At 42.2% G+C, this 144,179-nt stretch overlaps 2 protein-coding genes and 1 pseudogene across 4 annotated transcripts; 2 read left to right on the top strand and 1 right to left on the bottom strand.

Annotated features, from left to right (window-relative positions):
• Positions 1–24,461: 24,461 nt before the first annotated feature.
• On the top strand, positions 24,462–75,462 carry COL17A1 (collagen type XVII alpha 1 chain). Its single transcript, XM_055346341.1, has 56 exons — positions 24,462–24,653; positions 29,778–29,840; positions 31,882–31,926; positions 33,640–33,744; positions 34,778–34,909; positions 37,575–37,622; positions 38,792–38,827; positions 40,488–40,535; positions 41,846–41,989; positions 43,296–43,454; positions 44,044–44,115; positions 46,006–46,077; positions 46,839–46,907; positions 47,968–48,129; positions 48,503–48,583; positions 49,663–49,707; positions 50,643–50,840; positions 51,423–51,641; positions 51,967–51,996; positions 52,349–52,375; positions 53,758–53,784; positions 53,877–53,939; positions 54,708–54,812; positions 55,527–55,589; positions 56,220–56,255; positions 56,716–56,769; positions 57,012–57,047; positions 57,536–57,571; positions 58,224–58,286; positions 59,391–59,426; positions 59,728–59,799; positions 60,798–60,824; positions 61,753–61,788; positions 63,731–63,766; positions 64,000–64,080; positions 65,137–65,172; positions 65,700–65,777; positions 66,669–66,722; positions 67,016–67,069; positions 67,726–67,785; positions 68,114–68,140; positions 68,469–68,501; positions 68,588–68,653; positions 68,956–68,997; positions 69,468–69,593; positions 70,119–70,256; positions 70,754–70,819; positions 71,138–71,242; positions 71,531–71,620; positions 71,709–71,819; positions 72,219–72,365; positions 72,593–72,952; positions 73,506–73,643; positions 73,885–73,947; positions 74,103–74,183; positions 74,549–75,462. Exons 2-56 carry the CDS (start codon positions 29,789–29,791, stop codon positions 74,599–74,601), a joined length of 4,443 nt encoding a protein of 1,480 aa, XP_055202316.1. The 5' UTR covers positions 24,462–24,653; positions 29,778–29,788; the 3' UTR covers positions 74,602–75,462.
• Positions 75,463–77,886: 2,424 nt separating this feature from the next.
• SLK (STE20 like kinase) lies at positions 77,887–142,171 on the bottom strand. Of its 3 annotated transcripts, XM_055346331.1 has the most exons (19): positions 141,895–142,170; positions 117,436–117,600; positions 115,474–115,522; positions 115,002–115,151; positions 108,136–108,208; positions 107,769–107,963; positions 107,123–107,204; positions 104,945–105,073; positions 103,229–104,599; positions 101,022–101,152; positions 100,686–100,809; positions 97,955–98,134; positions 95,487–95,579; positions 88,744–88,873; positions 87,936–88,060; positions 86,818–87,006; positions 86,157–86,282; positions 84,940–85,053; positions 77,887–81,568 (listed from the first exon to the last, which is right to left on the bottom strand). In XM_055346331.1, the coding sequence occupies exons 1-19, from the start codon at positions 142,042–142,044 to the stop codon at positions 81,422–81,424; spliced, it is 3,723 nt and encodes a 1,240-aa protein (XP_055202306.1). In that variant the 5' UTR covers positions 142,045–142,170; the 3' UTR covers positions 77,887–81,421. The 3 variants fall into 3 exon arrangements, with proteins under 3 accessions (XP_055202306.1, XP_055202307.1, XP_055202308.1); XM_055346332.1 differs by lacking the exon at positions 95,487–95,579; XM_055346333.1 differs by lacking the exons at positions 77,887–81,568; positions 84,940–85,053; positions 86,157–86,282; ... (2 more) ...; positions 88,744–88,873; positions 95,487–95,579 and adding an exon at positions 92,168–93,245 and having other exon boundaries at positions 141,895–142,171.
• On the top strand, positions 112,750–113,162 carry LOC129523417 (ATP synthase-coupling factor 6, mitochondrial-like; annotated as a pseudogene).
• Positions 142,172–144,179: the final 2,008 nt, after the last annotated feature.

The following is a 144,179-nucleotide window of genomic DNA, read 5'->3' as shown; positions in this document are numbered from 1 at the left end:
CTCAGAGTCTGCTTGAGATTCTTTCCTTTTGCCCCTCCCCCTGCTCATGCTGTCTCTCTCAAATAAATAAAATCTTAAAAATATATATAATAATAAATGAACTGATAAACACAAGTGTTTCCCTGAGTTCTGTGAGCTGCTCTAGCAGATAGTTGAATCCAAGGGGGAGGAGGTCACAGGTACCTCTGATTTGTAGCCAAGTTGGATAGAAGTTGTGGATAACCTGGGGACCAACTACTTGCCTAAAGGAGACAAGTTCGGTTTTTTTCCTAACATACATATTATCTAGCAATTCTACCTCATGGTATATACCCCAAAGAATTGGAAGGAGGGACTCATATTTATATACCAATATTCACAGCAATGTTATTCATAATAACCAAAAGGTGGAAATGACCCAAATAACTATCAGCAGATGAATGGATTAACAAAATGTGGTATATGGATACAATGGAATATTATCCAACCTTAAAATATTATGCTAAGTGAAATAAGCCAGGCACAAATCACTCACACCTTTCCAGCTTCATCTGTGCCACTTTTCAGCACACACCGTGCACACAAGCCTTCTCTAATTATGTACTTGTGGTTACCAAAACAGGCCAGACTCCTCTCCTAATCATCTTGCTTGGTTCTTCTGCCTGGAAGACATAGGCACATATGTGTATGTGCAGACACACAAATACACCTTCAGAGGTCTAATTCCTATTCCCACCTCAAGACTAGGATCAAGGGTCAAAATCCCCACCTGCTCTCACCTCCTTCCCAGTGGCCCACATTCTCCTTTTATTCTCCTCCTCACTCTAGTCTGCTAGCTAGTTAAATGCTCTTCCTCTTTCACTGTCCCCTGTAGCTGTGAAATAATACATATTTTACCATGAGTTATTTGAGAACAGGAACTACATTTTTTATTTCTGTATCCCCAGCATCTGCACAAAAAGCTTACCAGGTTTTTGGGGTTCAATTGGGAGATAAAGTGCTAAGGGCACAGGGAAAGTCCTAAGGAAATTCTGAGAAGGTTGAGTCGAAGAAGGTTTCATGGGGAAAAAGATGGTATTTGAGCTGTATTTCATTGTTTTCACAACAATCTTGACAGAATCTTTCTTTTTGCTTTTCAGTCAACATCTTTTTTTTTAAGTTATTTATTTATTTATTTATTTATTTATTTATTTATTTATTTATTTATTTATTTATTTGAGAGAGGGAGCATGAGCAGAGGGAGAAGGAGAAGCAGACTCCTTGCTGAGTACAAAGACTGGCTTGGGGCTCAATCCCAGAACTCTGAGATCATGACCTGAGCTGAAATCAAGAGTTGGACACTTTAATCAGGTTTAGCATTTCTCAATTATAAATCAGACACTTAATTGAATGAGACACCCAGCTGCCACAACATTTTTTTTGTTTTACAACTAATTCTGTAATATATTCTACAAGTCTATGACCCTGATTATAGGACACAGATATGCCTTGGGTATTCTTGAAGCCAAGAATATGGAGGATAACTTGTGTTTAGAGGTAGTTCTAGATACTCTAGCATTTACCGAGTAACTAATTTGCCCAGGTTAGGTTCCCAAACCCTGTTTCTTCAACCAAACCTTTTAATTTATTCCCAGATGCTTTGCTCATTTATCATGCCAAGCTGCTTGAAGGGCAAGAATTAATATGAGAAGCTGAACTGTTAATTCAAGAAATATTTGAGGGACAACTACTCTAAGATAAAAGCATGAACTACCTGAAGGTTACTTCTGTCTTGAGAATTTACCAGCTGCTGGAAAGAGTCAGGAATCAAATCACACAAATATTTTAGAAAATAGAATTGTTTAGTTAACATCTGTTCTCTTTGTAGGCTTGCTTAGATCTGATCCAGTTGATCTGATCCAGTTATTCTGGAATATCTGTATGTGGGGAAAAGCTTAATCATCAGATGCTAGCTGTATGGCTATGTCTACAGGGATCCAGAGAGTCTGAGGACATTTCTTATTGTAAGCTCATTGACAGGCTTACAAAATATAATGGGTTGTTATTTTCCACTCCTGTTGCTGTATGCCAGGTTATAAAGAAGGAAGTATAGGGAAGCAGTTAAAAGAATAGACAGAGGAGTCAGATATACCTGGATCTAAATCTCAACTCTGCCCTTATAGAGGGATAGTAATGATAATCTCACTAAAAGTGTTTCTTCATTTATCAAATGTGGTAATATCTACTCTATTAAATATGATGATGCAGATAAGGTGTTTAATATGGAACTTGCCAGATAGTAACTCTCCACATAATGGTGAAGTGCTGGGTGGTGATTATGTTAAAGCTAAAGATGGAGACAAGTGGCAGGGGCAGTATAATAGAGCTGCTTGATTAGAGAACTTTTCTCAGTCTCTTTCATTTAGCCAGATTTTCTCAGTTGTGCTCCAATAGAACAATGGTGTTCTGTGAGCTGGTTCAAGGTGTTTTACAAATAAAATTGAAAGTAGGTGATCTTTTCTAAATTTGCAGAAAAAAATTAAAATAAGAAATAGTATGCTTCCAGGGCCCCTGGGTGGCTCAGTTGATTAAGCATCTGCCCTCAGCTCAGATCATGATCCCGGGGTCCTGGGATCAAGCCCTGTATCAGGTTCTTTTCTCAGTGGGGAGTCTGCTTCTCCCTCTCTCACTGTGCTCTCATTCTCTCTCTCACTCTCATGCTCTCTCTTTCAAATAAATAAATTAAATCTTTTTTTCAAAAAAAAAAAGAAAATAAATAGGATAGTTCCAATTACAACTTTTTCTACATACTCTTCTTAACACTTTTGTGTCTGCTAGTGGACTACATAGCAAATGAACATTAAGAAACATCAGTGGGACTCCTGGGTGGCTCAGTGATTGAGTGTCTGCCTTTGGCTCAGGGTGTGATCCCACAGTCTGGGGATCAAGTCCCACATCGGGCTCCCTGCATGGAACCTGCTTTCCTCTCTGTCTATGTCTCTCTCTCTCTCTCTCTCTCTCTCGTGAATAAATAAATGAAATCTTTTTTAAAAAAAAGAAACATCAGTAAACTGATTTAAGTGGTTTTTTTTTTAACATTCAACAAATATTTTAACATTCAACAAATATTCAACATTCAACTTTAAAAGTTTTGGGGGCTTTTTTTTGTTGTTGTTAAAGACTTTGGTCAGTTTTCTTGCTAGTATTATTGCTCTTATTTCATACGAGAAAATGGCTTTATTTTTTCTGTTCTGCCAAGAGCACCATATCATCACCATACCTGACCACTAGCAGAAGCACATGGTCTGCTATTACTAGCATCCCACAGTCTAAAGCTTTAGTGTCTTGGATTTTAGGGCACCCTTTAGACTTTACTAAACTATCCATGGAGAATCCCAGTGTTCCTCTCCTAATCCCCTACTATGTTAGAAGGAATATTGCCTTAAAAATACAAATGATGTGGTTTATGTATACAATGGAATATTTCTCAGCCATTAGAAACGACAAATACCCACCATTGCTTCGACTTGGATGGAACTGGAGGATATTATGCTGAGTGAAATAAGTCAGTTGGAGAAGGACATTGTATGGTCTCATTCATTTGGGGAATATAAAGGGTAGTGAAAGGGAATAAAGGGGAAAGAAGAAAAAATGAGTGGGAAATATCAGGGAGGGAGACAGAACATGAGAGACTCCTAACTCTGGGAAACGAACTAGGGGTGGGGGAAGGGGAGGTGGGCAGGGGTGGAGGTGACTGGGTGACGGGCACTGAGGGGGTCACTTGATGGGATGAGCACTGGGTGTTATTCTATATGTTGGAAAATTGAACACCAATAAAAAATAAATTTATAAAAAAAATACAGAATTGTTTTTTAAAAACAAATCTAAGTTGCTAGATACTTCTTCACTTACACTACACTCTGTGAATGGATAAGTACATCTGTATCTCTGAGAGTCATTATATATGAGGATGTCCTAAAGAGTGAGAGTAAGAAGAATTGGAAACATAGAGGAAACACGTCCTGCTTTAGCCTATGCTCTGTACTAGTCATCCCCAAGAAGAGAGAACAGTGCTGTTCAAGATAGCTGCTCAAGCTTTGGAAAACAAATGACTAAATCTTGACTCATTTTCCTCTCATAAATTCTCTGAGGCTCAGAGTAACTTATCAACGCTTGTTCTTGATAAGTAGGTGAGTCTAGCGCATTTCTAGGTGTTGGCTGGTATGACTGATTTCTGAGTACAGCACAAAGCCCATCCATTGAATAGCCTCGGGCAGTCCTCATCTCTACAATAGGGCCCAGTATTACTTCTTCCATGTTTACCCACTCAATAAATCTTCCATGTTAATTTGGAGACATGGAAGAAAAGGATTTGGAAATCTCATTCTCCAGACACAAATAAAATGGCTCAAAGAACATGGCATGAATTCTGAGACCCAAGTCTAGGCTTCTCCAGATACTTCATACTGCTGAAGGCCTGGATGAACACTTCTGTTTAACTCAGTTTCATTTTTGCAAGTAATGCTTCACATTGAAGGATCATGCACAACAGTTTGATTGTTTGTATTTTTATTAATTTCTTATCTCAAGTGCTGGCTTCATTGTTGTGAAGTGAATCGGACACCCTAACAAAAATTAGGAGTAACAATCTTTCTTCCTAAGGCTTCTGTACCCAGACTACAGTTGGATTTATAAGAAAAGCTTGATGGTTAGCCTTAGCTTTAAACAAAGTAAATTTACAATCCCCTTTAAAGAATTTCCTGGAAAACTTTTTCTTATTGTAGATATATAAGCCCTGATATTGCTAAACATACCAGAAATAAATCCTTCAGTCCACAAAATCTTTTTCTATGCTCTATCAACTTTGAACTTAAGGAATTAGAATCTTAATATTTTTTATTCCTAAACAAACAAATCAAATCATGAAATGTATAAGAACAACCAAAATGGGTTTATTACAGGAGTATAATGCTATTTTAGCACTTGATAATCAACATAGTTCACCATATTGATCGAAAAAAATTCATATGACCATCTAAATAGATGGTTAATAAAAAGCATTTGAGAAAGTTCAATACTAATTCATGTTAAATAAAATTGTGGAACATATCAAGTCTGTATTTATAAAACATAAGCATATAAACAATAACCATTAAAACATATTAACAGTATGTTTGTAAAGCATATAAACTATAAAATACATACAGCTGTATAACATCATCCTAAGAACTCATAGAGCTTAATAAGTAGAGACATAGACAAAGGCTCCTGAATTGAAAGACTACATTTTAAAGATGTTGAGTTCCCTCAAATTGGTATATGGATTTTGTGCAATTTCCATTTTTAAAAATTCATAGTAGATGTTGTGTATGTGTATGGCAGGCTCATTGTAAAGTTTAAGTGGAAATGCAAAGGCCCAAACATGGCCAAGATGCATTGGGAAAAAAAAAAAAAAAAAAAGAAGAGGAACTAAAGAAAGAGAACAAGGTATTAACCTCATTGATATCAAGATATCTTGAAGAGCACCTGGGTAGTTCAGTTGGTTAAGAATTTGCCTTCAGCTCAGGTCATGATCCCAGGAATCAAGTCCTGTGTTGTGCTCCCTGCTCAGCAGGGAGTCTGCTTCTCCCTCTCCCTCTGCCTGCTGCTTCCCCTACTTGTGCAGTTTCTCTTTCTCTCTGTCAATAAATACTTTAAAAAAAAGATATCTTGATATCTAGGCGCTGTGGAATTGAAGTAAAGAGATGGATAATAGTGAAGCATAGTCCAAAATATACTCATGTAGAAGTAGAGACTTGATCTATGATAAAGATATCACTAAGGACATATGCTAAGAAAGAAGGATCTTTTATTTATTTATTTTTAAAGATTTACTTATTTATTTGAGAGAAGTCCATGTAGTAGGGGAGCAGAGGGAGAGGAAGTCTGAATCAAATACAGACCAACTGAAGCTCTTACACACTGCTAGTGGGAATGTAAACTCTTGTGAAATAGCTGGCATTAGTTACTAAAATTAAATGTGTACATACCCTATAACCTAGCAAGTGCACTTCAAGGTATAGGTCCAGGAGGAATTTTGTGCACATGTGCAACAAAAGATATGTATAAGAAAGTGGTAGCATTTTTCATAATAGTCAAAGTCTGCAACAATTCAAATGTGCTGGCTTTCTGAAGCACATATACTGAAACAATTCAAATGTCAATATATAAATAACATGTAATACAATGGAAGCCACACAGCATTACACATGACAATATGGATCTTATGATGTTGAGCCAAAGAAGTCATACACAAAAGATTATTATCATGTAATTCCATCTTAATCATTTCACAAACACACAGAATTAATTTATGGTACTAAAAGTTCCTGAAAAGTGGAATTGCTATGGGCTGGTGAAGTTCTATTTGTTGCCCCAGATAGTGGTTATGAAGGTATGTTTGCTTTGTGATTATTCATTAAGCTGTATTATTATAATTTGTGTAACTTTCTGTATGTGTGTATTTTTTTAAAGCAATGAAAACAAAAGACAAGCAGCCCATGAATCAATAACTTTCTCTTCATGCTTCAAGATTTATTCGTTTTTCAAGTTCCAAAGTTTTGAGGTAGCAACAAGCATTTCTACATAGCTATATTATATGTACTTATTGAATATGAAAAATTGTTTATTAATAGTCTTTATTATTTAGAACGCTTCTAAGTTTATAGAAAAATTGAGCAGGAAGTACAGAGTTCCTATATATCCCCCGTTTTCTCTCCCTACCAGTTTCCTCTATGATTGGCATCTTGCATCATTAGTGTGATACATTTGTTATAATTGTAAGCCAATATTGATACTTATTCTTAAGTGAAGTGCATAGTTTACATTGGAGTTCATTCTTTGTGATGTGCATTCTATGGGTTTTGACAAATGCATAATGACATGTATCTACCTTTATAATAGAATGGATTTTACATTTTATTTTTAATTTAAATTGGTATTTAGTTTATTAGCTTCATACAGTTTCTATAATGATTATTTTTTCCCATTGCTGGTTGATTTTTGTCTTTTTTATAACTATAGCTATTTTCCAGAGAGGATATAAATTTCTTTTTATGTTATCAGCCAGTGGTTTAAGTAACATCAAGTTAAGGATTTAGTACCAAGTACTGGGCAAAAAACATTGCTTCCTAGGTCTGAAATTTCAGAGATAGCCTACCTTGCATTTGTCTATGGCAGTTAGAAGATGTGTCAATATTCCAGGGAAATATTCTATTATTATGTTTCAGGGAGGATTTGCCATGAACCATCAACCCTCAGCCCCCACACTGAGGATCACTGAGTCATGCTCTGAATCAACACAAGACTCATGACAGGATGTGAAAGTTCTTACTTCTGGTACAGTCATCTCAAAAGGCTTCATATACCTTAATATGTATTAATATGTGAATATCAACCATATTCAACCTGGAGGTCTGGATGGCAGATTTTCCCTCTGCTCCTCCCCCTGCTTTCCTCAGGGTAGCACCTTAGAAATGACTTAGAAAGGAAGATAACTGTTCTCAACTGCCTTTGTTCATAAAGAAGCACATAGTGGTGGCTGCTAGTAAGTATTCAGGACTAATGTGGAAAATCTAATGACTGCAATTTGGTCTTAGAGTGAACTTTGTTGGATGTGTGATTATGAGCACCAGATTAGAGATAACCCCACTTTTCAGTCATTGAAAAGAACAACATACCAGGAGTGTTGATTATATATTAGAAGAAGAGAAAGCAGATACACCAAATGTGTTCAGAAACAACCAAAAAAACCATGTCATATAAACACAATCCGTAAGTAGAACTAATGAAATCCAAAGTCAAGAAAAACATCAAAGGCAATTCAAAGTTGTCATGAGGCAGGATGAGTTTACCAACATTTTAAGCTAGATTATATAGAAATTACCACTCGTGTAGTCTCATTATAATACGAATTTTACTAAACCAAAACATTGGAAAGGATTAGATTGACATCTAATGATCCTAGGCTTAATGAGCTTTTCCTCCATGGAAAATATTAAAACAACAAGATCATGAGGAATTATTTAGAACTGTAAGAAAAGAAAACCACTTTTTCTTTCTTCTTGATGTTGTTTCAAATTTTTATTTAAATTCCAGTTAGTAAAATAAATAAATAAATAAATAAATAATAAATAAATAAGTAAGTAAGTAAGTAAATAAATAAATAAATAAATAAATAAATAAATAAATAAATAAATTCCAGTTAGTGGGGGCACCTGAGTGGTTCAGTAGGTTGAGCATCTGACTTTGGATTTTGGCTTAGGTCATGGTCTCAGGATCATGAGATCCAGTCCCTATTGGGGTCCGTGGTCAAGGTGGAGTGCACTTGAGATTCCCTCCTTCCTCTGTCCCTACCCCCCATCCATGTGCACATGTGTGCACACGTGGGTTCTCTCAACAAATGAATGAATGAATGAAAAATAAATAAATAAATAATAAAATCTTTAAAAATAAAATAACAAATATATAGACTTACCCTTTTCTGAAAATATTCTTACCCAGTGATAAACTGTGATCTTGGAGTTCAGATGTAGCTGAAAAGGTCTGTGAGATACCAAAGGGCTTCTGCCCCTGAGGCTGCATCTGTTTTCTGTCAAATGCTGTTAGCTGCCTTTTAACGTACAAAGTTCTCAGGTGTGTTCAGGTAAACAGAGCTGCACAACTATAAATGTTAATGGAATGCAGTGTCCATCCATGCAGTTAATGATTTGTGGAATATCCAACTTATGTAAGATTGAACTGTGCGCTCACTTTTTCTGTTGTATGGGGGATGTCATTTGTTTTATTACAAATGAATGTGGGGCAGCCTGGTGGCTCAGCGGTTTAGCGCCGCCTTCAGGCCAGGGCCAGATCCTGGAGACCCGGAATCGAGTCCCGCATCAGGTTCCCTGCATGGAGCCTGCTTCTCCCTCTGCCTGTGCCTGTGCCTCTCTCCCTCTCTCTCTGTGGATCTCTCATGATTAAATAAATAAAATCTTAAAAAAGAAAAATGAATGTGTTGGAGCACCTGGGTGGCTCAGTTGGCTAAGCATCTGGCTGTTGATTTCATCTCAGGTCTTGATTTTGGGGTTGTGGGTTTGAGGCTCACACTGGGCTTCACGCTGTGTATGGAGCCTACTTAAAAAAAAAATGAATGTGTTGTTCTTCTTACATGAAAAGGATTCTTACCCCTGAACTCCAATTTTTTTGGACAATCCTGTGCGTTGCATGGGACTCCACTGAGCCTTAACTATACTGTTGCCTAATTTCCTTGCAAGCACCATGCCTGAAGGCAACAAGCTGAATGGTTCTTTTTTTTAATATTCATTTATATCAGAAATATACCAAAATATTTTAACAGAGTTTCTGTCATGTAAATAATTTATTATTATGAGGACTTGTACTGTTTTGTTTAAAAGATTGCAAGAAAGAATATCCTTTAAGTCTCTGGGCCAGGGCTTTTAGCAGGAAGGGACCTCCTGTAGCTGGTTTTCACGTCATGCCTCATGTGTTGACTGAGGGCGTTAGTTTACAAACTCTTTCCCATTTATATTTCAGTAAAGTTCTCCATTCCAATAGAAAAACCTCTCCCAGGGATGCCAGGAATCTGGGGTGTATAGATTGATACTCAGCATGTAAGGATGGCTGCCTTAGGAATACCAGGTGCTTTCACTGGTTTAAAAAAAAAAAATCAAAGGAATCCTTTAAACCTCTTTTGGGAACAAGTGTTGAAAAAAAAGATAATTTTTTAATTTCTCTGGAAAATGCTCTTTTTCACCGATCTAAACACACTTTGCAACTACCAAATGTCAGCACGATTTGACCAAGCTCCTTACAATGACTGAATATTTCTTATGCATTTCCCTGTGGGCTAGAATGTACCTCCCACAAATAAAATTAAGGAGTGCCTGCATCTTGCCTTTACCTGAAAATGTCTTGGGGTTACAGTTATGACATGTCATCACTCAAAGAGATTAGAGCATCAGACTTAGAATAAGCTGGCAATAGAACCCAAAAAGAAAACATACAAAAAGTTACAAGACTGTAAAAACTCTAGGACCAGAAAAGCAAGCAAGATCTTGTCCTTTCAACCCACCTAAGGCAAAATAGAGAGTCATCCCCCATGGGAAAAGCAAATGAAAACTAACTTTGTTTCAAATCTTCATTTCAGAACCTGATCTCAAGAACTCCGAGGTTAAGAATGAAGAGTCTAATCACACTTTATTTTCACCTGTTATCAGGCTCCACAGTGGAAAAGAGCCCAGCTGCTGATATTATCTGTGCATCCAGGAATGACTGAGGAGGTGGAAACATGCCCACAAGTCCTTTCTCATGTCGCTCATGAAACATTGAGAGTCTAACCCAAATTGGAAGCAGTTAAGAAAATACTGGAAGGGAAGTGGAAGAAATTGGAAGAATGTTCTAGCTCTTCTGTTGAGGGCTCTAGATGCATCCTATCCCTCCCAATTTAGGGAAAACCAATCTAAATTATCCTTCTCATCTTCCTGCGTACCATCCTCCTCTTCCCTCTGCTTCTCCTCTTGTTTTCTGTGTTACTTCATGACTCCCTTCTGCATTTTACTTCTTTTCTTCCTCATACTACTTCTGTGTTCTCTTTTTCCTTATTTCTCATTCCACTTGGAATGAATCTTTTCTCACTACTACAGTGAGCCTGATACAGACCAGGGGCTGTACACACAAACATGAATACAGCATCAGGGACATGGCCGAGAGAAGGGGATGCGGTGGAGGGTGAGGGACAGGTCTGGGTTTTAGCATGTGGAGGTTGAAGTGCCCACAGGATGTGCATGGAGGTAATGGTACCAGTTGGGAATACAAATCAGGAGTTTAGGAAAACAGGAAGATTTTTGAATGCCTGTTATATGATAGGTACTGTGTTTGGTGTTGGGAATGGAGTAAAAAAGATAAAACCCAGCCCATTTCTCCAAGGACTTTAAGAAAACAAACAGGTGCATTCAAGTGTTAGTGATGCAGAAAGAGTATGAGCAGGGGCTGAGGAGGTCCAAAGGACAAGTCAAGTGTCCTATGTGGGAAATGAGGTAAGATTGGCTCCTCAGTTTCATTAAACAGAATAACCAGGATGGTGTCCACAGGCATTCAATTTGTAATTGGACCTTGAAGATCTGTTGATACCAAATTGTTCCAGCCAGTCTTGCCCATAGGGTAAGATTAGCTTTTCTGACTTGTATTCTTCTTTCTCTAACTGGACACTGATGTCCAGGAGCAAAACAGTCTCCATCTCTACACGGGGACAGAAAATCTGGGACTACCTGCAAGGCCTCCTGCCCAAGTTGTCACAAGAAGCCTAAACTTTTTAGCTTTATTGTCAGGCTAAACACTATGCTGATTTTGCTAAATAGCCAATGATTGCTGCATTTCTTCCCCTGCATTTCCTAGAACAAGCCTGGTGGTATTCTGGGATGGTGTGCAGACTTTAATAAAGCTGGCAGTCTGATGGGCTTTTCTGAGAGCACAAGGAGATAATTGCTGTGAGGATTCTTGGCCGTGTGAGATCTGACAAAATTAACTTTATATTTCAAAATCTCTCCCTAGCTTTTGTGGTAAAATCCCCTTTGACTTATCAGATCTTGAACTAATGGAAATTCCCTCCCACACTACCCTAATTCCCAACCCCATTTGTTTGAGAATCAGAGGAAACTCTCCTGTCTTTCATCAGTCACCCATTTGTATCTCTCTTCTAACCTTCTAACCTAAAAAATCCTGAGTCTGATTAGGTAAATTAAGGTTTACATAAACAACTTAACTCTCCCAGCTCTTTCTCAGATGTCTGAGTTAACTCAGACAAACCAAAAATGGAAACCCAAAGATCACACACCTGCTGCATTTTTATCCCTTTAAAGGAAAAGTCCCCTTTTGTGTTTTTCCTTTGCCAAGAACACGGCTCTCTAGCCACAAATTACTGCTAAGAAAACAGGAAGCCTTGAATGTTGGTATGAGGTTCTATATATAGTTAAGTCAATACGGCTGCAATCAACTCAGATATCTCTACTCAGTCCAGGATTGTTTTTCCAGATTTTGTGTTTAGATTGTCTACTTCCCTCCAAAATTGCCTATTAAAATGTTGTTTCAATTATGGTAATGTATTTTATTGATGACCTGAACCTTATTTATGATACTCTTCCAAGTTACATGAGATTATTATAAAATAACTACAGTGAAGTTAAAGTTGCTTCTTATCAGTTCTGGGAAAAGAGAAGGACTATTGGATTTTTTTTAACAATGTTTCTTTTCTTCCTCTCTCTCTTTTTTAAATTTAAATTCCAGTTAATTAGTATGCAATGTCGTATTAGTTTCACATATATAATATAGTGATTCAACAATTCCATATAATACCTGGTGCTCATTACATCAAGTGCCCTCCTTAATCCCAATCTCCTGTTTCTCCCATCCTCCCACTCACCTCCCCTCTGGTCACCATCAGTTTGTTCTATATAGTTAAGAGTCTGTTTCTTGGTTTGCCTTCCCCCTCTCTCTCTTTTTCCCCTTGGCTCATTTGTTTCTTAAATTCCATATGTCAGTGAAATCATATGACATTTGTCTTTCTTTGACTGACTTATTTCACTTAGCACTATACTCTTTAGCTCCATCCATGTAATTGCAAATGGCAATCTTTCATTCTTTTTTTATGGCTCAGTAATATTCTTGTGTGTGTGTGTGTGTGTGTGTGTGTGAGAGAGAGAGAGAGAGAGAGAGAGAGAGAGAGAGAGAGAGACATCTTTATTCATTCATTCATCAGGCAATAGACACTTGGGCTGTTTCCATAATTTGGTTATTGTAGATAATGGTGCTATAAACATTGGGGTGCATGTGTCCCTTTGAACTAGAATTTTTGTATTCATTGGGTAATACCTGGTAGTGCAATTGCTGGATCTTAGGTAGCTCTATTTTTAACTTTTTGAGGAACCCGCACACTTGTTTTCTACTGGCTGCCCCAATTTGCATTCCCACCAGCAGTGCAAGAGGGTTCCTCTTTCTCTACATCCTCACCAACACTTGTTGAATGAATCTTTCTGTTGCTGATTTTAGCTATTTTGTGTGAGGTCATATATCATTATAGATATTTCATTTTCCCGATGAACAGTGATACTTAGCATTGGGTTGTTGGATCTTTATCATTTTTTGGCCATTTAAAACAAGTCTGGGCAGCCTGGGTGGCTCAGGGATTTAGCGCCGCCTTCAGCACAGGGTGTGATCCTGGAGTCCCAGGATCAAGTCCCACGTCGGACTCCCTCCATGGAACCTGCTTCTACCTCTGCCTATGTCTCTGCCTCTCTCTCTCTTTTTCTCTCTCTCTCTTTCTCATGAATAAATAAAATCTTAAAAAAAAATAAAACCAAAGAGGTGGAGGATTTGAGAAAATCAGAAATGATAACATTTTCGTGTTAGTACCCCATTTCACATATTCTTTCAGCTGTGGCTGCTTTATTTAATATAGATGAAGTAACCATAGTCTGATAAATATAAAGTACATAGCAAAAAATTACCTTATAAAATACATTTGATTTTACGCCACACTAACTATCCTGCCCTCTCAAGTATCTTGTTAGAATGTAGAATGTCTGAGGTTATTTCTTTCCCCCAAGACAAATGAATGGATGGTAAAATCATGAAGAGCAGGGTTTTTCTGCTTAGGTTCATCATTGAGAATTGCTAAAACCTGCACAGAATATTAGAGGCACATGCCTGGTCCACAATGTTTGGTAATCCTTCAAGCTCCGCAGTAGTGAGGATAGTTAAGAGCCCCACACAGCATCTTGAACATTTTCCCAAAAGCCATAGCAAAACAAGCAAACAAAAACCTACATCTTAATCCTGACTCTACTATTAATGACATTCAATAATATATTTCATTTCTTTGGGTCTCAGTTTTCTCTTTTTCATTATCTGTAGGTGATCTCTAAGACCTCTCGAGTTCCAAAATTTTATGGTACTAACATTAAAAGTATGCCAATTTTTACTAAAATTAATCTCAAATATTCTAGCATCTTTAGAGAATTGGTACTTGTAAATCTTGTGTACTTATGGTCTTGACAAGGAGAGAGCTATAGTTGAATCTTTACATTTGAGTGACTCACTCTCAACCTTTGAAATGTGAGTATCTCTTCTTAAGGTCAAAGTACTTTAGAGTTCCACATGATAATATTTGTGCTTTTGGAACCAATTTATTAAAAAATTAGGCAATGTGGGGGATCCCTGGGTGGCTCAGCAGTTTAGCGCCTGCTTTCAGTCCACAGCGTGATCCCGGAGTCTGGGATTGAGTCCCACATCAGGATCAGGCTCCCTGCATGGAGCCTGCTTCTCCCTCTGCCTGTGTCTCTGCCCCTCTCTCTCTTTCTCTCTCATGAATAAATAAATAAAATCTTTAAAAAAAAATTAGGCAATGCCGGAGGAATACTTTGACTTCATTAACACTTAAAATGAATTTACATTTTATTATTCACAATAGCATCTGTGTATATTTAGACAATATCATTACTTATTATGCATCTAAGTTTGGAGAATACCATTATTTACAATTATGTATCAGTGAGGATGCTTTCAACTCCAATAGCTGAAAATACCAACTCAAATTGGCTTAAATGATAAGGAAGTTTATAATCTCAACATACAAGGAGTCCAGAGATAGGGTGGCTCCATGACTATTTAATCTGACACTCAGTGTTGTCATGAGGAACATGTCATGTCATGTCATGTTTTCATTTCTCATCTCCTCACTGTGGTGCTCTTGTGGCTATAGTGTTTTAGCAGTTCCACATCATATCCAGACATAACAACATCCTGAAAAAGGAAAAGGTTATCACTTGTCTCCTTAGAAGAAATAAGCCTTTCCCAAAAATCCCTAGATAGACTTTCTTCATGTACAATCGACCACAAATGAGTCACATTTCCTTCCTAAATCCATCATTAACAAGAGCAGTGGGTTAAGATGAAGAGTTTGGTAATAGAATTGGGAGGCTACCACCATGACCACCATAACAGGTAATACATTCTCAGTCTATATATACAGAACACTGTGCATAGAGTCGTGGTAATAAGTCGACATGTACTGCCCACTCCTCCTTCCAAATACTCTGGAAATCCTTGATCAAATCCTCTTTGTAGTTCCAAACTCCGTTAACACTCACCACCCTATTAATGATTTGCATTCTTTTGTAGATTAGAAAGATGAAATTAATAGTTCTAAAACAAATCACCCTGTGTGTGCATCTTTCCTAGAAGATAAAGCTTAAATACTGCAACAAAGAACACATGTCATGCTTAATACTTAATGTTGCTAAAAAAAAATACTTAATGTTACTACTGAAAAAAACAGATCTGCCCAATGAACCAGTCTCAAATGAGATCACAGAGATTATGACTAGATATCATTACTGCAATCTACTCTTGTATAAGCATGATAACAAAAGGGGTCAGTGAGAAATATGGACTTTCCCAGACAAACAAAAATTGAAAGAATGAATTACCACTAGACTTCCCTTTCAAGAAATGTTAAAAGAAGTTTTGTACAGAAGAAGAAAATTATATAGGTCAGAAATTCAGGTCTACATAAAGTAAGGAAGAATATTCAAAAAGGAATAAATTAACGTGAAATTAAAACCTCTATTTTTCTTATTACCTATTGATCTAACAGACAACAGTTTGTTCAAAATATTAATACCAACAACATATTCAATTATGTATGGTTATGCTTTATATATATAGTGTATGCTTGTACATAAGTAAAATTAAAGACAGCAGGGGTGCCTGGGTGTCTCCATTGGTTAAGTGGCCAACTCTTGGGGACACTTGACGGGATGAGCACTGGGTGTTATTCTGTATGTTGGTAAATAGAACACCAATAAAAATTAATTTATTAAAAAAAAAAGTGGCCAACTCTTGATTTTGGCTCAGGTCATGATGTCAGGATGGTGAGATTGAGCTCCACTTTGGGCTCCATGCTCAGCATCGAGTCTGCTTGAGTTTGTGTCTCTCACTCTGCCCCCACCTCCCACTCATGCTCTCTCTCTCTCAAATAAATAAATAAAATCTTAGAAAGAAAGAAAGAAAGAAAGAAAGAAAGAAAGAAAGAAAGAAAGAAAGAAAAAAGAAAGAAAAAAGAAAGAAAGAAAAGAGAAAATGGCAAGCCTAACCACAGATTGGGATGAAATAAATATTTGCAAAAACACCTATCTCAAAAAGAACTTATGCCAAGAATATGTAGAGAATTTTCAAAATTCAGTAACAAGAAACCAACCCAATTTGAAAATGGGCAAATATTTGAACAGACACTTCACCGAAGAAAATACATGAATGGTAAATAAACACATGAAATGATGGTCCACATCTTAGTCAACAGAGAAAGGCATGATGCAATATCACTCCACAATTATCAAAATGACTAAAACCAAATAAATGAACAATATTAAGAGCTGACAAAGATGTGGAACAATAAGAACTCTCATATATGACTGGTGGAAATGTAAAATGGTACAAATATTTTCAAAAACAATTTGTCAGTTTCTTAAGTCAAATCTATATTTATCTAGGTCAACATTCCACTCGTAGGTATTTGCCAAAGAAAATAAAAACTTACGTTCATACAAAATCTGTACATAATGGGGGCACCTGGGTGGCTCAGTTGGTTAAGCATCTGCCGTTGGCTGGGGTCATGATCCCAGGGTCCTGGGATGGAGCCCTAACATCTGGCTCCCTGCTCAGCTGGGAGTCTGCTCCTCCTTCTCCCACTGCCTGCCTCCCTCCCTGCTTGTGCTCTCTCTCTTTCTGTCAAATAAATAAATAAAATATTTTTTAAAATCTATACATAATGTCCAAAGCAACTTTATTGACAAAAATGAGACACAAGCCAAATGGCCATCAAAATATGAATGTATAAAAATTGTTTTATCCAAACAATGGAATATTACTTAGTAATAAAAAGAGGCAAACTAATGATGTCCACAACACAGATTAATCTTCAGTGTTAGTCAAAAAAGCCAGGTTCAAAAGGCTATGTATTGTATGATTCCATTGCATGATATTCTGGAAAAGGGAAACCATAGGAATAGAAAACAGATTAGTAGTTGACGGGGCTGGAGATAAGGGTGCATTACAATGGAGCACAATGGAATTTGGGATGTGATAGAATTGTTCTAGATCTTGAATGTGGTGGTTAGATGACTATATGCATTTATCAAAACTCATGGGACACTAAAAAGGGTGAATTTTACTGAATTTAAATTATCTGATTTACATCTGATTCTGGCAAATGGCTAAAACACCAGGAGCCCCAGAACACAAGTTGGGAACCACTAATGTAAGAATAGTCTGGAAATTTTTAGATGACTGTTATAATCACTAGAATGTTGAGTCGATGATCATGTCAGAAAACAAGACATGATTTTCAGTGTGAGTCTGTGTACTAGAGATATACCCGTAAGGAAAATAGTGGTAACCACAAACCAGATAATAGGGTGTGGTCTTCATCTTAATGAACATAGTTCTTGCGTGAACATGTTTCGTGAGAACCAAGCCTGTCTTCTGAATCATGACCTATAGTACAAGAGAGTGCTCATCACCTGATGCAGACATTTCAGACCTTTGGGATAAAAGCCATTAAAATCCAATCACAAATCCATCTGTCAGGTGGCTTCTTGCTATTTTGTTGAATTGCTTTTCCTTGCTCCTCAATAGGGATCAAACCTAATACACATTTTAAACAACTCGTATGTTTATATTCAGTAGTTCATTTCTGAGAGCTCATCTTTTTTTCTCTGAGCACAATTGAACTTTTCATCTCCTTGATGCTTCCTGACATTCCTTCCATGTAATTTCTGAGCACATAAAGTACAAATAACTTGGCTTACCCCAGTTCTTAGAGAAGTTTAACACTGCCAGGGTGGGCAGGTAAACTATTCCAAGCAGAAGACTAAGAATGAATTCCAGCCCAGACAGGAGGATTTTCATTTCTTCCATAAATGGGGAATCTTTTGGAATCTAAGGGGTATATTTTCTCTGATCATGACAGGATAGCGACTGTTAAGACTAATACTTCAAATATTTTTCTTTGGTTCATTGCTGTCTTTTAATAAAAAGTAATTTATAAATATTTAATTATTAGAAACAAGTTACAAGGGTGCCTAGCTGGCTCAGTTGGAGGAGCATTGAACTCTTGATCTCAGGGCTGTGAGTTGGAGCCCCACGTTGGGTGAAGAGATTACTTAAATAAATATTAAGGGGCACCTGAGTGGTGCAGTCTATTGAGTGTCTGACTCTTAGTTTCAGGTCATGATCTCAGGATCATGAAATTGATCCTCACGTAGGGCTCTACACTTAGCTTCGACTCTGCTTGAGACTTTTTCTCCCTCTGCACCTACTCCCCTTTTCTCTCTCTCAAATAAATCTTTAAAAAAATAAGTATTTTTAAAAAGAAAAGAAACAAGTCACAAGTCATTTAGTAGGGCATGTGTTAAAAATAACACATGGTGGTTTTAAACTAATTAAATGTATTACCAAAGGTTATAATATTTTAATATTATCTTACTATCTAAATTCTTCAAGACATAAAATGAAACCATTTTTTTAAAGATGGTATGTTAGGTAATGAACATAGGACAAAACAGAGGCAGGGAAAAGTCCAAACCAAAGGAATGATCTTTTTTTTCCATATCCTCCTGTAAGTTCTAACAGGTGGCCTTTTGAGGAAGGTAGAAGGCCTTTTGCGTTAAGAGAAAAGGAGGGAAGTTGCTGTGGTCAGTGGCTGGCTTGGAAAAATCTTGGTGTCATCCCAAGCTCTATCCTCTTTCTCATCCAAGCAGCAATCACTAAATGCCTTGTGTTTTCCCAGACTCCCTGATATTGGCCCCCTTGTTCCTTTCCTTTCCTTTTTTTTTTTTTTTTTTTTTTTAAACTTTGCCTTGCTAACCTTCAGCCTTTATCTTTCACCTCAACTACTGCTCTGGTGTCCTTATTGGTTTTACTGTCTCGTCTCTTCTGGTCCACTCTGCGTTGTCACCATATAAATCTTTGTTCCACTCAGTTTCCATCATTTCATTCCTTGACTTCCCATAAATCTCTCTCACTCATGAAACAACATAGACATTCCTCAGGCTGACAGTTCATATTCCCCATGATCCAGCTGGCACACCCTACACTTCCAACCTCTCCTTATCTATTCTTTTTTCATGGTATGTTTTACCATCCTCCACCCAAGCCTTACTCTTTCCTGTGTCTGTGCCTCTCATGTTGGACTCTGTGCTCAAAATTTCAGCTCCATCCTCAGCTTCATAATATCACCCGTCCATTTAAGTACAGCTTAAATGACAACTCTTTCATGAAACATTAGCTGAGGCCAACAGTTGGATATCTATATATCTTTTTTTTTTTGCATTGTAAATTCATTAAAAGCATGTTTTACATCTCATCCTCAATTCTGCCTATACACCCAATGCCTTGCTCAGGGTAGACACTCAACAGATACTTGTTTACTCATTCAATAAGTACTTATGGGTTCTGAGTGGATAAATGAATGAATAGATCTGAATTTAGAAATGGAAGCAAGAAACCACATGCTTTATTATTATAATAAAAGCAGCAAAGAATACAGTTTGGGAACAATTCAAGAACCATTATAGACAGGAAAAGCAGATGGAGAATGTAAGCCCACATGTGAAGGGCAGGAGTTGGTACACTGTATCTTAGCTGCATCCTTCCAAAAGCCAAACTGCTCCATAAACTGTGACATATGCTGTTGTCATAATTGTTTACAAGGAAGTTTTATTATCCAGAAGAACATGCAACCAAAGAGAAAGCTAGGCAGAAATATGGTCTTCTAGTCTTAGAAATATAGTAGCAAACTGCAACAAATAATTATTGTATCATTTTTATTTTAACATGTAGGAATTTATTTAAAAAAAAAAAAGCAATGGATTTACTATCCTCCAAAAGAGCTGAATTGCTGACTGTAGGTACTGGAATTATCTCAGTAAATATAAAATTATTTTCTCTCACCTTCTCAGTGAACTTCTTATTGTCTCTTAGGAATGCAAGGCAAGTATATTCCAAAACTTCAGGATTCCTAGATGAAAGTATCATCAGAACAACATATCACTGTCATGTGATATTTTATGAAAGGAGGATCACAAAATTGGTAGAAATCCGTCTATAGGGTACATTCCTTTAAACCAAATAAAGAAAGAAAAATTTGTCTTCACAAAGATTAATGAGGTGGTGAATTTGACAAAAACATTCACCCTGTCACCAAAAAGTAGATCTATGCATCACTTTTCAGAAACTTGGCAGCCACATAAAACAGGGTCCACCTATACTCAACATTGCTCAGCAAGTGATGAGAATCTGGCCACGAGGTGCCAATCTGGGCTACATGTGAATAGGCATCCTTTCTTCCCAACCTATTTAAAAGTCAGTAGACAATTTGGGGAGGATGAATATTTTTCCAGTTGCCACTTAAGGAAATTTTCTCTCTAGTCCATTACAAATTGATTAAATGTGACTCATTAACACAGCTCTGAATGGAGCAGGGAAAAAGAAACACCTTTCCGGTGTCTTAGTCACTGCTACTTCCTAAATCTGACTCTGTTCCTTCATTTCAGCAAGAATTTCGCTTTTTTTCTGGTTAATTTAAAACATTTAAAAGACAACTCCCCTGGTTCCAGACATATGATAGGAATTTGATATATGAATGTTGAATGAATATAAGGTTTCTTTCACTCTATGTACCAAGATAATGTCTTCTTATAAATGATTTTGCCAAGCACAATAAATGATGAATATTGAATAACTGGAATATAAACACTTGAATTCTTTTAATTTCCTTCTCTCCCAAAGTGCTTAGTACAGGACTCTAAACAGCACACATACTCACAGACTCAGTTAGCTATTGAGTTAGCTTAGAGGATCTTGGATAAATTACTTTGGGGCTTATCTAGTTTGGGTCTGACTTTTCCGTTGTCCCTGGAGAATTATGTTATTACAGGACACCAAGGGCAGGAAAAGACAGCCATTCTGATTCCAGTGGTTGATTAGCATGTTTGGTTTTATATAGTGGTTATAGTTAAATAACTGGTCCGTGGTTGCCAAGTCCTAATAGATAGATATTTACCTAAATGTATCAATAAATTATACCAACATCATTATGCTGTTGGTGGCAAATATCTCCAGCATTCAGATGGTTTTCTTTCTGATTTAAGTTGTCTTCTGTTCTCAGCCTGATCTATTTTGATATTACCTATTTCTTCAGTTCAAAGCTATGGACATATTTAAATTTTAATGATATACCAGGCAATGGGAAATGAGAGTTCAAGAGTTAAATGAAGTATAGGCTCTGCCATTGTATAAAACAAACAAAACAAAACACACACACATACAACCCAGTTCTCCTCTTGTGTCTTCCTTTACTCTCACATCACTACTAAGCCCACAGTACTTTGGACTCTCTGGTCACCAAATGTTGGTGGGGATGGGGGGTTCCTACATCAGGCAGCTCTACAACAACAGCCATGTGTCCTACAATTTAACTCAATTCTGACACTGTCTTCTTGGAGACTGTCAGATCCCACAGGGTAAAGACTCAGTCCCACAGACTGCTCCCCCACTGCAGGTGCCAATCACAGATAATAGGTTTTCAGGTTACCCAAAACTTCTGTTCCACTTGGCAATTAATCAGAGATTCCCATGACCTCCTCTCCCTTGGTTCAGTTATTTGCTAGAGCGGCTCACAGAACTCAGGGAAACACTAATTTATGTTTAATTAACTATTAAAAGATATGATAAAATATACATATGTACAGCCAGATGAAGGGATGCATAGGGTGAGGTCTGGGAAGGTCTGAGCACGGGAGCTTCTTTCCCCGTGGAACTGTCTCACTATCCTGGTATGCGGATCTGATCACCTACCTGGAAGCTCTCTGAGCCCCATTCAATTGGTTTTGTATGGAGGCTTCATCAGATACATATGATCAATCATTTACTCCATTTATAGGCCCTCTGCCCTTTCTGGAGCCACTTAATAGATGTAAAATCTTTGGCCTGGTTGCTCAATCTCCCTGAATTTCATTTTTCTCAGCTATAAAATAAAAAAAAATAATAGTATACACCTCTTAGAGGTTGCTAAAGGGAATAAATAAAATAATGTATGTAAAATATCAGGTGCACAACAGACCATAGAAAACGTTAATTCCAGTCTCTCTTCTTTCTTAATAATCCAAACACCCACACAGTGCCAGTATGGAGTTGCTTCCTAATGTCGATTTAACAACATTTTCCTAATGCCTAAAAACACTTCCCTCCCATGGTTAATGAGGCCTTGTGTGATCTAGCCCCTGCTCTCGCTCTAGCTTCTCTCCCATTGCCACCATCTCTTTGGTATACTTTCACAGATTGGCATCACTTTTCCTCAAACTTACTTTGCTTCTTCTACTTCAGAGCCTTCTCAAATATTTTCTTCTCTGTCTAAATTCTAGAACAGTCTCAACCCCTCCTTTCACCTGTATGACCTCAGTTCAACCTTTCTCTGTCAGTCTAAATGTTACCTTCTTAGCAGGATTTGCCCTTTGAACCCTACTCTGGATGACCTCTCCTCTTCTCTGATAAAATCCAGCATTCTGTCTTTATAATAGTTATCACATTCTTAATTGTATATCGATGCATAATTATTTGTTATGAACATCATTTGTTATAAATTTTATCCCCCCACACACTAAAATTCAGATGGTGAAACCTAACCCCCAGTATCTTAGAATGTGATGATGATTTGGAGATAGAGCTTTTAATGAAGGAGTTAACATGAGGCTGTTAGGATGGGCTCTAATCCAATCTGTGTCCCTATAAGAAATTAGGACACATAGTGAGACAACTGGCAAAGCCCACATGAGAACACAGCAGGAAGACAGCGCTCTGCAAGCCAAGGGAGAGGCTTCAGGAGAAACCTAGCTGTGACATGTTGGTATTGGACTTCCAGCCTCTGGAACTGTGAGAAAATTCATTTCTGTTGTGTCAGCCACCAGAATTTTGTCCTGGCAGCCTTAGCAGAGTAATAGATGTAAGGACTGTCTTCTTCCTCTAGACTGTGAGTTCTGTAAGGTTAGAGAATATGTCTGTATTTCACCACTAAACTCTCAACATACACTTTAATTTCTGGTTCTGAGCAGGAGTCAACATGTGTTTGCTTAATTCATGAATTAATGAGTAAATCAATGAATGATGTAGGTTCATTTCAGTTTTATGCTGAAAGCTCTCCATCTTCCAGATTTCCAGTGTTCTTCTCCTATGAAATTGACAGCAGACATTGAGTATTTATTTGGGTAGGCAGGAACATCCTAGAAAACAAGAACCTAGTAGTGTCACATTGTAGGTCATGGAAAGGGTTCTGAAGTGTGGGACCCCAGGCAGAATACTGGGAGCTTAGGAGCAAGACCCCTGCAAGTAGTGCTCAGTGGTTGGCTACCCTTTTACATGGGGTGATTGCCCATAATCATGGGGTGTAGACGTGCATTAGTGTACACTGCAGGAATCCTGCGGCTCCCCTCAGGACTGAGAATACCACCTAAGTGACTTCCAGGTTCATATGTCCCATATGACCCATATCAAGAGTCTCAAGCTAGTCTACAGGGGTCCTGGAAAGCCAGATACTAAGCAGGTATTCATGAGAATTATGTAGATTGGTGTAAATTGACTCTTTAGAGAAGTCTTATGACTCCACAGAACGTAGCTGAGACTATAGGGTTTCTGGGAGTCCATATTTGTCTTTGGGTGTATGGAGACCGTGTTGGCCTGATTTGAACGGCAAAAAGTCTCTTAACCTTCCTCAGCAGTTATCTCTCCATTATTTGGTGGCTAGATGCCTAAAATCTTTCACTAATGTTTCACTCTTTGGAGTCAATATCATTAAACCTGGCTGCCCCTTTTTTAAAAAACGAATCCCTATACCAGCAATTGTTCCACATTTTAAGTCATTCATATCTTATTCTAAATGAGTTCACCCATTTCCTCCAGGTGGGCTTGACCAGGCTTGGGTCAGAATGAGGGAAAGAGGGCAAAGGCAGATGTAGGAGAAACAGGTCTTGAACACTGCCAACTTCACAGTTTTTCTAGGAATCAGACACTCTGCCCACAGGCCCCCCACAAGCCTGGCCACACCATGAGTCCTGCTCCTTGGGATTTTTACAATTCTTTGGCCACAAGAAAGGGGAATATTGAGTTGTGGCAGTTCCCTGGTTATGAAAGACAAGGAAATTAATGGAGGGCATTTCCTTTACCTTTGTTCCTTTGTCCCCACGGACCCATAAATGGTTAATCGGCCTACTGTGGTAGGAGAAACTTTCTGCCTCCTGTAAAGTTTGATTCCTGGAGGCAGATCTTTTTTAAATGCAGCAAGTGTCAGATAATTGGAAGGGTGGAGTAATTGTAAACCCCGACACACCTTTGTCAGGACTTGTTAGGGAGCAAAGAACTGAAAGAAACAAGGGGGAGAGCAGGAGAGGTGAACATTTTTGAAAGATCACTCAGCTCTAACACACCTGGGCTGGGTCTGGATAAAAAAAAGTGGGGCCTGCAAACGTCTTGGAGAAAACATCAGGAGGAGAAAGAGAGAGGGGGGTTTCTTCAAAGTTGTTTCCAGTCCCTACCAGTTCTCAGAGAAGGTAAGTTGCAGGAGGGAGTCACCCTTCCTCCCTTCTTCTGGGACTTTGATTGGACATTTGCTATTGAGAATTTAAGTGTTTGTTGGAGAAAACGATATGAAATTATTAAGGTGCAAGCATTGTGGCAGAAGCAGTTAATTGATCACAAAAAGTTACTTGAGTTTCTGCAGTCCGCCTAGGGTGGGTCTTTTAAAGGAACAGTAAGAAAGACTCATCTTGGGGGAAGAAGAAAAAGGCCAGTTGAAATAAATTGGGGTCTCGTGGCCACATTGTTTTTCTTTTTTGGTATTATTTTCAGTATTGTTAAATGGCTCATGTTAATAGTTTTATTTAGAATGGGATAGAGTTATGATTCCTTCAGTCTCAAGCTCTCGCTCTTGCTCTCTCTTCTCCCTCCTACTTCTACTACTCTACTACTATTTCCTTATCTTCCCTTGACAGCAGAGAATATCTCCAAGGGGAAGGTAAAGTGTAGGTAAGTGGAAGCTTATACCAGCAGCCCCTGAGCCCTAGGAGCTGACGTGCTCCCTGGGCCTCTGTGCTGGAAGGTTCTGATTAAGCTTAAGAGGATGGACAGACATGGTTGTTTATCACACTCTCAACATACTGCCTCTAATCTAAAGTAAAGTGTAATATCTTAAATGATATAATTCATCCAGGAATTTCCTGGAGTCAAATTTAGACCAAGACCAACTCCAGTATCTCACCGGCCCACACTAACTGCTCAATGACAAATTACCACTTTGCTTTTTGGAGTGTAGGCAAAGCATCTGGCATATCACTTCATCCGAGTAGCTGTTAATCAGTAGCTAATGGTCGGATTTGTTCATGTCCATAAAATAGAGTGAGGTTTTTAAAAGATAGTCATTTGAGAAGCTGAACGGTTTCTCCTCACCCCCATCTGCTCTTAGAACTAAGGCACAGATCTGAGTCCACTCCTTATGGGTGCCCTTCAGAGAATCAGAGGCACCAGCTTTACTCTGTGCCCCTCCAAGAGGCCCACACAAATCTGATCAGAGTTTACATGGGGACTGTAAAAGAGCCTTGCTTCAAGCTTGGGTAGAAGCTCAGATTCGTGAAACTGATCCCACCTAAGAACCAACCTCATTCTTAGATTATGCTTGCCCAAAAGAAGTCTAGGTCTCTGTGGTTTGGCTCCTTTGCTGTTATTAACATCAGCAGGATTTCCTGAAACACGTCTGTAAACAAGTCACAGAATCACAGAGATGGTGCCCAAACTCCCCCAACCCCAAAGTATGGAAATCAAGGATGCCTACCTGGGCAAGGTGGCACACCCTTTGCTGAGGTTTGTAGAGACAAAAGCCTCTGAGACAATGCACCCTAGGGCACTGATTTTCCTGGCCAGCAAGCAAACTGCTTGCTTCATCTGTGTTAACAGATCACCAGTAGTGGATGGTTTTCTCATGCTTTGACCATTTTGTTGTTTTGTTTTAAAATTTGAAGCATACAGAGATGGGAGTAATAGAAGCTGTAAAAATACTTGCATTTCCTTAGCAGAGGATAGGAAGATTCATTCTTAAAATAGGAACTAGAAAACACTTAGTCTCTCTACTCCCTTCCTTAGTGAAGAGCAAGTGTCTTATGGGTCATTAGAATAAGGTCTGTGTCAGAGCTGACTGTCCCTAACAGTGGTTGGTCCTTGTTTTTACATTCGCCACCCATAGAATAGTTAGTTTTAGGTGAATGTGACATCATTTAAATGCAGTGGAAAGAAAAAATTCAAAAGAGTAGAAAAATGATTTTGAATTGCATTTTCCTGCATAAGAAAATATCTCGGGATCATTTTCTACATCTTCTAAAGAACATTAACCATGAAATAACCACAAAGCAGCCCCTTAGAACTACGGGTGGAAATTAGCATAATTTTGGAATTGAGAACCTAGAGACCTACTACTCTTCCTTGGCTCTAGTGAAATGGCCTAAACATCAAAGAAGTTACAATTAAAAGAGTTAAAAATTATGCTACTTGACAGTGCTTCCATTAAGTAGTGTTTTGGGGGAAGAACACACTGGTGAGCTCTCTGGGAGAGGCAGGCTGGGGCATGTGCCCGGGCTTGTAACTTTCCTTTCCCTAACTTACACTTCTTAAAACTATCTGCACGAGGAATGTTTAAAAAGGAAGTCTGTGGGAATACTGTAGGTCCCTATGGGACCAGGTTTGTGCCTCGACCCATCACTTCCCTTTTGACGACTCATTGAAAAACACTTTCATCTTATGTCTGGTTTAAAGGAATCTACCTCCCCGCACAACTGCCACTTCAGACTATCAGTGGTAAAGTCAACAGAACTCCATCCTGTGTATTCCAGGCCCAAGAAATCATTCTGGATAGCCAAGGGCACAGCTGTCTGAGGGGCTTCAGGCTGAAAGAGAGACAGGGGCGCATCCACCTGCACCCACCTCACACCCATTCTCTCCCGGAGCACCTTCTAATAAGAAGCCTCCAGGCCCTGGAGGAGGGTATCTGATTTCTTAGCAGGTGGTCTCCTTGTGCCCTGCGGAAGTTGGAGAACTCTTGGCATTTTGCTGTATACCTCAAGGCTCCATCATTAGGACTTAAGAAAAAGATTAGCAGTACCTAGAAAAGTGGGTTATTTTTCTGAGTACAGAGAGAAGAAAACACTCACTAGGTTTGCTGCCTGGAAATGGAGACCCTTATCAGTTGGAGCCATCATCAGTCTGCCTTGATGGCTATGAGTCAAATAAACCCATCCAAACCCAAATGTACAGCTGCTGGCAGCAGCTTTCTGTAGAGGATCAAAATACACAATAACTTGTGGGAAGTAAAACTTCCATGGCTTTTTATAAACAGTTCCTTTCCGGATAGTATTTCATATCAGTTCAAGTGCCACCCTAGGTGGTTCCCCACTAGCAGCCAGGTGCATTTGAGTGTTTAATCTCCAAAATGCCTCCTGGTCCACAGCTAATGACCAATTAAAAAAATAAAAAAGAAAGAAAAGGCAGAGGGGGCTTCAGAGTTACCAAAGGCAATTGCTGCTTAAACAAAAGATTTCAAAGAAGGTATCTGGTAGCATGTAAGTTTTCATGACAATAGTCATACAGGTTGTAGTCAGAATACAGACACAGACACAGGCCAGGCTTGGCCTTCTAAAGAGGCTGGACTCCCTATGAATTGTCTATGCAGCCCCTCCTCTTTGGCTCCAGGAAACATACCAGAGCCAAAGCCACCTTCTGTGCCTTCTCAGATCCAGTCAGGAGTTTTTCCATGATGCCTCATTCTTTGCCTAGAGCTGCATTTAAGAAACTCCCATGAGCAGGAAGTTGGCACATTCAACCAGTCCCTGAAGCTAACTGTGACGACCTTGGTTCATTCCACTGGGTAGCCGAGCAGCTGGTCTCCTGTGGCCTTGGTTTTCAGCAAGGAAGTCACCCAAGGCATTATGACTTTCATTAGTCCTAGACGCTTTCATTTGTGTGGATCCCTTCCTGCATTTAAAAAACAAACAAATAAACCTTTAAAAATTATATTTTATCACTGCATTGAAAGAATATAAACCAGGTTAGATTGTGTTCATTTCTCCTTCTGATTTTAAAGATTTTTCTTTTTAAGATTTATTTATTTGAGAGAGAGAGCAGGTGTAGGAGCGGGACAGAGGCAGAGAGGGGGGTGAGAGAAGCCTCATGTAGGCTCTCCACTCAGCACAGAGATCAGCATGGGACTGGATCCCAGGACCCAGAGAGGGTAACCTGAGCCAAGATCAAGAGTCAGTTGCCTAACTGATTGAGCCACCCAGGCGCCCCATTTCTCCTGATTTTAATTTTTTTTTAATTTTTATTTATTTGAGAGAGAATATATGAGCAGATGGGAGGGGCAGAGGGAGAGGAAGAAGGAGACTCCCGGCTCAGCAGGGAGCCTGATGTGGGGCTGGATCACAACCTGAGCTGAACACAGATGCTTAACCAACTGAGCCACCCAGGTGCCCCTCTCCTTCTGATTTTAAAAAGAAATTAAAACTTTCATGGGCCCTTAAAAGTATGATAGGATTAGGTACTGTGCCTTGTGTGCCTAACAGCTAAGTTGACCCTGAAGTCATCAGGCCATCAGGGGGAAAAAAGCTGAAAGGAGAAATCTTCAAACAAGGGGCATCCTGGGCAGAAGGGGCTTGCCCAGAATTCTAGAATCCAATTTGAACTGCACCCAAAAGGGGAAGGAAAAGTTAGGGGAAAGAGAGAACTACTAGGAAAAGCTAGATTTCAAGTCCTCCCAGATGTGGGACTGGGAAACACAGGAAGAATGTTGGGATGGAGATCCTTGTTGTGTAACCCTGTGTGTGTAACCCCCACCTCCACTCCTACCCCGAGCTTCCTACTGTCAGATGGCCTCAGTCCTCTACACTTCAGGACACAGTGGACAAGAAAACCATTGGTTTTCCCTTCCAGAAGCAGTGAGTGAAGGGGGAACATAGATAATATACAAATATGTCTTTTCCTACATACTTCCGTAGGTCTTACACATTTTCTTCATATATTTTTCCTTCTCATGTCTGTAAATTAGTATACTGGGGCTAGCTTGTTATGAAGGGAAAGCTCCATATTGTGATAAGTGTTAAGTGCCATACAAATACCAACAATACAATATTTTTTTTCCTGATTTAAATCCATCAAGCATCATTCTCCCATCTAAACTCTAAATAATGAAGCATGAATGTCTTATGTCCATCAAGTTCCATATAGACACTGAACATTATGGGATACCACAAAATGAGTTCGTTAGAAGTACCAAGTGCCTTGACCCACATCCAGCTATCTGTTACTTTGGCGAAGAATGGAGATTTTGCAAAGGTCAGGGCACCACGTCTGTAATCCCGATAATGCTCAGCAGGGGGCAGCCTGGTCAATGAGATCCCAAAAAATACACCCCATCCAGAAGAATAGAATCCAAAGTGGAACTATTAAATGACTCTCTCTTACAACTGAATCAAGGAGTGGAAAGGACTCTTGTATAAAATATGCACAAGAAAGAACCATGACTTGAATTCTAGGAGTCAAGTGTTTTTGGTTCTCTGTTTCCATAGTAGGGACCTACACTTCCTTAAAATGATGGTAAGAATCATGGCTGATCATGATTTCTGGCTTTTCTGCAGGTGGCGATGGTATGGATGTAACCAAGAAAAACAAGAGAGATGGCTCTGAAGTCACTGAAAGAAGTAAGAGCATGAGATATATAATTTAATAGTAATAAAAAATATCGGAAAGAGTAATTCATGCCAGATTACATTGCAACTTGTGTATCATTTCTAAATTTTTTTTCATTTCTAAATTATTTATAGATTTTCTTGGGTTGTTTTTTTTTTTTTTTTTTGCTTTTTTTCACCATATCATTTAAAATGTTTTCCTAGTCTTTACTCCTTCCCATGAGATAACTTTTGTTGATTTTAATATACCTGTAATCAAAATGTGTTCTGCTTTTTCTTCAAAAATGAAAATTACCATTTTGACCTTTAGTTTTCATAATCAGCATTTTAAAAGGCTGCATAATATTCTGTGGAATGAATTTGCCATAAGTCATTTAACCATGTCTTTATTTAGAATACAGGGCAACAGAAATCTAAAAGAATAATATCCTACTTACTGCAGGGACAAAGTTAGTGTCACTGTTGCAATCTACACCGAAATTGAAAACAGGCACATTCCTTTTGTGAAACTGCCCAAATGATAAATTCAGAGACATTTACACTGTCCCCTAAACCATTTTAAGTCTTTCATTTATCCTGTGACTTTCATATATCTCTAATAAAAAAAATTCTGGCTTCACGGACTTGAAACTTTAGGTTAAGAAATAATTTATTTTTATGTGTCCAACAATCCCAAAGGTCCACACAATGAGAGGTTTAGTGAAAGCTCAAGGACTGTTATTTAAATCAAGCTGCCATTTTAGTCTGAAAAACCACTTCCTGTTATGCATGGAATGCATTTTCTGCCATAGTCATCACCTCATGTTCCTGCCAGAGCAAGGAAATCAATTGGGAAAATACCGTGCAAAGAAGGAAAGGGGTGGGGGCAGCAAGACTGGTGCAGGATAGAGCAGTATCTCGTAGAACGGCTTAAATTGGCAGAAACCATCCTGCACTTTTTCTCCTTTCACCATCCTTACTGACATGCATGCACACAGGGACACCGTGCATGCACATTCACCCAGACATGCTTACATGCACACCACACACATGCATACACCTGGGCACGTGCTCATGTATACCATGCACACACATACACCTGGGCATGTGCATATACATACCACACATGCACATATAGCCAGGCATGTGCACATGCACACACTACGCAAGTGTGTTGTTAAAGACCGTTGACCTCAGCTGATTGTTCCTCCTTTATGTCCCACACACAGGGAGGTGGTGATGATGGTCACCATCAGAGAACAGAACTGGCCCCATTGTGGTTTTAAGAATCCACCCACCTCCCCATGTTGCTGCAGGGGAGAGAGCGGTTCAGGAAGGCAACAAGTTTTTCTTCTAACTGGTGTTTAAAAGATACAGGAGACTTTTATAACCTCCATGGATTCACCATCACTTGAGAGTCTAGAGAAACTCAGTCTGGGGAGGCAAAGGGGCTGGTTATTCAAGTCGGTCTTTGATGCTCATCTGTCTCTGAGTCACCAAGCACCAAATGTGACTTACCAACCCCCTCCCCACCTTCCTACAACGCCCCAACTCAGGGGTGATCCTGAAGATGTTAGAATGATTTATGTCCTTTTGCATCCCCAGTTGAAAAAGAAGCACAAAGTAATTATCCACTTCACAGTGAAATTAGGATAATGCACTGGCCCCCAGCTGGACAGGGTGACCATTTGGAAGGGGCAATGCAGACAGAGTGTGGCTCGACACACCTGAGAGTTGGCTTGAGGCCTTGGTCCTCCTCCAGAGGTGAATCTAGGTCTGGACTGGATCTAATTGTTAAATGAGAGGCATGGATGCCAAGGGAAGTCATCCTTCTAATCAGGGGGTGACTACTTTTGGTTCCAAAAGGATATTTTCCAGGTACATTAAACCCCATTGTTATTGCACATATTTTCATGTACAGAGGGTCAGATCCATACTATAAAGCACAAGTATACAAAAATCTATGTTGAGCCTAGTTTAAGATGTTAAGCCTATGACAGATGTTAGACCTTGCCAAAATACAGGGAATTCAGTGCATTATGTAAGATCTTATCTTTTTATTGTCTTTTTCTAGTTATCACGGAGACAGTAACCACAAGACTTACATCCTTACCACCAAGTAAGTGACTATTGAGAGCTTTCTTCTCAGTAAGGCATGTGCGAAGGACTCCACATATAACCTTTCCCATAGTTGTTCACTCTTCAGTTGAGCAATTCCAAAATATCTGAAATCTCTTTTAACAGCTATGTTGACATTAATTGATATACCACAAAATCCACCATTTGAAGTATATAATTCAATGATTGTTAGCCTTATGAACCTTAAAAATAAAACTGCCAGTTATTTTACCAGCAAAATAGCACAGAATCACAACCTGGAACAAACAGCTAAGACAGAAGCAGAGGCAAGTCCAACAAACAAAGGAGAGGAACATTATTTTAGGGAGAAGAAAGAGGAAGCTGAGATATGTGGTTTATTTTTTTTAATAATAAATTTATTTTTTATTGGTGTTCAATTTGCCAACATACAGAATAACACCCAGTGCTCATCCCGTCAAGTGCCCACCTCGGTGCCCACCACCCAGTCACCCCCACCCCCCGCCCTCCCCACCTTCCACCACCCCTAGTTCGTTTCCCAGAGTTAGGAGTCTTCCATGTTCTGTCTCCCTTTCTGATATTTCCCACTTATTTTTTCTCCTTTCCCCTTTATTCCCTTTCATTATTATTTATATTCCCCAAATGAATGGGACCATATAATGTTTGTAGATATGTGGTTTAAATGAAAGATCATTGGAGAAAAGCAAGAGTTCGGGGTGATGGATGGTTTCTCATTGGCCGAGTTGCAGGCGAAGTAGATTTTCCGTAGGAGAGGCAATGTACATCTTTCCCTGTTGGGGCCTCTCACTGATGACTCTTTCCTGTTGAGGATTCTTCTGTTGGGTCTGTAAATGACCTTAAGCGGCATGGCTTCCCTCTCAGCCTCCCCCTCTGGCATCAGTTCACTTTAGAGAGGTTTCCTTTTGTTAATTTTCACAGTATATTTACAGAGTTGTGCAGCCATTGCAACAATCTAATTTTAGAACATTCCACCGACCCAAAAGGGAACTTCATGACCCTTAGCAGTCACTCCCCATTCTGCTGCCCCTCTCCCCAGCGCCCCCTAGAACCACGAATCTACTCTCTGTCTCTATAGATTTACCTGATTGGACACTTGTATCAGAAACCTTATCCAGCCTGAGCGCAGGATAGGAGAAGGGAACCACCAGTCAGGCTTCTGTCTCAGTCCACTTTTTTCCTGAGGAAGTCCTTAGGTTTAGTGGATTCTGTGTTAGAGAACCAAGCCCTAAAGCTATACCCCTGCACCTCCCAAGAAGCCTGGCTTGCAGAAGATAGGGACAAGAAGTCAGAGCTTGACAGGCTGCCACATGGAAGGCCAGCAACACAGAGCAGTCACTCACCCCCTCAACAGGTCTAGTGGCTGCCATGTCTGTGGCACTGACCAGGCGATGTCAAAAAAGCAAGCCCAACCCATGTCCTGGCCTCCCAGAGCTTTTTTATCACTCAGCTGTCTTTTCTAACACTTACGTTTTACTAATGAGCAACTTGCTGTGCTCCACCCAGAAGACTTTCCTATTAAATTGGGTGGAATATTTGCTCTTGACATTTCTATCAAAACCAAATAAATGAGAGTATGGCAGCTTGCACCTGTAAAGGGACTCCAAACCAACTGGGTGGTAGGAGATAAGCCAGGGGTAGTCTCCACAGCCAAGGAGGAAGGGACCCCCTGGCTTGACTCCACCCATAAATTGTCATCTGCTTCTTGTTCCTGCAGAAGGGGGAACCAGCAATGGCTATGCTAAAACAGGCTCTCTTAGTGGAGGGAGCAGGCTAGAGAAGCACAGCCTGACACATGGCAGCAGTGGCTACATAAACTCAAGTAAGTGTCTGCTGGTGGGAGGGATTGGGGGAGAACTTTTGGGGATGGGGGGGAAGTCCTACAGTCCTACAAGGAGTGGGATGGTCACAACTGCTTGTCATCCATTCCAAATGCCCCAAATTGCTATGTTACTGACACACATCCCAGCCAAGGTGATACTTTCAAATTAGTCACATTCGAAGCCTGCTTACTTAAGAAGCCTGCTTACTTAGGATGGGATCAATTTTCATTAAGTCCCCAATATAAATAACAACAATCAAGAATGCTTCACAGGGAGGTGGCTCCTTTCCCACTGAATCACTCTCTTTAAGCCAATTCTTTTAGGGAAGGGTGTGCACACAAGAGGGTTTACAATTTGCATTAACAACAACAACAAAAGAAACTTAACAACTGGGTTACTCTGCTCAGAGGAATCTAGTGGCACACAATCCCACACTGAGTTTCCACTGGGCAAGCATCCAACACGGGCCCATTGTTCCCAATGAAACACTCTTTCCCGGTAGCTTTCAAACCCAAATGAGACAGAGCAAGGCAAAACAAAACAAAACAAAAAAACAAGCACATATATAGCCCCTGAAGCCATTTAAACCAGCTTGGATTGACACTGAAAAAGAAGACCCAAGACACACAAATAGCCAGGTTGACCAAGAGGAGTGGTTGCCGTTGGCTGTCAAGGAACACTTCCGTGTTGGATTGTACTCTGGTCCATCCAGCAGTGAGCTACAATTAAATGCCAGGTCCTCAAGAAAAATCCTGCCAAAGCCTCTCCATTGCCATGTGCAGCCACATCCATGAAGGGCCCGCCTGCCTGCCTGCCTTCCATGGTCAGCTGGGGAAGGGCAGTGGCAATGATCCCACCCCGTATTTCTGAGCAGCCCTGGAATGCCCAGGTGGACCCTTTCAGCACTGTTCTCTGAAAGTCCTCTGGGCCCTCTGTAGGGCCCCCTTCTCTTTCAAGCAGCCCAAGGGTAATCAATGTAACTGCAAGCCAGTCCGAAGTGCTCTGAGAGTTTCTGATTTTCCCCACTTGCAGGTGGAAGCACACGAGGCAATGCCTCCACCTCCAGTTACAGGAGGGCTCATTCCCCTGCCTCCACTCTGCCCAACTCACCAGGCTCCACCTTTGAAAGGAAAACTCACATCACCCGCCATGGAACATATGAAGGTATCAGTTCCACAGATTTTATTTTATTTATTTTTTTTTTAGAGAGCAAGAGCAAGGCAAGAAGGGCAAAGGGAGAAGGAGAGACAAAATCTCTGCACTGGGCATGGAGCCCATACAGGGCTCAATCTCATGACCCCGAGATCATGAACTGAGCCAAAATCAAGAGTGCAACACTTGACCGACTGAGTCTTAGTCCCACAGATTTTTAGAAGAGAACTACTCTCTCCTCCAAATAACTTCATTCACCCTTCAAAGATGGAATGATTGGCCACCCCTGTCTAGTTGTTTCTGCTCTCACCTTTCTCTTCACTCTTGCTTGTATGTGGTTTGGAGTGTTAGGGTCCGGAGCCGCAGGCCTCAAGGAAAGAAAGAATTCTTGAGAAGTCTTTGGTGCAGAAGGGTGGTTTTATGATAGCCCGGGGACAGGACCCATGGGCAGAAGGAGCTGCTACCCTGGGATTGTGAGGGGTGATCAATTATATACTTGGGGCTGGGGAAGTAAAGACAAAGGGAAGTTCCAAAAGGATTTTCAGTGCTAAAGTAGATTCACAAGATATTGGAGGCTGGGCTATTGTCAAGCTAAGGTGGTTTTTCCCTCTAGAAAGGCATTGGCAGTAAGACAGTTGGAAGCTTTCTGGAGGAATGTTCTACTCTGTCTGCCTCAAGTATTTGTTATAGGTTGTGGGTTATAAGAAATTTAATTTTATCTACATTCCTTCTGCCTTGTTTTCCACAGAAGTTTCATTTCTTTTACAGACTTAGAGATTTTATTGATATACTTGCCCTCTTATTCATTCATCCTTTTAGTATTTGACCACATACCTACCGTGTGTTTAATGCGGTGTGGAACACCTTAGTGGACACAGTAGGGGCCAAGGGCAGGCTGCCCAAGATGGGCCATTTTGGCATGAACATTATTTTGAGTTAAAAACAGTCAAAACCCAGCAGATTTGGGAAAAAGCACTTTACCTCTCCCTCAAATGCCTGTTTATACCAAGAAGATTCCCTTACCTAAAACACTTACCTACATGAGGCAATTTTTGTTTCCCAACCATCACTTCTCACCTTCCCCCTAATGGTCTTTCTATCCTTTGTATCCTCAGGCCCTTAACCCTCTCCTCAGCTCACAGGAGCATCATGTTGCCTGTCTCTGGAATTTCTATGTCTTTGTGGATTCCCTGTATGTACAAAACTAAATCTGATTTTCTCCTTTCTCTGGGTAATTTGTCTTATGTCAGTTTGATTCTCAGCCCAGCTAGAAAGATCTTGAAGGGCAGAGGAAACTCTTCCTCTCTAACAACACTTAAATGAATTAGATGTGAGGGGCACCTGGGTGGTGCAGTCGCTAAGCGTCTGACTCTTGGTTTCAGTTCAGGTCACTATCTCAGGGTTGTGAGATGGAGCCCCTCCTCAGGCTCTGTGCTCGGTGCTGAGTCTGCTAAAGTGTCTCTCTCCCTCTCCCTTTGCCCCTCTCGTGCACACTCACTCACTCTCAAGCTCACTCTATAAAATAAATCTTTCTAAAAAATAGAAGAAATGAATTAGCCGTGTGCAGGAAGAACAGGGAGGAAGGAGGCTGAGCATGGTGACAAGTTAAAAGATCCTCTGTAGTCAAGGGCAAACTTGGCAAGGACTAGGGCAAACTTGGTGGGGACTAGGGCAGTAGCAACGGGAGTGGAAAGAAGGAGCAGGAGGTGAGACGGAATTGACGTTTGACAACTGATTAAATATTAGGAGAGAGGGAGGCCGTGCCACTGGGATGCAAGCACAGGTCCATGGCGGTGCCAGCGATTAAGGGAGGGGGAGCCAGATGGAGGTCCCCCAGGAACAAGCTCAATAATGCATCCTGAAGGAAGGGAGCCTGAAAGCAGAAGGGAGGAAAGAAAGATGGTTAGGGATGAAGGGGAAGGAAGAACCAGAGAACACAGGAGGAAAAAGAGTCTGAGGGGGCCAGGAGAGCAGGACCCAGGCAGAGACCTGGTCAAGCGAGAGAAAGCACTAAGGGCAAGAAGCAGGAGGTGGGAGGAGGACACTCGCTAGGCCCCTAGAGTCTCTGCAGTACCTGGTGAGTGCAGAAGCCATTTAGTGGGAAACAGATGAGCCAGGCAGCAAGTGGGCCTGACAGTGAACAGAGGTGGGTAGTGGTGGTGGAGAGGCAGGATTGAGGTATGGGTTCCCCAGTAAGTGATGAAGACCAGTTACTAGGGGGTATGGGTCAGGGGGGCAGCGAGGCGGGTTGTGTCACCATGGCTGCTCTGTGATCTTAGGCCTTCCTGGGGCTGGTACCTTCATTGTAAAGGGTCCCCATCTAGGACGAGCTCCACTAGGTCAGTGACAGTCTGATGCTGACAGCACATTTATTTGGCCAGGGACAGATCACCTGCACCAGCATACGGGGAAGACTCAGTTGAGGCCTTCAAAACAAAAAAAGAAAACCAAACCTCCTGCTTTCCTTCGTTCAGACCCTTTGCCATCTGAAGTAAATCAGTGATCAGAATGAATTCCCACAACTGTGTCCAGCAGGCGTGTCCTATTTCATAGAGTGAGCCTGCTGTAGGGCCCCTACCATCCTCCTGGACACCAGGCTGCGGGGGCTCTGCACACCTCCCGTCGGAAGCCCCAGGTTTCTGTGGCCATATGTACTAAGTGTTTTCTTGCTCTGCAGGGAGCTCCAGTGGCAACTCTTCTCCAGAGTATCCTCGGAAGGAGTTCGGTAGGTCCCTTCCTTATTTTCCAGAGGAACCAATCAGATGCACTTGGAAAAATGCCTTGGGTGGGGGTGGGGAGATACAGTGAATTACATGGATTCTTCTAAAGGACTTTGACCTCTGCTGACCAGTTTTTCCCTTGCTCTTTATCCTGAAGCACCTTTAACTTATTGTCATTAGCCATTGCTCCTGACACTACCAAAATGGCAAGTTATTCACACAAGGCTCAGGCTTGGACAGAGAAGCCTCCAAAGCCAAACAACAACTGTAGGGTTTTTCCTTCCACAGGATGCACAGAGACCTCCTAGCAAAAAGGAGCAGGCATTCAAATGCACAAATACCAAACATCTCGGCACCTCTGCTACAGCTGGCTGCCCTTGGGGCACATTTTATGCCAAGGGAAACCCTAGGCTCCCTCTTCACTTGACCTTAAGTTAGTGGTCCATGTTCTTGGATTCTCACTGTACAAATGAACTGATACGATCATTGTACAGTGACCATAATTTTACTTATTTGCTTATAGCAGGAAGACCAAGGCAGTCTCTAACAAAAAGCTAAAGGGAAGATATGGCTAGTTTTTCGGTTGGTTTGTTTGTTTGCTTGGTTTTTTTTTTTTTTTTTTAAATGTATTTGATCAGCATAGACAGCCAGAGCCAATGACTAGGCTTCCAAATGATCAATCATGTTAGTTAATACTCTAAGTGTGAGCTAACTTAACATTCATATAGCTAATACCCTACGTGCATCGGAGCCTTGCAAAACTCGCTCTCCCTTTTGGATATGTGGTCATCATTATTAAGCGTCCACCATCAAATTCAGGTGGTTGAGTTCACTGTGGGCAAATGATGGAAATAGGGAAGCCAGGTAGAGACCTCCACATGGACACGTTCCGTCATTTTGTCCTGAAACAGAGCTGCTGGCTCAGTTTCCAGTTGGGGCCACCAGGTAGGAAGTGGGATGCTCAGGGCTTGAGCTCCAGGAAGAAGGCAGGCAAGTATTCAGTTTGGAGTCCTTTACAAAGCATTAGCAGAGACATAGAGGAAGGCTCCCATCTGGATATAAATGCACAATGAAAACAATATCTTACCCCCACTCAAATAGATCCCCTTCCAGGTCAAAATTATCTAGCATGTCACCTCTTATATGCCTAAGATTACTTCTCTTTGCTCCTCAGCATCTTCTTCAACCAGAGGAAGGAGCCAAACACGAGGTAAGCTCTGTTGCTGGGTTCAGTTCATTCAACAAGTGTTTTCTGAGCATCTAATGTGTGTGCCCAGCCTTGAGCCAGAAAATGGAAGAAGTAGAGAAGAATGACTAAGGTGTGATTGGTGTCTTCAAGGAGCTTACAACATCCTGGAACTCTTTCTCTGGCCCCATCAGGATGGGAAGGGTAATTTTTGGCAGTGATTTAACATGCAAGTGGAAGCAAGGATAAAAACACATGGTAACCACCTGGGAGTGGTTTGTTCTGCTGTGGATTGTGAAGACGCTGGCACCACATGTGGTTTCACTTATAGTATCCTGGCTGACTTTAATAAGATATACTGTAATTGCCTTCATGCAGTGAGAAATGAGCCAAAGCCCTTCTTTTTCAAATTATTCCAGGGGACAGAGGGCTCCATGACAGCTTGGTACTCTGCATGTCTGCCCACAGATAAGGCTCTAGAAGGGAAATGGGGTCCTGGGGAGAGCTGCCCCCATGCCCCCAGATGAATCTGGTGAGGGTGGGGAAGAGCAGCACGTCTGGGCTGTGCTGAAGGCAGACTTCTTCATGGGCTCCAGTAGCTCTCAGTGATTACTCTAGATTTCCAGGGGCCTTCTTGCATCAGTAACTTGAAATTTAGGACCATACCAAGCACTCACAACTTTAGGCTGATAGTTAAAAGATGTCAGTGGCCCAGCTGAAGCTAACAGATCATGTGAAACCACCTGTTTCCTGCCCATAGGAAGCCAAAGTGGCTAAGTAAATGATATGAGTTTTAGAATTCTCTTTCATGTATCAGAGACCCAGAGGGCAGGAGAGTAGCTTGGTTAGAGCAGCTAGGGGATGAGCAGAGAGAAGGGGGCCAGTCATTGCTGATGGTGATCAAGCCTCAGGGCTCAGCTGTGATCTCATCAGAGCATCTCCAGGCATCAGGAGGTGTGCAGTGGTCCGGTCGGGGCATGGGGAGAGGACCCCTCTTTCTTTTTTAAAAAAATAAATTTATTTTTTATTGGTGTTCAATTTGTCAACATACAGAATAACACCCAGTGCTCATCCCGTCAAGTGCCCACCTCGGTGCCCACCACCCAGTCACCCCCACCCACTTCCCCTTCCACCACCCCTAGTTTGTTTCCCAGAGTTAGGAGTCTCTCATGTTCTGTCTCCCTTTCTGATATTTCCCATATATTTTTTCTCCTTTCCCCTTTATTCCCTTTCATTATTATTTATATTCCCCAAATGAATGAGACCATATAATGTCTGTCCTTCTCCAATTGACTTATTTCACTCAGCATAATACCCTCCAGTTCCAACCACGTCGAAGCAAATGGTGGGTATTTGTCATTTCTAATGGCTGAGTAATATTCCATTGTATACATAAACCACATCTTCTTTATCCATTCATCTTTCGATGGACACGCAGGCTCGTTCCACAGTTTGGCTATTGTGGACATTGCTGGTATAAAACATCGGGGTGCAGGTGTCCCGGCGTTTCATTGCAGGACCCCTCTTTCTAAGCAGCACTTGCTCTGGGTATACTGATGTTTCCTGGTCCCAGGACACAGATCTCAGAGAAGCCCAAATTTCTTTCTGGTGCTCAGAGCTCAGGGTCAGGCACTGTGATCCAAGATCCTCCACTTATACCTTCTCTGTCTCTTCCCTTGTACAGAGAGCGAAATCCGAGTTCGACTGCAGAGTGCGTCCCCATCTACCCGATGTAAGTGGTCACTGTCTGTCTGAAAACAAAGGATCCAGGAATCCAGGGTCACTACTGCACATGTATGTGCGCTCAATCCTAAAACACGTTGAAGGCCTTCTGTGAGAGGGACCCTGGGCAAGGTGCCAGGGTCAGGAGCTGAATAACTCATGCTCCCTGCTGCTAATAGAAAGATAGTAAACCAACCACCCATGACCTGTCAGGGAGCTGAAGAAACAGTGTCCCGTGAAAGGAGCCTGAAGGGTCCATAGGATGAGCTGGTGTGAGATATCTGAGGAACATATGCTCAGACATTGGAAGAATGTTCATTGTGGCCAAAGGAAAAGGAGCAGGGGGGGGTACCTGATAGGATACATAAGCTTAGGAAGAGTCAGAAGTAAGTGGAGTATGAGAATTTGAGTTTGTTCTGGTTGTTCTTATTAGAGGGTTATATGACATTTTGAAATGAACCCAACTGATAGGACAGGAGCCAAGTACAAAGAGTAGGAGGACAAAGAGCCAGGTTGGTTGGCCCAGGAATCAGAGACTGGGGCTGGCCCAGACAGCTCCATGCCCTGGGCCGTGGGGTCTGAGGCTATCTCCCCAGAGCCTTTCCAGGCTGGGCAGGGCTGAGCCAGAGATTGGAGCTTTCAGGGAAGGGGGTGCCTGGGCAGTCCTCCAGCACGTGCTGTGTGCAAACCTGTCTGTCTCTGAGGCACTGCCCTCGTAGGATGTCTCCCTCTTCTCCTACTTGCCACATAGGGAGGCACAGGGAGCTTGTATCCCTCGGTGACCCTGGCTACAATAGTGGCCAAATGGACTTGAACTCACACAAAAGCAGCATACTATTAAGGGAATATGGACCACAAATTCCTCATGACACTGCAGAGCACGCAAGGTCAGGAACCTGACATTCAAGGTATCCTGGGAGGGGAGGAGACCACTGTTAAACCATTTCTTTCAAGGGATCTGGTTCTCTCACCACCCTGGATGTAAATCCCCGAGTCCCCCAATCTAGGATGACAGGGTCTTCCAGCCACAGAATTATCCCTGTGGTGCCTGATGAGGTCTAATTAGGAGATATATACTGAGGACCTCCCCGTGGAGGCTCTGTATTTATGAGGCCATTAATATTATGAAGTGCCAGGTTGATAAGTGCTTGCTATAAATTGATAAAATGCAAAAATTATAAGGCTGACCAAAAATATCCCAGCATGGGAAGCAGATGCCATCCCCCCTCATATTCAGAATACCACTAATGTTCCCCCCGCTGCCACGGGACTCAGAAAGGAATCCTGAGCCTAATGGAAAACATGGGGATGATTTTGCAGGGACGGAATTGGATGATGTTAAGCGTTTGCTCAAAGGGAGCCGATCAGCAAGTGTGAGTCCCACCCGGAATTCCTCCAACACACTACCCATCCCCAAGAAAGGCACGGTGGAGACCAAAATGGTGACGGCAAGCTCCCAGTCGGGTAAGTCCTGTGGCCCCCACTGCTGTGGAGGGAAGGGAACAAGGCAGCAGATTTGCCCTGGCCCAGGAACTCAGCCATACCCCAACAGGCCTTCCAGGTTGCAGCAGAGACCCCGCAGAGTATTAAGCATTCACTCTTCGTGTTGCATGACCATGTGGGCTTCACCCTGTCTGGTCCACCATCCCATTAGCATGTAGCTGGGCTCTAGATCCGAGAGATTCTCTCCTAGGACATTCTTGACTTCTCTTGGGAATATGTTGGTCTGGGTCCCCAAGTGAAGAATCCTGGGGATGACTGTAGTATTTTCATTCATTTATTCAGTCAATATTATGTGCCTCCTCTATGCCAAGTACCAAGCACCGAGGGGAAGCAATAGACGGGGAGACACGGCCACTAGCAGAGGTGAAGGCCTCTGGGGGAAGTCAAGAAGATAACCAGGAGAGCGTAGTCAAGTAGGATGAGTGTTGGGGAGCACTCCTAGATCACATGCCTGCCAAGAAAGCTGGGTTCTCTGGGAGGCAGAAAGATGAATAAGTAGATCCTCAGAGGGAGATGAAGAAAGAAGCCAATTGTGCTATCAATTTTTTTTTTTTCGCTGTGAATTTTTCTGTCTTTCACTCCTGGAGGGAAAAAAAAAACTTGAGATTGTGATCTTTCTCTTATTTAATAAATCTAAAACCAAGCCTCGGGGCAGTTTTTATGACCTGCAGAGCCAACTCTGCTTGTATATGAAGAGGAAGAATTGGCTTCAGATCTGAAGATGCACCAAAGCCCCCTCCTGGGGGCAGAGTGGCTCTTGGGCCTGGTCAGCACATAGGAATGTTTATGGAGCGCTTAGCCAGGAAAGACTGCCCTGGTGCAGTGTGGTCTCAGACGAAGGCCTTTTCTAGCTGTGCCTGCTGTGTGTGTGCCTGGAATTCTACGTGGGATTTACTATTCCCCTGGCATCTGTGAAGGTGGAATCAGCAGCACATAGAGAGCCCACTGGTCCCCACCACACCAGCACACCAGGAGATGGGGAGGGGATCTTGGAAAAATGGGCAGACTCCAGAGCAAAACTGACCTACTTCAAATTTCACCAAGAGCCAGTAAAAATTTCTAATACAGGAGATCAAGTTTTCACCAGCTCCAAGGTTTCAGATGGAAGTGGCCCAACCAGCTTCCCTGGAATGAGGGAGTTTCCAGGTCATGGGATCTTCGGGGCTAAACCCAAGAAAGTTCTGGCAAACCAACCTGAGAGGGTTACCCTAGCACAGAGTGCCGATTTGCCTCTCACTGGGGTGTGGGTGTGCCTCTCTGATTCCAGTGTCTGGCACCTATGATGCCACCATCTTGGATGCCAACCTTCCCTCCCACATGTGGTCTTCCACCTTGCCGGCAGGGTCCTCCATGGGGACCTATCACAACAACGTGACAACCCAGAGCTCATCCCTCCTCAACACCAACGCCTATTCTGCAGGATCGGGTATGTGCTTCCCCTCCTACCTGAACCTCGTGCACCTTTGCCTGGAGCTGAATATGACCTCTCTGGTGTTGACCCTCGACCATGGCCTTCCCTGGGGGGCTTTCTGTGGCCTAGTATCCCAAGATTTTTCCACTGGAACTCCAACTCAGTTCAGTCTCCAAGGTGTTTATTTTGGGGGGTCCCCTATAGGGAGGACTATCTAGCACAATGTATCAGAAGAAAGAACATGAAAACAGATCTAAAGAACCTAGTTTCACTCCACATGGATACACTGTGACCTTGAGTAAGTCAGCTAACTTCTCTGGGCTTCAGATGCCTTCTCTGCAAAGTGGTGACTAACAAGAGGGGCTTTGGCTGGACCCTGTGTCCACCCGAGGCCACTGCCCTGTGACCATCCCTTGGCTATGACCCAAGGCACACCACAGACCATTTGGTTCTTTGCTACAAGGCAAGAGCTCAAGATTTTCCTAAAACCAGAAATTTAACAAAACCTAAAAATGTAGCCCTGCCATTCCTTCCTTCTATTGCAACCCCCCTCCCCTGTTCTGGACTGGACATCCCTCTCACCAGCCTTCCTCCTCTCCTGCAGTCTTCGGAGTTCCAAATAACATGACATCCGGCTCTTCCACACTGCACCCCGGGGTCAGCACCTGCTCCTCAGGTCAGTACACCCCAGCTTGTGTTGCCTTTTCTGAAACATTCGCTTAAAAAGTCAGTGATGTAGGCACCCAGGTGGCTCAGTCAGTTGAGCTTCTGCCTTTGGCTCTGGCCCTGATATCAGGGTCCTGGGATCAAGTCCTGAGTCAGGCTCCCTGCTCAGCAGGGAGTCTCCTTCTCCCTCTGCCTGCCACTCCCCCCCACTCATTCTCTTTCTCTCCCTCTCAAATAAATAAATAAAATCTTATAAAGAAGAAGAAGAAAAACTGATGCTCCCTCCTGCTGAGGAAAACAGAATGGTTTCCACATAAATGTCCTTTCTGCCGATGAGCTTGAAGACTTTGCTCAGCGCGCAGAGGGATGCAGAAGCAGGGCCCAGGGGCTGCCTGCCGGTAGCAAGTAGAGCTCGGCCCGTGGCCAGGTCAAAGGGCTGGTCCCTTTCTTTTCTGTGAGCGATGGAGAAGTGGAAGCAAAGGGGCTGAGTCAGCGCTCCGGACATTTCTCAGGTAGAAAGTATTGTTATGTGAAAAGGATCTTACTTTAGATCTTTTTATAAATATTGTAGTTGGTTCAGGGTTCAATTTTACTGATTAGTTCCCAAGGCAAAGATGACCATTTTAAAGAAATCTGTATTCACGGTTTTGTTATATAACTGCCTATTATGTAAATGTTACAGCCCACTTTTTTTTTTTTTTTAAGGACTCTGCCTTCTATGTTACTGTGATTAATAAATATAATGCTGTGGGCCTTCTTTATTTTCTTGGCTGGTATATCCACAAGTGCGAATGTAGCATTCTCATTTCATACCTCCAATTAACTTGAGCTCCACCAAACCCAGAATACACCAGGTTCATGTTTAATTCCTTCTGCCTTTGTCATTCTGCTTTGCAAAGTCCTGACTCAGGAAGGTGGGCTGGTCTTGGATCCATGATCTGTGCCCCAAACACTAGCGAGGATGGAATAAGAAAAGCTGTTGATGGGAGGAATGAGCTTCTACACATTATTTAAAAACCAACAGCCAGTCTCTGAAATTGTAATGGGGGTTAGGGGAGTTTTTATGTATCTGAGTCTCAAGAAGGAAGGATACATAGGAAGGAAGTTCAAGGGGAAACCAGGATATTCCAGGTCAGTCCCCTCTGTGTCTGTGTCCTATGCCCACAGTCCCCCACTGTACATCGGGGCACCCCAGGGTGCAAACAGGGACCCCTGTAATATTCTTTTTAAAGTAGGCTCCACACCCAGCATGGAGCCCAACATGGGGCTTGAACTCACCACCCAGAGATCAAGACCTGAACTGGGACCAAGAGTCAGACACTTAACCTACTGAGCCACCCAGGTGCCAGACCCCAGGGATGTTTTTAAAAGTCTGGGATACAGGGGATCCCTGGGTGGCTCAGCAGTTTAGCGCCTGCCTTCGGCCTGGGGCATAGTCCTAGAGTCTCAGGATCGAGTCCCACATTGGGCTCCCTGCATGGAGCCTGCTTCTCCCTCTACCCAGCCCTCCCCACCCCGTCTCTGTCCCTCTCTGTGTCTCTGTCTCTGTCTCTCATGAGTAAATAAAATCTTTTAAATAAATATATAAAAGAAAGAAAGAAAGAAAGAAAGAAAGAAAGAAAGAAGAAAGAAAGAAAGAAAGTCCATCCATCCTGGGATACAGAGAAATCTGTCAGACCCTGTGCAAATTAGTGCTCTTGTGTTGTGTGGCCCTAACTACCCAATACTTGGAAGTGCTGGTAGCTTTTGGCCTCTGGTGGGAGATGGGGCATAAAAAGCTCCCCATGTCACTGAGAAAGCTGGGGAATCTGTCCTGTGCCAAGACCTTTATCGTGGAAATGATTTGGGGGGGCCTCCCTCTCCCCCCCCCACACTCACCTGTCCTCCATTGCTTTCGCAGTGTTTGGCATGCAGAACAACCTGGCACCCAGCTCGTCCACCCTGTCCCACAGCACGGCCACCGCCTCCACAGGTCTGTAGCCGAGGTGTGGAGCTTCGGCCCAGGGAGGAACGCCCCTTTGCAGCTGTACCTCACAATGTCCCTTTCCAGCAACTGTATTGGAAGGACCCAAATGTCTCAAAAAAAATCAACCTTTCCCACCAAAGAAATAGCCCCCTATCTCCCAACCTAGAGATGCCAGCCTCTGCATTTGCTGGCTCAGACATGAGAAAAACAACAGGGAAAACCACATTGCTGTGGAGTGTCACCTGTATATCGCTGTCTCACTGCAGTTTCTGGGAGTTCCTTGTCACTGTAAAATGATCATCTTACTGATTTCATGGTGGAACCCCTGTGCACGCCTGGGAAGGGGAGCAGAAGAGATGTGAACCTTCGTCTTTGCCCTCAACTTACTTACTGTCTACTTGGAGTAGAAAGACTACTACACATGAAACAACTGGGCATTCTATAAGACCACAGGAGTCCAGTTATGCAGAGCAGGTGTTAGGGTTATAGATTTCCGAAGGGGAGGGATCCTAGGAGGCCTTTGTGTAGGAGGTGGAGTTATGGAACAGTCCTAAAGGGATGAGGATTAGACCAAAGGAAGTTTCATCTAAACTCATTGCTGTCCCTGTGGCTGGAGAGTTACCTTCATAATTAGTAGTCATTTTATTTCTTATTCTTACTGTCCTCTTCCTCTCACCTGTGGAGGGTGCCTAGCTGCTAGGGCTGGTCAGGCTGCTTCTAAGTTTCATGGAGCTGGCCCTGCTCACTCAGTGGTTCCTTTCTTGCAGCGTATGGTATGAAGAAAAACCTGCCCCAGAGCCCTGCTGTTGTGAGCACTGGTGTGTCCACCTCTGCAGGTGAGCGCTATCCCCAGCTGCTGAGGGCAGGCCTGTGTGGAGGGAGAAGTGCTCCACCGTGGCACCTGCTATATGAGAGGAGATTTGACCCATTGCTGCTCTGAGGTCTGCAAATGTGACTCACACCAAAGGCCTCTCCGTTGCTAAGACAGAGCAGGGATGGATGTGCCGCTGACCCTACCTTGGCTTTCCTGGCCCAGGGTGCCAGGGGTGGGGCAGAGAGCTCCACCTTCTGCACCTGCCTTGGGCCAGCCATTTACCCGCCAGTCCCCACCAATATCTGGAAGCCCCCGGCCTGTTCCTGTTACGTGTCACCCAGTGTAAGAACAAGAGTGCCCCTCAGAAGCAGCCACTGCCCCACAAGCACTTTCAATAGGATCTTTATCAACTTAGGCTCTCCACACCCAGTGGGTTCTTTCCTCCATTGCTCTGATCCTGTTGTTTCCTTCCATTCAATAATTAGCTGATTCAAAAAAGGTTTACTGAGCACCTGCTTTGTATGAGAGAGACGCTCTTCTTGGTGCCCAGAGTACAGGCACGAATGAGGCAGACTAGAGTCTCAGGCTGCCCACTGCCACAGAGGAGGCAGATAGACTGAGTAGATAAAGTACACGAAAGGATGACGGGAAATAACACCTGCTGGAAGAAATAGATGGCATGCTAGAGATAGGAGTGTGTGTATGTTAGGCCGGGTGCTCCAGGAGGAGCCCCCCCCAGGATGCTAACACTTGAGGCTGAAGGATAGAAATGAACCTGCCACGTTAATTCAAGGAGTGCCTTCCTGGCAAGGGGCCTGTGGCCCTTTCCCTAAAGATCCTGTAACGTCCAGGTGGGGAGGAAGCATCATAGGCCTGCCGCCCAAGTGCTTCCGGCATTGACCTTCTGATGGCTACTTGGGCAGGGGAGGGTGCCTTTGGTCCCTAGGATGCTGGGGGCCCTCAGAGGTACCTGCTCACCTCTCTCTTCCCCTCTCCCCTCTTTTCTTCCTCCTCCTTCCTCTTTGGCTCATTTCTTCCCTCTCTCCCTTGTCCTTCTCCTCACCGGCTCCTTTCCTTGCCAGCCTGCACCACAAATGTCCAGAATGAGGATCTCTTGCACAAGGACTGTAAATTCCTGATCCTGGAGAAAGACAACACACCAGCCAAGAAGGAGATGGAGCTGCTGATCATGACCAAGGACAGCGGGAAGGTCTTCACTGCCTCCCCGGCCAGCATTGCTGCAAGTACGTGGGGGCCCAGGCTAGGCAGGTTTCAGGAGAAAGGCAGACAGTGTAGGGGACCAAATGTCCTAGCAGGGTGGTTTGAGACCTTTTCATAAAGAAAACCACAGTGACCCCACTCAAGTGAAAAATGCCTGCCTGAATGCGATGTTCCAGGTCTGCCTTGAATTAGATAAATATCCAGGAAAATTCTGGCAAAACACTCCCAGAGGGGTCTTGGGGCAATGGGAAGTCTCCTAACCACATACACAGATGTGGGAGATTAACCCAGGAACATGGGGGCCCTCTGCCTACCTGGGTGTCCACCCAGGCGTGGCTCTGGGGCTGGCAGGGAGTGAGAGCACAGTACCCTGGATGATCATGGGTGTGCGCACAGCTTCTTTTTCAGATGACACCCTCAAAAAAGAAAAGCAAGCTGCCTACACTGCTGACACCTGCCTGGTATCAGACGCCAATGGTGAGAGGAAATCTGACTCCGATCTGTCTGCCTCTCCTTTATTTATCTTCCGAGACCTCGCTGCTCAGACTGTGGCCTCTGGCCCAGCGGTATGGGCACCACCCAGGATTGTGTTAGAAATGCAGAGGGCCGGGCCTAGCCCAGACCCGCTGAGTCAGAGACCGTATTTCTGCAAGCTCCACCGCGGTCTCATGGGTGTGTGGTGTGTGCACATGCGCATTACTGCAGCCGACACCTTCCTGGGGTGCGTCTGACATCTATGACATCTTACTCCCTGTCCCATAATTTTCAGAACAGCTAGAAAATGTTTTTGCAAAGCCCTTGCTATCTTTATTTTTTTCTTCCCAAGTATTTGGATTCTCTCCGGGATAACTGCATTTCTTCACCTGCTCTGAGCCTAAGACTCTCTCCAGATTACTGATTTCAGGGAGGTCAGGAAAGGAAGAGAAAAATTGGGTCCTAGAACATCTTTTCAAAATGCAAATGAAATCCATTACAATCTTCAGCAGGCCTGACTCTGAGAAAATGCTTACTTTGAAGACTTCCATTTTAGGGGTGGCAGTGGGGCTGTGGAGACAAAAGACCCCTTTCAGAATCTGATGAAAGCTGTAACTAGTTTTCCCAGAAAACCTCATACATACCCACAAACATTCAGTGGTTGGAGAGTAGGAGGGACTCATGAACTAGCCCTCTGCCCCTCCACTCCAGGTGACGAACATGTTCAGAGTCCCTGAACCGAGAAATCAAGAGTCTTTTCTCATAAGCACATTTATCGTTTGAATGCAAATGTCACTCCTAACATGGAACTCCAAGAATGTCTTGGGCTTGAAAGATTTAGGGTCACAAGAGGGTTAAAATGCTGGTTTTCCCCACTATTAACTGCTTGCCAAGCCATGTTTTTATCGATGTAATTGTTGCAAACATCAGATCAGCGTCCACATAAGTGTCCACATCAGTGTCCACATCTTGGACGGCGTATTCCCCACAAGTTCCGCCCATGGTCAACTCTCAGGCTGCCCTGGGGGCTTCTGTAGTTGAAAAGCTCAGGTCACAACCTGTTCTCGGTCTTTGCCTTCCAGGAGACGTGAAGACTGTGTCCACGAAGGGAAAGGCTGCCTCTGCAGGTGGGTGACAGCAGCAGGTCCTACAGTGACAGGATGAAGGAACAGACTAAGGAAGGGGCACACCTGAGCCACATACTTCTAAAGCATTTCCTTGCAGGCCTGAAGGACACAGGGGTGGGGGGACAGGCTGGGAGCTGGGATGAGGCTGCAGAAGGAGCTCAGCTCGGGCGGGGGCGGGGGGGGCTCCCAGGCCTTGCCTGTACCCTGTGGGCACCATCGCCACTGTCCAGGGTCCAGGGTCTCCCAGCAGTCCGGGAGCTGCTGTTGTGTCTCACAGAACACCCCCTGCCTGGGCTTCAAGGTGCCACTGAGACAATGCACTTCTCCAGCCCTTTATACTTAACTCACTTGCTTCCACAGCCTTGTGAGAGCTTATCAGCCCCTTTTAGCCACTAAAAACACTTTTCACTAAAAAAAAGCAAACAAAACAAATACCCAAAATACTTCCTGGACACACTTGGGTGCTGAGTCTAATTTCAGGCATGCAAGGATTACGAAGAAGGAACAGTGGGAACAGAAGTGGGGAGGTGGGAATGCTTTGGGTTTGGCCATAATCAGATGCAGGAACTCTTAGCAGATTGGTGGTCATCCCGAAGGCTTTTAAACTCCGTGCTGTGCCGCGTTCTGTGCTACTACCTTATGTACCTTATTTCCTTCATTCAACAACCATCTTGAGAAGTAGGCAATCTTTTAACCCCATTTTATAAGGAAGGAAACAGAGGTGAGGGGACCTCCTCTGGGCTGCACAGCCATGTGCTCTTCACCAGCCACGGCCTGGTGTTTTCCTAGGAGTCAACCTTCTCCTTGATGGAATTATCTGCCCCACCAGCATTCCCTCAGCCCTCTGGGGAGTCCCCAAAAACCAGAGTACTTGGAGGGAAGAGGACAAGAGCCTACCTACTGCATTCACCTTACTCTTCCTTTGTCTTCCACAGAAATGCACAACTACAACCATCGTGGCGGTGGCAGTGGTGGTGGTGGCGGTGGTGGCAGCGGTGGCAGTGGTGGCCCATGGGGAGCAGCGCCAGCTTGGTGCCCCTGTGGCTCCTGCTGCAGCTGGTGGAAGTGGCTGCTGGGCCTGCTGCTCACCTGGCTGCTGCTCCTGGGGCTACTCTTTGGCCTCATTGCTCTGGGTATGTGACCGCAGTGGCAGGGCCCGACTGCCCATTCAGAGAGAGGGAGTCAGCATGGCCCAGGTGTGCAGGATTGGGGGGTCAGAGATGATTGGTACAGACCCCTTGTTACTGCAGATGAGCAAGCTGAGGCTCCAGAAGCACCTGGCCAGGGTCCCACAGCTGCTCTGTGGCCGAGCTGGAGTCCCTGTGTGGCTACTAGCCTAGGGCCCCCTGCCCCCAAACAGCCTGTTCAGCAAGCAGTCGGCTGCCCTTCGTAATCAAGTCAGACCTTCTCGTAGCCTTTTTGCTTTTCAACTTTCCCACATCCTGTATGGGTCTCTGTGTGGCCTGTTGCACCGTTCCCAGGGAGAAGGAGGGCCCGTGCCTCCCACGGGAAGACTGACTCCTAGGCCAGGTTTCTTTAGGCCTGGGCTGCCATCTGAGTAGCTGCCCCCTCCCGCTGCTGGCCGTCACATCAGGGGGTCTCTGTGTACAGCTTCCAGCACAATGTCCCCGGGGTGCCATGGTGGGGATCCTGGAGGCGAGCCCTGTGCAGGGAGGCCCAGCCTGGCTGACCAGCCTCCCATCCACCCCTTACAGCCGAGGAGGTGAGGGCGCTGAAGGCACGGGTGGCAGAGCTGGAGCAGAGCCGGAGCAACGTGCTGCTTTTCAAGGAGGAGATGCAACGGGCCAACAAGGACTGGCTGCAGGGGGAAGCACCCAGCGTGGAAGCAGGCGGCAAACTAGGGCTTGACAGCCACCGGCAGGAGGAGCTCTGGCTGTTCGTGAGGAACAGGTTGATGGCCGAGCAAGAAAACGGTGAGCACGGCGGCGTGGGGAAGAGCCCAGGCCTGCTGGCTCCCGGGGCTGGGTGCTCGGCATCCCCTCCCACACTCCTCGTGCAGTCCTGCCCAGGGGCCTGGGAGGGCGACCAGCACTGCCATTCCATCTGACTGCTGGGAGAACTGGCCCCTAGAGGAGAACTGTCCCAGATCACACAACTAGCGCATCTTAGAGCCTGATTGCTGGTCCCAGCCTCCGTTTCCTCCCCCATGCCTCCATGATGCCCCTCGTGTGAATGTGTGAGTGTACATGTGACACACACGAGATGTGCAGCTAACTCCAGGTTTACCTTCTCTTGTAGGAAATCTCCGAGGAAGCCCTGGCCCTAAAGGTACTGGGTGGTCTGAGCCCTGACCCTGGTTTCCTTTCCTGCCCTTGGAGTGGGTTTTCTGGGTTCAGGTCTTCCAAGTTGAAGGATGAGCAGTGGAAAGAGCTTATGGTATCTGTCAGGAGGGTTGAGGATTAGCTTTATGGTCAAGATATCTTAGAACGAGAAGGGACCTCAGGCATCACTGAAGAGTGGCCCAATGACGTGCCCAAATGACACAGTTGGAGACTGAGAGGAACCTATGTCTCATGCCAGCTCACACAGGACTGCCGTTTGTGGGTCTTCAAACAGTAGAAGAGAATGGCCCCTGGGGTTCTCACCATGTCTCATGATTTTCTTATCTTTCTGATTTTAGGTGACATGGGAAGTCAAGGCCCTAAAGGTAAATCAAACGTGGAGATTTGGACCTAAAATGTTAGTAAGGGTTGGTTTAAGGCAGTTGGCCAGCATGTTTCCTGCACACCCAGTCTTCCTGGCCAGCTCTCCTTTGTGTAGGACCTGCAGACCCTTGGGCTTTCAGGGTCAGGGGGCTTAGTGACAGAGCAGGCCTCTGTGTGTCTGGGACAGCACTGTCCCTTGTCCCTCCTCAAGGTTCTAAGGACTTCCCCAACAAGCATTCCAAAGGCGTCCAGGGCCTGTATCCCCCTCAGCTCCAAAGGGCGGCCCAAGGACCTGCTACTCTACACAATCCTTAGTGAGATTTCTAGATCTGCAGGTTCCTGGTCCCTGCCGGGAATCAGATCCTCTGGGACTGGATCCCTCCCTCCTCTCCTCAGGTTAATTTCGATGACCCAGATCAGGGACCATCACTGGAGGTGAGCAGCCTGCTCACAGGGGTCTTAGTAGGAGAAGGTTGGAGAAGACACCCAACACTCAGAAATGGGGCTCCTGTGGGGGAATCCAGTAGGGGCAACACCACCTGCCTTCAGGGAGTGGGCAGTCCAGCAGGGAGGCAGGACATATTCACAGGAAAAGGTACCCCACAGTGTGTGTTAGCTGGGGAACTATCATGTGCTAACTTGTGTAACATATGACGTATGCTGTAGGAAATTTGTCTATTTCCTCAGAAAAGTGGTTTGACAATCAGTAGGACAGACCCATGGGAGAAAGAGGTTCCCTACCCCAATGACCACACAGCAGCACCCCTTGCTCTGGCTGAGTGGGGTTTGCAAACTTAAGTGTGTTAGGAGACTTGCCAGAAGATTCTGGGCCCCCTCCCAGAACCTCTGATTTGGCAGGTGTGGTTGGCATGAGGAGTAGAGGGTTGTGATCACCCCGGGGTTTCTGAGGCCAGGGGTGCACCTTCTGAGAACCACTGTTCAAGATGACAGGGCTGTCTCTCTGTCCCCAACTTCACCTCCCTTCTCAAGAGATTCCAGGGCAGGAATTGGGGTTTCTCCACTTCCCTTCAGGACTCCCTGCTTCCCACTCCCAGCCTGGGTCACTGCATTGGCCCTTTTCCCTGCGGCTCCAGCTTGCACTGAGGCCACACACCCCTCCTGACCATGCTGGAGATGAGGACTGTTGGTCCTGGAGTCCCTGACTCTCTGGTTGCCATAAAATATAAGGCGTCAAATTTGAGTTGCAGATAAATGATTTTTCACTGTAAGTGTGTCCCAAATATTGCAATAAACATGCAGATTTACTCCACATTTATCTGTAGTGCAAACCGAATTTGGCAATCCTACCTGAGTCCTACCAGTGGCTCTTTTAGGTAATGGACGCAAGTCCTCTAACTTCTTCCTTTTCTCTCTGTCCCCACAGGAGACCGAGGGCTCCCCGGGACTCCAGGTGTGTACGTGTGGCTCCTGTCGCAGGCAGCCCAGCCCTGGCTCCCAGTTCTAAGGGAAACACAGGTCTAAGGTGTTCTTGTGTATCCACAGGCATCCCTGGGGTCTTGGGCCACCCGGGTCCACAAGGACCAAAGGGACAAAAAGGCAGTGTGGGTAAGAACCACTTTTTTCTGTTGTTTTGTTCTTTTATTCATTCATTCACTCATTCATTCATTCATTCAGTCAGTCAGTCAATAAACATTTATTAAGTGCCTGCTGTGTGCCAGACTCTGTTTTAGGAGTTGGAGAGACTTTGGTGAGCGAAACAGAAACCCCTGCTTATCTTTGAGTTGGGGAGAAAGACAAAAGACATGACAAATAAGTGAAGTGCAGAGCAGGGTGGGAGGTGGCTCCTGAAATGGGAAAGACTGACCCGGGCGGGTGCTAGGAGTGCAGAAGGGGTACATTTAAATACCGCTGTCAGGGAAGGCCTCACTGAGAAGCGGCTATTTGAACAGACTTGAAGAGGGTTGGGGAGCCAGGCATGGGAGACGTGGGGTGAATACTGCAGGCAGAGGGAGCACCCACAGGCCCTGGGGCACAGGAGGAAGGGGAGGCCTGGCTGGAGCTCCAGAAGACCGGGTGGAGGAGAGTAGGCCTCTTGATCCTGTGGGGCCTTGGAGGCTGTGGTAACACTTCAGCTTTCACTCCCAGTGCGTGAAGAAGCCATTCACAGATTTGGGGCAGAAGTAGGGTGTGATCCACTTGCATTTTCTAAGGGTCACTCTAGCGTCTGGGTTGAACCTGGGCTATAGGGGGAGGGAGAAGCCGGGAGACCAGCGTGGGGGCTCCAGGCAGGAGATGTGTCAGCCGGATGCTGCCGATGGAGCCCTCAGCCTTGGAATCGGGTCCTAACCCTGAGATGCCTGTTCCTTTCTTTAGGAGAACCCGGCATGGAGGGACCCATGGGCCAGAGAGGGCGAGAAGGCCCCATGGGACTTCGTGGTGAACCAGGGCCTCCTGGATTTGGAGAGAAAGGGGACAGAGGTAAGAGGCTTGTCCTTCACCGGGAGTGTGAGCCGCATCCATGCTTCCTTCTTAAGGTCTTTCTTCCTCCTTCCTTTCGCTCACCTTTGCTGACCATCTACCTCAGGCCTGCTCTAATGAGGGGCTGTGGGCTGGGCTGTGGGCTCAGGTCTGAAGCTAAGAACCCTGCAGTGCTTGGAATCGACAAAGAACATGGTCACAGGGAGAGCGGGTCTTCCCTGGTGGGCAGCGCAGAGTCAGGCTGAGGTGATGAGCTCAGGGCAGAGCAGGGCTGAGGGCAGAGCAGAGTGTAGGTCCTGAGCCTCTCATGGCTGGAAGGAGGCAGGGGAGAAGACACAGGCCCAGCCCTGGCAGAGGCAGGGAAGACTCTACAACTAGATTCTTAACCATGAGTCTGCTTTTATCAGGGGGAGCCAAGCACAGACACCAGAAGTGCTTGCAGTGCCAAAAGATCATGGGCAAGAAGCTTTGTTTTTAGCTTCACTTTCCTTTAAAAATATTGGTCAACCAGGCAACAAATATTGAGTACTGACTGGGTGCCACCTCATGGAATAGAAAGGCTCTGTGGGTAGAAACTGAAGGTGTTTTGCAGATTCGTGGCCTCAAGGAGGATCAAATGGATCAGAGACCACCAGCAGGTTGGGGAGTGTCTCCCAAAATGACACTGCCCAGCCTGCTGGAAACCAAACTGAGGGCCCTCTCATGTCTCCCCAGGGGCTGCTGGTGAACCTGGTGTTCAGGGCCCACCTGGCGTCCCAGGATCTGTGGGTCCCAAAGGTGAGTCAGGTGTCAGGACAGTAACCAGATTTGCCACATCCGTGACCAGGATGGGTCACAGAGGGCCAGGTGCTGAGATCCCAGCAGCGCTGACCTATTGCCCCAGGCCTGTGCAGGGACAGTGGGCCCAGAGAGCGTTCCCACACACACACACCAAGGAGTCCCTGGGAGTCAGCACTGGGGCTGTATTTTTGGCTTCATGGTAGATTTGGGACCATGTTTCCATCGCTCTTCAGTGGCCCTGTTACGTGGCCCCTGAGCCAGTGGATGGGTCTGAAAGTCTGAAGCCAGACAACTACCTCACCTGACTGGTGCCCAGAAGCACTCGCTCAAAAGCAACATGTCTGGACAACTCAGGGTAAAGGGGGCCTGTCTGGCACCCGTCTGGCCAACTCTCCTCCCTGCTGCTGCTCAGGCCCAGATGTTTGCCTCTGACTGCCAAGGAGCAGGGGTCTCTGGATTCCACACCTGCAGCTGCCTCCCTCAGGAGAACTTTGCACTGGGGTCACTCTCTGACCCACTGGCTTGGGGTCCCCTGGGAGTGAGCCCCCACCTGCCCTTCACCACAGGCTCGGACATCCCTGGCCTGTGCCCTGCCCCTGATAGCAGCTGTCTTGTCTTCCTTCTCAGGTTCCGGCGGTTCTCCAGGCCCACGGGGTCCCCCAGGTCAGTATGCTGTGGCAGGTGCTGTTTCTGGGGAAAAGACAGGGATGCTAAAGGGAAAAAAAAAAACCTATAAAGTGAGGCTTCCAGAGACCCAAAACTTCCATCCACTGGGTACCCAGTGGTTCCCAGATCCCCATCCTGCTGCACCTGAGCAGAGTTCCTGCCACCACCCCCTCCTAGTGGGCCAGAGCCCTTCTGCTGTTGTGGGAATCCCGAGCTGTAGCCCACCATGTCTGCCTGGGTCCCACAGGGTGTCCTCATACCCAGGCCTGGTAACATGAGCCAGAAGCTGGCCCGGGACGATGTAGCAGGGACATGGGGAGGAGTCTGTGGAGAACAGCCCTTGTTACCTCAGGGTGTGTGCACACCTGTGTGCATGCCAGTCCGTGCCCCGTGTTCTTGTCCATCAACCTCAGAGCACGAGACACTCAGCTCTCTGCATGGCTTCCTTTGTTTGCAGGCCCTATGGGTCCACAAGGGCTCCGAGGTGAAGTTGGACTCCCTGGTATCAAAGGTAAGCTTGGGAGAGGGTTTGGGAGGAAGGAGAGGTTACCCTATAGATACCAGTCACTGAAGGAGGGGGTCTGTGGACAGGGAGGGTCTGGTGCACGTGACCAATAGCCTTTGCAGGTTGACAGGTATGTGAGCAGAGGGCAGGTCAGGATGGTGGGAGAGCCTGTCTACACACACGCTGTCCTCCCCTGGGTGTCCTCCTTGCCAGGGCTCTTTACACAGAGTTGTCCATTACCTTTCCAGGTGACAAAGGACCTCTGGGGTCACCAGGACCCAAAGGTACGTTGCTGCTGCTCAGACATCCCCATTGTTGCCTGACTCTGAGGAACCCCAATAGGACTCCTGCCTCAGAGTCTGGGGTATATCTGAGAGCTCATTCTAGCCCAGCCCCTCAGCTAGGGAAATTAAGACAGGAAGAGGGGAAACAGGGCTATGTCACAGCCCTAGAGCCGGGTGGTTCACAGTGTGGCCAGGACACAGTGTTGAGACACGCACCCTCTAGTCTGGTTCTCCTTGCACCCATGGCACCCACTTAAGTGACAGCAGGGGCTGGGGTCAGTTTGCGGGTGGGCCTTGACCCGGGTGGGGGGAGCACGCGTGCTCCTCAGCTCCTCCAGCGTCCAGTTCCTGCCAACATCCTGCGGACCACAGCTTGCGGGCACAGTGAGAAGTGTTCACAGCCAGGGGTCTCTCTCACTGAGTGAGAGTTTTCCTGGCTCCTGGACTGGCGCTTCCTGCCACTCCATCCTGCCTCATGTTCGTTTCAGGTGACCAGGGTGAGAAAGGACCCCGAGGCCTCACAGGTCAGTCCTACACAGGCGTCCGTGGCGATCCATTAGACTTTGCGTAAATCCACTAGGCCCTGGAGGTGGAGAGAAATACAGAAATGTGAGACAGAATCTGTCTAAAAACCACCCAAAAACTTGTAATCTAGAAAAAAAAAAAAACCCACTACAAGATAAAATAAGAGTGAATGGCGTATAAGCCAGCATCAAAACATATGTATAGTCCAGACGGTAAATGTTTGGAACAGAAAAGGGAGTGTCTGATTGTCTTGGATTATTTTGGGGGAATCCAGTTGGGAAAAACTAAGCTCTTCCCAAAGTAGCAGAGCTTTGGCACTAGTGGTAAGCCTCTCGTCCACTTAACCTCCTGCCAACTTGAGCGACTAAAAAAGGAAAATGGCATCCAGAGGGGATCAGTGCTTTGGCTCGAAGGGGCAGCTCTGTGGTGCCAAGAAGGAAGACTGAGCCCTGACGTGGCTCTGGGCCTGCCCTCGCCAGAGACCGTGACCATAGATGCTAAGCAAAGGCTGTGTCCTGACCTCTGTTTGTCATCAGGCTCCTCGGTTGGGCAGGTGGCAGGTTGGGGGTGGCGGGAGGGAGGGGCGTCCTAATAGGCATGAGGCACGCGTGTCTTGGAAGCCTCCAGTCAGCTAGCCTGTTTCCTTTGCAGGTGAGCCGGGCTTGAGAGGCTTGCCTGGTGCTGTGGGCGAGCCGGGAGCTAAAGGAGCAGTAGGTGAGTGTCCCAAAGGAATGGATGCGGTGGGTGGTCCTGGCGGGAGAGCCGAGAGCCTGCGTCTGGAGCTGCCTCTCCTGCCCTCCAATCTGCGGGCCTCCGGCTGAGGGTCTGTCTACAGGCCGTTTCTGGGTCTGGCAGTCGTCTCTGGGTCTCTCACTGCTGGGGGGTTGGTGGCGCATCCATACCAGTCCCTGCCTCTGAGTCACTTGGGCCCCTGGGGAGGATAGATAAGTATGGAGGTCCTTTGGAACCCCCAGTATTCCAGGCCCAGCCCTGGTACTCCAGAGCTGCTGTCATAGCCACATCCAGGGGTTGGCAATTTTGCTGCTCTTAGCAAGGTGTCTGTCAACCAGGACGTGGAAGCTTACCATGGACCCTCCAAGTGTCAAGCATTTAGCACCAAGTCCCTAAAAGGGTTTAAGTTCCACCAATGGGGTTGTGGTATGTTCACTTTCTCATTCGTTTAACAGAGTGAGGAAGCCCCAAATGTATACAGGACGCCGTGTGCGCCAAGTAAGATGCTTTACCTCCTGCAAGGGGAGATAAAGTGTGCCACAGAGACACAGCAGGGAGAGATTCCTTCCCACTAGAAGGATGAAGGAGGGTGCATTTCATATGGCCTTAGAAAGTAAGGATGATTTCATCATAGTCAGTTTAGAACATTTCATGCAGAGACAACATGAGGGAGGAAAGAAAAAGGGGTGGGGGAGTGAGACGTGGTCCCAGAAGGACACCACCTTGGACTTAGGTTAGCAAAATGCCCAGAGCAGAGGAGATGAGAGCCTGAAGGACCCTGACTCAACAAGACAAACACAGATGGAGCTTCTGGTGTGTGCGGAGTCGCCCCGTAGGCCCTGGGGATGCAATGGGGAGTTGCCGGCCTGTTCGTTCTCTGCAGGAAAACACACATTCCTGGTTTAGGGGAAGAGGCCAGGGAGAAAGTGGCATCCAGAGGGGATCACAAAGACAGGGCTTCTTCCATGGTTGGTGGCTCTGGGAGGGGCCGCACAGCTCCCATCTGGGAGGCAGCCTGGAGAAGCTGCAGGGCATCCCAGAAATAGCTGCTGGGATAACTGAGGAGCTGTGGTTCTGCTTTCCTAGGACCTGCTGGCCCTGATGGACACCAAGGCCCAAGAGGTGCGTCCCTGCCATCCTCTCCTCACTCTCACTGCCCTGCCCTGCCCTGCCCAGCCCAGCCCTGCCCAGCCCAGCCCTGCCCTGCCCACGTCCCAGCAGGCAGGGCCCAGTCCTCTGAATCATCACGCCAGCAGGGCATGCACCATGTGGAACCCCGGGAGGCCCAGGTCTTATTTCCCTCTCCTTTGCACCTGCCAGCAAGTTACTCAGTAAAATCTCAAGAAACCATAGGCTCAGATGTGCTGGCTGGTTCAGCTTTCCTAACAGGAAAACCTTTCCATGTGGGTCATGCTCTCTCTAGGTGAACAAGGTCTAACAGGGATGCCTGGAACCCGTGGCCCACAAGGGCCTTCTGGAGACCCAGGAAAGCCAGGTAACAGAGTGGGAAGAGGGAGCCACAGCCGTGCGTGTGTGTGTGTGTGTGTGTGTGTGTGTGTGCGCGCGTGCGCGCGTGTGCATGCAAGGAGGATGCATGCAGGTGAATGCACATGCCTTCTCACCTGCTGCCAGGTGACAGCTGGCTTGTGCTGTGTACAGTGACTGTAGGTTCTGACACCGTTCAGTCACCAACTCTGGCAATTTGGAAGAGAGAGATTGACAGTTAATTAACAAGGACTTCTAGAAAGGAGCAAGGAATCTCTTAACAGTTGCAGAGTTTGGGACACCTGGGTGGCTCAATGGCTGAGCGTCTGTCTGCCTTTGGCCCAGGTCGTGATTCCAGGGTCCTGGATTGAGTCCCACATCAGGCTCCCTGAAGGGAACCTGCTTCTCCTGTGTCTCTGCCTCTGTGTGTCTCTCATGAATAAATAAATAAAATCTTTTTAAAAAATAGTTGCAGAGCTTAAGGCAATTTCCATGCCTTGTTCCTCTGATCCCATCCCCTCCGTCCGTCTGTCTGTCTGTTTCCCCTCTGGCCATCCCAGGACCCTCACCAGATACCTGCCAGTCTGAGAGGAGAGGCCGTTTTTAGGGTTCCCACTCAAGGTGCAACAGGAGCAAGATCCGCAGGGCTCCAGGAGGGCAGAGGGCAGCGAGCCAAGGCAGCTGCAGGGGCAGGGCCGCATTTATTGAGGGGCCTGCCTGGAACAGGGTAGCCTCCTCTGGCGGGTGCCCAGACAGGGAGGGAGCCTTGGGGGTGGGGGCAGCGCTGGGGTCCATGAGTGGAGGAGCTCGCTGGGTTCCTGGCTCTCAGACGCCGAAGGGTGTGATCCGGGTCAGGCCAGGAACCTCGGCCTGACAGTCATGGTCCTGTCACTGCGAAGTGCAAAGAACTGCTCTTCGTCCTGTCCAGGGAGGGCCCTGGAGTTGCCCTCCTGCGGCTCAGGGCATGGCCCCTCCACCCCTCACCTCTCTCTGTTCTCCTTCCCGTAGGTCTCACAGGACCACAAGGACCTCAGGGTGAGTCACCAGGTCCCTCCGCCTCCAGATCCCCCTGCCTGGTCTCCCGCTTCCAGCTTGTAGGAAATGCCTCTCCAGTCCCCTTGAGTTTCCCCTGCTCCCTGTATGCGCCACCCTCCCCACCGCCCCACCCACGCAAAAACTGGTTCAGGTTCTTTCCCTGTGAGTGTTAAGAAACCCCTAAGGAAGGAAAAATACAAAACAATCTAGAAAGCCATTCTGGAGAAACATGGTTAAATCGTATGCTGATTCTATATGCCTTGGGGTACAGGAACCCCGAGAGGAAGCTCCAGGCACAGGAGTTGCCCTGGCCCCCAGAGGCCTCATGTCCCCCTGGCAGGGTAGGAAAGGGGCTTACTCTGTGCAAGGGCCCAATCATCCTGGGACAGCTTCAGTGGCCGAGTTGGCCCTACAGTGGCACTGGGGTTTACCCATTTGGATTTAAGAAGTTGTCACCATGCCCAGCCCCAGCTCCTAAAGGAAATTTAGGGAAAGATGCAAAATGAGATCAAGCAGCAGGTCTCCCTGCAAAGTTGAGTGCACAGGGTCTGCCTTCAAATGCTCCCTGCCAGAGCTTAGCAGACAAAAGCAAGACGGGAAGAAGCCGTGGCCCCTACTCGCCTACCCTGATGGGGAGGGTGGGGACCAGAGCGGCTCATCACTCAGGCTGGCTGGCATCCTCCAAAGCCGAGTCCACAGGCCTCTGCTTCCCTCAAGCCTGGTGGTTGCCCCATTTCCCAGAGAGGGAGAAGGGCTCAGTGAGAGGCCTCCGAGGGGCCCCCAGGCTACAGCAGAAGGTACAGCCCGGGGTCTGCAGTTTCAGTGGGCACTGGGGACTGTGCCCAGTGAGGGAGCAGGGTTCCTGCCAGAGGGGTCTGGGATTGCTGGGCTTTAATCATTCCGACTGACTTGTTTTTAATCCCATTAGGACTTCCTGGTACCCCTGGCCAACCAGGAGCTAAAGGCAAGTGATTTTCCAAATCAGATGTTCCTTCTTTTTACTAGCTTTTGCAGGAGGGGAGAGCCGGGCAGGAGGGAGCCCCTCTCTGGCCAGAGTCTGGATCAACAGTGGCATCTAGTGGCATCAGCAGAAGGCTGTGAGGCTGGGGAGCCAGGGATTTGTTCTGACCCATTGAGCCCTGAATCCTCAAGCCCCCCCCTGCCCCCCAGTCCTGCGCCTCACTGTACACCAGATGTCTCCAGGCCACCGCTGAAGGAGGATCGGGAAACGTGCTCCCTCTCAGAGCCTCTCCGTCTCCTGGCTTGCCTCTAAAATATCCCTGTTCATGCTCCGTCTCCCTGGCTTAGCCCTGGTCCTCCATCAGGTGACCCTTCCCTGGGACAGGACCACCCTCAACTTTCTCATTCCCGCAGCCCTCAGTGTGCCCGGGCACCCCACAGAGTTTTCTAGCTGAGACTTTTCCGCAGTCAGGGAGGAGCACCTCAGATGAGTTCTAGGAGAGGAATCCTCTGCAGGGCTCTGCCCGGGGCCCGTGTGGTACCCCTGCTGTCCTGCTCTGCTCCTCCACTATTGTCCAATTCTGCACCCCCTGGATACCAACCCTGAGCCAGTCCAGGGTCGGACAGTGCTCAGCGAGAGTCTTTGGCTTCTGTCCCTGTGACTCTGTTCCCAAATCCTGACATTCCATGGTGCTGTGCCATCCTGAGCAGTCACAATTCTCTGGAGGAGACTCTAGGAATGAAATTACTACTTTCCAGAAACTATCTCCAATGACTGGTTGGGCCAGGGAGTTCTTTTGGGACAAGTCAATATAATTCCAACATAATAACAGCTGAGTTCCTACATCCTGGCAGACAAACCTCTGGAGCCATGGATCCGTTCATGGATTGATAGAGCACTGTAAGAAGGACTCCCTGAGGATCCCAGATAGCCTGTCCTTCTCAAGGGTCTGTGACTTGCTATCCCAGAGGGATTTCAAAGCCCCCTCTGGACAGTGTGCACGGGAGGCAGATGTCTCCCCTAACGCTGGGTGGTGTTCCAACAAAACAAACACCAGTGCTTTCTCCTCTTGACCTTGACCCCAGGGACTGGCGGATAGCAAGCAGAGACCACCCTCTACTTCCTCCAAGGGGGATCATCGTCTCCATCACGGTGTGGTGTGGCTTGCCCACAGACCCTGGGAAATGACAGAAGAGGCCCCTGAGGGACCCCAGGGGCGGGTTCTTCTTTCCTCCACCCTGCTTGCTCAGTTCCCTGGGGTCCGTGCATTTCCAGGCTCGAGAGATGCTTCATGGGCGCAGTGTCCAGGGTCCATAAGTTTGGGAAAGCATGAATCCGAATCCCCTTGTTGGAAGCCCTCTGCCCATGTTTGCATTTTGGACCCTCTCAGACACAAGCAGGAAGGAAATCTGCCAACCTCTGGGTGACTCCGGTGCTCCCCTACTTAGCAGCCACAGCTCCCCTTTCTCCTCTTGCACACCCCGACTTCCATCCCAGGAATCTGTGTCCTGAGGGGCATTCTGGGGACCAGGTTCTACCCCCCAGGCTCAGGCCTCTGTCCTCTGTCCTCTTGGGGCTCTTCCATCTGAGGCAGTTCCCAGCAAGAGCCTAAGAGGCCCAGCGTGGGAGTGGGGATGACTCTCAGTCAGCCTCCTTCTGGCCTGGCGGGAAGGGAGACCCTCCCACGTCCTCTCTCCTCTCTCGCTGAGTCCCAGCTGCTTCCAAGGACTAATGTGGGCCAGGAAGCTCGTTGTGGCCTCAGGGTCTCCGGCAGAGATTGGTGCTTCATGCATCCTACATGCTCCCCGTGGTTCATTAAAACGCCTTTGGCCCAGGGGTTGGAGGCACAGGAGTGCCTTGCAAACTCAGTCAGAAGACTTGGAAACGACTTATGGAGCCGCTAAGCAACCCTGGGAATAACTGTTCTCCTTCTCCTCCCCTCCAGGTGAACCTGGAGCTCCAGGCAGGATCATGACATCAGGTAGGCAGGCCCAGGAGGGTGGCCCTCCTCGGTCTCTCTTGTGTCCTGGACATCTGCCCCGGCTGTGCCTTGGCACCCTCAGGCAGTGCCAGTCTGAGCTTCTGGCAGCAGGGGAGGAGGGCCAGGGGCGGATGTGGGGGCAGGAGGCACCAGCCTGCCCCGCCGGCAGCCTGGCCTGGGTCCTGGTGCCTCTCAGCAAGAAGGGTCCTGGGTCACAAGCCTTCTGTTTTTAGAGGGATCATCGACGATCACTGTCCCAGGCCCCCCCGGGCCTCCTGGAGCCATGGGACCGCCAGGACCTCCAGGTGCCCCAGGTCAGTTGTTTTCTTGCTTTACTCCTTGGTTGCATTTCAGTACAGCAGTGTTTGCTCAGGTCCTGAGCCCCAGGGAGGAGCCCGCTCCGGCCCAGCCTAGTGAGCGCCTGTCTCCCCGCAGCAGGCACCCCAAGCCCCCAAGCACCCGGCAGGCATTGCTTCCCCCCACCCCCGCAGCAGCCTTGTGGTCACTCAGCTAAGAACTAGCAGAGGCAGACTTTGGCCCCGATCCTGCCACCTCTGCAGCCTGTGTGTGACTTCAGTTTGTTGCTTTTTGGAAAACAACTTAATAAAATGCATTAAGGGCAACAAAAATGGTAGGAATCTATTTGGAGAAACCATCTCCACATTGTTCAAACTGCAATGAGATCGCTACAAAATCACACCGACTTTGAGCCGTCATTTAGAAGCGCAGGTTGCTAGAGCCCTATGCCCTCTGAGGCTGCGACTGTAGTTTTACAAGATGAGAAAAAAAAAAAACAAAACATGCTGTAAGGAAATGAAATCCTTACAGGTTAAAGGAATATAGGTGATACTTTTTCTACTTTTCCAAAATACCTGTGATTTTATATCTATTTTTTTTTTATTAAATAATCACTACACCCAACATGGGGCTGGAACTCATGACCCCAAGATCCAGAGTCTCATGCTCTTCTGACTGAGCCAGCCAGGCGCGCCTATCTATTTTTCAATTTAAAAAATTTTACATGTAAATGAAGTAGGTGATTTAATGCAACCCACACGGGTATGGATCAGCCTTCTGTCCTGACCGGCTCCAGTGAGGGAGGATTGGAGGGTGCTGAGAAGTCCCCACCTGGGGGGCAGTAGCCCCAAGCCTGCCCCAAGCCCTGGAGTTGGGCAGAGGAGCTCTAACGGGATGGGTCACAGGGCTGGTCTCCAATCAGTCAACAAGCTCACCTTTTTGGGCCACTGTTCTGCACCTGGGAGGAAGCTACCTGTGTCCCTGGGGCACCTGCCCTGCCCTTTCTTCAGATCTTTCTAGAACTATGACCCTAGAGGTATAGTAAAGCCTTTTCTTCCCGACTCCATCTCCAGGTCCTGTGGGCCCAGCTGGTCTCCCTGGACAGCAAGGTATGTCAGTCCTGAGGGAACGTGTGACTGTGGGCTCAGCGGGGAAAGCCTCCTTCCCGGGCTGGACTTGGAACCCCATCTTTAGGTGAAGTGGCAGGCCTGAATTTGGGGAAGGGAGATGAGGGGGTGACCTGGTGCTTCCCCCAGGGCCTTGAAGGGCTTCAAATGCCAGGGGAGACACCTCTCCTCCCTCTTGTGTTTCTGAGAAGGTAGAGGCGCTTGGACAGGGGACCGAGGCTGTGTGGTCCCCTGGTCAGGGTCAGGCTTGGCTATTTCATAGGTGTCAGACCCTCTTGTAACCAGTCCCTGATACTTGTGCCACTGTCCAGCCATCTATCCAAACACCAAAAAACAGGCTTAGGAAAAGTTGGTCCATTTTCTCTTGGGCTGTTGGAACAACAAACAGGAAGGTTCACCGGCAACTCTCTGGCCCCATCCGCGCACCTGCAGGGCTCCAGGCCCTCTAGACAGAAAGCTGGGAGGGGTCACTGCAGGCCATGCCCACCTGAACTGTGTCTTTTACACAGGCCCACGCGGCGAGCGAGGACTTGCTGGTGAATCGTTCATGGGCAGCAGCAGCTCCATCTCTGAGCTCCTCTCTACCCGTGAGTGCCCCTGTGTTGTCTGGGGTGAGGGGACACCAGGGTGGGAGCAGGACGGACGGGGCCTGTAGCAGCTGTACCAGTGCGTCACCCTGAGCTCCAGTGTGAATGAGGATGACGAGTTCCTCTGAAAGGCAATGCTAGCCTGGAAGGAACAGCAGGGCTTTTGTCAGCTCTGGGGGATGAGTCACTGGATGGGGCAGCTGTCAGAGGTTCTCGGGATTCTAGGGGGACCAGGGTCCAGTGGGGCCTCTGCAGTGAGCTGGGCACTTGGATGATGGCTGGCAGGAGTACTGCATCCCCCACTTGGTACAGTGACAAGGGTCTATGGGTTCTCAGCCACAGACCCCACCTGCAGGGTGAGTTCTGGGTTCTTCTGTTCCCAGGGTCCTTTAAAGAACCCATGCAGACCTGCCACCGGGCCTCCTTCTTAGAGGCCCGAGTAGCAAAGACCATAGCCAGCTTTGTCCGGCCGTCACTGTGTGCTAGACGTGTGTCGCAGTACTTCCCTGGGTCTGCACAATGTGCTGTGACGTGGGTTTTAGGCCTCTGGTTTAGAGAACAGCAAGCAAGGCCGAAAGGGATCAAGGACTTGCCCAAAGTCAGCAGCTGGAAGCAGAGCAGGATTTTGAACGCAGGCTATCTGACACCAACACCATGTACTTAGCCACGCACCGTCCCCCCGCCCCCGTGTGCCCACATCAGCTACCGGGGAGTGTGTCTGCAGCCCTGCCCTGCCCCACTTGTGAGTGAGGAGCGCCCTAGCAGAGCTGGCCTCTGAGGTGTGAGTGTAGCCCTGGGGTGCCTGGCCCTGAGGATCCTCGTGACAGCTGAGGCTGGCAGAGAACAGCCTGATGTGAGTTTTTACTCATTTCTGTTTTTTTCTCTCCACAGAAGGTGTTGATTTACGGGGTCCCCCAGGCCCACCTGGACCACCAGGGCCTCCAGGTAAGCATCTCAGGGATCATTGGAAGGTGGGGGATTGTGAGGAAGCCGAGATCCGCTCCCTGAGTTCAGCGTTGCCTCTTGCTTGCTCTCTTCTGCAAGACCTTCCATTTCGGGTCCACCACGACCCTGAGGCCCCACAGGTGAAGGCCAAGCTCCCCAGCAAGAGATACGAGAGCATTGGCACCCAGAGCCTGTGCCTGGCTCTCGGGAAGAGCTTACCTGCCACTTCTCCCCAGCACAGGGTTCTTGGCCCGTAGCCTGGCTTTACAAAGTCTTGGTGGTTCTTTTTCTAGGAGAAGGCCGGCCGGGCCCGCCAGGCCCTCCGGGATCTTTGCTGAGCAACTCAGGTAATGTTACAGAGTCAAGTCCCACCTGTTGTCCACCTCAGCCCCAGTCCCTGGACCTGCTGTGGTCACAAGCATGTGGCCTTCCTGACCCGCTCGTCATGCTTCCTCCTCAGACCTGCCACCAGGGTGTGTTTGCATGAACTCTGCAGAACGGCAGTTCTGCAGGGAGAACAGGAAGCCATACCAGCCCCCCGCCCCTCCCCCGCAGCTAAGCTGGTCAGAGGGAGGGAGCGAGTTCTGACCTTGGGGAGCTTCTGGACAGACTCATTTGTGACTGGGGACCTGGTTTCTGTCCTTGGGAAGCCCAAGTCTGATAAGTAGGCAGGATACACATTGAAAGGAGATAAATGTTGACAGAACAACACGGAAACACATGGAAATAACTTTAGAGCAAATATTAGCCTAGAACTTATCCCTCATGGAAAATGTACCCACCCATCTATTTGTCCATCCATCCATTTGTTAGTTTTTTCTTTCACTTATTTTTCTATCTATCTATCCATCCATCCATCCATCCATCCATCCATCCATCCACCCACCCACCCACCTGTCTGAAAGGTGTGGATTGAGCATCTGCTGTGTGCCAGGCTCCATGGTAGGTGCTCCTCTCTCACAATACCTCTGTGCCCACACTTAGAACTCTTTTTCCTCTGCAGAGACCTACTTCTCCGGCCCCCCAGGGCCCCCTGGCCCCCCAGGCCCCAAGGGAGACCAAGGTGAGTTGCGTCTTGGGACGCAGAAGCCTCCTTGCTCAAGGTGGCCAGGAGAGTCGGATGGGGCTGGATACACTGGGGCATTTGTGCATCCTCCTGCCACATCCCACCAGGAGCTCAGCAGTCTGGAACGTGGGGTGGGGGGCATGGTGGCTAGAAGCTCCACAACACATCACCACCTCTGCACTGGCCTGCGGGGAGGAAAGGTGTGAGGAACCTCGGGCCCTGTGTCTGCTCCAGCACAGGGGCCCTGTCCCTTCCCCTACGGGCCCCTTGAAGCCATAGCACCTGGTGGGCATGCATCTCACGACTGTCTGCCTCCTTCCCTCAGGCCCCCCAGGCCCTCGAGGACACCAAGGTACAGTAAAGCTGGCACCAAACAAGATGTGAGGTGGCAGTGGGGGTGGGAGGTGGCAAAAGCTGACCTTCCGAGAGCCTTGAGCTTCCTGTAAATGAGTTTTGTCCAAATGAGTGCAGGTAGATCAGGGTGGGTGTCTGTGAATGGTCGGGAGTGTGTGTGTGTTTGCGCGCATGGGCCTGTGGCAGCTCTAGGCACTGCCCAAAGGGAGTGCAGCCTCAGCATCATGAGTGTTGGAGAGCCTTTTGGGAGGAGGGAAGGTGGGGTCAGGGCTGGGCCTGGGGAGGAGGAGCGCACCACTGACTGACCTCTCTTGGTGTGTCCCCAGGCGAGCAAGGCCCCCCAGGATTCTCAGGCTCCGGTGAGTGCTAAGCCCCCGGCCCGTTGATGACTCTGGCCAGAGCCCCTCAGCCCTGGCTGACTGCACCGTGTGTTGTTGCCTACCAGGCTCCAGTTCTCTTGGACTCAACCTGCAAGGACCACCTGGCCCCCGGGGACCCAAGGGTGACAAAGGTCAGTGAGGGGAGCAGCCAGGAAGGCAGTGAGGCATGAAGGCAAGAATGGCTCCCAGAGTCTGAACGGAAGCTAGTGGGTACCTACTGGTGCTAAAGGCTTAGGAGGAAGGAGAGGCTGGAGGGCAAGTGGGATGAGGACGTGAGCACAGCCTCTACCTGAAGGGAGCTGCCGTAGCACCGCAGAAACTGAGACACGTGGGGTAGCTGTTGAGTCACATGCTGATGAACGTGGTTGGGCCTAACCAGGGAAGGGTTCCTGGAGGAGGTGATGCAAACAGGGCTTCTGGTTTTGGATTCCAGGTGATCCTGGGGTCCCTGGCATGCCTGGCAGACTCTCTCAAGGTAAGAGCCAAAGGTGACAAAGTTCTCCCCTAACTCAAGCAAGGATTCCGATTCATTCATCAACCCACCCACCCACCTACCCACGGTTCAGTGATGTGCTAAGCCTGTGCGCTGTCTTTAAGTTGGTAGGGGTGCGAGGGAAGGACTCTGTACAGTACAGGTGGCTAACGATGCCAGATGACACAGAACAGACCTGGGAGCCAGGTGTTCAGAGGTGAGGGAGCCTCTGGGGTGCTGAGCAGATTGCTGAAGGGAGGGTCTGGCCTGGGCAGGCTCGACTCTGTGCCCCTTTCGGACAGTGCTCGCTACAAGCACTCACTCCCTTCTTCCCTTTATGGAGAGACCCTCCTCTTTGCCACTATCTTATTTCTTCCACTAAGAACGACCTTCCCTCCTCAGGCTGTGGAAGCAGTCTCTGGGCCCTTCTTTGACCCTAGGGTGTCAGACTTAGAAAGCTTTCCTTCCTGCAGGGGGGTCATCGTCGAGCACCATGTTCATGCCAGGTCCACCGGGCCCTCCAGGCCCACCAGGGCCTCCGGGCTCCATTAGCAGCTCTGGCCGGGAGATCCAGCAGTACATCTCTGAGTACCTGCAGAGTGAGTGCCTGGGGCCCGAGTGTGTGTGTGTGTGTGTGTGTGTGTGTGTGCGCGCGCTCACTGCTGGAGCATCTCCAGTGCTTTCTGGAGCTCGGCTATTTCAGGAAGCCTCCAGTCCCCTCCTCCTTATGTAAATAAACATGACAGATCCCATTCTTGTACCAGTGCGGGGAGGTGGGGGAGGCTCTGGGAGTGGGTGGGAGCCGGAGGTGTGAGTGGGGCCAGAGGGGTGTGTGTGTGTGTGGCAGGGGGTAGCAGTCTATAGGCCCAGGCCTAGGTCAGAAATCTAACCCTGGAGCCAGGACTGCATGTCCATGCACTCCCCTAACACCCACCTTCTCACGGCTACCACACAGGCTGGTCCTCAGTTTCTCTATCTGCAACCAGGAGTCTGGGCTCCCTGCTGGCCCTGCCTTGGCCCATGACTGTGGTGGGGAAGGCATCTCATCAAGTGCTGCAGGTCATCTCTGTGGGGAGGACATGCCCTCTCGGGGACGGGCTTGACTTTGCCTTCTTTGTTGGCAGGTGACAGTATTAGGTCTTACCTCTCTGGAGTTCAGGGTCCCCCAGGCCCCCCTGGTCCCCCGGGGCCTGTCACCACCATTGCGGGGGAGACTTTCGACTACTCAGAGCTGGCAAGCCGCGTCAGCAGCTACTTACAGAGTAAGCCTCCCCCCACCCCTGTCATGACCCCTTCCTCCCATGGCCACTTTGCAGGCTTCCTCACTTAACGTTGCTGTTCACTTTACCCTTCTGGATGTGAAGTTCAGGTCTGAATTCATGGCTGTCAGGCCACTGGGATTAGCTTCAAGAAGGGGTTGCTCAGATTAGGAAGAGGCCATACCGCAGAGCCACGAGTAATGAGCCTTCTTGCGCTTGACAGATGTGTCCTAAGATGTGGAAAGGCAACAAGGTGGGCAGGATCTTAGCAAGAGTTAGGCTAAAGCATACTCTGGAAAACGGCGTGTCTTACCAAACAAATGCAAAAACAAAACCACCTTCGAGTTTTTTTCATGCGTTCACAACAGCCTCCCAATGCCCTGTTCATTCATTTCCACAAATGGAGCAGCTAGCCGGCCAGGTCCTGGTGGTTCTGCAGCAGTGAGGGTGTTGCTGCCTTAGTCTTGCTAAGCAGGTAACTCGAGGTTCTTTCCCGACAGCCTCAGGGTACAGCATTGGCTCCTCCGTCTCCATCTCTACTGAGGACATTGTGGCTGCGCTGCAGCGTGAGTACCTACGGTGGGCCGGCGGGTGGGAGCCCTGGGGGCTCGGCCTGCCCCTACCCGAGCTGCTGAGGGCTAGTGAGGAGGCCCTCGTCCTCGTTCCCAGTGGCTAGTGAGTCCCTACCGGCTGGAATCTCCAGCACATCTCCCGTCCCTAGCGCCAGGAACTGGGCTAGTGCCTGGTCGGGTACCTGGAAGCTTGCTGACTCCCCCTGTGGACAGAGAACCCGGAACTCAGGGGCAGACCTGGCTGTGGCTGCGTGGTGGCCCGGGAGCCCTGTGGCCTGGGTGGGCCCACGCCAGCGCTTCCTGTCCTTGCAGGAGATGACGTGAGGCAGTATCTGCGTCAGTATGTGATTGGAGATTGGTCTCTCCAGTCTTTGGACTACGCCGAGCTGAGCAGTCGCATTCTCAGCTACATGTCCAGTGAGTGTCCGCCCTCCTGGCCTGCCCACTGCAGGCAGATGGTCAGCAGGGCCCCAGAGGGTGTGGGTGCTGAACTTCCCTGCACTGGCCCCTGATGCTCCCCGCCACGTGGCCCCAGAGGGAGCGCGCTGCTTTCAGAGCCCTTCACATCTGTGGCTCGGAGCAGGTCCCCGAGCCTGGCTGGGGAAGCCAGGAGCGTCTGGGGCACTGTCCTCTATGGGGTTCACACACAATTCGCATACACATGTGCAATCTGAATCTATCACAACCTGGGGTTTTGTTCCTCAGGTTCTGGAATCAGCATTGGGCTGCCTGGCCCCCCAGGACCCCCTGGCCTCCCAGGAACATCCTATGAGGAGCTCCTCTCCTTGCTCCAGGGTAAGGCTGGTCAGGAGCTTGTGGTAAGAGGCAGACGTCCCCTGGCCCAGACCCCCCTCTGACTCTGTGCCCTTCTTTGGTGTCTCAGGGTCTGAATACAGAGGCATCATTGGGCCCCCAGGTCCCCCTGGGCCCCCAGGGATCCCAGGCAACGCGTGGTCCAGCATCAGCGTGGAAGACCTCTCTTCTTACCTGCACAGTAAGGCGCAGGGAGGGCAGCCATGGAGAGTTAAACTATTGGACCAGTCACCCAGTCCTCCTGAAGCACAGACAAGGAACACCTTTGCTTTTGAGGTGCTTTCAGCCATGACAGGAAGACTGGTTGGGAGAGACAGTGCTCCCAAGTACAGCCCTTAGAGGACTCATGAACAGCGTGTGGTCATGTGGCAGGAGGGTGCAGACAAGGGGATATGCTTTGGACTGAGTGAGACCCCAAACTGGGAGTGGGGATGGCAGGTCTAAGCAGTGGCTCCAGGGTGATCCAGAGCTGGGCCCCCAGGATCCCCTCCTCCTCAAGAGGAGTTTCACCCCTGCACACAGCTAGGAATTCTGCTTTCCCAGCGGCGCAATCCCTGACTGTTCTCTGCCTCCCATTCAGCTGCAGGCGTGTCATCCATCCCTGGCCCCCCAGGCCCTCCTGGTCCCCCAGGTCCTCGAGGGCCTCCAGGCGTCTCAGGAGCTCTGGCAACCTACGCAGCGGAAAACAGCGACAGCTTCCGGAGTGAGCTGATCAGCTACCTCACAAGTAGGTGCCCCTCCCCAGACCTTGCTCCTCCCTGCAAGAGGGCAGCTGGGGCTGGAAGGAACCTGGGAGGCCAAATGCCTGAGCCCTACGAGGCAGGAGAGCCGGTTCTTCCTCGCCAGCCCTCCTGCTCCTGCGCGAGTGCCTCGAGACCCTGGGAGAGGCCTCTTAATCCCCTTCCTCTCCACTCCCAGACCTAAGCCCCAACTAATGTGGCCTCCTTCCTGCAGGCCCAGATGTGCGGAGCTTCATCGTGGGCCCACCAGGGCCTCCAGGGCCACAGGGGCCGCCTGGGGACAGCCGCCTAGTGTCCATGGATGGCTCCTACAGCCGGGACAGCAGGTCCTCCTCTCACAGCGCGTCCGTCAGCCGGGGCTCCTCCTACAGCTCTTCCATGGGCATAGGAGGAGCCAGTGGAGGCTCCCTCGGCGAAGCGGGGGCCTTTGGCCTGGACATGGGCCTGGGCCGAGGCTATGGGGGAGCAGCAGAAGGTGGCATGTATGGTGGTGAAGGTGGACCACTTGGGGCTGGCTTTGCCGGAGGTCTGGACTACAACGAGCTGGCCGTTCGGGTGTCTGAGAGTTTGCAGCGTGAGTCGTGACCCTTGGGCCTCGGTGCTGCGGGGAGGTTGGAGGTGGGGGAGCCCGTGAGCAGCTCAAATTATAGGCTCCAGAAACTCACCCTCTCATTTTCGGCATGCCCAGGCTCTGGGACAGCACTTGTAGAATCAGATGGGCAGGGCCTGAAGGCAAGAGGCCCAGACTCCACTCACAACCAGCTTAGTTCAGGAGCGCCAGGCAGGGCGGACCCATACTGCAGGGAACAGGGCTTGTTGGGGTCCTTGGACTTTGCTCCCCTAGCTAACTAGTGGTGTGTCTCAGAAGTCTTCATGACAACCATGGGTTCTGGGGCTGAGGGCAGGCCCTTGGTTAAGAAGTCTTCTCTGCCTGTAGCTCATCAGCACAGCTTTGGCGTCAGCAAGCCTCTAATGACAGGCCGTGGCAGCAGAGGCCTGGGCTAGTCAGTGGTCAGCGGGGCTTCTCCCTTGCTGCCACTTCATCTAGGTTAATGGCATGGGAATTGGCAATCCTGGGGCTCTGTTCTCCTGCTGCCTGTGCCCACACTCCGGTGCTTCCCACATAGGTCAGGGCCTGCTGCAAGGGATGGCCTACACCGTCCAGGGCCCCCCAGGCCAGCCAGGGCCCCAGGGCCCCCCTGGCATCAGTAAGGTCTTCTCTGCCTACAGCAACGTGACTGAGGACCTCATGGACTTTTTCCGAAGTAAGAGCACCTCTGTGATCATTTTCCTGACACCTTGCTGCCCGGTCTCACAGGGGAGAAACCGGACTCCCAAAAAAACTTCCGGTTATTAACACTTGAGAGGCTGAAAAATCTGATAAATTCTGAACTCTGTCTTCTTTGGGTCCTGACTGCCACTCCCTTCCTGTGTTTCTCTGAACAAACCCCTCTACCTCCCAGTTCCAATGATCCCTTGTCTGAGGCCAGTCTTCTCCCCCTGCAGCTTACGGAGCCATTCCAGGGCCCCCTGGGCAGAAAGGAGAGGTGGGCATCCCAGGACCCAAAGGTAAGTGGTGGCAGGGAGACAGTCACCAGGATCCCGTGTAAGCACCGGCTCTTGCCGGGCAGCCACCTCCTTGCCACTGCTGTCTAGGAACCTGTGTGTGGGGCCCCTCCAGCCCCTGAGCTCCCATTTGAGCACAGCTATCTCTGTCCTCCCAGGTGAGAGGGGCCCCGCAGGACCATCAGGTCGGCCTGGGCCACCCGGCCCTCGAGGGCACAAGGGAGAAAAAGGAGACAAAGGTAAGCCTTGGCTGCCAGATTCTGCAGTGCTAGGAGGCTAATACTCCGAGAAGTAGGCAATTCGTTCCAGAGCAAGCCTGAAAATTTAGGGCAAATGCCAAATTACTAAAGGCAGATGCTGCCATCAACATCATTTGCATAACAATGAAATGAACAGCTAGGGAGAAAGGAAAAAGTCTGCCAATGCAAGCAGGAAAAGAGAACCACTCTGTGATCAAAGAGGGTAAACAATTTAAATAAATTGATAGTCTTACAAAAGAGTTCATCTTTCAAGCCCGTTTTGCAGTTGTCACAGTTGCTATATAATTGCCCAAGCTGAAGGCTCACAGGCCACGAGGTATCTAACTTCTTCCTCCTAACTCCAGGTGACCAAGTCTATGCGAGGCGGAGAAAGAGAAGCATCGCCATCAAGCCATGAGCTACCCTTGGAGGAACAGCCCCTGGCATCAGTTCTTGCAATGGCTTATGGCTTCCACGTCAAAATCTCTCCAAAGGGTGGAAGCTGGAGGCTCACTTCCTACTGAGACAGCACAGCCAAACAATCAATAGAACACCTGTCGTAGTCTGGAACAATCGTATATAGATGTGTATCTCTCTATAAAGATGTATCGTCCAGTCAAAGCTACACAGCCTGAAACCACTCCACCAGGTGATAAAGTAGCTGCAGTTCCAGAAAAAGACTGGTTGCTCTGCCAGCTCTGAGCCCCTTGGCTTCCTTAGCTCTTAGTTCTAGATGCAACCCAGGAAGTTAGATAGAAGTTGGCTTAGGAGTCCTTGAGCTTTGCCTAAGAATGAGCCAGAAAAGGGAAGACGGGTATAGGGTGTGTTCTGGTTATCACTGCAAGGCTGTGCTGTTCCTCCCTGTTTGTTCTGCATTCTCTAGTCATAGAAAGGACTTGGCTAAGAAGCAACTCTTGCAAGTGAAAAAATTAAGAAACTCACTTCCCCTGAAGATGGTGACAACAGGGTTTCTAATAGTCATTCTCACCACTTGGTCTATTCCCACTTGCTTAGGAAGTCGGTCTGATTGTAGCTATGGTCTGTTTCTACAGGGCCATGCTAGCATTTAGAAATGTGTTCTGCACTAGACCACAGCAAGGGGCAGAAGAAAGGCAGTGGGGAAGGAGGAGAAATAGGAAATTTGATACTAGGAGATGGCACAGGAGACTGGGCACAGCTGGGCGTTGATGCACTTTTCAGTATCGAAAACATGTACATGGTGTGTTAGATGAAAAGTCATTTCAATTGCAAAATTTCCAATTAAAGTTTTTTTTCTTAATATTATGTTTAGTGTGATCCATCTAACCAAAGTGACAGAAAGAGAATGAAAAAGAGAAAGGGAGGAAGGGGGAGGGGACAAAGTAGGAAAGAGAAGGAGGCAGAAATGGGGAGAAATGCGGCGTTGCAGGAGGTGGGTGGAGACTAGAGGCAGGACAGAAGGAAAGATGAGACAAGGGAACGAAAAAGGAATAAAAATGAAAAAAGTGAAAGATAATGAGCAAGACAGAGAAGAGATAAAATGTGAGAAAGGAATAGATAGTTGTAGGTGAGAAAAGATGGAGACAAAGAGATGAAAGAATGGAAAATCGAGGGATGCCTGGTTGGCTCAGTGGTTGAGCGTCTGCCTTCAGCTCAGGGCGTGATCCTGGCGTTTCGGGATCGGAGTCCCACATCGGGCTCTCTGGAGGAGCCTGCTTCTCCCTCTGTGTCTCTGCCTCTCTCTGTGTGTCTCTCCTGAATAAATAAAATATTTACCAAAAAAAAACCAAAACAAACAACAACAAAAAAAAACGGAAATCGAGACAAGGAATAAGAATGGAAAGGAAGACAAAGAGCAAGAAAGGGAAAGAGGGGGAAAAAGGGAGGGAAAAGCTTGGAGTCAGCCTTAACTATGAACTCTTTATTGCAAATACAAGAAAACAAAACTAGTTGTGTTTGGAACAAAGATTCTGGCATTCTCATTGAATCACTGAGATTTATTTTATTTTATTTTATTTTATTTTATTTTATTTTTGTTTTTTTTATTTATGATAGTCACAGAGAGAGAGAGAGAGAGGCAGAGACACAGGCAGAGGGAGAAGCAGGCTCCATGCACCGGGAGCCCGACGTGGGATTCGATCCCGGGTCTCCAGGATCGCGCCCTGGGCCAAAGGCAGGCGCCAAACCGCTGCGCCACCCAGGGATCCCCTGAATCACTGAGATTTTAAAGGCAGACCCTGATCTGCAACTACTAGTTCATCCCGGACAAAGCATCTGAAGGTTTTCCCTGAACATAAATTATTTGAAATAAACACATATGCAACAGATGAGCAACATGATTATTTGCAATTAATGCAGTGATTTATCCTGGAACAAAGGAATTATGATTGCAGGGCATGCATAACAATGAATGGAAGACCAAAACTCCTAAAAGGAAAAATGCACAAATATGAAACGCCCAGTAGATCACAGTAAATGCATAGTAAAATCACTCCACTTCAGAGAAAGTTACAACTGACCAAACTGTGAAATGTTATAAGCTGTGACTCTCCACCGCTGGATGGGATTAAAATAAATCTACTTCTCTATCTCTACTTTTTAAAAGCCTAGTCAGTTTGCTTTCCATGTGGTCTCTCCTGAGTACCTCACATATTATCCTGGGAAAAAAAATACCATTTATAAAGTTCTGTATTGAACAACTGCTAGTGACAACCCAGTGAGGCACCAAACATTCCGTGTGGTCTGCTGCCCTCCTTTAGCACATCCTGACAGCTACCTGCTCTGAATTGTCGTGGGAATTCTAAAAAATGAGTACGTAAGGCTTTCAGAATTTCAGACTTTTCACTATGTAATAAAAATTCTTGTATATAATGAACAATTACATCACACCTTTTTGTTTAACTTAAAGGCTGAATAAAATTCTTTTTGTAGTAGTAGCTTCAAGGGCTCAAGTATTAGATTCCCTCTAACGGTTCTTACTTTTATTAATCAGGCTTGATCACAGTGTTTCTTAGTTACTACACTTACCCTTCTAAGCTGTCTGGAGTCTTCAGAGAGTCCTATGTGCAACTGAAATAGGGTAAAAGTCCAAACCTGCTACCTTCTCTGGACAGAACCAGAAAGGAGATGGGCAGACATGAGATACATCCTCAGCTGGATGGCAATGGATCTGAGCCTCTTGTTTCACTTATTTAAAAAAAAAAAAAAAAAAAAAAGGTCAAGAATGAGCTCAATAGTGTGTGATGCTCCTGGATTAGAAAAGGACACACTATACCTCCCTCCAGCCAAGCTGAACACTTGCCAAATGATGCTGCCTAGTGTGTACTGAATCTTGCATGAACATACTAATGACAAAAAGAAGTTATTTTTAGCAGAAGTGAGATCATATGGTTAGTGAAATGTTTGGTGAGAAAAACCATCCATCCCAAGGGAAGAAAAATTAAAAATATGTATATATACATATGTTGATGGAACTATTTTAAGCCCCACCCAAAGGAGGGGTTTGTATAGTGAAAGAGACCCCTCTCCATGTTACCAGGAAAAACCATATTCTTGCGTGTGGTGATGTGTCAGGTAGGAATACAGGCAAGTCTGAAAGGGTCCAAAGGCCTGGAGGACCACAAGGCTTAAAAATCAAACTGGGACCAAAAAAAAATGCTGCAAAATATTCTCATGAAAGACAACCCAGTATCAAAGATTCTTAATAAAAGACTGCTTCTCGGAGTCAATTAAGAAATAACTTTATTTTTCATTTATCAATCCCATGATTGAAAAAGACAGGTTGCTCCCAAATAGACAAGAGGCATAATCGGAAACAAAATTCTTCCTGAAAATTTAGCTCATGAAGTTATTACACTGCAAAAATCAGCAAAGAATTACCAAAAGCTGCAGCCAACATTTAAAACTGGTGTAACATTCTACTCAAGCTTAGCAGAAATTTCAAAGCCATATCAAAACCATGTCAGCCACAGACTAGCAACAATAGAGGCATTAACTGTTGTGCCTTCAATTAAAGCATTTAAAATATCCCATTTCCTATAAAAGATCATCTCCCCAAAAAGAAGTAATTTATTTCATCGGAAGACTCTCAGAACTGGCAAGTAACTCTCCTCTTCCACTCCAGTTCTAAGCTTTCCTTTAATTAACAATATCTAGAGCTCATCTTGGACAGAATTTGGCTTCTCAGAAGAGTCTTTGTCATTTAAGCACAGTGTGGAATGGGAGTAAGTGTGTAGTTACCAGGGAACTAATGGAGTACAAAAGACAGTCACTTCTGAACTCGCTGATGCTCAAGAAATCAGAGAGCCTCCATTAAAGAGGGTCTCATATGCCTGAGAGCTTTGTGCTTGAGGAAACACTACTTAGAGGTAGCTCTGGTTTATATTTAATTACAATTTGCTGTATCCTGTCACAGGAAAGTTCTAATATTTTCAACAAAGTATAAGCACTCTCAATTTCCTCTTTACCCCCGCCCCCCATAGCTTTCCCACTGAAAAGGGTAAGAAAAAGCTTAATTGTGACTCCATAAAGAATAGCAGCTAATTCAGCAATTCACACCCAACTCCAGACAGGACATGGAAAGGCAACCTGGTGCAACCAGCTCTGTGAGCTAGGCCTGCAGAAGTGCAGTGTGGTGTGTTCACAGCACGCAGGGAGAAGAGGGAGGCTGTCATTAGGGCGCACATGGAGAATTTCTTTTATGTGTTTCATAGCACATTCTGCCGCCACAGCAACAAAACAACCAAATCAGGGACGGATCTGATTGTACTCTTTCAGGAAGTCTGGGCCCGTCCTCAACTCCCCACCTACACTTCATGCAAGAATAAACAATCACTATTAAAAAAAAAAAAAGATCACTATTATCTATTTGAATATAGGGCCTAACAAGAAGTAAGCAGGGATGGGCAAAAACAGCATATTCTATGACAAAACACTTCTTGAAAAGATTTATGTTAACTTTAAGCATTAAAATGAATGTTTCACCTCTACACATGTATCACTTTGCAGTCCCACACCCACATGAATATGGTCATATTTGAAAGAGAACTCCAGCATGAACACTGAATCCAAAGGGCAGTTTTAAGGTTTTATAAGATTTGCTAATAAACTTACCGGAGAGTCAACCATTTCTACTCTGAGCCTCTTTTCTTTATTCAATACTCTCATGTCAAGTTGAAAGGAATAAAAAGAAATATTCAGACCAAATTAATTATGTGTCACAAACTATTTAAGACACAGGATCATCCTTTAAAAGATAATGAAAAAGTGTACACTACCTGAAACATTAATTTTTTTTTATAAAGCCAATAAACAAAATTTTAAAGGGAAGAATGGTATGAGAACCTTCCTCCTCTCTCCCTCTGCAAATAAACCATTAAATACATTGGGTAACATTATACTGTCATTTTTATCATAACAATATAAACAATTTCCATCATCACCCTGAATATTACTTTTATAAAGATATATACTTTAAAAGGCTTTCAAAACATTTTTCAACCCAGCATTTGAGAATAAAGCATTAAGAGTTTTGTATACAGTAACACATTCAATGTGATAAGTGTATGAATTTACAACCATACTTTATATATATATATATATATGTATATATATTTATATAAAAAACAAACTTGGCCAGAAGTTAAGGCTAACTACAAAGTTGTCCAAGAAATTATGCTTGTCAAAACAATTACAAAATTAAAATCACACATGCATTTTCCAGATCTAAATCACTGACAAAATAAGGTTCAGCATTCAAAGTTTTCAAATTAACTGCAAGAAAGTGCTACAGATATTTACATTTTCTTAATACGAATCAGTGTTCCCACAAATTACACTTAAATTTTTCACCAGCCTCAAATGTAATGTAACTAAAAACGGAAACGTCTACAATTTGGTACCTAGTACTCTCAAAAGAGAATAGGTTGAAAATAGCAAACAGCAAGCATCATTTACAAATGGGCCCTTTGGGCACCGAAGTACATTGCATAATACTGTTTGACCTGGCATGGGCTTGGAATTCTGAGCCACAAGAGGGACCAAGAGTGAACATTTCATTAGTAATTACATTTATCAGCAACCATGTGATAAAGGTTTCAGGCTTTTCCCAATCAAATCGAGTAAATAATTTAAACATGGAACTAAATAAAACCAAAATACAAATGACTTTCTCTCAACAACAGTCATTTCTAACATTGCCTACTTTATGTTTTTAAAAGTATTCTGAACAAATGCCTCTTTTAAGATTAATTTCAGATAATACATTTATAAATATAACTCAGAGCCTGCAGGCCTTAGGCAGAGTTTTCAACGAACATAATGTGCTAGGATGGGAGAGGTCACTTAACCAGCTCACAGATTATTTTAGACAACAAACTGAGACCCTAAATCTGTACTTCTTTTAATTTGGTGAGTATTATATATTTCCAATTTCAAGATCTAAAAGCTACTTCTTCTTAATCTTTCGAACTTTGCACAACATATATTTTAGGATGAAAATTTCTATCAAACGGTAATAGGAGCAATATTTTAAAAACAATAATAATGCTTAATGCTAAGGATATTTGTCCCTGTTGAATCAAAAAAGGAAATTCTACTTTAGACTCAATTGAAACTTAGTGTTTTAGGCACTATTTTAATAAAACTAGCACCCTTAATTATTAGCTCATGACTAAACAGGTAATTATTTTAGACAAATTACTGAAATAATGTTTCTTTTTTAAAAGTGTCTATTGCTATTGAAAGACAAAATAGATTTACTTAATTAATAGGATATTTTGAGCAACTCATAGGGTTCTTATGAGAGCTGATTCACCAAAAGAAAACTATTCCAACTCTCTACAGCAGAGTTGCATCTACAGAATTTAGGCAGCACTGAGAAGTTAGGTCAGGTAAAAAGATAGCCACTAATACTCAATGGCCTAACAGCTTTTTTAAAAAAATAACTTCAAACATTGTATTTAACAGTTTTTCAGGTAACAGTGTCTAAAGAACACAATTTTTAAGATTAATATACAAAATCACCTTAGGGAATTACTGCAAGATGCCACTTTGCCAACATGGCCCAGCATCTGTCTTGGGTCCTTTCCCTTCATCTTTGCTAAACAAACTAACAAAATAAACAAACAAACAAAAAACACCTAGAAGGTGAGGCAGGTGATTGTCTTCATAAGCTCTCTGATATAGATTGTGGCAGAAGATGAAGAGAACAGAATGACATATTTAAAAAGCCAAACCCAACCACAGAATGCTTCCTATTGTTACGACCCAGTGGAATGCAAGCTAGGAATAGGATAGAACTTGGAAATCCGGCTTTGTGTTGATGGGTTAAGGCATTCAGACTCCCCAGTCATTTTAAAGAACACCTCCTGTTCCTGCAGTTTTCTGGCAAACTCTTCTTCCAATGTCTGAGAAAGGAAAGGAAAAAGAAATTATGTGCTGGTATTAACATACAGAATTTAATCTGACAGCCAAAAATAAAACTATTTGCTTAAAACACTCTCTCTGTGTTATCCTAAGGAAGACCAGAGTGCACAACAGTTACAACAGGTTGTGCACAGCTCTAGACTGAAGACTTCAGCTCAGCCATATATATGACTTGGGTCAATTACTTAACTTCTTTCTATTACAGAACCATTTCGTTCTTCTGTTGTAAAATAGGGAGAGTATCACCTACCTCACTGGGTTGCTATGTGACGATTAAACATGATCATGATGTCCTTAACACATACTAGGCACTCAACAGATGGCAATTATTGACTATTACCTGTCTCTCACACATGGTACTTCCAATTTTGTTTATTTTTATTTTTATTTTTGATGTGCATGTCTTTTCTTCCACAAAGGACTGTAAGTTGTTTGAAGGTAAGCCCTAAACTAGATTCATCTTCACATCCCCACAATACACAGCATATATATAGTAAGTGCTTGATAAATACCTGAGGTATCAAAGATTTTGTGGACAAGAGATTCAGGGATAAGTGCCGCTGCAGAGGCACAAAGCTTAGCAGAAGATGGAAAGATATAGGAAGGTTTCTCAGAAGAAGTGAAACATGAGCTCAGTCTTGAAGTTAAGATAAGAATTTGATAGACAGGATGTAGAAGGCATGCCAGACAGAGGGTGCTAAAGCAATGCACACAGGCAGGAAACCATGAACTTAGTATGAGTAATGGTGATTATACCCAATACTGGAATATGAACAGGGAACAAAGTGGCCTGTGGGAGATGATACTAGAAAGTTTGGCTGTGGCCAACGTACATATAGCACTATGATGGCCATAACGTCAAAGTGAGACATTGCTATTTTATTCTGATAGAATTAAAAATTTATCATCACCATAAGCTAGTATCAGAGATATTCTTAAATATAAATACTATGGTGAATGGCAGACAAGCAGGAAGAAAGGAAAAGGAATTTGAGATCAGAAGGCCCATTAAGGACATTACTGAACATTTTTAAGCAGTAGAATGATAGTAGAATGATGTGAAAGAGAATTATTATAAAAAGAGAGTTAAAATTATTTGTCATCTCACTGACATGAGATGTGATGGAAATACAAGACAATTCAGGTTGCTAGATTGTATGTCAACTAGGAGGACAGAGATGTTGAGAAGCACACTGTTGATGGGAGGGACCGCACGGGGTGGGGGCAGTGAGGTGGGCAGGGAACAACAAAGGGCAGTGGTGACACGGATGAACCTGCTAAGTTCAGTCTGATCTCCACCAAGCTTACAATCTTTAGTCAACATTCAAAAGGTATGTACTAATCATTACAATATACCAGGAACTGTTCTAGAAGATGAAATATACCAGTAAACCACGAGGTAACGCTCCTGCGTTCAAGGAGCATGCATTCTTGTGGGAGAAGATGGATAATAAACAAATGAGTCTGGTGATGAAGAATGTTATAAAGGAAGACAAAGATGAGGGAACAGGGAATGTCTGAAGTGGGCATGGAGGCTATTTTATATAGTCACCAGAAAAAGAAACCTTTGTGAGATGATATTGGAAAAGAGGCTGAATGAAATAAGAAGGAATGGACCACCCAGGTGGAAAATGTGTGCTTAGAGCATGAACCAATAATAACAAAACAATAAATAATAGCAACAGCAACCATTCATCAAACCCTGACTACAGCTCAGGTATTAGGAAGCGCCATACACACACATCACTCCTTTTAACTGTCTTAACAACCCAAATTAGGTAGGTAGTGTCATCTTTGTTCTATAAATGAGTAAAACTGGGCTTAGGAATGTTAAGTGACAAAATTAAATGTTAGCACTGAGATCTGTAGGACTTCAGAATTTGTGCTCTATACAACCCCTACTATATAAGTTCTGGGACTGTCCTTAAATATGCAGCAGATAAGCCATGACAAGATAGAGGATCATCAAGGCTGTAAACTTGTGAGATATCTACATTCCAGGTGACTGGAAGATAAAAAGTGATAAAGAGCACAGAGAAAGAAGAGAAGTCATAAAAGTCAGATGAGAAGACAATTTTAAGAAACAAGATTTCTAATGACAACAGATAATAAATAGCATAGGCTATTAGCAACTCACTTATGACCACTGGGGAGTATGAGATGAAAATTAGATTGCAAAGAGTTAAAAAAACTGGAAAAAGGCCTTTCTGTACCTTTTGAATTCCAATCCACATGAATGTATTATCTATCCAAAAATTTAACAAGAAATAAAATTTAAATTAAAAAGCCACACTAACAACTGACTTGTCATTTCACTTCTTCCGGAAACATCTAGCACACAGTAGCTGCCAAATACAGATTTTCTTGACTAACTGGATAAATGAAGAAAGAACAGTTGAAAGGTACAGCAGGAAGGAAGGCCAAGAAAAATAAAGGTTTAAGTTTGAGAGCTAGCAAAGGGAGAAAATCACAAAGCTATAGAAAAAAAAATGAGCTGCAATGGTTGACCAATTGGACCAGGCCAGTAGGAAATCAAAAAGGAAGGAGGTATAAAAAAGGCTGATAGCTGGATGGGGAGAGGAGGCCTTGCCTATTTTACTAGATTGTGAATTTACTATCATACTGGGGCCCTATAATCTGGCTTCAGTCAACTTGTCCAGGCTAAGCTGTCACCACTTCCTTCCTTCTCTCCCTCCTTAATGCCTACACACAGGCACACTCCCTCAGTGCCCCAATGACAGGGAGCTATTTACAATTTCTATACACATCATTTTCATCCATTCTCTTCTCTGTATTTACATTGCCCATCACACCCCAACCTGTCTGAATGCCTAGCAAGCTCTTACTCATCCTGAAGTCTCACTTGCTTATAAGGCATCTCCTCTGTAAAGCCTCCTTAACTTCCCAGGCAGACTGAAGCAGTCCTTGGCTTTGGTCTTAACACTGTCTCCTGTTCTTACCTCCTTCAAAGCAATGATCCTATTGAACTGTAATTGCTTGTTACTACATTCTGAACCTTTGGGGAACAGATTTTGTCTCTATCTCTGTATCTCCTATCTCTGACACTGTATCTGACACACATTAGATAAACAGCCAATAACTGAGTGGATAAATGGATGAACACAAACATATTTTATCTAAAGCTTTTAAAATTACCTTTTTCCAGGGACGCCTGGGTGGCTCAGTGGTTTGGCGCCTGCCTTTAGCCCAGGGTGTGATCCCGGAGTCCCGGGATCGAGTCCCACATCGGGCTCCCTGCATGAAGCCTGCTTCTGCATCTGCCTGTGTCTCTGCCTCTCTCTCTGTGTGTGTTTCTCATGAATAAATAAATAAAATCTTTTAAAAAAATTACCTTTTTCCTAGGTCTCAATTTCTCTCTCCATTCCTTTAATTCTTGGCTGTGTTCCTCATCTAACTCCTTCAGTTTCTGAGTCTCATGCTCAACCAACAGGTGGCATTTTTCATTCTGAAAATAAAGTTTGAATTAAAAAATTTCAGATTAACTAAGCAATTTTTCACAAATGTAATTATCTTCCAAAATAATAAAGTATTCATTAACATCAAACTATTACTGAGGTTCCAGACTCTCCTCTGAAAACCAAGAAGGGCTAAAAACTATGAAATGAGTCATACCTTCATTTCTGCAAGTTTAAAAGCTTAGATTGTTACTTACCATATGAAAAGAACTTAAACAGAATTAGTTTGATACTGTTTTTCCTTTCTAAGAAAGTTTGCTCATAAAATTGATACTTCTAAGTGCACCTTATATGGATTTTACCCACTGGTACCAGAATGTGGGATTAGGACTATCCCACTCTAGGGACACCTGGGTGGCTCAGGGGTTGAGAGTTTGCCTTCTGCCCAGGGCGTGATCCCAGGGTCCTGGGATTGAGTCCCACATCGGGCTTCCTGCCTGGAGCCTGCTTCTCCCTCTGCCTATGTCTATGCCTCTCTTTCTCTCTTGTGTCTCTCATGAGTAAATAAATAAAATCTTAAAAAAAAAAAAAAAAGGACTATTCTACTCTAGTAAATTAACCAAATATGTAAAATATCCTTTATGTATGCACTATTCCGAAATTTTGAACATTTTAGGCTATATATACCAGACGGGCTGCATACTCCAGGTAAGGCCCCAAAACAGTCTCCCTAATCTTTCTTAGGAGAAAAATTCCTATTGCTTTTTTCAAACACTTAGGAGAAAATGAACTATTTCTCCCTAAATGAGATTTTAAATTCAGAATCTGATAACAATACCACCCTCATTTTGAAAACTGTTCATTTTCTTTGTGAAATAGACTAAAAATACTCAATACTGCTTTTGAAAGACTCAACTTTTTAGGTTATAATTTAGCCTCATATTTATATTAATCATGGTTATATAAAAGCTAAATAAGTGACTATGAGACTAACCTGATCTTTGTTTGGGTCTATACAAAAAACAAAACCTCTCAATTCCAACATTTTCATGAGTAAAGTTCAGTTTATTTTGCTTAGCTACTGTTTTCTCCAAGCTAGCCATTTGTGCTGCCCTGCTCCCACCAGCTCTGTTTTCATGCTCCTGTATCTGACCTGCAGCTGATGCAGCTCTCGGACATTGGCTTCACACTGCAACTGAAGATCCCGCATCTGATTTTCATGTTTTTGATGCTGAGCCATTCTTTCATTTTTCTGCCTCTTTTCTTCCTGAGAAGCAAACTATATAAATAAGGAAAAGAAAGTACAGTTAACAAACAGTGTAATTTCGGCATCTTCCAAAGGAATACTTAAATAAGTTAACAAGACTTAAAGTACAATAAATTAAAGCTCCAAGTAATAATATATTGTGACTTGAGCTGGTTTCTACATTACGGATTTGGTGAGAGGGGGTACTTTGGATTAAAACCTTTAGTGACCTCAGTTCATTTGTATGTGGGACCTAACAACTACAGAGGCAAAGTGAAACTGTATGTTTAACTTCAAAAGTTGTCACCTAATTCCCAGGGCTGGTCTTAGGACCAGTCTAGCCCGAGACCTCATATGTGGGTCATGGGGCAGAGGAATGTGCCCTCTTTGGCCACCAACATAGGAACACTAAGCTGGTATATGCCACATATCTAGCCCCAGCCCATAAAGCCAAAGAAAACATCAACAAGCCCAAGGCGGCTCAGAATGTTTACAACACAATTACATGACACTTCTAAAGGACATTCACATTTTTTTTAACCTTAAAGAGAGTAATTGGCTTATTTACCTGTTTAATTTTGTCACGGTCCTGATCTGGTGTGGCCGTTGAGTTAATTCTCAAGCTTTTCTTAAACATGGCCATTCGAGTCTTGGCTTCACTGCGCTGAATCTTAGGCAGTCTTGCTCTTTCTTGAGTCTGTCTGTTTTTCAATTCCTCAATAAGTCGTTGATTGTAACGCTGCATTTGTTCTGTTTCCTAAGAACATATCAAACAGAATCCAGTGATGTAAATATAATTTATTTTTTTTAAGATTTTATTTTTTTATTCATGAGAGACATACAGAGAGAGGCAGAGACATAGGCAGAAGGAGAAGCAGGCTCTATGCAAGGAGCCCCATGGGGGACTCGATCCCAGGACTGCAAGATCATGCCCTAAGCCAAAGGCAGATGCTCAACCGCTGAGCCACCCAGGTGTCCCCAGATATAATTTAATACTCAGTACCCACATGTATGCTCAAACATGCCATTTTGTTGTTCTCAAAATTATTCTTTCCCCTGTCACATCATCAACCAGCAAACTTTTAGTAAAAATATAATTTATAATAAAAATAAAGCTATTAGTAATAAGAATCTTTTTTTTTTTAAGATTTATCTATCTATACTGAAGAGAGAAAGAGAGCACAAGCGGGAGGGGCAGAGGGAGAGGGAGAGAGAATCTCAAGCAGACTCCATGCTTAGCACAGGAGCCTGACATGGAGTTTGACCCCTCAACCCCAAGATCACAACGACCTGAGCAGAAACTGAGTCAGGTGCCTACCCAACTGTGCCACCCAGGTGCCCCTAAATAAGAGTCTTATATTGAAATTCTTTTACTAAGTCAGGGAGTCCACATTTTTAAGATACTTGAACCATAAATGGAGCCACAACAGCTACCTTTGACAGGATGAATATTGTAATGTAGAAGAGAACTTAAAGCACTGTATTAGTCACCTTCCGCAAAATTCGTACAAAGAAGTTTGCAATCATGATCAAGATACAATTACTAGAAACTTCACCAAGTAAGTTTTAGGATTTTAAAAAAAAAGGAAATCTAAAATTCATTCTCTAAGAAACAGAAGTTTCAGAAATGAATAACTCTTTAAACTTTAAATGAACAAAAATTAAACCAATTTTCCTTTCATTAACCTTCTCATGTCGCTTAAGTAGCTGATGTCTTTGCATGAAATACTGATCTTTAAGTTGCTGTTTGAGCAGCTGGTGTTTTTCTTGTAAGTGTCGTTCTTCAAGTTCCCAAATTGCAGCTTCTCGAGCTAGAAGAAAAAAGCAATTTTCAAAATGTCACTTTGTTCTTTTCACTAGTGTACTTTGGTCTTCTTTTTAATATTTACATAAAAGTGTTCCATATACACTAACTTATACACATACAAAAACTGTGAACAATAGATGAAGTATTACCAACATACATGTATCAATCACCACTTACCATTCTGTTCTACTCTCCTAAAAACAGAGAATCCCCCACCCTCAACACCAAAATTCCTTTTAATCATAAAGAATAAAATCTTAGCTTTTGTTAGGGGAAATAAGTGCTTAGAATCCCATTCTATCATGTAGCCCTTAAGTATACCAACAATTATAAGGCATGGTGAGTATACCAAAACTATTCAGGTAAAATTCTAGCATCAGCTGGACAAAAAGATGTGTTTAAGGATTAGGTTTACTGCTTACTTCTACTGTCATAAAGGCATTCATCCAATGGCTTATAGTATTTCTTAATTTTATAAAGAATTTTTAAGATTTTAAATTCTTAAAATTTAACATAAAGTTTTTCCTCTTATTAACTTCATCTTTCTCTCTACCACTCTAGCAAAGGAGAGTATTCAAATAATTTCCAATCATTTGATATTATGGATATTAGATATATCCATATATCTCAACAATGTTCTTCAGACATCATTTAATACACACACATATGCTGCATAATTTCATATACCTCTCATGAGTTGCTGTTTGTTATTCAGGCACTCTCTTTCAATATTGGCTAGCTCTGCCTTCTGCTGTTGGATGATCTTTTTCAGAGCGCCATCTAATTCTTGTTGCTGCTTCTGAACAAATTCCTGTTCCTAACAGACACAGTTAAACCATCAGTTAATAAGCATCTACTGAGTAAAACATTCATTTATCTATATGACGATATATATTAGTAGTTAGCAAGATTTCTAAGCCAAGTTTCTAAAATTAATTGGATTTAAAAATCACCAATTACATAGCATATACAATATAAATGTATTAGTCACTCAATTCAAGCCTAGGAAAAAAGTACTAGAGTACATAATATTCTAAACTCACTATTAAACACACGCGAAAGAAGTCTATAACCCAATCATAATTAAAATGCCCTATTACACAAACATCTTTAGGAAAATAATAAAACTAGTGCTTCTAAAGCTTTTTGTTACACTATGGTGTGGATAAAACAAGAGTAAACAAGAAATGCCTCTTAGGAAAAAAGAGAAGAAAGAGCAAATAAGTAAAACTCATATCAGAATTTTAAATATCTCTATTTTTCCAAGAAATACAGAGTTAGGAAAAAACACCATGGTTTCACTAACGAAAGATAGTTTCTATTATCTATGGCATGTACCTAAATATAACAATAATTTGTGGACTTAATGAGAAATAGTACATTGCTAGAGAAATGTGAAGTAAGAATAGTAAAGTGAGTTACATTTTATAAATATACATACAAAATTCCTTATTTTTTTAAAAAGATTTTTATTTATTTATTCATGAGAGAGAGAGAGAGAGAGAGGCGCAGAGACACAGGCAGAGGGAGAAGCAGGCTCCATGCAGGGAGCCCGATGCGGGACTTGATCCCGGGACTCCAGGATCACACCCTGGGCCAAAGGCAGGCGCCAAACTGCTGAGCCAAACAGGGATCTCCCAAAATTCCTTATAATCAGAGAATTCTACCAACATGTTTCAGATTCACTCATTCAACAATTATTTATCAAGTACACACTATTTGCCCAAATGCCAGATTTATGCTTTAAAAAGAAAAAAAAAAAACCTTCAATAACTGTATAAGAAAAGGAAACGTTGAAGTGACTTCTGGTCTTTATGCTAGATCACACATTTACAGAAGGAAAGGAACATTTTCCAAATTGAAGAAATACAAGTTTTGCCAGTAAATGTTCGGCTCTCCATCCCTCTCTTGGCAGATACAGCAGTCTGTGATTAGCAAAAGGGACATTCTGATCAATTTGAGTGTGGATTTAGAAATTTAGGATTAAAGTGGCACTCTACCTATAATGCCTCCTCTTGCACATCCTAGAGAAGATAAATCTCCAAGATCCATTCTGGATCCATTCTTTATGCCTTGGATAGAGTCTGACAGGATCTGGATCACTACCAGCCTGGTCTTCAATGCACAGAAAGTGAGTCTAGTCTAGATGTCTTCCTCAGGGTGCTTGCCTTACTACTATATCTCTGGAGGTGACAATTAGGTCTTACCATTCATGATGTCCTGTTAAAGTAATCTGGAGTTATAAATACTGCTGCCTCATCTGTATAATAATTTGTATGTTAGCATAAATACAAATACACACTAACAGAAAGACTAAAGAATTGTCTCTATAAAATACAACTGGGAACTTGACTACAGTCACTTTGTAACTTTATCACAGAAAAAAAAATCCCACAATGAATATTTAATTTCAACTATCTAGAATAAGGTCTTTTGAGTTTTAAAGAAATGCAAAATCTCCATGCCTATCTTAAGCAATTATAACAAAGAAAGTTGTTTAAGCTTTACATTTTCCTACAGTAATTATCACTTATAATAAAAATTGTTTCTCTAATTTCATTGTAAAATTTCTATAAGCAAACTTATATAATAAACAATATAATCAAAGGGTTTTCTTCTGTTCAACATTTGTACCATTAATCACTTATAAGACTTAAAAAATATGTATGTAGTCAGAAACAATGGGCCCAAATTATCTACTGTAAATATAAATATTACACTTAGACTCAAATCAAATACAAAAGTACAAGATGGGTGTGAATCAATATGTGAAAATTAAAAAGGGTAATATAACCCAGTGCCACTAAAAATGTGAATGCAACTACTTGTCAATTCTTGGTTTATTATTATATTTATGTCTAGATTAAGCAAGATAAGAGTTCAGTTCAAAGAAAACCTTTACTAAGTACTTAGTAAATGTAGGGCACTGTACTAGTTATGAGGTTACTAAAATTTTAAAGAAACAGTATTGCCTTCAAGGACCTTCCACTCTTGTGGTTCCAAATTGGTTTTGTCTGTCATATAGAGAGTTGTGGGCTCCTTCCCTTAGTATTACATTTTCAAAAGTAAACCACAGAAAACCAAAAGCTGGAATACAGGATCTAGAAACCATGCCAGACAATGAACGGACAGAAAGAACTAAAGAGTGTGTCCCAAGCAACTAATACATAAGGGGAAAAGAATAGCTAAGACTATTATAAAGGAGGAGACAGAACTAGCATTGTGCTGCTCCAGAAGGTGAAATGAGGACAGGTAAGAGTCAAGGTAAGCTATGTATGCAAGTGCTTTTGACAATGAGAGTTAGCAGACACCAGTTGTCTTGCAGAGCCACAGACTTAAATAATTAAGCAGAGTCTGGATAATTACATAGTCAAGAATACTGTGCAAATAATTTTCTTCCTCTCTCTTTCCTCTCTTCCTTCACTTACTCATTTAAGTAATCTACACCCAATGTGGGGCTCAAACTCATGACCCCATGATCAAGAGTTGCAAGCTCTTCTAACTGAACCAGCCAGGCACCTCAAATAATTTTATATATTAAGGCTAAAAATTAACTGAAAGATCCAGGTCCCTTATATACTAATTCATATATTTTATTACCTCAAAAGAAATGAACTTTTAGTATTACTGAGTTTTCATTAAATTTCCTAACTACAAAAGCCAAGTACAATACATTCACATTGGAATTTGTAATTAGATATTATACCCTTAGGACCTAAAGGAATAGTGATCTTACATTCCAAAAAGATTGAACAAATTACATTTACCCTAAAAAAAAATGGAGGGATCCCTGGGTGGCGCAGCGGTTTGGCACCTGCCTTTGGCCCAGGGCGCGATCCTGGAGACCCAGGATCGAATCCCACATCGGGCTCCCGGTGCATGGAGCCTGCTTCTCCCTCTGCCTATGTCTCTGCCTCTCTCTCTCTCTCTCTCTGTGTAACTATCATAAATAAATAAAAATTTTTTTATAAATGGATTTAATCACTAAAAGTAACAATTTTAAATGAACACATAAGCTGAAATGAGCACCCTTTCAAAGTACAAGTTTAAATGCTAAGAAATTTTATCATATTAATCAGATAACTATAAACATTAAAAATATAGCTTTGGGTTCTAGAAATCTATAGGAAAAGGTTATGATATATTGGGCTCTTAGTATAGAATTTGATTCTAACTCAAAAGAAAAGCTAAGAATGGTAATGATCAGAAAAGTGATCGTAATTCATAATTTCTCCCTCTCATTAAAAAAAAAATTAGTGTTTTGCTTACTCTTTAGAAAACTATAGAGCTCAGCAGCTGCCAATAAAAAAAAAAGTCTGATTTTAGGAGAGGGGAAAGGAGGGGTTGAAATCAAGCTGTATTCTATCTACTCCAGTTGTATATATCAAACATCACAAACAAAAATTACAGAGTTAAATGGGCTAGTCACTTCCCTATAGAAACTGTGAGAAAGAATACAGCCTGGAATTCCAGACTTAATTTAAAACTACAGCAAGGAGAACAGTAACTCACTATTCATTACGGACAATTTGAATAGTGAAAACTAGAGTTAAATGGAACTACAATCATCACTTTTAATATGGCTTTTCTGACCATATCCATAATTAAAACGTTTATATAAACATATGCAATCAAAATTTCACTTCACACAAAGATAAAAATCTAATCACAGCATTCAATTTCTCACATGTGCAAAGCTTTTAAAATACTACTGGGAAGGTATTTCTTGAAAAAGATGAAAATCTCAAAATTGTAGTGAGGGTAAACACAAAAAGAACACTATTACAAGTGTTCTAATTCCAGTTCTACCATTAATGTCTTTTCTGACTTTAAGTAGATCACTTAGTCTTCTGCACTTCAATTTCCGTATCTGTAAAACGGATACACTCCATCCCTATATTAGGGAGGTGGCAGTGAGAATCAAATGTGAAAATTCTTTGAAGAATACTACATAAAGTTCACTTCAGGTTATTATTATTATTGTCATTACTGATATCATTATCTATCAATCTTCTAGATTTTAACAAATGGAGTGAAAAATGAAATGGCACATGTGAGCTGAAGAAAAAGCAGGTAAAACAAGCGAAGGCATCCTCCCATAGACATGTGGGACTTACATCCTGCAACTGGGCGTTGAAGACCGCACAAGATGACAACTGAAAAGACTGAATCATGACCTGAGCAACACCCTGTGGATTAAAATACAATGCACCTCCCCGGTGAGAATATATCTGATGACTTTTTGTAAATGGAAAGAATGATTATACAAAATGCTGAGTTTCAGGAGGCTTGGAACAAGTCACCTAACAGAGAGGTCTCCTTCTCATCTGTAAAAGGAAGGTTTTAAACTACATCAGTGGTTTCCGAACTCTAGTTTATGTTGTTTTTAAACCAGTCAAACCCTCTCTCAAAAAATTTACCATAAACTGTATGAAACAGATGAAAAGTAGTGCTGGGAAATGGAAGCAGGGAACCAGAGCACCACAGTCCTCCCTTTTCGAAGGATTCTCAAAGTGCTTCTTCCAAACTCAAGAGCTCCTGGGAGTACAGTTTAAAAACCACTGAACTAGATGATTAAATACATTCAGGCTCCATGACTATGAAACTATTACACACAGATTCTCAAAAAGTTTAAAATAAACTCTATAAAGTTACTGTTTTAGCTTCATGAAAAAAGCAGTAGCAAAAGAGAAACGTTTTTACATTTGTTAGATTACTAAATTCTTCGTTAAATTTATAGAAAGAAATTTACTATTGCTTTCAACTTTAGTTGAAAATAGAAAAAAAAAATAGAAAAAAAAAGAAAAAAATAGAGCTTAGCCCCCAAAATCTTATGAAAAATCACCAACAATGTTTAATTAAAGTACAGGATCATCTAACTTCTTTAACACTAAATTCTTATCTTGTTTGAAATCCAAATTATCCAAAATTAGACGTGTGGCAAGCAAGGACTTCCTCTTCACCTACTAACAATATGATCCACAACCACGGGACTAAGCTGATAAGAGTTTAGACTAGACACAGAAATAACAGCTTAAACATGAAAGGCAGTACAGTGTGGTGGTTCACATGTGCTTTCATTTGTAGAACATGTCCTCCCCTGTAGAACAGAGGCAGTAAGAGTAACTACCTCATATGTTGTGAAGTTAAATGAGTTCATGCAGGTAAAGCACTTAGAACAGTGCTTGACACATAGTAAGTGCTGTGTTTGCTATTATCACTCTAACTAGTAATCACCCATTAGGCCAAGACAAAATTCTTCACTGGTTCACACCAAAAAAGTTAAATAAAAAAAAAAAGGTACTAAATTTATTTAAATAGGCTAGTTTTGTTAAAATTTTAAATTCCAAAATATTTTCCTTATTTTTCATGGTGTTAAAAATACTCCCTCCTTTAAAATGATGGTGATAAGTAAACAGCAATTTTAAATGTCCTTCTGAAAATAAAATAAAACATTCTTCTGGACAAATAGAAAAATTTTAGATGTCATTTCATCTGTCATGGTCCCCACTGCTTTTTGTTTCTTCTCTGTTTTTCCATGGGTCTGTAAAAGTTTGGGAACCACTTTTTAAATCACATAAAACCACATTAAAATGATAACTGAAAGCAATCCACTAACATATAATCCATGTCTCTTCTTCTGACATATGTAACTACAAATTGAGTTCACTTCTCTCTGCTTCCAGACTGAGTGCAAACTTAAATAAAAGAAAAACTATTCCTCATATAAATGATCTTGTAGAGTTATATGAGATAATTCTAGAAAAATCTGTTTAAAATACTATCTTGTCTGATTTTTAAAGAATTCACCCATCTTAATAGGTTCAGTCTTATAACCTAGAATCAAGTATATACAGACAGTATTTTTTTTAACTGCTCGATTTTGAATCAAAAAGAAAAACATACTTAAAATCTACTTTTAAGGTACTTATGTTGTTGAGTTTAATAGTAATAAACATTTGATCTACCATATAACATTACCATTTACTGTTGTTCTTCTAACTTCCAATTTTATAAAAATAATGGCCTTTTAAATAGGCATTCTTTTCATGCACAATGCCTATATATACTCATCTTTTGTATTTTGTCAAAAAGTGTTCTATCAAACACTGACATCACTGCTCAAAAATATAAGTTCCATCATGATTATATAATAAGAATACAGTGGATTATACATTAACATACTTGTTTATTTCATCTGGAGTCAGCTTTCCAAACATTCCACTCAATTTTTTTTGTATTAGCAACTTAAATGTCACCATTAGTGTGATTTCAGTTCTACAAAAAGAATGCCCTGGGAACCTCTGTAAGTGCAGAAGTCAACATCATATAATAGGTACAGTAGGAGTTTGCCCTTTCAACCATGGTTTACTAAGCTGCAAGAATAATGCTGCCGTCTGTTTTTAGTAGCTTTAAGCTGCTGCTGTTACCTGAGCATGCTGGCTTTGTGCAAGCTCCTCTTTCCTGCGTTTCATGAGCTCTTTTCTCAGCTCTTTGGGTGCTTTCTCCACTTCATTTATAACCTACAGTGTATAAGCATGCAGGAGGTGGGGAAATAATACTTTCTCCACAGCAAGCATTTATGTGAGCAGACAAGCTACAAGTCAAAGATTAAAGCTGTTAAAAAAAAGTTCCTTTCAACATGCAATATACAGGTGTTAGTTTGGTGAAAAAGAATGAAAGGATAGAACATGCTTAATCTCAGTGCAGAAAGGGACATCATACCATGTAAAGGTTAATCAGGTGCTTAATTATCCCTACATATTATCCTCTAAAGATCCATAGACAATCAGCAAAGGATTACTAGCAGCACTGATTCTGAACTCAAAATGATAAATTCAACTGACCCTCTTAAAAGATCAAACTGTATCTATTGACATTGTTTGAAATGCTGAAAATAAGGAAGGTTCATGCCATTTATACAAGTGCAAAATTTCATAATTGGCTTGATAAAACCAAATAAATAATTCTAAATTAAATTCATTTAATGAGACCAAAAAACAAAAACAAAAACAAAAGGAGAAATAAATGGACACTATGTTTTCCTTTTTCATAAAATGCACCATTTTATACATAGTGTGATAAAAATCAACATCTTTGATGATTTTGTATCAAATTAGAATAACATTCTCCTTCGCTGACAATTTAAGCCAAACTTAGTTGTCAATGTTCAAACCAGTAATAAGCACTCACAAAATAATAGTTTAGAATGCTATGATTTATCACACCAAATAAAGTATATTATAAAATGAAGTATAATTTAAAGCTCCTTCTTTTAATCATTTCAAAATCCTAGATATGTATTCCACCTAACAGAAGATCTGTAATCCAACTATGAAAAACAATCATGTGTTTACAAGTAGAAGCACCAAAAGCAGAGATTCCAAATCACCACATGCTACTGATGGTCTGTGAAAGAGACGGATTTTGATTGAAAAGAGTATATTTAAAAAATTCCCCATCAGTAATCCCTCATGAAACCAAATCACCATTAAAAGGAAAAGAGACTCCCCAAATGCAAGAAATTTAGCAATGAGGAAAAAAAATACATTAAATAATTATTTAAAATATGCATATCATGATCTCAAACATGTTCACTAGCTAAAACTCTCCGACCCCAAAACAGTAAAAATAACTACACACTTTAATATATTTAGGATTAAATCATATATTTATCTATAAATTTTTAAAGATTTAATCTGATGTTAAAAAATAACCTCTCAATAAAAACTACCCCAGTTTCAAGAAAACTGACATGGAGCCTCAGTAAAGTCATACATCATGGTATACAAAGAAACCTTACATAAAATATTTAACAGTAAAAACACTAATTTTTAGAAATGGTAGCCACATCAAATAAGATTATATATCATTTCATTATTTACCTAAAGAAATTATATAATGCATTGTATTTATTAATCTTAGATTCTACACTTTTAAAGCAGACCCTCAAGTTCAGCACTATGATATCAGTTTTATGCATAATTAAATGTCAAAGTCAATAAACATGAGTATTTTCGATATACAACAAAAATGAAAATGCATATACAGGTTTGGTTGAGATTTTTATTCTAATCCTAATTGAACTAATCATAATTATTGTCCCTAGGGTCTTTAACATCACAAAAAGGTAAATTCTTCTCCTACACTAAAGGTACAGAATAAATCATAAAATCACCTTTGCTATTATGTAAAACTCTTGTTTTACTTTAATTTGGGAGAGAAAAAGACATTAATACAATATATATATCCTCTTTATGAATCAATGACAACTTTTCATAGTAAACAGCACAGATTCTATAACAATATGGAACAGCTTCAGGAAAAATTTAAAAATTCATTGTAAAGAAATGACTTTACACAGGTATTTTCTACCTGTGACTCTTCAAAATATCTTTCAATCTGAAGGATTTATAATTTCAACTTTCAGGGTACTCGGCTTTTGTTTTGGCACAATGTTTAAGAAAGGCAATCAAGCTAACCAAGAAAAAATGTTTAAGTATTAATTAAATATTACAAATAAATAATAAGATGAATTATTGTTCCCACCTGCAAACACAACATAGTAAGTTTTCTTGAAAAAAAGCAATTTCTACAGAGGCCTTAACTATTGCATTAATAAAGGAAAAATGGTAGATTGGAAGGAAAATGAATTAGACTTGGTTCAAGACTTAGCTGGACATTTAATGGTAGTTTGTGAACTTGAACAGACCACTAAAAACCTCTTCTACCCCATTCTCCTTGACAGTAAAATGGGATAACACCTCACCTTACTACCCTACATGACTCTTGGGAAGACCGAAAGAATGAATGAGTACTATTATTCCTAGTTCTGTAGTCTTTTAAGTGTACATTAAAAAAAACAGCTTTCATAACTAAAAGCAGTAGTTATACTTACCTCCTTCTTTCGATTCTTCAACATATTCTGAAATTTGGACAACTCTTTCTCTTGTTCTCCTTTAATGCGTTTGGCTTCATCTCGTAAGCGATTTGTGTGTTCTTGTTCTAGACGTTCAATAGTCTGTTTCTGTTGTTTTTCTAGATTCTCAATTTCTTGATCATACTGTCGTTTTTTGTTCTGTAAAATAATATGGCTCAAAATCATTTAACTTTTCTTTTTTTTAAAAAAAAAAGATTTTATTTATTTATTCATAGAAATGCAGAGAGAAAAAAAAAATGCAGAGAGCGAGAGAGGCAGAGACACAGGCAGAGGGAGAAGCAGGCTCCACGCAGAGAGCCTGACATGGGACTCAATCCAGGGTGTCCAGGATCACGCCCGGGGCTGCAGACGGCGCTAAACCGCTGCGCCACCGGGGCTGCCCAACTTTTCTTTTTAAAGATTTTATTTATTTATTCATGAGAGACACAGAGAGGCAGAGATACATGCAGAGGGAGAAGCAGGCTCCCTGCAGGTAGCCTGATGTGGCACTCAATCCCAAGACCCCAGGATCACCTGATATGAGCCAAAGGCAGCCGCTCAACTACTCATAATAACAATGTTTACTGAGAGTATATAACCAGTATTTAAATTTAGTGATGTGACACAACCTTTGCAATACTGAAAAAGTCAAATGCACTAAAATATGTTGGAGAATGTTTTTTAAAGGATGACCATATGGCAGTGCTTGAATGGTTCAGTCAGTTAAGTGTCTGTCTTCAAGGCTTCCCTCCTCAGTGAGGAGTCTCCTCCTCCTTCTCCCTCTGCCCCTCCCCAACATGTTCTCTCTCTAGCTCTCTCTCAAATAAATAAATCTTTAGAAAAAAAATGAGCATTTCATTTTTTTCTAACACAAAATACTTTTCTCTATTATACAAGTAGAATAGTCAAAATTTTTAAACCATCCAGAAGAATATCCAGTTGCTATGAAGTACTAAAGTTAGAAAATTTTCAATATTTATACAATAAATGTTTGATAAACCAAAGGTCTTATCCAAAGTCTATTTTAATAATGTACCATTTACTTGTCATATTTAGATTTACTCTTCTTAAGATTTTTTTTTAAGATTTTATTTATTTGAGAGAGAGCAAGTGAGCAAGAGCACGAGTGGAGTGGGGGGAGACAGAGGGAGACCAAGAGAAGCAGACTGCCTGCTGAGCAAGGAGCTCAATGTGGAGCTAAATCCCAGGACCCTGAGATCATGACCTGAGCTGAAGTCAGATGCTTAACCCAGGTGTCCCCTCATTAAGATTCCTAAACATTCTGTTTCAATACAACACAAATCTTTTGAAATTATAAATCTGCTCTTTCAATGAAAGATTCCTGCTTATTTAATTATTTGAGTATTATATAATTTGGATATAGGTAGAGTTAAATATTTATCAAGGGTATTTTAAAAAAATAAGTAAAGTGGCAGTGGGAGGCTCGGTTGTTTAATCGTCTCTTGATTTGGGTTTAGGTCACAATCTCAGGGTTGTGAGATCGAGGTGGCATTGGGCTCCACGCTGGGCATGAGCCTGCTTAAGATTCTCTCTTTCTGCCCCTCCCCCCAGGTCAAAAAAAATAAAAAGCAAAACATTTTAGAAATATTTTGTGGCACAAAAAAAAAAAAAGAAACATTTCGTGGGAAAAGAGATGTAATTATTATAAGGTTCTTGAATATAGGATGTTGAGTACTATAAAAATACTCAGTAAGAATAAAAGTTCATTATTCTCTTAAGAATTCTCAGGTATGATCCAACAAATGTAATCAACAACGACACACTGTACAGTAAACAATCCTTACTACTTACAACTTATATGAACAAAGAAACATATTCAAAACATGAATATTGTAACATTTGAAATGATCTTTTTTTCTAACCCTCATTAAACTAGATGTTTCAATAAATACTAAAATTTTAGGTCACATTACTGATTCCTTTTCCAACTTTGGCCACAAGGTAAAAACAGAAAGATTCCATGACAATTACCCTTGACTAGTTGGCACCAATTTCTCTATTAGCTTTGAATAGGGATGTGGAAGCTTAACTATAGGAGCCAGAGAAGTAGGTGTGTTTTGAACAAGCCCCAAGTAGTTCTAATACTCAAGTCAGGCTTGAAGACAACTATTCTAGACTGCCTTAAAATCTTAAGTTTCAGGATCCCTGGGTGGCTCAGTGGTTTGGCGCCTGCCTTTGGCCCGGGGCATGATCCTGGGGACCCGGGATCAGGTCCCACGTCGGGCTCCCTGTGTGGAGCCTGCTTTTCTCTCTCTCTCTCTCATAAATAAATAAAAATTTTTTAAAAAAATCTTAAGTTTCTAAATTTAAGAGGTCAAATCATAACACTGAAAAATTATTCAGAAATAGGCACACCTGAGCTTTATAAAGCATCTGCTAGCTTCATGATTCCAGGTTTTTGTGATAAATTTTAATCAAAGAAAACTGGAAGACACATCTATCACACTGTAAGTCAGTACAGGAAGACTGAGATAGAAGATCCTTTCATTCAAAAGGAAAAAAGGAAAAAAAAAAAAAAAGGAAAAAAGGCATCTAGAACACCAAAGAGATAAAGGCCACAAATACTGGCAAGGCCAGAGAAAATCTCGTCATCAAAGAACAAGTTCTAAAACCTGCTAGTGGGTTTTTTTCTTTTTTTAAAGCACTAAATTTCAGTATTAACAAAATGGTATAAAATCTAAGACTTTACCATCATTTCTTGCTCAAAGCGCCGGAAAATTTGTTCTCGCTGTTGTTGCAGTTTGCTATTGAGCTGCTGTTGGGCTCTTTGCTCTTCTTTCTGAAGGAATCTTAACTCCCGAAGTTCCTGACGTCTGATAAAATTTAATAGCAATAATTAGAGAAGATAGCAAAAATTACACCACTAAAGCAATGCTTTAAAAAAAATTTAACAATATTTTCAAATGGCAAAGTAGTAAGAATAACCCAAAATTAGCCAAGACTTTACCCTTGTTTCTCTATTCTTCATACTTTGCAGAGACTGCAAGGAAGTCCAAACCCAGTTTTAATTATGTTCTCTACTCACCGAAGAAATCTCAACTCTTCAGTTTTGGAATCACTATCTGTAACTATCTTTGACGTCGTTACACTCACTTCTACACCATCAACAACAAATTTGCGTGTTTTCTTCAATGTTTTCTTTTGTCTTCTTGTTTCCTGAGTGAGATTTTATGTTAGTTAGGTTTCGTATGGAAAATACTGGAGACAAAAAACATTTTCTTAAACAAAACACAACACAGAACCATGCACCTATAATTTTTATGATGCCACATCATAATTAGGCACAAGTGATAAAAAAAATTCACATAAATTAGTATAACTTTTACATGTTAATCATTTTTCTTCCTCTTTTGACCCTGTAAGTTTTTAGATACCTCTGCTTTTCAGCTTTAGAACCACTGACAAAACACTTAAAAATGAATATCTGGGGCTCATCTCTTAAAGAATCTAAATCAACAGGTCTGAGAGTGGCTGAGAATTTGCATTCTAGAAAGGTTCCCCAGGTAATTTTTACACACTGACAGGGCTGGGAATTAAAATCTATTTCATCAGCAGCAATAATATCAACAGCCCTCCTCCATCTCAAAAACAGAGATGGACGTGTGATTTTAGAATTACTAGAAAGATAACATTTCAGCTGCCTGCTATTGCCTACAATTCTTTATCAAGACCAAACTCCATTCCTCAGCTGATATACAACTGCTTTTTAAATAGAAATAACGGAAGTATAACATTCTAAAAAATATAGTTTGGCAAAATAGAAGTATTGAGAGCAAATAATTACTTGGTTTTGATATGGGGGAAGGGTCTGAAAGCAAAGGGAGCAAAAGTGGAATGTGATAATACTAAATTAAAATGCATTAGAATTTTAGTTTGTCTCTGGCACTTTCCAAATACCTTTTTGCAACCTCTTAGTGTTCTACTCTCCAGGCTACCAGTACACTCACACTTCTCTTCCTAAGCCCTGGACCATGGCACCCTATCTAGCCAGGCCTTCCCTGAAATCTAAAGTGGGCATGCCACCTTGTAAACCTAAACTTAGTATTTCAGTTTCTACTTAAGTATCTACAATTACTATCACCTTAATTCTAAAAAAAGTATTTGGATTTTTTACTAAGTCAGTGAATAAACTTCAAATTATGTATAATAATTTGGTGCAGACAGGCAGACTCATCAGTCACGCCCTAGAGTCCAGTTCCTGAGGTCAGTTTCCTAAATTGTTCCTGTTTTGTACAGTCTTTTCCTCTGCTGTCAACCCAAAGTATCTAAGTAGTCTATGGCTCACCTGTAATCAGAATTCCATGGGTTCGTCTGTTACAATTATTGATCCTTGCGCCCTACCCCAGACCTCTACATAACGCCCTCTGAAACTCTTTTTTTGAGAAAGAGAGCATTAGTGGACGGGAGGGGCAGAGGGAAAAGTTGACTCCCTACTGAACAGGAAGCCAGATGTTCAGCTTGACCCCAGACCCTCAGATCAAGCCTGAGCTGAAGGCAGCCCCCTAACTGACTTGAGTCACCTAGGTGCCCCTGAAACTCTTTTTTAAAATAATTTGTTCATGTTGATGTATACTTGACCTATAATAAATAGTATGTTAGTTTCAGGTGTACAACGTAATGATTCAATATTTGCATGTATTGCTAAATGATTATCATTTAGTCTAGTTAACATCCCTAATCATCTATACCCCTGGTAACTCTTAAGCACACTAAGATTTGAGAATGGCTCTAAGAGCTCCAAGTGTTCTTGCATTTTAGTTTTTGATTTTTTTGTTTGTTTTCCCACAATGGTTCTCATGGCATCGAGATGACTATCTATGATTGAGGAGGCAACAGTGTATGGGCCACTGGTAAATCAAGGACTGTTTATACTCTAAATGTACTTAAAAAGAGATCATTCTTTCAATTCCTCAACTCTTTCATATATTATGGATGCTTCCTAAAATATATCTAAATATGTGCAATAAGAGAACCCAAACACACCAAGTAACTTCTACTGTTTACGTCAAATTGACAAAAACAGGTATTATAAAAAAACTAAAAGATTATATCCAGAATCTCTCTCCTTCATTCTTTTTAGTTGATTGCCTTTTTAGTTGATTGCCTTAAGAACTTTATAAGGTTGGCAATACACTGGTTTGGTGCTGTTTTATCTTCAAAATATGTTTCACATAACCTGTAAATTGCCAAAATTATGAAGAAAAACTCAAACTAGAACTCACATATACTTACTTGCAAAGATATTGATCCACTGTCTTTAGTTTTGCTTAGGAAGCTAGAAATAGATAAATTCAAATCAATGCTGCTATTATCAGCAGTGGAACCAGTGCCTGAATCAGTATCATTTTCCTTTTGATTCTCAGATTCTGTAAGCAGCATGGTTTCAGTTTTTGATAAAGCACCTATTTCTCCTTTATTTTCTGCATCTTCAGAGTTGATATTAATACTAGGTATTGGAACAGGCTGAGGTTCACTGGGCTGAGAAGAGGGAGTCACTTGAGGTTCTGCTTTAATTGGCATTTCACATGGAATTGCTTTTTGCTCTGTATCTATCTGAACAGTGGCTTCAGGAGCATCCTGAGTTTCACTTCCTAAAGCCTTCTGGTCAGTATGAGTTACTATTCGTCTGACCTCTATTTCTTCAGTGCTACTGGATTCAATAATTTCCTCACCTTCATTTGTCCCAGACTCCTCACTGGTCTTCACTATGTTCTCTAAATTGTTGATTAATTGTTCCTCATCTTTACCTTCCATGGATTTCTGATCTATCTCATTAGTTTCCACTACATCTTTAATAGGAACTTCCTCAGTACCACCAGCCTCAGGACACGTTGTGGGCTTACTTACTAATTTCTGATCTACTTCAACCACTTCCGTCCCATCATTACTCTGAGCATCCTTAGCATTGTCTTCAACTGCCTTCTGAGCAACATCTCCTGCCTCATTTGTTCCTATCACATTGCTTGTATTGCTGATCATGTCTTCTAGAGTTTTGTTATCTTTTCCCAATTTCTCTTGAGTGTCTTCCTTTGTAAGTGTAACTTCATCTTCAACTACCTGAATGTCTGCCTCTTTTTCTCCTGTCTCCTGAGAAACTAAATCCATTGTCTGAATAGCAGTATCTTTAATTTCCTCAGATTTCATAATCTTATTTTCAAATATCTGTTGCTTTTCCTGATCCTTTTCTTCCTCAGGTTTCAGATTCTGTTCAATATCTGTTTCTAAAGTTATCATTATATTACTTTCTTTTCCTTCATTGACTGAATTAATGTCCACTGTTTCTTGGTCTTCTGTGTCAGGTAGATTTTCAAGCCTGGGTCTCTTCTCCTCTCTCCCATTTTCCTCGATCACTGTTGTTCTATCATGAAGTTCAGCCATAGCTTCTAAGTGAGCATCATTAATATTAATTCCCTCTGCAGCTTTTTCAGGTTCATCAGTGGTGAGTTTTTCATTAAGATCTTTGCTGTTAAATTTATCTTCAGAAGTATTATGTTCTGTTTTTTCTGAGACAGATTCCAAAATACAAGCATTTTGTGAAAGTTTATCTTCTTCAGAGCTGGCAATACTAAGGTCAGACGAGGCACGCTTACTTGCAGGTATTGGCTAAAAAAGATTTTATACATTTTAGTGTTAAAATACATCTTCGAGATGGTGACAAAACAATATATATATTTTGTATATAGATAAGTATATGATTTAAGTCATATATAATAATTTAACATCTTAAGTAAAATTTGATGAAGTTATAAAAATAACTTAAAGAACTGGCAAATCTTTAAAAAAATTTGACAAAAATGGGTAGCAAGGAGCAAACTGGTTAATCTTCACCCCTAAAATTAAAGGTTTTGAACTGCTACCTATGGATTAATCTTTAGACACAGGTACAATTACACCTCAAAATGTGACTCTAAATATTACCCAAATAATATTTCCTTTCTAAATACTGACCAAAGAATTTTCTGTTTCTTCCTCATCATCTTCTTCTTTGCCATCTTCAACTTCTTCTGTTACTTCAGCCTTTGCCTCTGCAATCAGCTCTCGAATTGGTTTGTTGGAATCAACCGTAACAAAAGGATGCTGTTTGATCATTAAAAAGAACATACTTAATTAACAGCTGAAATGGTTGCTTATAAAATTTCAAACACATAATACACACATCATTATGTGATAAAATATAAACACATGGGTAGCAAAAATATAAACCACTTCAGATGATGTTACATTTGAGCAAGGAAGAAGCAGAAGGGGACTGAGCAGAAATAGGGGCTGCCTACAACTATGTAACTTTTTTTAAGAATCGGAAGGAAATATGTCAAAAATGGTAACATATCTGGGTAATAGGTACATGTACATGTACTTTTCTGCTATGTTTGAAATTTCATAATCTAAAATAAATTTTAAAGCAAATTTCAAATTGATACATTTTTGGTTCTTAAGAAGTAACAACAATATATATAAATCCTGGATAAAGCCTCAATAAAAGAATTACAAAAAGCTTTGGAATTCTGTTTAAAGTGTCTGCAAATGAGAGTACCTGGGTGGCTCAGTAGGTTAAGCATCTGCCTTTTGCTCAAGTAATGATTCGGTGTCCTGGGATTAAGCCCTGCCTCTGACTTCCTGCTCAGTGAGGAGCCTGCTTTCTCCTACTCCTTCTGCCCTTCCCCCTGCTTGTGCACACGAGTGCATTCATTCTCTCTCATAAATAAAATCTTAAAAAAAAAAAAAAAGTGGTCTGCAAATACCTGCTTTTTTGACATGGTTCTAATATTCTTTATTTTTATTTTATTTTATTTTATTTTATTTTACTTTATTTATTCATGAGAGACAGAGAGAGAGGCAGAGATATAGGCAGAGGGAGAAGAAGCAGGCTCCTCACAGGGAGCCCAATGCAGGACTTGATCCCCAGACCAGATATCACACCCTGAGCTGAAAGCATATGCTCAACTGTTGAGCAACCCACCGTCCCTGGTTCTCATATCTTAAGAGTAAGAAGACATCTTAGTCATCTTTGGACACTCAGCAGCACTTAATAGTTCCTGTCACAGACTTAGGCCTTCCAAAGTGGGGATGATGAAATAATATGAGAAAGTGCATTTTAGGGATGCATCTGTTGCACAGAGCAAGGGAATTCTTTGTTTTTTTCCCCAGAGATAAACAGATCAACTTAAAATACTATAATGCAAGAGTTACACAGTAACTCAATCTAACAGTAACTGCCTCAAGGTGTGTCATTCTGTTTGTCCACCTGTAATATTATTTAATAAATGTCTTTTTTTAAAAAAAGATTGTATTCATTTATTCATGAGAGACACAAAGAGAGAGGCAGAGAAACAGGCAGAGGGAGAAGCAAGTCCCGCTGGGAGCCTGACAGGACTTGATCCCAGGACCCTGGGATCACACCCTGAGCTGAAGGTAGATGCTCAAGCACTGAGCCACCCAGGCATCCCTATTTAACAAATTTCTATTTCAGTTATTACAAACGGGCCCCGCTATAAAACAAAACTATCCAATCACTTTAAAAGCATTTTTTTAATAGATTTTATTTATTTACTGGAGAGAGAGAGCAAGAGCAGGAGTAGGAGGGAGGGACAGAGGGAGAAGGAGAAGCAGACTCCCCACTGATCAGGGAGCCCAATATAGTGCTGGATCCCAGGACCCTGAGTTCATGACCTGAGCTGAAGGCAGACACTTAACTGACTGAGCCACCCATATGCCCCTAACACCATTTTTTTTTAAGTCAGCGGTATTTACTGAATATTTACCCTCACCGTAAGAGATTTAAAAAAAATTACTCATGACCCCTGCTCCCAAGGGGCTTGCTTTCTAGTAACTGGAGAGACAAACTAAAAGTAACTAACAAAGTAGAAACAACTAACAGAATTAAAAAGAACACAATTAAATGGAATCAAAAAAGCACAAGTGGGTGACTTATAAGCTAAATGCCTTTTAGTAATGGAAGCACACATGTTTGTAAGCAAATGTTTACTACTACAGTGTATTCTAAGTTTCCACAGGGAAACTCGAGTGAAAAGACAATACACTGAATGATCTGAAACTGTACTCTTCTTAATGAAATGTTAAAACAATTACCTGTAGTTTGCTGTGGTTATATTACTCTTCTCTTACCTGCAGTAGCTGAGATGTAGTCCACCTGGAATCCACATTCTTTTCCAAGCATTTCTTTAGAAAGTCCTTAAAATTTGGAGACCTTCAAAATAAAATTTTAACGGTAGTCTGTTTTACTTTCTTGTTATTAAAATCAAACAAAACTCTGATAAGATTGAGTTTTATGTATGTAATACTATTCAACATAAGAAAATTAGTTAATGGGAATGCTAAGATTTCATAATAATATTAAGAGGAATATTAAGATATCATCTGTAAAAAGAAAACCAAATACATATGTATATAGTTATAGTTTGAGACGCAAGATATAGTCATACATTCACAAGTATGCCAAAAATCACAGAAACTGTTCTATTAAATTCCACAAGTATAAATCAACCACATATACACCTCACTTTCTTGTAGTACAGAAAATACTGTATTATATACAGCTGTTTCATGTAGAACTCAAATCACTGATATTTTCAAATTTATGGAAAAAGTCAGTTATAAAAATGTGGATGGTGCTTAAGTCTTTAAAAAAAAAAAAAGTACCAAAAATCAGTTTTCTACCCATTCAGTCTTTGTACCACACAACTAAATTTAAATATCCTTGAAAAGCTGGAAGAATAAAACATCAAGTTCTGTTATGTTTAGAATAATTTACCATTTTGATGGCTGTGCTAATGTAGGGGGCTCTGATTTTGCTATTTTTAGCAGCACTCGCATTGGATTTAATTCATGATGAGGAGGTTCTATCTCAGCCATTTCTATTAAAGTGATACCCAGGGACCAAACATCAGCTTTGTAGTCATACGGTCTGTCCTTAGATGTTTCACACATGACTACTTCAGGAGCCATCCTATGAAGACAAAGTATTTAAAGTTAAGATGTTTAACATAAGAATAACAATTCCAAGCCACATAAAAGATAGACAGTATAATCAATTATGAGGACAAAATTAATGAGTGATAAAAGGTGATTAAGAGCTTCTGATACACTAATACTGCAAATCCAGAAAACTGAATACATACCAATATGGTGTGCCAATAAAGGAATCTCTTCTTTGAATTGTCCTTGTGTTTTTAGCTGACACTCCAAAATCCGCTTGAAATAAACAATCATACAAAAGTATTAACAGTTATTTTTTTATTAACAGTTTTTTTTTAGCAAAGTTCACTGTACTTAATATAGGGAAAAGCAGTTCATGTCTTTAACAAGGCCACTCTTATTAAAGGGTAAGCAAAAGAGAAAGAGTAACTTCTCTACCATCCTAATTTTGACCACACTCTTTCTACCACAACCCCCCTCCAAAAAAAACTACCAAAAAAAATACCCTATTAATAAACTTAATACCACCATCTTTATACATCTTCATACCATGAATTGTTCAGAATTGATTTAAAAAAATAGTAACTTTTAAACAGACCAGTCTACCCACTTCAAAACAAATGCTAACTAGTGGTGCATGCTATAATTAATTGTTATAATTACACTGTTAGACATAATTAAATTGTTAGATATAAACATTTTTTCTATAGTGTGAAAAGCAGAAATTACAAAGTAGCCTCTATGACATGTCTTGCTAATTTCTTCATAAAATTATATTACAAAGAAAAAATAAAAAACTATGCTTTCTGATTTAAATTATAGAGAACAGAAACATTACACCTTTGCCAGCTGTTAGTCCTACCTTTTCAGTCTAGAGAACAATTAATAGCAACATAAATTTGCTCTTGCTGCATAATTACCTCATATCATTTATATATACATGAAGTTTATATATATACTTTTAAAGTTACATATTTGAACATGTCATAATTCTAAAAATGAATTAAATATTAAAAATCCAATATTTGGTGCTCATGCCCCAAGAAGTGCCATAGAATATATGCTCAAGAGGGACGCTTGGGTGGCTCAGCAGTTGAGCATCTTGCTTTGGCTCAGGGCATAATCCCAGAGTCCCAGGATCAAGTCCCCCAACGGGCTCTCTGCATGGAACCTGCTTCTCCCTCTTTCTATGTCTCTGCCTCTCTCTCTGTCTCTCATGAATAAATACATTCCTTAAAAAAAAAAAATATATATATATATATATATACTCAATAAATGGTAGCTACTATTAGTAGCCATATCTCTAATTTTAACCTTTGTGCTATTTTGTTGGTAGAACTCTTAAAGCTCATGAAATCTTGCCTGTATTCTAATTATTTTTGTCTATTGTCTATTATATGGTGGGGTTTTTTTGGACCACGTAATTCTCCCACTTAAGAGACAGTGGTAACTGCCCATTGCCTATGGAGTGAACATCAAGCTTCCTAATGTGGTATATACAAAGTCCTTTATTACATTAGGTATTTCATTAATGTTTTATAGTGAAATTAATAAATGAGTAAGCAAATAAAACATATTAAACTTGGGAGGTTATATCTGCAGAAGGTGCAACATAAATAGATTTCTTCAGGACTCTTCACCATTATTCCCCTCTACCTACCACCTCCTCAACTTAGAAGCTTCTAATGTTTTTGGAGTAACAACTTGAGATTACAATATGAAATTCCTGCCAGAGATTCTGTACTCTGGTAAAATCAGCTCAGTACTTATTCTAGTGTTTTCCTAGAGCTTATTAATGCTCTTTTAACTTTCTCCCCTCAGAATATGATTGGGGAAGAAGGTCCAGGAACAAGCCTAAACCACTGCCTTGTCAACATTCTTACCTCTCTAAGCACTCTTATGAACAAGAGGTAAACTAAAGATGTATAAAAAGGTACCTTAATTTCTGTGCAAAGGGAAAAATTAAGATTGCTATGTGCTTTGTTGTTCCACTTATAAAAATGCAGCATTTATATGTTAGTCTGTTAAAATAGCATTTTACACACTTATTTCCATTTGCAACCATGTGACCTGATAAAACTCTCAAAAAAATTTGGTGTATTAAATAGTTCTTGAGGATTGTATGATTCTTTACATCTGTGTACATGTACCAGGTATCACAGAAATAGAAGGTTCCCAAGTATTGACAAATTAATAAAGCAAAAATTACAACTGTTTTAATTTGGCATTCCTAAATCTTCAATAATTTACTTGTTTTTAAAGGTATGCATTATTTTACACAAAAGTATGTTTCTGTATCTAAGATTCTAAATACATTTACAGAAAAATGTGTACCAAAATGGATAATGCACTAATGAACTATTTTTAAATGAGCTACTAGAGTTTAAAAAGGACATAAAACAAAAAGAGTAATACCCAGGATTAAAAACCTCAATTATGAGGTGACAGAACTCAAGAAAAATCAGAAAATATCATTTTATTTATTTTTTTAGAAAATAACATTTTAGAAACAAAGACTACAGTAAGAGAAATACAAGAGCAAATAAACACAACAAATTCACACCCATTACCACCTCACATTCATTAGGATGGCTATCATCAAAAATATAGAAAATAACAAATGTTGACAAGGATGTGGAGAAACTGGAACCCCTGTGCTTTGCTGATGGGAATATAAAACAGTACAGCTACTATGGAAAATGGCAGTTCCTCAAAAAATTAAATATGGAATTACCACATGATTCAGCAATTCCATTTCTAGAATACCTAGAAGAATTGAAAGCAGTGAACCAAACAGGTATTTGTATACCCATGTTCATAACAGCATTATTCACAAGAGCCAAAAAGTAGAAGGCAAAGTGTCTGTCAATGGATGAACGGATAAATAAAAAGTGGTACATTTAAGTAACTGAACATTGCTAAGCCTTTAAAAGGAAAGTGACATGCTACAACATGGTTGAACCTTGAAGACATTATGCTAAGTAAAATAAGCCAGTAACAAAAAGACAAATATTGGATGATCCCACTTACATGAGGTACCTAGAATAGTCAAATTCATAGAGACAGAAAGTAGAATGGTGGTTGCCAGGAGCTGGGGGGGAGGGAGGAGGAAGTGGGAGTTAGTGCTTAATGGGTTCAGAGTATCATCAACTGGGGAAGATGCAAAAAAGTTCAAGAGAGGGGTAGTGGTGATGGTTGCACAACAATGTGAATATACTTAATGCTACAGAACCATACACTAAGAAATGGTTAAAACAGTAAATCTTTTAAGTATATTCACCACAATTTTTTAAAAATGAAGAAACATAAAAAGAATTTGGGAGAGAGATCTTAAATACTGATGAGTTCTTAAATACTGATGACAGGAAAAGCCAACAAAATCTTTTAAAGTCCCTAAAAAAAGATAGCCAAATGCAAAGAAACAGAACAAATCAAACCCATAATTCCAAAAAACCTTCCTGGGGAAAAAAAAAAAAAAGCTTGAATATTATAAGAACATATTAGAGAAATGTCTAGTCAAATTATTGGTCTCTGAAGAAAAAAATTATTTGGCATATAGGCAAAAAGAGCACATGACTTGAAAGAGAAAGAAAATCAGATTATCATCAGACTTTTCAACAACACTTTATAACAGAAGAAAACAGAGTAACATATTTCAGATACTAAAGGAAAGAAATGTAAGCCAAGCATTTTCTACCCAGCAAAACTGACCTTCAAAGTATAGACACGGGTAGAACTGTTCTCATTATACAAGAACTCAGAGAGCCCCACCAGAGTTATCTACCAGAGAAACTTCAGATAACCAACATGACCAGAGAGCAACATAAGGACTGATGGTGAGCATTAAATATAGAAAAGAGGACTAAAATGAGTAATCATGAGATATAAATCTATCATCAAAGTCCTGAGAACCAGGACTCTCAGGATAGAAGGAGATACACATATAATATAGAAGAGTTAGGTTAAAACAAAACAAAACAAAACAAATTTATCCTGAATTTGATTAGTAAATATGTAGAAACTCGTAAGAGCCTACCTCTGCCCTCTGGAAAGGCCTAGAATGATGACCAATCCAGAAACTGTTAATCACTTCTAACATTCAGATATAGTCTTGAAATACCATATCCTACTAAAAGAAACCAGAGCTTCTCAAAGAAATGGTTAATTACAGGTTGGAGGCAGGAAATATATAAAATAAGCCTGAAACTTTTCAACCTAACACATAGTAACAAGGAAGCTATCAAAAGCTACTAAAGTCATATCAAAAGGATTAACATACCAACTTAAACAGGCTCCCAATGACCAAAGATGGTACAATGTGAGCTTTAATAAGGATAAAAATTGGAATAGATTTGAAACCCCTAAAATTAAATTAAATTCATGAATTAATAATGATATTTTTAAAAATACTAGTCACCAACAGGATGAGAGAGAACCAAATCTTTAAAGCTACATAAATAAAAAGAAGGAATCAAGCACTTTTCCTGTCTTGTCCATAAGAACTATACTCCCGAATAATCAAATAGTTGAAGGGAAGTATCATCTTATATAATCCTAATTTTATAATAAATAAAAATAATGAAATAATTGGTGAATAATTATATCAAAATTATTTTTAAAAAATAAATGAACACAAAGTGATAGAATTCACTTTACAACACAAACCAAAGAACAGATGTAGGCATTAAGTATCGACAGCTGCTTAAAAAAATAAATGCAAAAGGTAGATGTGTGCCTCCCAATAAAAGGACACAAAACCACCTATATAAAGTTTGACAAAAATCAAATTTGAGAGAATGGTGGCAGCAGTGGAGACTGGCAGCTCAGGACTAAGTGCAAGTAACAGAATCACCATGATTCTTCAGAGGCTCTTCAGGTTCTCCTCTCTCATTCGATCTGCAGTCTCAGTCCATTTGAGGAGAGAAACATTGGTGTTACAACAGTGACATTTAACAAGGAACTTGATCCTGTACAGAAACTCTTCGTGGACAAGATTAGAGAATAGAGAACTAAGTGCCAGACATCTGGAGGACCTGTTGATACTGGCCCAGAGTACAAGCAAACCTGGAGAGGGAGCTTTTTAAGCTTAAGCAAATGTATGGTAAAGCAGACATGAATACTTTCCCTGACTTCAAATTTGAAGATCCCAAATTTGAAGTCTTGGACAAACCCCAGTCCTGAAGAAATAATGGAAAATTTATTTGGCAATTTGTCCTAGATTAGTTGTACAACTGGATCAGAATAAACATGTTTCACAACTAATTTTAATTCTGGTTCCAAATAAATTATTTGGTGATGTTGGGTGTTAAAAAAAAAAATCAAATTTGAGACTGATGAGGCCTTTTCATTTATCTGCAAATCTGAAGGAAATACAGAAAGAAACTTACTAAAAATAATCATGAGTATGAAATCAGCAAAATGCAGGTTGAGAGAAACTACACATCTAACACCCAGGTCTTATAATTCAGTGCTTCTCAACCTTTTTTTCATCATCATTCTCCTAAGCAGCCTTTTTAGACACTTTTTCCTAATCTTCTCTTCCCACCATATACATTTTAATGCCAGAGATATATTATCTGTTTATGTATTGTGGGCCTTTGGAGGATTACTACACATTTTTTTAAGATTTTATTTATTTATTCATGATAGACAGAGGGGGGGGGCAGAGACACAGGCAGAAGGAGAAGCAGGCTCCATGCCCAGAGCCCGACTTGGGACTCGATCCCAGGACTCCAGGATCACGCCCAAAGGCAGGTGCTGAACCACCGAGCCACCCAGGGATCCCCATTTTTTTTTTAAAGATTTAAAAATCTTTGGGGGGATTACTACACATTGTAATATCTAATTTTTTTGCCCCCCAAAAATCAATTTTGGTCCCCCTGAATATACATGCCATAAATAAAATGTAAAGAAAGGAAAGAATGGAGGGGGTGAGGATCCTATAAATTAAGAGACTTAGAAGAAAAATCAGGTTTTAGATATGGGCAAATCTAAAATCTAATGTCAAGAGATGAACACTGGGTAATAAAGGATGAAGAAATGCAAGAAAAAAAAAACCCAAGGAAGTGATTACTATAAAGGTCAAAATAAAGGTTACCTGTGGAGAAGAGACGGACATTGATTAAGATGGGATACTTCGAAGAGCCTCTAGTTCTATTTCTTGACCTGGGTGGTAGTTACAAAGCTACCACCACACAATTTTGTGTAAAGTTACACAGCCACAAAATTACTAAGCTACACAATTACTCGTGTGGTTTTCTTTAACTGTGTTCATTTCACAATAAAAAGGTTAAAATTTAATATATCAAATTATATCTGTTTAGATGTCATGAAAAAAGTGAAATGACTATGATCAATGGTATCAAGATGACTTTTAAATATATTTTGTCATCTGCATCTTCCAAATTACACAAATTTAGAACTGGTCACCAGATTTTTTTTTTTTTAATTCTTAAGTATACTTAAAACGGACTGTATCTTCCACTTGTATGTGTACATAGGAAATTAATCACTTTTCCATCTAAAATCTACATCTATTTTCTTCTTATGAAGTTGTCACTTATTTCCTCAGTACAAAACAAAATTAAAAATTCTAGTCCTTGATATTTACTTTAGGCATCCTTTTCAGGTCTACTTTGTTAGTTTACCCAAGATACCACATTTATAAAATGGACTATAAAACTAAACCTGGGAAAAGAAATCCACTAGACATGAGTTTTGGAAATGAAAATAAAACTAAGCAGTTTTATCACATATTCTAAATGTACTACATTAACAAGTATTAAGTCTACATACAAAAATTTCAAGGTAAAAAGAATTAACCAGTCTTTTTAAAGCTTGTCTTTTTGAAAATGAAATTCTTCCTTTCTTACTTTCTTTTTAAAATGTCTTTATATTAGTTGCCTATACTTAGGAATTCTGGGAATTAATGAATTATTTATCTAAGGAAGTATTTAACAAAATTAAGATGGAGTAATTCTCCATGCTTTACACATTTGAGTCCAAACACAGCAATATTAAGGAAACTCTCAGCACAAATTCAAAAGTTTATTTAAGGGAAGAAACTTACCCAACTTAATATCTCCATCTAAGGTAAAAAGAATGTTGCCAGCCTTTAGATCTCTGTGGATGATTTTATTATCATGCAAGTAGTTCAAGGCCTCTAGAGTCTGTTTACAAACTACTTGTATTTGGGACTCGGTTAATGGTCTCTCAAGTTCTATAAGGAAAGAGTAAACAAATCTTCATTGTTATACAGTGAAAACCCATCAGCAAGATGTATATTTTTATCATCATTATCAAAAATCAATTAGTGAATTATTTTAGAACTAAATATCTACAAAGATTACTTTCCTCATATTTTACATTCAACGTTTCATTTTAGAATTTTGTTACAATTTTCTAAGAATACAAAATGTAATTAAGCTGATTCCTTAATTTATTGAGCTTCAGTTAATAAGATATACATACGTATAAATGTATGAAATCCTTTGATTAATAATAATTTAAGATAAAAACATAAAGAAGAAAAAAATGTTTACCAAGCATCACAGCATCTACTGCTCCACCTGCACAAAATTCAATGAGGATCTGCAAGGAAACAAAAAAAGCATGTGTCTAACATGACATTGAGTTTGAGTTTTTTTCTTCATTTGGAAAAAAAGATAAAGGAATAACTATGTTATAGAAACACTATTATGCTGACCATAAAGATTCTCTTTGTTAAAAGAGCTAAGAGTCTTAATGATACACATTTGGAGAAAGCACAAAAAAAAAAAAAAAAACCCACATTGTAGACATATGGGCATTTTTTAATCACCATTTTTAGTGTACCTGCTTCTCTAAAATTACTAGATATACAATTTTTACTGAGAACAGTATTATATATTCATTTCACCATCACCAAATGATTTTATTACACTCATTTTTAATGTAGCTACTATGATTTAAGTGATCCAATCTATTTTTCAACTTTACTAATAGGAATAAATCCCAAAAATACTTAAGAGACTTCTTTTAGTTAAAACACACATATATTCAAAAGCTTCAAATCCTAGGTCAATTATCACATCTTGATGGATGCCTTCCCGGATCTCCCTGGTACACACCACCATGTACCTTCCCTTTTTACCCCATCATAGATGTAATTTTATATATATAATTCCTTGAAGTATTAATTATAGATAATTAAAAGCTACATCTCCCACTAGCTTGTCCCTCACAGATGTCCAACTTTTTATTTTGCAACAATCTCAAGTAAAGATCTTTATTGTTTAGGAGTTCATTTTCATTATAATCTTTGGGAACATTCTCCTAGAGCCCTAAACTATATTAGAGGACACCACACTTGTAACTACAGATAATTTTTTAAAATTATTTGTCTTGTCAAACTGTATAGCGTCCTGCTTTAACCTCTTTGTATAACACTCTTATTTTTTACAGATGCCTGCGAATTACAAATTGTTTTCAAATTCATTTTATCATTTGAAAAATAATTTGGAAGGTAGATCACTCATCTTATAGATAGATGAGTAAACAGACTTAAAGGTTAACTGACTTATTTAAGCTCCTACCTACCAGCACCAGGATCAAAAAATACAGAGCTTTCGATTTCCAATCAGGAATTACTTCTACTACCTACTCTTCTCTCCTAACATTTCCCTCATAACACTTCCCCTCAAGGAGAAAATTCTCATTTCAGAAAGGCCTCATGATTAAATTAGTACACAGCAAATGACTGACCAGTTATTAATAAATATGATTTTATTTCTATGTGTATTTGTGCCTAATATTTTCTTTTTTTTTTAATTTTTATTTATTTATGATCGTCACACAGAATGAGAGAGAGAGAGAGGCAGAGACATAGGCAGAGGGAGAAGCAGGCTCCATGCACCGGGAGCCCGACGTGGGATTCGATCCTGGGTCTCCAGGATCGCGCCCTGGGCCAAAGACAGGCACCAAACCGCTGCGCCACCCAGGGATCCCTGTGCCTAATATTTTCTAAAAATAAACAGAATTTATACATTTGGCCTTAGCTACTACATCATGCACCAAAGGTGAGTCTGATAAAATAGAAGATATTTAAAATTTCTAGTAAACATTCTATAATTACGTGATTTACAAAAAGTTTAGGGTAAGAAATTATAAACAATTTCTAAGAAAACAAAAGAGATTTCCAAAAAAATTTTAAATAAATGCTAAATTTAAATTACAAACATGAAAGACCATTTAATTTCATAGTTTAGGAAATTCAATATTTTTATCTAAGTTTTTCCATTTGGGTCCAACGTCAATAATAAAATACTGTACAATTTGAAATATATATCTGAACATCTGCTGAAGCTAAGGATAACTACATTGGTAATGAACCTCTTATCAGATCAAATCCCATTCAAGTAACATAAGTAATTAAATGGAAGAGGTAATACGGCTTTCACAACTTATAAACCTCTGTTGGACAATTAATTCATTTTAACTCTTATAGATCAATAGAAAATAGTTACCCAAAGATTGTTCTCATAATAGAAGGCATCCAGAAGTTTGACTATATTTGGGTGATCACAAGATGCTAATATATCAATCTCAACCATGTAATCTTCAAGTTCTTCTTCAGATTTCGTGTCAATCACCTTTGCAGCAGCTAAAACATTGGTCTCTTTATTCTGGGCCTAAAAATGAAAGCATTACAAGTGTCACATTACAATGCGTACTTGATTTTTTAAATTTTATTTTCTATTTTTAATTTTATTTATTTTTAAATATTTTATTTATTTATTCATGAAGACAGAGAGAAAGGCAGAGACACAGGTAGAGGGAGAAGCAGACTCCCTGCGGAGCCTGCTGCAGGACTCAATCGCAGGGCCCTGGGATTATGACCTGAGCCAAAGACAGACACTCAACCACTGAGCCACCCAGATGCTCCTATTTTCTATTTTTTAAAATAAACTTCATTTTTTTAGACTAGTTTAGGTTCACAACAAAGCAGAAAATACAGTGCTCTCCCATAGTCCCAGTCCCTACACAAGCACAGGCTTTCCTACCATCAACATTCTGCAGAGTAGTAGTACATTTGTTAAAACTAATGAACCTACAATGACACATCATCCCAAAAGACTACAGTCTTCATTACGGTTCACTCTTGGAGTTTACTCTATGGGATTTCACAAATGTATGACATTATCTACCATTATATCATACAGAATAGTTTCACTGCCCTAAATTATCTCTATGTTCAGCCTATTCATCCCTCCTTTTTTCCTAAGCTTTAGCAACCAGTGATCTTGTTAACTGCAGCCATAATTCAGCTCTTCCAGAATGTCACATAATTGGAATCAGAGTATGCAGCCTTTCCAGATTGGCTATGTTCACTTAGTAACATGCATTTAAGCTTCCTCCATGTCTTATCACAGTTTGATAGTTCATTTCTTTTTAGGACTGAATACTCCATTACATATAGATGTGCTAAGTTTATCTATTCATCTAATGAAGGCATCTTGGTTATTTCCAAGTTTTAGCAATTATGAATAAAGCTGCTATACCACGTGCAGGTTTTTGTGTGGATTTAAGTTTTCAACTTTTCTGGGTAAACACTCAGGAACACAATTCCTAGATCATATGGTAAGAGTATGTTTAGTTTTGTAACAAACTAAAACTGTCTTCCAAACTGGCTGTCCCATTTTGCATTCCCACCAGCAATGAATGAAATGAATTCACCCAGGGGCCCCATTAATTGGGTTTTTTAAAGACATTCACATCCTCACCTGCAACTGGTGTTGTCACTACAAATTTTTTGTCATTTTAGAGGTGTATAGTGGCATCTCCCTTTTTAATTTGCAATTTTCAAATAACATATGATGTCAAGCATCTTTTCATATGCTTACTGGCCACGTGTATATCTTCTCTGGTGAAGTGTCTGTTTAGATATTTGGCTCATTTTTTAATGAAACTGATTTTCCAACTGCTGAGTTTTAGAGTTCTTTATGTATTTTGAGTAACAGTCCTTTATCAGATATGTTTTAGCAAATATTTTCTCCCAGTCAGTGGCTTCTCTTCTCATTCTTTTGACATACTTGTTTTTAAAAGATAGCCTAAACATATATATTAACTAATGCTACACACTGTGCTAAGAGCTTTATATGCACATAGAACAGTATTTCAAGTTGCAGGCTCTACTGGGTCAGACTGTTCAGGTTCAAATTCTGGTTCTACCAGTGTGGTACTGGCACAAAAACAGACACATAGATCAATGGAACAGGATAGAGAATCCAGAAGTGGACCCTCAACTTTATGGTCAACTAATATTCGACAAAGGAGGAAAGACTGTCCTTCAATAAATGGTCTCTTCAATAAATGGTGCTGGGAAAATTGGATATCCACATGCAGAAGAATGAAACTGGACCGTTATCTTACACCATACACAAAGAAACTCAAAATGGATGAAAGATCTAAATGTGAGACAAGATTCCATCAAAATCCTAGAGGAGAACACAGGCAACACCCTTTTTGAACTTGGCCACAGTAACTTCCTGCAAGATGCATCCATAAAGGCAAGAGAAACAAAAGCAAAAATGAACTATTGGGACTTCATCAAGATAAGAAGCTTTTGCACAGCAAAGGATACAGTCAACAAAACTAAAAGACAACCTACAGAATGGGAGAAGATATTTGCAAATAACATATCAGATAAAGGGCTAGTTTCCAAGATCTATAAAGAACTTATTAAACTCAACAGCAAAGAAACAAACAATCCAATCATGAAATGGGCAAAAGACATGAACAGAAATCTCACAGAGGAAGACATAGACAAGGCCAACAAGCACATGAGAAAATGCTCCCTATCACTGGCCATCAGGGAAATACACATCAAAACCACAATGAGATCCCACCTCACACCAGTGAGAATGGGGAAAATTAACAAGGCAGGAAACAACAAATGTTGGAGAGGATGTGGAGAGAGGGGAACCCTCCTGCACTGTTGGTGGGAATGTGAACTGGTGCAGCCGCTCTGGAAAACTGTGTGGAGGTTCCTCAAAGAGTTAAAAATACATCTGCCCTACGACTCCAAATGTACTGCTGGGGATTTACCCCAAAGATACAGATGCAGTGAAACACTGGGCCATCTGCACCCTGATGTTTACAGCAGCTATGTGCACAATAGCCAAACTGTGGAACGAGCCTGCGTGTCCATTGAAAGATGATTGGATAAAGAAGATGTGGTTTATGTATACAATGGAATATTACTCAGCCATTAGAAAAGACAGATACCCACGATTTGCTTCGACATGGATGGAACTGGAGGGTATTATGCTGAGTGAAATAAGTCACTCGGAGAAGGACAAACATTATATGGTCTCATTCATTTGGGGAATATAAAAAATAGTGAAAGGGAATAAAGGGGAAAGGAGAAAAAATGAGTGGGAAATATCAGAAAGGGAGACAGAACATAAAGACTCCTAACTCTGAGAAACAAACAAGGGGTGGTAGAAAGGGAGGTGGGCAGGGGGTGGGAGGGACTGGGTGATGGGCACTGAGGGGGGCACTTGATGGGATGAGCACTGGGTGTTATGCTATATGTTGGCAAATTGAACTCCAATAAAAAAAAAAAAAAGAAAGCCAAAAAAAAAAAAATTCTGGTTCTACTACTTATTAATAACTGTGTTGCCTAAAACTAAAAATCTTTTAGTTTCCTCATCAACTAAAATGTATTAACATCTCACAAGTTTGTAAGAATTAAGATAATAAATATTAGCCAAGTTAAAAAATACATATAATATTTAATAAAATGCTTGCCATAGGCAATAAGGATTCAGTAATGTTAGGTATAATTATTTAACCCTCACAACAGCTGTATATTATTATCCTTAAAAGAGGATATACAAACTTAGAGAGGTTAAAAAGCTTCCCCAAGGTCATGTAAGAGACAGAATAAGGATTCAAATCCAGGTTTGTTTCCAAAGTTCTTTTTTTTTTTTTTTTTTAAGATTTAGTTATTTATTTATTCATGAGAGACAGAGATAGAGACAAAGACATAGGCAGAGGGAGAAGCAGCCTGAACTTAATCCCAGAACTCCAGGATCACCACCTGAGCCAAAGGCAGACACTCAGCCACTGAGCCACCTAGGTGCACCTCCAAAGCCCTTTATCTGAATCATTACCCGTCCAGTTTTCCCATATCAGTTATTTTTCTTTGCACTTAGTACTTTAACTTTTCATTTTCTTTCTTTGGTTGAATAACTTCTCACTTCCATTTATTACAAATGAAAGACTTCCAAATACACTGTTAAGAGCCAAGACTATTTGTTAAAAAGTTAAGAATAAGATCTTAAAATACTAAGTAGGTCTTTTTTAAGATTTTATTTATTTATTTGACAAAGGGCATAAGGTGGGGAGGCAGGACTAGGTGCAAGAGAGGGAGAAGCAGACTCTTTGCAGAGCAGGGAGCCTGATGTGGGGCTTGATCCCAACCTGAGCTGAAAGAAGATGCTTAAACAACTGATTACCCAGGGGCCCCATTAATTAGGTTTTTTAAAGACATTTCAATATCATACATTATATTATCACTTCAGCAAAACTGCACAAATACCTTTAAAAAAAGAAAAAATACCAAACTTTTAAAAGCTAGTAATAAAAGTTCCAATAAACTAATTAATGTCCAAATCCCACTTTTAAGAATTTATCATGGGATCCCTGGGTGGCGCAGCGGTTTGGCGCCTGCCTTTGGCCCAGGGCGCGATCCTGGAGACCCGGGATCAAATCCCACATCGGGTTCCCGGTGCATGGAGCCTGCTTCTCCCTCTGCCTGTGTCTCTGCCTCTCTCTCTGTGACTATCATAAATAAATAAAAATTTTAAAAAATTTAAAAAAAAAAGAATTTATCATGAGGAGCGCCTGGGTGGTGTAGTCAGTTAAATCTCCAACTCTTGGTTTTGGCTCAGGTCATGATCTCAGGGTTGTGAGGTTTAAGCCCTGCACTGCCTCCATGCACAGTGCAGAGTCCGCTTGAGATTTTCCCTCTCTCCCTCTGCCTCTCCCCCAGCTCGTGCGCTCATTCTCTAAAATAAAAAACTATTTTTAAAAAAGAATTTATCATGAGATAATTCTACAAAATAAAAAACACGGATACCCAGAAATATTCATCAAAGCACTATTTATAATAAGGAAAACTGAATGAACCTAAATGTCCATTAGCAAGAATCTGCTTAAATAATTCAGCACAGTTCTACAATGGAAAATTATGCAGCCATTAAAATCAATAACTAATCAGTTACTATTTAAGATGGAACAGTGGCAGGACACCTGGGTGGCTCAGCAGTTGAGCGTCTGCCTTTGGCTCAGGGCATGATCTTGGAGTCCCGGGATCAGTCCCACATCCGGCTTCCTGTATGGAGCCTGCTTCTCCCCTGCCTGTGTCTCTGCCTCTCTCTCTCGGTGTCTCTCATGAATAAATAAATAATTTTAAAAAAAAATATGGAACAGTGACTGTAACACAACACTGAATGGAATAAAAGGCAACTTACTAAACATGAGAGGTATGTAATTTTACAAAAACCACACATCCATTTTCACATATGAACAGGTGTAGGAGAAGTATCTGGAAAGGCAGCATCAGTGAGAATAGTGGAGTTTCAGGTACTTTTGATTTTTTCTTTACTTTTCATGTTGTTTGAATTTTTTATTTATTTATTTATTTACGATAGTCATACAGAGAGAGAGAGAGAGGCAGAGACACACAGGCAGAGGGAAAAGCAGGCTCCATGCACCGGGAGCCCGACGTGGGATTCGATCCCGGGTCTCCGGGATCGCGCCCTGGGCCAAAGGCAGGCGCCAAATCGCTGCGCCACCCAGGGATCCCTTGTTTGAATTTTTTAATGAAATTGGTTTTTTTAAGAGTGAGTGAGTGAGTGAGTGAGTGAGTGAGTGAGTTATTTATTTATTTATTTATTTATTTATTTATTTATTTATGATAGATAGAGAGTGGCAGAGACACAGGGAGAAGTAGGCTCCATGCTGGGAGCCCGATGAGGGACTCGATCCCGGGACTTCAGGATGCACCCTGGGCCAAAGGCAGGCGCCAAACCGCTGAGCCACCCAGGGATCCCCTGAAATTATTTTTATAGAAGTAGTGAAGTACTAAAAAGTATCAATATATGAGATGATGATGAAAAGAATAAACAAAGCAAGTACCAGTCTGTATACAGGTACTGTCCTAAGTAGCCTATTTTATGTTTTACTTCCTTAAGAAAAATTAGAAATAGAATGCAATATTAATTACTGGTTAAGTAATTAAGTAACCCTAATGTTTAAGATTCAGAGAATATGTTTCAGATAAAAAGATAACTTTATACTGGTCATTGCTACAACTCCAGAAGAATATTCTAACCTACCACATTTTGTTAAATCTAAGATACCTCTTAAGATGCACCACTGTTTTATGTTCCACTAAGGAAGAAAAACTGCCAAATAAAGTACAACAAGATTTTATCAGTTTGAATTCTTATGTTACATCTTTTTAAAGAGCTCTTTTAGACACATTTAGACAAAGATTGTTCCTGTACATCTATTCTTGTGAATAAGTTAAATACTTCATATTTAAGCCTGACTCTTCTGAATCACTTTTCAGAGTTACCTAATGTCTGTGTTTTTCCACGGGATATCACTCTCTGGCCATTAAACGCTTTAGTGATGCAGCATTTCTTAAAAGAGTATTTCTCTATTAGTGTTACCAAAACTTTCTTTGAAATCACAGACTCATTTTGCCATTAGAATGCTGATACTTTCTTGATCTTAACCAAGGTGCTAAAAGATTTTTAGATAGCAACCAGAACTCACATCTTTTTTCAAAAGGTACTGAAATAGTTTATTGAGACATTAAGGGGCTGCAATAATATGACACTAGGGATACAACTAGGTTCACAAAACACAGGCAAGGACAGATACATCACAATTACCACTTGGTCAACAACAATACTAAGGCATCTATGGATAAAAGACATCCCAATTTCAGAGATGTTAAAAAGTAAAAATTCTGTCATAATTAGAGAAACGTGGTATCAAGTTTGTCTCTCAAAAAAAAGAGACTACAGTTGAGCCAACAATAATTAGAACTCTCCCTCCCCTGAGTCAGAGGAAGTAAGCCAGTGAAAGATAAGTTATTCTCTCACAATTTTAATGTAACACTTTGGGAGGAAAAAGACCAGAGGAACTGTCCTTGAAGAAGAACACTATAAAGTATGAGCCCTGGTAGAAGACCAAGTGGGGTTGAAAGTCATCTTGCTTCTACATGCTTCTACTAATGTCCTTGGAGATTTTAAGATGTGTCTTGTTAATGAAATGACATAAAGAGGAAAAAATAATTAACACTAGATAATCTCTAAAGAACTTTACAGTGACAAACTCCATTATTCCATTCCTCTGGATATAATGATTAAACCAACAATGGTACCATTTAGTTTATTGTAAGTAATAAATAAAAGTCACATTAGAAAATACAGTGCTTCTTATATTATTGCTTGAAAATAACTCTGAAAATCAAAACTGAAAAAAATACTGGTAAATGTGTGAAACTATACTTTGAACAAATATAAAATGTTAAAAAGAAACAGTTTCATCTACCTACTACCTAAAACTAAGAAAATTCTTCACATAAAGATTTAATAAAATAACCAAACAATAAAAACAATAATGGAATAATGAGTATCTAGATATTAATTTACAGAAGATAGAACTTCTATTGATAAAAAGTTTTCAAAGATCAGTCATGATCATCTAAAAATCAATGTCTTCATTTTCACGAATCATGAACAGAGCTTGGGCACATTCCATAAAGAGACAAGTGACTGCAGGGAAACATAACTTACTTGAGTTTCCTGCACTGGTTTCATGTTCTAAAAAAAGTAGGGTAAAAACTATACCCTCTTATATAACTCTTGTTTTAACAGTGGTTTATTTCCTGGGTGGTAAGAACATAAGTAATTTTTAAATCATTTATTTTCTTCCTACGTTCCTACATTTTCTAAGACTAGTTAATACTCCCATACTAAGAAACATTTTAACAAAATTGTCAGCTGGAAATTGAAACACCAGCAAAGGAAATACAGATGACTTCTTCAGTACCACAAAGGTGTTCGTCAATCAAAAGGGGAAGGCAAAAAAAATAATAAAAGGAAAATACAAAAAGAATCTAAGCGACAATAAAAAAGAAGAATTTAATCACTTCAATAATTACGGAGATTGATTCTACTGATTTGGATGATTGTAACTAAAGCTTGAGAGCTCAAAGGCATTTTTCCTCCCACCAAGATAAGAGGTAAGACCCTAAATGTCCAGTATATAATGACATGCAACCATAACAAAAAATAAAAACTAAACCAATCCAAATCACCTTTCATGAACATCAACTGCATACAAGACACTGATCAGAGCTGTAGAAACACAAACACAAATACAAACCAGACACTCCACAAAAATCTGTTGTAGGAAAGAAATGCAGTATAAAAGAAATGCAGTATAAAAATCTATTAAAGTGTGCTCAAGAGTTCATCTGCTAAAATTCAATTCATTCTTTCAATACTTATTGAATGCCTTCTACATATCAGACACTGTTCCAGATGCTGACAGTGTAAAGAATATACAAAAATCTCTCTGCCCTCATGGCACTTAAAATTGTGGGGAAAGGGTAGTCAATAGGCAAATAAATACAGAGTATATTAGTGATGTACTATGGAAATAATAAGGTAGTAACACGAAGAAATGGTTAAGTGGGCAGGTATACAGGAAAGAGGTTATAATTTTTTTTTAAGATTTTATTTATTCATTCATGAGAGACAGAGAGAGAGAGGCAGAGAGACACAGGCAGAGGGAGAAGCAGGCTCCATGCAGGAAGCCCGATGGGGGACCCGATCCCGGGACTCCAGGATCACACCCTAGGCCGAAGGCAGGCACCCAACCACTGAGCCACCCAGGAACCCCCAAGAGGTTATAATTTAAAGAGAGTAGTTAGGATGCCTGGGTGGCTCAGCAGTTGAGCATCTGTCATTGGCTCAGGGTGTGATCCCAGGGTCCAGGATCGAGTCCCACAATGGGCTCCCTGCAAGGAGCCTGCTTCTCCCTCTGCCTGTGTCTCTGCCTCTCTCTCTGTCTCATATGAATAAACAAATAAAATCTTTTAAAAAAAATTAAAGAGGGTAGTTAGGTTAGACACTGAGAAGGTGATATCTGAACATATCAATATTAGTAATATCCAACGATTATGTTTTCTGAGTTATGGAGACTAAAAATTTTAGTATTTTGGAAAGAAACAAGCTATAAAATTCTCAAGTTCTTTCAAGTATGCTAGTCTATATGTAGCAATATCCACTAAGCTACTAGATATTATTCATTGAGCATTACCTTGCACCAAACACTGTTTTCCACACTCTCCATTTATTAACTTAATCTTTGTATCAGAAAAGGCCCAACCACAGAAATAAATCAATGTATTTTAACAGAATTTAATATCATTATTAACTACGTTAGTATATAAGTAACTAAAAAGATAAAGAAAGAACATGAAAGATGAGGAACAAGTGCAGGGAGAAGTTACCACCCCCAGGACCAGAGGAGTCAAGGTAAAAGACTGGAATTATTAAAACCCAAAGGTTTGCAGGAAAGGTTCTACACAGCAGAAACTCAGATCCCTGAGGAGACAGTGTTGCTTGGCTGGTGCCAACATCTCTGACTTTGGAAAAGGAGACCCTAAGGGATTGGGGTGTCTTTCAAGGAGGAGGGGGCTAGCCAAGTGTAGCTGGTGTTACCAAAGGTATTGATGAAGCCAGCTCTTGAGTACTGGGAAACTTCAAACTGGATTCAAATGCTGCTACAGAGAAAAACCTGTTGCTGGGGTGAAGAACTCCAGTAAGATAGTGGTCACACGAACACAAAAGCAAAGAGACATGGAGCCCACAGGAAACAAAGAGAAAGTGTGTGCAAAAGTCCCTTTTTCCTCCTCCTCCCTGCAGCCTTCCTTCAGAGTCCTGTGCAAGTGAAACCTAGAAGTAAAGCTGACAAGGCAGAAATGTGGTTTGCAAAATCTCAGAAAAGCATTACAAAGCAGGGCATAAGAGGGTGTGTTTGGAGCTGAAAGACAGTAACTTAATAGTTGGCATAATCCTTCTACAACTGATGAGGATAATAGATGAGAGAAGGAACAGAGTAGTATGAAGCATTTGGGTAAAAAATATCCAGAGTTCCAAAGAGCTGTTAAGTGAAAAGAAAGGAAACAGCACTGAAGAAAGCATATAGCTTTAGACTATTGATACCATTGTTAACCTGTTTCCAAGTATATGCTAATTCTAGTGATCTCTTCAGAGTCCAGATAACATTTTGGTAAGAACAAGTATCAATACTAGAGTAAAATTATTCAACATGACTTAGTAAAGATATTCAGTTGATTTTCATTATTTCTGATAGTTATGTTCTATACATTCATTGCAAACACTGAATTAACAAAGACTGACCCACTGCTCCTAGGAGAAATATGTACACAAACATATCTCATATAGATTATAATCTGGGCAGCCCGAGTGGCTCAGCAGTTTAGCTCCCCCTTCAGCCCAGGGTGTGATCCTGGAGACCTGGGATCAAGTCCCATGTCGGGCTCCCTGCATGGAGCCTGCTTCTTCCTCTGCCTGTGTGTCTCTGTCTCTCTCTGTGTGTGTCTCTCTCATGAATAAATAAAATCTTTTTTAAAAAGATTATAATCTTAGATCCTAAAAACAATTCATTCTGGTAGATTCTATCCCCATTTTTGTACAAAAGAGAAAATGAGGTTCAGAAGTGTTATGTGTCTTTCGTGAGGCTGCCCCACAATAAGTGCCAGAGTTGGGATTCAAATCTCACCCAACTGATACCAAAGCCAGACTTTTTACACTGCACTGCACTGCCCTGCCCTCTACATTCTCCCAGCTCCTGGTCAAGTCTATGTGAGGGCTGAAACAAGATGGCCAAGTGTCACTTTGTTCCATCTTAGCTGGGAACGCGCAGGTCTAGGGGCTCAATTTTCCCACCTCTGCACATATATGCAAACGACTGAAAGCACTGAGTACAGACTTTGGGGCTACAAATAAATTTTAACAAGCAGACAAATTCACAAACAGAGGATCTGCAAATAATGATGATTGACTATACATGCTCTTTCTAAAATTTCTACAAGATATTACAGAAATGCTTCCTTAAAAAAGAATTTTCAGGGATCCCTGGGTGGCGCAGCGGTTTGGCGTTTGCCTTTGGCCCAGGGCGCGATCCTGGAGACCCAGGATCGAATCCCACATCGGGCTCCCGGTGCATGGAGCCTGCTTCTCCCTCTGCCTATGTCTCTGCCTCTCTCTCTCTCTCACTGTGTGACTATCATAAATAAATAAAATAAAAATAAAAAATAATTTTCATGTGTTTTTCTCAATTCTGTAGAGTTGAAAGGAATGTACTTTATATATATTCTCTTAATACTCCAAAACACTATTTTATTTATAGTGTTCTGTTTACTCAAAACTTAGTAATTGATCAGTCGAGATAACCATCAACAAAGTGATTTCAAAAATAAATTTAACATTGGCTAAAACTGCACCTTCCAAAATATTTTACCAATTCTCAGGTCACACAGTCTTCCCACTTATTTCAAGGACTCGCTGAGTCTGAGGAGCATGAATAAACTGAAACATAACTGACAGCTGTGTGATAGATAAACTGATGAAATTTGCACAGATCCCATAGCAGAAAAGACAGAAAAGTGAGAATACAAAAAGACAGTTACAAAAAAATATTTTAAAATAAGACAAAGACGTCCTACTTCTGAAAACTCATTCAAGAAAAATAAAATTGTTTAGAAGGTAAGAAAGAACATTTCCATGCAAATATTCTCAACGCTGAAATTATAAAGGACCAAAATGCATGGCTGTTAAGGTAAGAAACTCACCATGAATTTTACAAGGAAAGAAAAAAGAAAAGCCAGGATGTTAAAGTTATTTTTATAGTCTCAAGTTTCAGTTACCTTTTTAAAACATAAATGTATATGTGCTAGGAATTTGGACTTCATGTGGTATTGAGTTCAAAGCATAATATTTAATAAATGCCAAATAACTGTAACAGTATAGTATAGAAATAGTTACCTGCCCAAAAGGAAACTGTCTTTGTCCTTTCACAGAAAAAGGGAGAAAAAAAATGAATGGACATATGAGGGAGAAAAAAAATGTGAAAAGGAGAACTGTTAAGTAAAACAAAATAATGATGTATTTAAAAGTATGACCCAGAATATGAGAGTCTATTTGTGACAACACAGATGAAACTTGACAGCATTATGCTAAGTGAAATAAGTCAGACAGATAAATACTGTATGATCTCACTAACATGTGAAACCTAAAACAAAAACGAAAACCAGCTCAGAGATACAGATAACAGACTGGTGACTGCCAGAGGTACAGGGTAAGGGGTGAAAGAAAAGGGTAAAGGAGGTCAAAAGTACCAAACTACCAGTTATAAAATAAGTAAGTTATGGGGACGAGAGGTACTGTATGGTGACTACAATTAAGAATGCTGTACTGCGTATTTAAAAGTTGCTAAGAGACTAGATCTTAAAAGTTCCCATCACAAGGAAAAAAAAATTTGTAACTACATAAGGTGACAAATGTCAACTAGACTTATTGTGATCACTTTACAATATATACACATATGATATAACTGCATCATAACCTGAAACTAATATAATCTTATACATCAATTATACTTCAATTTATAATTTTTAAATAATAAATAAAAGTAGGACCTCTTACTTTATTTTGAAAAATTCAAACCTACAGAGAAAGTGAATGAACTGAACAGTGAATGCTCATATGCTTATACCCCTCACCAAGAATCATCAATTATGAATATGTTGTCACATTTGGTACTCTTGCTCTCATACACACACACAAGTATACATACATATATATTTTACATATAGACATGTATACACAAACACACACATATGGGCATTGTTCTTTTACTATACCATCTGGAAGTTGTGCTTCACTTTCCAAAACTTCAGTATGTGTCCACCAAGAACAAAGACATTCTCCAACATAACCACAATTACCATGCCCAAAGAATTTAACACTGATATAATATCTAATATGTATTCCATATTCAAATTTCCTCAAATGTCCTTAAGTTTTTTAAAGATTAATCAATTTATTTATTTGAGAAAGACACATGAGGGCTGGGGCAAAGAGAGAGAATCTTTCAAGCAGGCTCTCTGCTAAGTAGGGAGCCCAAGACACTGGGCTTGCCCCTATGACCCATGAGATCATAACCTGAGCAGAAACCAAGAGTCAGACCTCACCTAAGCCACCCAGGTGTCCGTCCTCAAATGTCTTTTAAAAATCCCTTATTGCTTACATTTGTCTTAAAGACTTATTTATTTATTTATTTATTTATTATTATTATTTATTTATTTATTTATTTATTTATTTATTTATTTATTTATTTATTTATTTATTTATTTAAAAAAACAGAATGAGCAAGGGAGATCGCATGAGCAGGAGGAGAGAAGAAGACTCCCCTGCTGAGCAGGGAGCCCAAAGTAGGGCTCAATCCCAGAACCCTGGAATCATGACGTGAGCCAAAGGCAGGCACTGAACCACCTGAGCCACCCAGGCGCCCCCCATTACTTACATCTTTAAAAGCCCAAACTATTTATTTGTAGAACATCCCATTATCTGGATTTGCCTAATTGTTCTTCATATTAGATTCAAGTTAACTATTTTTGACAAGAATACCACCTTAGGTGATTATGTATTTCCCATCGAATTACATCAGAAAACACATAATGACAGTTTGTCCTATTATTGGTGATCAACCTTAGATTTAATCACTTAAGACATATCTGCCAGGGAAGCCTGGGTGGCTCAGCGGTTGAGTGCCTGCCTTTGGCCCAGGGCATGATCCTGGAGTACCAGGATCCAGTCCCCCATTGGGCTCCCTGCATGGAGCCTGCTTCTCCTTCTGCCTGTGTCTCTGCCTCTCTCGCACTCTCTCTCTGTGTCTCTGCCTCTCTCGCGCTCTCTCTGTGTCTCTTATGAATAAATAAATAAAATCTTAAAAAAAAAAAGACCTATTTGCCAGTTCTTTCTACTGTAACAAGCACCCTTATAGGGAAATACTTTAGAGCTGTGTAAATAAATCCTGTTCCTCCAAAACTTTTCACACAATGATCTTAGCTTAGGATCCATCAATAATCTTTGCCTAAATTATTATAGTGTGGTTGCAAAATAGTGGTTTTTCTAATTTTATCAATCTTTATATACCAACTACCATTCCTCTATTAACTATTTTGTCATTGATATTTTTGTTCAAGCTATCCTGAATCTTTGGCCTGTCCCCATTAGTTTTTAGGCATATCCTTACTTTGTGGCATATTTTCCTTTTTTTTTTTTTAATAATTTTTATTTATTTATGATAGTCACACAGAGAGAGAGTGAGAGGCAGAGACACAGGCAGAGGGAGAAGCAGGCTCCATGCACCGGGAGCCTGATGTGGGATTCGATCCCGGGTCTCCAGGATCGTGCCCTGGGCCAAAGGCAGGCACCAAACCACTGCGCCACCCAGGGATCCCCGCATATTTTCCTTTGGGGAAAAAAAAGGACTAGTGGGAAAGCTTTCACTTTTCAATTTTATCATTTCTGTACTTTCCTACTGTAGACTTGGACGAACCATTTCAATGAGCTCTGAATGGTATTCAGAAGCCAAGAGCTCAGAATACTAATACATAGTGTAATTATTTGTAGGCCATTTCAGGGAGAATAGGTGTGTGTGTGTCTGTGTGTGTGTGTGTCTGTGTTTACTATCACAAGTTCAAACTGAAACTGCTAATTCAAAAATCAGCATCACAGGGTTCATACTCATCTTTTCCCTATTCCAAGTTTCTAACTCCTTTCTTCCAGAATTTCAAGCTTAGTTTCTAAAACATCAATATATCAACTCATCTTCTCTATCCTATAATATATACAAAGGTAGTTTCAGAATTATGTTAATATAACTACTAGTAGTTACTAGTAGCAAACCTATTTAACAAGAATTCTTTCCATTTGGGAAAAAGAACTGGTAAGGAAGGCTTTCATTTTCCAATTTTATCACTTTTGTACTGCTCAAAAATCTAACCATATTAATATCCTCTTGAGTTTTTAAAAAACTGTTAACAAAAGTTATCTGGATGGTAAAATTATTTTTATATATTCTTTATACTTTGCTATATTTTTAAAACAATAGCATTTAAATTTCTGGAAATGATAAAGTATACATTTTTGGTTTTGGGGTAGAAAGAGAGCCTCATATCAATCCACAGAGAAAATTAAATTCCAAATGAATTAAAACTAAAATTCTTTATAACTTATAACTGAACTATTAAAAAGTCTAGGGCAGCCCAGGTGGCTCAGCAGTTTAGCGCCGCCTTCAGCCCAGGGCCTGATCCTGGAGACCCGGGATTGAGTCTTATGTCAGGCTTCATGCATGAAGCCTGCTTCTCCCTCTGCCTGTGTCTCTGCCTCTCTCTCTGTCTCATGAATTAATTAAATAAAATCTTAAAAAATAATAAAATAAATAAAATAAAATTTAAAAAGTCTAGAAGAGGGATCCCTGGGTGGCGCAGCGGTTTGGCGCCTGCCTTTGGCCCAGGGCGCTATCCTGGAGACCCGGGATCGAATCCCACGTCAGGCTCCCGGTGCATGGAGCCTGCTTCTCCCTCTGCCTGTGTCTCTGCCTCTCTCTCTCTCTCTCTGTATGACTATTGCAAATAAATAAATAAAAATTTAAAAAAAATAAATAAATAAATAAAAAATAAAAAGTCTAGAAGAATGTATATTTACTTAATTTCTGGGTAGGGGAAGTTTCTCTAAGCATGAAAGCGAAGAAAAAAACCCAACGAAGTAACACATTGACAGATTTTGTAGAATAAATATTATATGGGATACCTGGGTGGCTCAGCGGTTGAGTGTCTGCCTTTGGCTTCGGGCATGATTCTGGGGTCCTGGGATCGAGTCCCACATCGGGCTCCCTGAGGGGAGCCTGCTTCTCCCTCTGCCTGTGTTTCTTCCTCTCTCTGTGTCTCTCATGAATAAATAAATAAATAAAATCTTTTTTAAAAAAAAAAAGACTATTATGGGATCCCTGGGTGGCGCAGCGGTTTAACGCCTGCCTTTGGCCCAGGGCGCGATCCTGGAGACCCGGGATCGAATCCCACGTCGGGCTCCCGGTGCATGGAGCCTGCTTCTCCCTCTGCCTATGTCTCTGCCTCTCTCTCTCTCTCTCTCTGTGACTATCATAAATAAATAAAAATTTAAAAAAAAGACTATTATATGTCTTTGTAGCAAAAAAGCGGCATAAACTAAGGTAACTACAAACTAACTGCAGCATCTGGGATAAAGTGTTCATTTCCATAGTATATAAAAAGTACTTTCAGGGGTGCCTGGGTGGCTCAGTGGATAAGCATCTACCTTCAGCTCAGGTCATGATTCCAAGGTCCTCGGATTGAGCCTGGTATCTGGCTCCCTGCTCAGTGAGGGGTCTGCTTATAACTTCCCTCCCCCCCACACCACCCTGCCACCCCACCAATGTTTACTCTCTCTTTCTTGCTCACTCTTCTCTCTCAAAAAAATCAATGAAATCATTAAAAATAATAATAAAAAGTACTTTCTTTTTTTTTTTTTAATTTTTATTTATTTATGATAGTCACACACACAGAGAGAGAGAGAGAGAGAGGCAGAGACACAGGCAGAGGGAGAAGCAGGCTCCATGCACCGGGAGCCCGACGTGGGATTCGATCCCGGGTCTCCAGGATCGCGCCCTGGGCCAAAGGCAGGCGCCAAACCGCTGCGCCACCCAGGGATCCCTAAAAAGTACTTTCAAATCAACAAGAAAGGGCAGCCCCGGTGGCGCAGCAGTTTAGCGCCGCCTGCAGCCCAGGGCGTGATCTGGAGACCCTGGATCGAGTCCCACGTCAGGCAAGATCTTTGCATGGAGCCTGCTTCTCCCTCTGCCTCTGTCTCTGTGTCTCTCTCTCTCTCTCTGCATCTCTATGAATAAATAAAATCTTTAAAAACAAATCAACAAGAAAACACTATCGGAATATCGGAATATGAATCAATTATTTTTTAAGATGTGTAATCTCTCTAGAATCAAAGAAATGTAACATGAAATAAACTTTTGCCCATTGAAAAAGCAAATACTTTTTTTAAAGTATAAGAACTAAAACTGAATTCAGGTTAAGGAACAAAGGCAAAGAAATAATCACTGCTGGAATGTCTAAATAGGCACAACTCATGTACATATATAAAAATACATATAAAAATAATCTGGAAACATATACGTGAAACTGAGGATAGGTACAACTATAGAGATAAAAAAAGGAACAGGGATCCCTGGGTGGCGCAGCGGTTTGGCGCCTGCCTTTGGCCCAGGGCGCGATCCTGGAGACCCCGGATCGAATCCCACGTCGGGCTCCCGGTGCATGGAGCCTGCTTCTCCCTCTGCCTGTATCTCTGCCTCTCTCTCTCTGTGTGTGTGACTATCATAAATAAATAAAAATTAAAAAAAAAAAAAAGGAACAGTAATTCAAGCAATAGTCAAAGAAGACTAACTTTATTTCTAATAAGTTAGTTTTTACAATAAATAGACATTCTTTAATTATTTCTATAATTAAAATAATTGAAAAATAAATTGGCACAACCTCTCTAGGGCAATTTCACAGTAAGCATTAATAAATGATCATTTATTTTGTCTTAACAATTCTATTTTAGGAATTTGTCCTAAAGAAATAATAAATGTCATTGAAATATAAACCATGTAATATGGACATTTGATATATGATGGCAGCACTATAAAGCAATAAGGAAAGGATGCTCTTTTCAGTAAATGGTGCTGGGACAACTGGGTATCTATACAAAAGAAATGAAACCATTGAGCAAAAGAAGCCAGACACAACAGAACTCATTTATACGAAGCTCAAGACACACCAATAACTTGCAGTGGTCTAGGTAAGAGATAATGGCAGTTTCGACTGATATTGTGACAGTGAAGGAAGAAGTCAGATTCAAGAAATATTTAATAGTAGAATTAACAGGCCTTGGTGATTACATTGGGTTTGGCGGATAAGGAAGCTGAAGGTGTTAAGAATGACCTCCAGGTCTCTGGCCTTTGTAGACAGAAATGTCAATTCCTGAACAGAGAACACAAGAGAAGCAAATATGAAGCTGACATCAAGAGTTTAATTAGTTCATATTCTGACTTGCTTAAGCAAACTGTGAGATATCTAGGTGAAAATCTCTAATAGATACTTGGATGCATGGGTCTGGAGTTGAAAAGAGAAGTCTTGGGGTAGAGACATAAGTTGCATTTAGATGGTAATAGAAACCACAGGAGAAGATGGACTCTCATAGGAAAAGTAAAAGAAAACAGGGCCTACACCCAAGTCCTGTGGAATCCCAACACTCAGAAGTCAGAAAAAGGAAAAAGAGCAGCAATAGTCTGAGGAGTGGACACAGAAATGAGAAAAATATCAGGACTGTGGTAACCTAAAAACCAAAAGATGAGCTTTTTATTTTATCTTATTTTTAAGAAGAGCTTTTTAAAGAAAAGGATTGATTGAATGTCTCAAATGCTCCTGAGAATACAAATATGGTATAAATATCCACTGATAGAAACATGGGAAATCCTGAAACCATACCAAGAACCATTACCTAGAGGGTTGGTCCAAATAAATAATATACAAAAATGTCACAGAACCAAAGGTTATGGGGTGGGTTTTTTTGTTTGTTTGTTTGTTTGTTTTTTTTGGGGGGGTTTTGGATTGAAAGAACCAAGAGGCAAGATGAAAGCAGGGAAAAAGCCTATATCAAAGTACATCACCATGAACCAGGATAAAAAGAAAATCTTAAAAGCTATGAAAAGAAAAAGAACACAAAGAAACACAAAACAAAGTGGCATGGGACCCATGTTGTTTTAATAGCAACACTTAAAGATAAAAGACAATGAATGGAGAAAGTCTTTAAAATTCTAAGAAAAAGTTATTTTTGAACTATAATTCTATAACCAAACTATCAAGTATGACATTATAATAAAGATGTATTCAGACAGGCAAGGTTTTAAAAAAATGTACCTTCCAGGGCACCTGGGTGGCTCAGTCGGTTGAGCAGCTGCCTTCCACTTGGGTCCTGATCTCAGGGTCCTGGGATCGAGCCCCACTTCAGGCTCCCTGCTCAATGGGGAGTCTGATCCCCCCTCCCCTCCTCCTTCATCCCCCCACTCATGCTCTTTCTCTCGAATAAATAAGTAAATCTTTAAAAAAATAAAAATAATTAAAAAATAAAAATAAAAATAAATAAAAAATGTACCTTCCATGGATCCTTTCTCAGAGAACTTACTGAAGACTATACACAACCAAAACAAGGAAGAAACTCAAACAGGAAAAACAAAGCATTTAAGACACTCTTAAGGGGTGCTTAAAACTCCATGGGTTAAGCGTCAGGTCATGATCCCAGGGTCTTAGGATCAAGCCTCACATTCAGCTCCCTGCTCAGCTGCAGTCTTCTCCCTTTGCCCCTTCTCCCTGCACTTGCACACTTGCTCTCTCTCAAATAAATAAATAAATAAATAAATAAATAAATAAATAGTCGTTAAAAAAAAAAAGACACTCTTGAAGCAGGGGTGCCTGGGTCACTCAGTCAGTTAAGTATCCAACTCTTGATTTCAGCTCAGGTCATGATCTCAGTTTTGTGAGATCAAACCCCATGTAAGGCTGTGTTCAACGAGGAGTCCACTTTAGATTCTCTTCCTCTCCCTCTGCCCCTCCTCCCACCCATGCTGTCTCTCGCTCTCAAATAAATAAATCTTTAAAAAAAAATTAAAAAGGAAAACACTTTTGAAGCAGTCTGAGCTCCCAAGACTTCTACAGAGAAAAATTATAATCCATTATTGAGAAATACTAAAAAAAGAACTAGAGGTAAAACATATGCATAAATAGGAAGACTTAATATCACAGCAATGTTAATTTTTTCAAAACTGATTTATAAATTCCATAAAATCTCTTTAAAAAGCACAGTAAGATTTTGTGGAACCTAAGCTAATTCTACAAAGTACATGCAAGCACTAAGAGCCAAGGATATACAAGTTACTGTTGATGAAGAATATGGGAAAGCTGTACTCTAGCAGAGATGTATTTTTATTTTTATATTTATTTATTTATTTATTTATTTTTAATGACCGGTGGGGGTGGGGGCAGAGGGAGAAGCAGGCTCCACGCAGAGAGCCCGACCTGGGACTCGATCCGGTCTCCAGGATCACGCCCCGGGCCAAAGGCGGCGCCAAACCACTTGGCCACTGGGGCAGAGATGTATTTTAATGCTTTCCTAATTAACACAGTGAGAAAATGGTACAGAAACAGATCAATGGAAGAGAATCGAGATCACAAAAACAGATACATTTAACAGGACCCTGTAAAGCAGTGAGAAAAAAGTTTACTCCCAATGATGGGTTCTGGGATAACTGAGTAATTCAGCTGAAGAAAAAACTGAAATTAGACCCCTACCTCAAACCATTTACAAAAACCTATTCTACGTGGACTGTATATGTAACTGTTAAAGGCAAAATCATAAAGTTTTAGAAGATAATACTGGGGGTTATCTTCATGATCCTAGGTTAGGAAAGAATTTCTTACATACAATACAAAAAGTATTAACTGAAAGGAAGAAACTGACAAATTGCACTATATTAAAATCAAGAATTTCCTGGGCAGCCCGGGTGGCTCAGAGGTTTAGCGCCACCTTCAGCCCAGGGCCTGACCCTGGAGACCCGGGATCCAGTCCCACGTCGAGCTCCCTGCATGGAGCCTGTTTCTCTCTCTGCCTGTGTCTGCCTCTCTCAATCCGTGTTTCTCATGAATAAATAAATAAAATATTTAAAAAAAAAAAAAAGGAATTTCCTGTTCACAAAAAGACACCATAAAGAAAATGAAAAGACAAGCCAGAGAATGAGGGTATATTTACAATAACCATAGTTTTAAATGGTTAAAATCCAGAATACACTACAAATAAACAAGAAAAGGACATCCAATAAGAACATGAATAAAAAACGAACACAAAAGAAGAAATCCAAATTACCAATAAACTTACCCCAAAAAATTACATAGTAGTCAGGGAAAGATGAATTAAACCATAATGAAAAACATAACAATATCAGGCTGTCAAAAATTAAAAATTCTGACAATATCAAATGTTGCAAAGAGATGCTCAGAGCAAGGAAAATCCCATACACTCCTGGTGGCAACGTAAACTGATATAGTTTGGTATCCCTAGTGAAGTAACTAAAGTTACACTAGTCTATAACCCAGCAATTCTACTCAAGTCTTAGCAAAATTTATGCATATACACACCAGAATTGTATATAAGAGCCCAAAACTGGGGCAGCCCCGGTGGCTTAGCAGTTTAGCGCCGCCTTCAGCCTGGGGTGTGATCCTGGAGACCCGGGATCGAGTCCCGCATCGGGCTCCGTGCATGGAGCCTGCTTCTCCCTCTGCCTGTATCTCTGTCTCTCTCTCTCTCATTCGCTGTGTCTCTAGTAAATAAATAAAATATTAAAAAAAAAAAATAAGAGCCCAAAACTGGAAATGAATGATACACCCATTAACAGTACAAAGGTAAATAATGGGTGATATAATCATAAAATGGAATTCCATGACACAATGGAAATAAATTACAGCTCTAGGTGATAAACATGAACTTCACATACATATTTCACAATTTTTTTTTAAAAAGGCACATGCTCATCAGGGCCATAAAAAGAATCGCTTTCATCCAGCACACAGTCAGGAATTCAGTTTCTATTCAACGTGATTTTACGTCATCCTTTCTTTATTAAAAGCAACAAAAATCCAAACACAAAAAATTGTGAGAGATATTACATATCTTCATTCATGTCAAATAATACTACATAAAAAAAGAAAATAAATTTAAAGTGAAGATTTTTAAGGCAAGAAAGTTACTGTTACACAGTTGTATAGTGCTGAAGTGAGTGGAAGGAATACAACTATATCAAAGAAAAATGTTTCAAATAAACTAAATATGTACAGGAGATGACTGCCTATATACCACTTAATCTTTGAAACAATTACTAACTTTTACAAGCAAATGACAGAATCAATTTTAGAAAGTTTTCCACTGCATACTACTACATACAATATTAAGGTTTGATAGCTTTTTGCTCCACAAAGAGGAAGCTGATATAGTTAAAATTTCTAGAGATCTTGGAAAGCAAAAAAACCTTTAGGAACTATAATTCACAAAGCAATACAGGCCAGGTAAGTTTAAATTTTAAATTTTCTTTAAAAAAAATAAAATCTCAGAGCCCATTCCTTGGAAGCACAGAATAGTGAAATGATAAAAGTAAAATGCAAAGAACTCATACTCTTCAACTATCACCCTAAAACAGTCATCAAGCTCACAAATATTATCTTTGACATAGTTTATAATTATAGTGTTCAACTACATGGAGTAAGTCTCTTTTCAGAAAATTTTCAGTTGATGTTTCACTTTAGGAAGATCTGTTACATTTTACAGAAAGAGTCGTTAAAGAATGAAATCATAGAGCATTATTAGTATGTCCCTGCAATCTGCCTGTGCCCTGGGAAAACAAGAAAATGGTTTACTATCTTCGTAGGCCCCTTTTCCTGTCCCATCCCATATTTCGCTTCTGAGCTCTAAATGTAGTTAACAATAATTCCTACCACTCATTGAGCCCTTTCCACATGCCTTTAATTCTCACACACTGAAGCGCCAATCTTACTGAGAAAAGTGAGACATGGAACGGTTAAGTTAACTTGTCCAAGGTCACAGGCTAATATTGAGAGAGCGCAGATATAGTCCAGCTCCAGAGCCAATGTCTTAATACTATACTGTTTCTATCTGATAAAACATTTATAGCATGAAAACTGCCCATAATCACCTACCTGCCCTAACCACCTACTAACTACTGGATTCCAGATGCCCTAAGTATTTATTTCTGCTTTTCTTAGAGAACTGCATACTCACAGTGTGGAGTGAAGCAAATGTTTAGGGAAATGCAGGATTTTCCAGCTAAGAAAACGAAGATCCAAAGAAGTGAAGTGTTCTGTCCATGACCACAATGCTGGTTTGTGACGGCCAGCACTAAAGACAATTCTTGACTCCTAAGAGTGATCTTAGGATACCTTACTCGGTACTGTAAGCTCTTGATGCAACCCATACTCTACCTTCCACACAAACACTGAACTTCATTTTGCCAACTTTGACAGCACAGGATTGCTTCGATAGCATTCACATACAGGTGATACACACAGATACAGAGAGAGTCGCACTATGTGCTCAGGCAATAGATAAACCCAAATGTATATCACAATTCTGGGCCCCGGTTTTATCATTAACTACAATATGTAACAATGTAGCTATAGTAGCCATGTGACAATGTGTTTTAAAAGCACACAGAGAAGAGCTGCTATTCCAGTCTGAGTGAAAAAATGAGGACTGGAAGCTATGAGATGCTTTTGAGGCAGGGCAAAGGCACAGAAGTGTGGTGGTACTTAGGAGAAAGACGCTATCATTTCTACCAATGGACATGACAGTGGAAAACAATAGTAAATACAGGGTCAGAAGACTCGAGTTCAAATCTAGACTGCGACTCATGTGACTTTTGACAAATTTCTGAGTCTCAGTGTCTTTATCTGTGAAAAGCAGATACTACTGACCAGCGTACCTCCAGGCCTTTGGTGGGGGGGGGGGGCCAAATTATGTGAAAGTGCCTTACGAGCTGCAAAGTCCTGTTTAAACATAAGCTATTTATGTTTTCACTTCCAGGCAACCCTGTGGGTCCTTCCCTCTGAACCGTGTCTCATAAAAACCTCACCCTTCAGGATGAAAATATTCCGATGACATCACTCATCTACTGCTTATGAAATAATAAACAGTTAACATTAATCCTTCACGTTGAAACGTCAAAACTGTCTCTACTGAAAAAAAAAATACATATAGATATCTATGTCTATAGATATATATGTCTTTATAGATATTTTTAAATTTCTCAAGCATTAGTACTGACTTATGGTCAATGGCTTTCTGTAATTATATTTAGAAACTAGTACCAGATGCAGGTTTTCTTCTGGAAAATTTCTATCAGAAATTCCATTCCAGGGATCCCTGGGTGGCGCAGCGGTTTGGCGCCTGCCTTTGGCCCAGGGCGCGATCCTGGAGACCCGGGATCGAATCCCACGTCAGGCTCCCGGTGCATGGAGCCTGCTTCTCCCTCTGCCTGTGTCTCTGCCTCTCTCTCTCTCTCTCTCTCTCTCTCTTCCTGTGTGACTATCATAAATAAATAAAAATTTAAAAAAAAAAGAAATTCCATTCCGTTTTATAGTATGTTGTCCAGGAACCAACTGAAGAATAATAAATAGCCTGCAAGTAGCAATCACTTTGCTCTCATCCCAGAAGACTGGTTATGGCATTAGCTACAGATAAAACCCAATACATGCCCTGGGCCCTAAAAAGGGAACTGTTCCAGCACAAGCACACGTAAATGAACACAGAGAGCTAGGAGACACACGTTAAATCCACCGAAAAGCACACTGAGTTTCCGATTTCAAAAACCAGACCCCCTCCTTTAGAGAAAGTTTGACAGGGTCTACAGGCTCTGTAACCCTGCCTCCCTTTAGCAATCAGCCGAAACCACATGCAGGCCCCATTTTGTTCGACCTTCTACTCTCCGATCTCGGCTACTCGTTGGATTCCAGCCCACACAAAGTTCTGGCGCACCTTTACCAAGGCAGAAGAAGGGGCCAGGGACAGGAAGGGGACGGGGCGAGAGAGACCTTCCCGTGCCACTCCGCACCCGCGGCCGTTTTATCTTACGAGACCAACTTCCCGTTCCCCCCTCCTCCTTACCTTGTACACTTTCCCAAAGGCTCCGTCCCCCAGTTCTCCTATAATCTCCCAAAACTCCTCGGGGTTCAAATCCCTCTTCACGTGTTCGTATTGCTTCTTCTTCTTCTCGGTGCCCAACTTGAAGATCTTACGGAAATTGAAGAAGGACATTTTCCCTCCCAGCAGAGTTCCTTGCACTTAAGGGACTAAAAGCAACAATAAAAGGCAAAGTTTCTCCTCCCTCCTCTCTCCGCGCGAGCCCGGCGGGCGGCGGCGGCGGCGGCGGGCGGGTGGCGGCGGCGGGCGCGGGCTTCCCGGCTCCCGCCGCTCCGGCCGGGCCGTGCCCGGGGAGGGCGGGGCGCACTCCGGCTCCGGCCCTCGGGGCGAGGACGTGGGGGGGGGGGGGCGGCGGCCGCGGGCTGCACGAGCGGCCCCTCCGCCGAGCCTGCCCGCGTGCCCTCGGGAGGCGGCACCTGCCCGGACGCTGGTCCCCACCTGGCCCGGCCCGACGGGTCCGCGCGGTCCGGACGTGCGCGGCCGCCGCCGCTTAGGCCCGTGTCACGGCGAGTCTCCTGGGGCGGCGGCCACCCCGCGCGAGGGACGCGGCCAGCGCCCCCGGACGCGGGCGGGCGACAGGCCGAGCTCTCCCACCTCGGGCCGCGAGCCCCGGGGCTCCTCCGCAGCCGTCCGCTCCCGCCGCGCGAGGCCCGCGCGTCCCTTGGGCTCTGAGGCGCCGCCGCCTCCGCCGCCGCCGCCGCCGCCGCCGCCGCCGCCGCCGCCGCCGCCGCCGCCTCGCTCGCTCGCTCGCTCCCCAGCCCACACGGCCTCGGCCGGGAGCGCGCGCAGACGCCGACGCCGCAGCGCGCCCGCGCTCCCTCGGCCGCGCGCCCCCTCTCCGCGCGCCCGCGCGGGGGCGGCCCCTCTGGCCCGCGCACGCGCGCTGAGCTCCGCGTGCCGGCGGCCGGGACTGGCTCGGCGGCGGGGCGCGGGGGTGCGAGGGGGGCGCCCGCGTGCCTCGCTGCTTGACGGTTGCTCCGGGTCTGCCCTCCAGGCCCCCAGACCTTGTCAGCCCACCGCTCGGGCGGCGTTGCCGGGTGGGCGCTGCGACCCCGTTGCTTGTGCTCCCGAATGTTGCCTCCATTCTGGATCTGGAAAATTTGTAAAGAGTGAAGGCTGAGCTGCCGTTTGGGGCTGCAAAGTGGACCTTTTCTCTCCCTAAGGGGTCCCAGAAGTCCTGTGACAAAGGAGTATGTGTTATGGCTGGAACTTTAGAGCCAGAGCTCTCCAGCTCTGTGACCTTGGGCTGGTAACCTCCCTGAGCTTCAGTTTCTTCGTGATGAAATGCAGACCTGGGGGCGTTGTGGCGAGGAATAGATGGAGGTCAGCCCTTAGCATGCTGCCTGCACGGGCAAAGGCTTAATTTTATTTTTTTAAAGATTTTATTTATTCATGAAAGACACAGGGGGATCCCTGGATGGCTCAGCGGTTTAGTGTTTACCTTTGGCCCGGGGCGCGATCCTGAGGTCCTGGGATCGAGTCCCGCGTCGGGCTCCTGGCATGGCGTCTGCTTCTCCCTCTGCCTGTGTCTCTGCCTCTCTCTCTCTCTCTCTCTCTCTCTCTCTCTCTCTCTCTCTCTCTCTCTCTCTCATGTGAATAAATAAATAAAATCTTAAAAAAAAAAAAAAAGAAAGAAAGACACAGAGAGAAGCAGAGACACAGACAGAGGGAGAAGCAGGCTGCCTGCGGGGAGCCCCATCAGGGACTCGATCCCAGGACTCCAGGATCTCGCCCTGGGCCAAAGGCAGACACTCAACTACTGAGCCACCCTGGTGCCCCTAAACGCTCAATTTTAGTTCTTGCTGTTGGTACAAGTGTGCAGTTAAGAGAGGCATAGATGTATAAAAATGGCTTAAGCCCACTTCTCAAGTGATGACCAGGACACTCCCTTGAGGGTCATCTCCCTTCTCCTGGCCATTTTCATGGGGTCACAGCCCTGGTGCCACCCTTAGTGACTCCACCCGAACCACTTACTGAGAACTTCACTTCCTGACGTGGCTCTGGCCCACCCTGGACACCAGTAGTAGAACACTGTCCATCTCGGCCATGTGGACGTTGGCTGGACTCTGCCGATGATGACCTGCCCACCCCTCCTCCGGCAGAAGAGAGCTCTTTCAGGGCAGCGATTTGTTGATCATCTTGGTATCCAAGAACCTGGCAACATTCCTGGCATATCATGGGAAAGCAGATCCCTTGAAGAAAGGAAGGAAGGAAGAGAGAAAGGAAGGAAGGAAGGTTATATAGGGAGC

The sequence above is a fragment of the Nyctereutes procyonoides genome, unplaced genomic scaffold, assembly GCF_905146905.1.
Source record: "Nyctereutes procyonoides isolate TBG_1078 unplaced genomic scaffold, NYPRO_anot_genome, whole genome shotgun sequence".
NCBI classification, from domain to species: Eukaryota; Metazoa; Chordata; class Mammalia; order Carnivora; family Canidae; genus Nyctereutes; species Nyctereutes procyonoides.
The sequence above is the reverse complement of the archived record's forward strand: the minus strand, read 5'-3'. Positions and strand labels throughout refer to the sequence as shown.

What these genes read in the sequence shown, in the direction of transcription:
- COL17A1 (XM_055346341.1), top strand. Translation starts at nt 29,789, where the DNA reads ATGGATGTAACCAAGAAAAACAAGAGAGATGGCTCTGAAGTCACTGAA. An exon ending in GTATCCTCGGAAGGAGTTCG is followed by an intron (nt 37,623 to 38,791) that starts GTAGGTCCCTTC and finishes TTTGCTCCTCAG; the next exon opens with CATCTTCTTCAACCAGAGGA. An exon ending in AGGACCCCGAGGCCTCACAG is followed by an intron (nt 57,572 to 58,223) that starts GTCAGTCCTACA and finishes TTTCCTTTGCAG; the next exon opens with GTGAGCCGGGCTTGAGAGGC.
- SLK (XM_055346331.1), bottom strand. Translation starts at nt 142,044, where the DNA reads ATGTCCTTCTTCAATTTCCGTAAGATCTTCAAGTTGGGCACCGAGAAG. An exon ending in TTTATTGGCACACCATATTG is followed by an intron (nt 107,964 to 108,135) that starts GTATGTATTCAG and finishes TTGTCTTCATAG; the next exon opens with GATGGCTCCTGAAGTAGTCA. An exon ending in TGAAGAATCGAAAGAAGGAG is followed by an intron (nt 95,580 to 97,954) that starts GTAAGTATAACT and finishes TATACACTGTAG; the next exon opens with GTTATAAATGAAGTGGAGAA.